Source organism: Condylura cristata, unplaced genomic scaffold, assembly GCF_000260355.1.
Source record: "Condylura cristata isolate star-nosed mole 26May11 unplaced genomic scaffold, ConCri1.0 scaffold00001, whole genome shotgun sequence".
NCBI lineage: Eukaryota > Metazoa > Chordata > Mammalia > Eulipotyphla > Talpidae > Condylura > Condylura cristata.
In genome coordinates this window covers 57,209,854-57,354,032 of record NW_004567102.1, presented here as the reverse complement: position 1 = coordinate 57,354,032, position 144,179 = coordinate 57,209,854, and the positions used below count along the sequence as shown (strand labels likewise).

At 36.3% G+C, this 144,179-nt stretch overlaps 1 protein-coding gene across 1 annotated transcript; it reads right to left on the bottom strand.

Annotated features, from left to right (window-relative positions):
* Positions 1–92,190: 92,190 nt before the first annotated feature.
* Positions 92,191–135,649, bottom strand: RFX6 (regulatory factor X, 6). The gene is made up of 19 exons (XM_004673802.1): positions 135,370–135,649; positions 134,894–135,050; positions 132,094–132,217; positions 130,407–130,468; positions 120,198–120,275; positions 118,815–118,842; positions 112,493–112,600; positions 108,623–108,700; positions 108,411–108,524; positions 106,937–106,986; positions 104,734–104,893; positions 103,736–103,880; positions 102,150–102,259; positions 100,428–100,545; positions 98,884–99,006; positions 98,034–98,240; positions 96,250–96,762; positions 95,201–95,410; positions 92,191–92,993 (listed from the first exon to the last, which is right to left on the bottom strand). The coding sequence occupies exons 1-19, from the start codon at positions 135,617–135,619 to the stop codon at positions 92,818–92,820; spliced, it is 2,811 nt and encodes a 936-aa protein (XP_004673859.1). The 5' UTR covers positions 135,620–135,649; the 3' UTR covers positions 92,191–92,817.
* Between the last annotated feature and the right edge of the window lie 8,530 nt (positions 135,650–144,179).

Here is a 144,179-nt window from a genome sequence, read left to right as displayed (position 1 = left end):
TCTCAAGTCTCTAAAAAAAAATCACTTCTTCTGCCAGAGTGGAGAAGAACAGATACTTGGATACTTGATTGGCAGGGAAGGTATTGAGTGAAAATACTGCTCATACAAATAGTGAGCCAAATCCTCCAGTGATCAGCTCCGTCACTCACTTGCAATTCCTTCCCCAGTGTTTGGTGCTCTAAGTTCTGAACCTTTGCATTCCATCTGCGGTTCACTCTTAGCACTTCAGTTAGGCTTTCTCAGCTGTGCTAAGATAATGCCCACTTGTTCACTCATTTTCTGTCTTCACATGTTGTCGGCATCCTTTAGCTATTCTTGTCTCTTTTCCCATTTGTGGATTAATTTTTAAAATCTCTTTTATTGTTACATGGTAGGATTTAAGGAGGTAATGAGAGAAAATATAGATGTAGCTAATATAGATACAGTTATATATATATATATACACACACACATACACACACAGTTACATACATACACACGTATGGTTACATAAAGAGACAGAAGACAGTTCTGTCATGGTGCTAAGCTAGGGCTACCTCATATTTTCTGAAGTATACATCAAAGACATGCTGGATCTCTTTAATTCCCATGACCTAGCAGACACAAATATTTGGATGAATATATGTTCTCTTAATATCACTAGGTCAAGGACAAGTAACTCCACATTTTCCTACTAGGTAGAATAGTCAACAGAATTAGTTTACTAAAATTAAAGGTGTCTATTGATTCTCTTGTCACTCTTCTCAACAAAGAGACAAGTAATAAATCATAGCTTTGACCATAATTGCATCTGAAAAGGACACAACACACACACCGATTTTTTCCCAAGATCTTAAGGGTTCTTGTAGGTTCTGGGTTTTGTATAGGAAAGTTGGCCTGTAAAAAATACAGTTAATCTAAATTTTCAAAGCAGCAGCTGTTTCTGGCTCCTGTGAAGTGGTGAGGAATAGGAGTGCAGTGAAAAATTCACCTAGCAGAAAAGCAAAGACCTTGAACTAGCATATGTATTCTTTCACCGAGCCAGCTGCTCAGGAAACATCAGATTGAGATATGCCCAAATACTTCAATTTGGTCTCTAATTCTAGGCTTAAATTTACCAAGCATTATTGAATGTCACTGCAGTTCTCAGAGACTAAAGAGACTTCAACCTTTCTCTGTAGCTTGTAAGCCTCTCTGCAAGGAAGCCATTATTCTGCAACTCAATTAACTGCTAAGGAGACAGAAAACTATGTGCCCAGGAGAGAAAACCTTCCTTTGTGGGCTAATCAAAATCCAATGGCTTCTGAAAAGGTCTTGAAAAGATCATTAATTAGGAAGGATGCCCAAATTTGGCATTCAAGGAAATGGTGTACAAGTCTAACAATAAAGGCATAAAGAATAAAGTCCACAGACCATCAGGATGTCTAGGCCCTGACTTACCAGCAAGGCTCAGAGCTCCATCTGGATCTCTAATTACTGGTTAACCATTTAGATTTGATGGTGGCTTTCTTAGGATCTATTTATATATTTACCACTCTGATTTTTTTTTTTCAATCCCTCAGAAGAACAATGCAATGGGAAAACAAACCAGCAATGGGAAAACAAGGAGACAGTTTATGTATTAAACTGTATCAGGGGAAAAAATGAGAGAAACAGGATGTGTGAGATACATGCTTTCTTTGTAACCATTTGGAGATGAGCTTTTGACATTAGCCCCTGGGCTATTGTGGAAAATTTGCAATTTTAACTTGCACAAATAATGCAAATGTTACTTACTTTTTCTGCTAAAAACATTCTCTTTATCTGTAGAGACACAGTCCTTAATTTTATGTGACAAGGTGGAAAATATTCAAAAGTTGATATAAAGACATTGACGCTGGTATGCTAACATAGCTGTAAGTTCTCAAGCAGATTCTCCTTAAATTTCTGTTTTGCCTGCATTGGCAAAGTAGCTACAAGCATCAATGTGGAAACAGTGAATCTGATCTATAAAATCCTCCATAAGAAATGCAAAGAAGTGAAAAAAACCTCTTGCATTTTTTTATTATAATAGCTTAATTTTACATCATTTTGTGCCTTTTTCCATCTCAGTTGTAATCACCGCTGCATTTTTAAAGTGATAAAATTCAGAGTAAGTTTTAATTATAATTTTAATTTTGGGGCCTTTTTTCCACTTCATAGGTCATTTCCTAAAGACAAAGGACTCCCAGATCATTTGCTTGACATATGAAGATAATGAATTGGATGGAAGCTTTTTTCCTGGGTGTAGTGATCACAGTATTGACCATTTTTTAAAGTGTTGATTGATATGTTCTACTGGTAATTAAAATTGTGAAGTTTATTTTAGATAGACTAAAGCATGATTAAATCTATAAATTTAACTATAGACTTTATTAAGTCTAATAAGGGAAAGCAGATCACATTTTACTTGATAATCTATTCCTTTCATAGGAAAATGATGCAAGGTGGTGGGTCTTTCTATTCCCATAGTCATTTAGAAATTAAGCTTCCTCTCATTTTATTTTTCTGCTGTCTCTTAGAGCATTCTTTGCATAGGTCAAAACTAAGTTGCTGACATATTGGGGTGCAATTGGCAAAGGTCCTCATTGTCCCAAGAAGTCAGCCTTAAGCAGCATGCTGTTTTCACTCATGTCAAGGAATTAGTCCTGGGACCAGGCTAAATGACAGAACAGGCCAGGAAAATAAAGCAGTCAAATAGCCTTTTTTTGTTAAATGCCAGATAGTCAATATTTTAGACATTAAGGACTAGAGTCTCTTATGCCATTTTAGTTTGAAAGATGCCAGGGAAGTAAAATAATATTTTAATAACACTTCATTTATAAAACAGGCAGTTAGCCTGCTAATCGTTTACCTAGACTGTTCATGCCTAACAGCCTATTGTTATGGAGTAAATGCAGAGAAACATTTTTGCAAAGCCATCAACTTTTGCCATAGCAGTAAAAACAATTTTTAAACAAGCAACCTATGTTTCTTAATACAACTAGAATTTTTGCCAGTTCTACATAAAGAACTGTAGCAGAAATGTTTGGTTTGTAACCCACCTTGCAGATTAGATAAAAGGAACAGAAACAAGTAACAATCAGGAGAGTTACCTCCTTAACAATACTCAAAATGATTCTTTTACTCACTCTGCAAACTGTACTGAGTTTGGAAATTAAGAATAGTTTTATTCTTATGAGTTTCCTCAAGTGTCCTTATGAAGAATAAGATCTCACTGAATTAAAAGAAAATTCAATTTTCTTTGTGTCATTTGTTGATTTTTCCTTTTTAGGTTAAATATCCAATAAATCATTGGCAATGCTATGTATCAAGGGATAGATTTCAAGTCTGTATTATACTATTAGGTTCTAGGAGTAGATACTGATAAATCAAAAATGACTGTGATACGATTGGGCATATAATCTTTGATAGTCTTCCCTTCCAGACGGGAGGTAAACATTCCCTGCCATTGAAATTGGAAAGGGCTTCTGACTGGAGAGCCCTAGAATGTGGAGAGAGCAGTGCAGGGCGGGTTCCCTGACGCAGGCTTTGAGAGATCAGTGGCTTCCATGTCCAGCTTCTTGTAATACTCTTCTCTGGATAGCGTGAGATCACCAGGAAAGGAGGCTAGTATAGATGCTTTACCTGGCAGCCTGGCCGAGGCTACCCCTCCAGCCATCCCACCTAGACCAGTCCTAAGGGAAGCTGCCTTAGGAGCTCCAGGTAACCAGGTAATGGTTGTGGTCAAATCCACATGGAGCAGAATGGACTAGATCAACAAGCCCTACTCAAATTCCAGATCCACCAAAGTTATGATATAATGAATTGGTCATTGCTTTACACTGCTAAGTATGTTATACAGCAATAGATAACTAGAAAAGGAGAATGGGGTGGTGGGGGGGGGGCGGAACTCTCTCCATAGGCTCAGTTGATACTGTGCAATCTTTTTAATTAATTGGATGTTAATGTTAACTTAGATTAACATTACCTTTGAAATGTATTTTCATAGTAATAAGATGACCTAAGATTTTCCATAAGGAAATAAAACTATCTCCCCAGGGATTAACTTGCCTTAGAATAAATACAAAGAATGTGAAAAGGACTCTATCGATTCATGTAACTTCAAGTGAAAAATCTATGAACAAGGTTGTTATATCAAAATGAAAAGAAAAAAATGTCTTAAAATGTGTTTGCAATGGACTGGGACGTGGGGGTTGGGGTGGGATATGTTTTGCCAAAGAGCCAAGTGCTTTGCAGTCAGACAGACCTGCGGTCATAATCCGAGGAGTGTTTGTGTGACCCCGGGCAAGTTACTGATCCTCCCTGAGGTTGGGTTTCCTGAACTATAAAATGGGGATAAAACTGCCTTCCTCATAAGGTTACTGTGAGGATTAAGAGCGGGAATGCATACAAAGCTCACAGAAAAACCCCTGCCATGTGGTAGGTGCTTAATGAATAGCTGTTCCCTTCTCTTTCTCTCTCTCAAAAAAAAAAAGGGGGAGCAAAAACTGAAAACTCTAGCGATCTGGGCATATAAGGTAGCTCTACACAGAAAAATTCTTCCACTTCTGACTGTGGAAATTACAGGACAGCTCCAATTTCTTGACATGTGACTATCCTAAAAATGGGCAAATAATAGAAGAGAGAGATTTGGGAGGCAAATGCATTCTCTTAATGTGGAAAAAGCAGGACTTAAAACAAGGGTGTGAACAATTTGAAAAAAAAAATTTCATTTCATTCTGAAGAGTGTTCTGTTTATCAAATTTATGTAACTTGGGTTTTCAACTTTAGAACTTTAGAAGTATTAGCCTGAATTTGACAAGTGGTAGAATATCTATAACTATATATTTGAACAGTGGCTCTTGAACATTCATTTCTCTGGAGTAAAAATCCACAGTAAACAATAAAGTGACTTTTCAAAGTGCCTCTGTATTCTTATCTAGGTTGTTGAAAATTACTCTTTAAATAATGTTCTCATGATTACTTGTCATTTAAAATTCCATTATATATGGTAGAAACTTGGAATTATAGCTATGAAAAGTCAATGTTTAACCTTGAATTTCCAGTTTTATTGGGGTATAGAAAAACAGCATCAAGAGGAGGTGTCCTTGTTCAACAATTTTTCAGCAGTTGGACTTAAGCCAGTAATTACATCTCTTCAGTTTTTACAGGCAATTATCATTTAATTTAATGTAATATTTTTAGCAAAGTATGATTCATTATGTAGATTACATAAGATATTACATATATAGATAATATATACAGCCCACATATACTACATATACATATAGTACTTTAAAATATATTATCTTTTATCAATTTTTATTCTAGCTTGTTTTAAAAAAAGATTTTAAGGGAACATAAATAGAAATTATGTAAAACTAAGATGAACAAAAAAGAAAAAGGCAAGTAAGGATAAAGGTATACTATGCTGCAGCCAGATTTGGAATTAATGCAACATTGTATGCAAAACAGAATTTGCTGCTAATTGACACAGCATTGTTGTTCAATTTATTAAGAGTCTGTGAGAAAAGACTCATTTCCATCAGTACCTAGATGCTAAGAGCAAGAAAAGACCAGGAAAGAATTTCTTCCTAGGGGCTACACAATAGAAAGATTGTATTATATAGCACATTCTCATTTAATAACACCCTTACAGATTTTCACAAAAATAATTTCACGAATCTGAAAAAAATACTACTATCTGTCCTGGTTTGGGGGTCAGAAGACATCAGCAACATATGAAAAATCTGAGTGATTTCCCCAGGCCCTGGGAGACCACAGGAGAAGACAGCCAGTGAGGGAGAAGCTAGCTCAGTTGGTTCAGTCCAAGACTGGCCATGGCTGCATATCTCTGTTAAGCTTCAATCACAAAGGAAAATGGAGACCTGAAAGGATGCTTTGCTAACAGAACTCTTTTTCAGAACCTTAGTTTAAATTCCTCATGTCCATGAAGCTCTACTCTGCCCCTCTCCTCTTTCCCTTCTCCTCCAAGTGGACTTCAGCCCCATGTTCCCATTGCTCCTGCCAGGCTTTGTTCTAAACACAAGTGTTTAGAGCTGACCCACGAATCTCACCTCCCCTCCTCAGTGATGACTAAAGGGTCTTGGAAAGCAAAGACTGTGTCTTTCTTACTCTATTTTCTTTTTCCCTCTGCATCCCACTGTAAAGGTGAAAAAGAAATCTTTCTGCACCCCTCTAGTTCTTCTTGGACTGGACAAGTTATCAAAACAGCATCAGACAGGTTAGCAAAGGAAAAATGAATCAATTTAATAACATACATATGGCGAATTTACATGATTTTTATGTTCTAAAGAATGGAGTGAACCAGGAATATTTATTCTGTGTTTTGGGACCTAGTGTGTCAAGGTGAGGGAGGAACTTTCCATGACAGAAGAGGGAATTACCCACCCTGAGAGAAAAGACAGCTTCTTAGAAAAGAGAGGCTATATTCACTACCAAATCTACAATTGAATGAGAGCCCCCCACCAAACTACTGTCTTCTAGCTCATAAAAAAGGGGAGCAGTAATTGCTTCTCCAATTCAGAAATGGGAAGTTTCTTCTCAGACACCAGGGATTGCATTACTCTTAGCTCAAAATGCTCTATAGGCCAGAGCAGGGCATCTTGAGAACAGTTTTGAGAATCCTGGGGTGATCCAACTTGGGCAGCGTCACCACTGTCTAGGCTCCACAATCTTATCTAACCCACAGAAGGCATGTTATAAAGATGTGTTTATCCTCTTCCTTTTAATATGCAATTCAACTTGATCAAAAGTGGAAAGGGAAAGGGGTAATTTATTCTGTTGTGGTGTGGGGCACACTGATTCTTTAAGGATTATAGTATTCTATCTTAAGACTAACTTGCGTGGGAGAGTGGGGATAAAGGAAATCCAGTGGCCCCTTATTTCATGTTCTCCATGTTTCAGTGAACATCATGAACTTTACATTTTTGTTCTTTTTTTTAACTTTATGACTGCTTAGCCCACTGTGCAATGCTGTTAATAAAAATCAAAAGCCCACAGAAGCTTTGCTAATCTGCTTCTCTTCTAACTGGCAGGTGAATAGAGGCTGTTTATATGCAGCAAAGCTTCAGAATCTGCGGATGTTTCCTTTCACTGGAGGGAAAATGTTGAGCTTTAGTCTTTTCTGTTGAAAGAAGATGAAAAGAAGCTTCAAAACGCTTATGGAAAGGAAACGAACGGGTGGACAGAATAGCTGAGAAGTCACAAAAGGAAGATGTCAGCGAGGAGCACCTCTGACTATTCGCTAAGCAGTTTCCAAGCAACTTTTAATGGAAGGTCAGACATAAACAAGATAAAGGGAGGAGGAAACAACATTATTTAACACAATAAAGTGACTGTGAATGCTGTCAGTTAAAGAGGAAAATAGGCTGGTCACTTACTGAGGTGTGTGCTGATTTTCTGTGAATGCAAATGAAAATCTTTCATAAAAGAGCCAATTATACTGAGGCAAACGTAATAATCTTGGTACTGTGTATATATCATGATTTAAAATGTTCTGTATAATACACACTGAAATTTTCCAATAAACATTGACACCTTCTCTCCCCACCCCCCTGCCTACCCTGAGGTATTCATTTATCACATAAATTACAGAAATGTTTCATGTACTCCTTCCCTGGATCAGACACTGTGTTAAGACAGAAGTGAGAAGTCTCTGGCTCTGAAGCGCTCAGAGTCCAACCCAGTTCAGTCAGTCAGAGACTAACAGGGAAGTGTGGGAAGTAACAGCCCTTGGAGAACAGGGTGGCCCTTTGGGGCATCAAGGAGGGCTTCTGGGAGAAAGTAGATCAGGTCAAGAAATCAGTTTTCTCTGCTCTGGCTTTTTTCCTTTAGTTGGGTCACTTTCGAGAGTTATTCTTTATTGCACTGAAAAAGTAGAAATTTACCTTTCTTTTTCTTTCAACTTTTTTATGAAGACGAAAATGTTATGTGGGGATTTGTGACTGTTTCATAACTGAGATTTACATCATCAATAAGCATGTCCCCACTACTAAGTGGGTTTTTGGAAATCATGTTATTTGACTCGAACTCTGGATTAAATGTTGTACTCTCCTCTCAAAGTTCTGTGCTCTAAATTGCATGGGTGAAAGGTTTTCCTAGTTATGCATCCACCTCACCAACTTCTCTGTTTTTGTCTCCTCTTCAAGTACTTTTTTCTCTTCCTTTCCCCAGACTGCACGCTTTCCCTCAGCAATGGAATCCTTTCTCATGTTCACACGTATGTCCTTAGGCTGACACATTTCAGAACTTAGCTCTATTTTCACACACACACACACACACACACACACACACACACACACACACCAACCTTATGTTAGCTATCCAGGGTATCTCCCCTTCGATATTTGATCATCCTTGGTAGTCAGTCTTTCAGAAGCAGGAGCAAGAGCCCAAGATGCATAAGATATGTACAGTCTCCCAAACAATGAGCAGACCTCAGCCAGCTTGAGGATTCAAGCTATCCACTGGGAGAAAGGGAGGTAGTAGCAGTGACTACAGTGAAGGATAAAGGCAGATATACAGACCGATCACATGCCTTGTTTTCCTATACTTAGTCATGACAAGTAGTCAGAAGTAGTTTAACCTTTTTTTGTTTTTTTAACAAAAGATTTATTTATTCATGTATACAGAACTGGAGTATAGGCCAGAGGTGCAGAGGCGGTGAGAGAATTCCCCAGAGACAGAGTGGGGAGCAGAACAGGCCGACTGACCAAGTACACTGCTGAGGGGAGCAGCGGGAGGGTCAGGAGCGGTCTGCCATGCCATGTAGGTCACTTCGGGGCTGGGAATCGAACTTATGATGAAGTGGCTTTAGCTTCTTAGTGCTGTGCTTTAACCGGCTGTGCCACCAGGGAGGGCCCATTAACCTCTTTTTTTAAATAAGTAATTTAATAACATCATTACTTTGCTACACCAAGGCAATAGAAGTGTGACTGCAGACTTAGGGTTCCTGAGCAGGAATGTGAAGGTGTATACACACACACACACACACACACACACACACAAATATATATATATGCATGCGATTATGTGATAATTTAATGTTAGTATTGTTTAGCAGGAGTTTCTTTTATTATTAAGGAAAGCACACATAGAAAAAGAAACCAAAACATATGCCTACTACTAGAAATAACACGTGTGTATTAAGTGTTTATTAAAATATGTAAAATGCCTATTAATTAATGAAAAATTTTACATCTCAAATTGTAAAGGCCAGTGGCTTTCAGGGTAACGTTCTCATTTTGAAGTAAAAAAACACACAGCTGGGAGAGCAGAGACTTTCTTGCTAATACTTCTGTTCTCTTCACCATTCATAAAATGCTTCACATTTTGAATGTGGAGACCAGTTTTCCCTCAGGCGCCACAAATGAAATGTACCAGTTAAAATACTGCATGGTGCTCAGTGGGTAGACACCCCTAGCCCCTTTTCTTCTTTTTCTCAACCTTTAACTTGCCGAAGGAGGAAAATTCATATTTTCTGACTTCATGGAAAAAAAGCTAGAACAGAAACAAATGTATGGAATTTGGCTCATTATGTATAGATTATGGGTAATTCAGGATTTAAAATTTCATGATGCCTGAAGTTTGGTTATTTGAGAGCTTTCACTTATACCAGGGCCTCTCTCCTTGAAATCATCATTTAGAAACTAGACATGGACAAAGACAAAGTATTATAAACTCCTGACCCCTAACATTTGTTCCAGTTCTGAATACTTGGTGATTCTATGATTCTACTGCTGTTTCAGAACTAGGAGTATTATGCAGTTTTGATGTATTTTTGTGGTATACGCATAGATCATTTGGAAGATATTACATTAATCCAAGAGCAGGCCACCCTCTGACTGGAGACACAACAAATCTGAATAGGTTATAAACACTGAAAGAGAAACTGCAAAGACTCATAATCTGTTCCATGCAATCATTTGAGAGCCCCATGGAGGAATGCTTAGAGAAACAAACTTTCATAAACAAAAACAGAAAGAAAGTCCTCCCTTTCCAAATATAATCTCATTAATTTCAAACTGATCAATGACCTAGTAAGTCATAGTATTTAGTGGTTTCCAACAGGGAAGGTGCCTATACCCTGGGGACATTTAAGACAAGCTATTGAGATACAAAGGGAATACATTATATTTTGGTTAACCTAAAATAAGAAATAAATGTGCTTTGCTAGTATTTAACATACAAAACACCACCTCATACAGAAAATACCCAGCAATGTCAGGAGCAAATCTGCGGATCTATGCAACAAGGATGGCCCTGAAAATAATTTTGCACTAACAAAACCTGCTCTCTAGGGCCAAAGGACCAGGGAAAGAGCTGCTTAGCAAGACAGAGAAAAATGAAACGATGAGTGTTCTCCTTCAGTCAAATACCCATACAAACCTTGGTGCCCTCTCTACCCACACTAGCTGGGTATTTCCTGTATGAGTGTACTACAACTTGTTTATCCATTTACTGGTGGATGCCAGTTGGGTTGTTTGCTGTCCTGGGTAATTATGAATAAGAGAATAAGACTGCTACAGTTACATACTGGTGCCAGTGTAGAGAGTATGCTTTTATTTCTTATGGGTAATAACCCAGGAGGGGATTTCTGAGTTGTGTGTTTGACTTCAAGAATATGCAAATTATTTTCCAAGTAGTTGTGCCATTTTGTAGTCCCGTCAGCATTTATGAATTACACTAGCTCTGCACCCACATTTGTATGATCTCACTTTTATCTGGTATTATCAGGTCCTATTTTTAGCCACATTTTTAGCTGTATAGTGGCAGCCAATTGTGTTTTCCTAACAACTATTGTTAGTGAGCCTCTTTTCATATGCTTATTTGTCATCCATAGAGCTTCTTTATTTAAAGTCCTAGGTGCAAATTTTTATCCCATATTTTGCAAGTATTTCCTCTCAGCCTACATTTCTTGTTTAAAAGTTTTCTGGTTTTGTCATATAAGATGCATCATATATATGGATAATATGATCTACAATAGAATACATTGTGTTCACCCTGCTAGAAACATTTTGTCTCTCCTATATCCAAACCTATTTTTTCCTTCCTCCTTCTTTCCTCCAAATAATTACAGGTGATTGCATAAATCTTTTTCACTCCCTGCCACTCCAGGCATTTTATTTCCCTCTATCATAAAGAGATTAGTTACTTCAAAAGTAGTAACAATATAAATGCAGGCTGTGGTATCATTGAACTTATTATACCCAATTGATTATTTCAGGTAAAATATATTATTAATATACCATGAACATATTTTAATCAATAATTAATTCTAGATAGCTGAATCCAGGGGAGAGTTCTGAAAGGAGAGTTGCAGATGATTTTTGTATAATTTTCATTTATTCTCAAACTAAATTCTTTGTTTCTTGAGACCTGGCCCTCCTTTTTATCTCAGGAAGTGAATAAATCACAATAAAGCAGTGATCATGATGGAAAACCTGGGAGTTGCCCTAGAATGTCCTTTTCTTATGAATAACTATTACATCTGGTTGGTCATGTTTCTCTATCTTTTCTTTGTCCTTCAGCCCTTCTGCTTCTGTTCTCAAACTTTGATGAAATCAGAATCACCTCAAAGGTTATTAAAATACAGATCCTTGGGTCTTCACAATCCCTTCCCCTCATTCTGGAGTAGGATCAATAATACATTTCTACCAAGTTCTCAGCTGTTGCTAGGATGGCTGGCCCAAGGGTCACATACCACTCAGAATATCTAATTACTTAGAAGTTTAAAAAAAATTACCAATATCAATCTATCCTGTAACTATGGAGAACAAACGCGGTGGTACAGATACTGTACCAGTAGAGTTGAGCCTCCAGGCATGAACAAGTAACCTCTTTACCTTGCACTGTGTTCAGCCTCAGTCTGAGGTCTGAGGCAGAAGGCCAGCTTCCTCGGCACAACCAGTGCAGTCACACAGGGTCCTTCACTTAGTATGACCCCATGCTTAATTAAATTTCTACTTGTCATCTTGAAATTCTTAATTTTAAAACAAAGAGTTCCTGCATTCTCCTTTTGCTTTGGGTCTCACAATTACATGCCACTCTCCAGGGGCATGAAGCCTAGACTCAGGCAAATGACAATAATCAGAGTTTTCATTTTAATCTAGACTTCCTCTGATAGTTAAGTCTTATCAAGCCTATCTGGGTTCAGAAAGCTACTGCTCTGTCAAGGCAATGATAGCACAAGTTCTATTGAGTGGCTCAGGCCATGACGGCAGAAATTATCTTGAGCTCCTGAGCAGATACTTGGAAATGCCACCTGCCAGGTTTTCTGAGGAATTCTTAACTTCACTGAAAACCTTGAATCCTTGTGTTACTTATACTTACCTGCTGAGCATTAGATAACATGCTGCCACTGCCCAGAAGAGGAATCATACACTTGCACACATGTAGAGTTGGGAGGAATCACACAGGCCAGTGATTTATCAGACCCAGTCAGTCCACAACTGGATTCTAAATGGTATTGGGAAGGTAAAGACTTCCACTAAATAGTAACCCCATCCTTATGAGTCTTCTTTCTACTCTTAAATCATCTGTAATTTTCTTTGAATTCATAAAGTCATTAAACTTGAGCATGGCATTGAAAGTAGTGATGTGGTTCATGCAAAAAAGAACTTTCAGGCCTTTATCACTGTGGTAGCTGTTGAGACTGTGAGCTGATATGAGGCTGCATACTCAGGGTTAGGTCCTCCTGTTTCCTTTGCATTTGCCCTTGCCGAGGTCTTATTTTATAAAGGACTCTGAAATCATGGAATATTATAGCTCATTGTATCGGGGGGGGGGGGAGGGCAGGAGAGATGTATATGTTTAAGTGAATATTAAAGCCTGATTGTGTGATTTCACATTTGAAAACTTCACATTCCTCCTATGACTTGAGGGAGTAAAAAGAGCCTATTATCATTTTCAGGCCAGATGTTTTACTTAACTGAGCCGGTCTGATCCCTGCACCTGTCTGGGACCAGCAGTTGCAGGATTAGTGTAAGAGGCTGAATTTAAAAATCTGGACAACTGTTAGTGGACAAGCGAATGGTGTGAAAATGAACAGGCTTTCAGCATAAAGGATTTACTGTTTATGACATAAGACAGCACATCACTGGCCAGAGAACACGAGCATGCTGTTACCTCTTGGCCGGTGCATGCTCATATACATTACCAAGTGACAATTCCAGGACTTGAGAGTGAGTGCAGAAATCAGAATTAGGGGGCTGGGGTTTGAGCTGGAGGAAACAGAGACATATTATACCATCCATCTGTGGGACAGCCGTGGAGCTACATGGAATTATATATTATTTCTGGTGGATTATGACAATTATAAAAGGAAGAAAACAGACCTCACCCTCTTAAAGACTTTTAACCATGCAATGTCAAGGAAGCAATGGCTTGCTATCCAAAAGTAATTCCTTCCTAAGAGACTATTTTACCCTCCCACACGTTCCCAAAGGTAACCACCATCGCCAGAACAAACTCTGGGCTTTGCACATAGTTTTGTTTTGTTAATCATAATATGGAAGGTAAATATACTAGTTTTTACAAAAACAAAATTAAAAAGCTATCATTTGCACTACATGTGACCAGAAAATTCTAGTTGATCTCAACAACTAAGCAGATTCTCCCCCTAACATGCACACACTTAACACACACACACACACAAGACACATATATACTTATAATTGAGATAATTTCTTCAGCCATCTGGAGAAAATATAAACTATAACACTGGATTTGATATGTTCTCTATTTTTCAGTTTTCTGTCTTTTCTATCTGACTTCACACAAACATTTCACTATGAATGAAATTGAAATGAATGAATGAATGAAATTGAAATGACTAATGACTTGTTCCAAAGAATAAAAAATTATAAATTTGGACTCACATGCTCATTATTTTTGTGCAAATTGCACTAGACTTGGAGTCCTGAACCTGGGGTTTGTGCCTGATCTCTTCTCACTCTTTGTGTGTGACCCAACAAAGCATGTAGCCTGCTGAGACTCAGACTTCAGTCCTGGGATTTTTGTGATTAAGGAAGCTAACGTATATGATAAGAACTTAGTATTTGTGTAACAGTTTACACATGGTAGTTCTTATTTTCAATTAAATGTGTGGAAGAACATCTGAAACTAACTTTTGTAAGATTTTTCTCAAGAACAGTGATGAAACAAAATTCACTTGTAGTAAAGATAACTAGTTTGTGCTTCAAATACATATAAACATATTTATCTTCCCTCAAATAGGTTTTAAAAAAGAGGTCTTTTTTAAAGTAAAAATTTTGAACTTTAGTGACACTGGTGTCTTTTCATTCATTCAACCAGTAATATGACTGGTGTCCTATTCTGTGGCAGACCCAAGAATAGAATAAAGAAAGGACACAGTTCATGTCCTTGTGGAACTTCAGACTCTGCTCAAGGAAGGCAGACACTGTCCATGTTGGCAGCTACCTAGGAGTATGGAATGGGAAAGTTTGTATGTGTGGATTAGTAATAAATTAGGTATAAAACTATGGACAAATCTACCCAAAGGACAAAAAAACATTAATTCAAAAGGGCACCTGTACTGCTATGTTTATTACAGTACTATATATAGTAGGAAAGATATGGAAACAATCCAAATGCCCAAAAATAGATGACTAGTTCAAGAAGATGTGATCAATTATACACAATGGAATACTATTCAGCGATCAAAAAGATAAAGTCATGTCATTCGCTGCAACATGATGGAACTAGAAAGAATTATGTTCAGTGAAATAAGCCAGAAGGGAAAAGAAAAATAACAAATTGTTTTACTTATAGGAGGAATATAGGGAAACCAAATAAAGGGTCAGGGAAAAAATCTATTAAAAAATTAACAGGCAAATATAAATTAGAGACATTCTGCAGGGGTGGGGACAGAAGAGAGACTAAATCAGGAGAGCACAAGGGACTGTGTGATAGTGTGATGATGAGTTAATTGGTGGTGAGAATTTTACATGGCAACACCTGAGAAGAGAAAGCAACCACTGTACAAAAAAGAACAATGATGTCAACTTTATATAAATAAGTAAATTATTTAAAATGTGTTTATTGTGGTAACAGCTTACAGCACTGAATTTTAGGGGTGTGGGTTCAGATTTATACAAATGAATGTTATCACAGCACACCCTCCACCAAAGTTCCAATAATCCTCTACCATAGTCTGTCAGATCCCTCCTCCTTTGCCCCACCTTCCCCTTCTGGAAGTCTCATTTCTGCAGTCAGATTTTAAAGGGTTTCTTATTATATGTTTATTTGCTTTTTCATCACAGACTTTAACTACAAAGGTCAGTTTAATCCCTCAGATAATATTCTGCATAGCTTCTCTACAAAAATTTATATTTCTACATTTCTAGAATATAATAACATGTATGTGACTAAGTACTTTTGAATGTAAATAATAGTACCATTGACAAAACTATTTCCTAACAAAATAGCTAAGAGGCCCTCCCTGGTGGCCCAGCGGGTTAAAGCACAGCACTAAGAAGCTTAAGCCACTTCCGCATGAGTTCAATTCCCACCTGCCCGTGAGGAGACCATATGGCGCGGCAGACCTCTCCTGACCCGCCCGCTTCTCCCCTCAGCAGTGTACTTCATCGATCTGCCTGTTCTGCTCCCCACTCTGTCTCTGGTGAAGTCTTTCGCCACCCCTGAGTCTCTGGCCTGTACCCCAGTTCTGTATGTACAAATAAATAAATTAAAAAAAAAAAAAAGCAAAACAAAACAAAATAGCTAGGAAATTGTGTTTTTGGAGTTAGGCATGATAAAATATATTAAACACAACGAAGCTGATAGATTTTCTAATATTTTACATTGCTAAATTTCTCTGCTTTAACAAATTTTTTTTCTTTGATTATACATGTAGATTATTTGGGAAACACATAAAACAATCAATCCCCATTTCAATACCCAAAGAAACAGTATGTTATATCATTGTGAACATTATGTTATATTTCTGTCCTTCTTTTCTTTTCTTTTCTTTTTTTTTTTTTTAGATTTTTATTTATTTGTGCATACAGAACTGGGGTACAGGCCAGAGGCTCAGGGGCGGTGAGAGGCTTCACCAGAGACAGAGTTGGTAGCAGAACAGGCAGATCGACGAAGTACACTGCTGAGGGGAGCAGCAGGCAGGTCAGGAGAGGTCTGCCACGCCGTGTGGTCACCTCCCGGGCAGGCGGGAATCGAACTCATGCAGAAGTGGCTTTAGATTCTCAGTGCTGTGCTTTAACCCGCTGCGCCACCAGGGAGGGCCTCAACTTAAAGTATTTCTTATTCACTTATTTGTTCATTGAATATTTACTAAGTCCTTATCCTGGGTTAGGCACTGTTTTAACTACCAGAAAAACAACAGAGAATAAAAAGATAGAGAGGGAAAACAGATGTTGGAAAAATTAAACTAATAAATAGATAGAATGTTGGGTATTAATCATAGATACAGTATGTTGGGTAAAATAAAATAAGAAAGTAAAGCAAGAAAATATATTTGATGAAGTTTGCAATTGCAGCTTGGGCCACATGGTAAGAAATGACTTTTCACTATCTGTGTCTGAAACTCTCTCTCTCAAACACACACACACACACACACACACATGTTTACTAATGAAATTCATGTATATATTAGCCTCCTAAGGAAATAACACAAATTGGGTGACTGAAGCAACAGAAATGTATTGTTTCACAGTTCTGTAGGTCAGAAATTTAAATTTAAAAATCTAGTATTTGCAAGCTTTTGTTCCTTCTGAGAGTTGTGAGGGAAACTCTGCCTTGTTTCTTCTTTGCTTCTGGTGGTTTGCTATCAATTTTTGCATTTTTAGTTTGTAGTAGTATCATCTTAATCTCTGCTTTTATCCCCACATGGTATCTCTCGCTAGCACATCTAGCCCCAAGTTCCCTTTTTTGGACACCAGTCATAGTGCATTCAGGACCTACTCTTTTTCAGCATGACCTCATCTTGATTATATCTACAATACTTCTTCTGAGTAAGGACATATTCCCATGTACATATTCCCATGTACTGGGATAGGACTTTGACATATGAATATGGGAGATACAACTTAGTCCATAACTCAATTTTATGTCACACTTTTACCTATTTTTTTATATCATGATCATTTACCAATGTCATGAATATTTCTTGAAAGACTTGGCACCAATGCTGGCATAAATTTTCACATTACAAAAATGTCATATTGACTCAATCATTCTAATGCTATTGCTTCATATGAGTTTTTTCCTCTCAGAATTTCCCATAATTTTCTATCCTATACTCTCCTTAGTGGGACAATGACTGGAGTGGGTATCTATGACTAGTGGATGCTGAAATTTTATTTTCTTCTTTTTGTTTGCCCATACTTTACATTTTACATAAACACATAATCAAATTGTAATAAGAAAAAAAATCACTAAATTTATTTTCAGAAGCAATTTTTACTATTATTTATATTTCCCTTTTGATATCCTTTTTATTTCATTTTCATTTGTCTTGAAAAGTAGATTTACCATACTTTATCCTCTTCTGGTCTAATTGCAGAGAATACTACTTTATTAAGTCATTATAATTATCAAGACTGCTTAGGAGATGATGACTATATCTTTGTAAAACCTTGGGAACTAGAGAACCTATAATTGAACTGTGTTGATGACCTTTAGCATTTTTTCTTTCGATGCTGTTCTCTGATTTTGTTTCTTGTTTGTTTACAAATGTGGGGTGAGGCTCTAAAGAAAACAAAACTCAAACTTCTTTTTAAAGTTTCCTTCATTTTTTAATAAGGGAATTCTGTTTCCTAAAAGAATGTAACCCCTTTCGGCTGAGTCTCTCCTTTGGAGTCTTACACTGGACCGTTGGTAGTAAGAGAAAATCTGAACAGACAAAACACAGCATTACCTGGTTAGCCTTATCACATAACTTCTCCTTGCTTTGCCTAAGACATCTTCAAGGAAAAGCCTTTGTTTTTGTTACCATGGCCTAATTCAAGCCAACAAGAAGACTGACTTAAAGAAGCAGCAAAGAAAGGATTAAGTTGCCAGGCTGGGTAACATATTCCTAAGATTCCTGTGCTTTTAGTACAAAACAAAATAATGGCCTCATGTCTTGAGATCATTCCATTTCTTAATAACTGGTTGTATGTTCTACATACACTGTTTATTTTAAAATTAGAACATAACCCTTACTTTTTAGTGACAAATACTCTAGGTCACACAGAGAAAGTTTTCTGAAAAATGTATTTCCATCTTAAGAATTATTTAGAAATGGTTAAGACTATAATGAAAATTCTGCCTTATTTCTAAATACAAAAGTCTTATTTTCATTGTTCTTAAGTTAAATTTATTAATAAAATTTGTATTCATAAAACCTTACTTAAGAACAATTTTTTGTCAGTTTTGTATGTTACTATTCACTATATGATTCTTTTAATTACTTAGTATAGGACTCAATAAACTCTTGTAAAATGCCAGGTAGTAAACTTTTAGGCTCTGCAGGCTATCCCACAGAGAAAATAGCCATAGGTAACACCCAGATAAATGGTAACATACATGTTCCAATAAAAATTCATTTACAAAAGTTGATGTCATTTATATTTTTACTTAGAGAGCATTTAGTAGTAGTCAAAGACTCTACCTCAGTCCTGTTGTTTTTTTTTTAAAGATTTCTTTATATATGCACACAGAACTGGGGTACAGGCCAGAGGTACAGGGGTGGTGAGAGGATTCACCAGAGACAGAGTAGGGAGCAGGACAGGCAGATCAATGAAGTACACTGCTGAGGGGGGCAGCAGACAGGTCAAGAGAGGTCTGCCACGCCATGTGGATCACCTCCCAGGTAGGAGACCGAACTTGCAATGAAGTGGCTGCGGCCAGCTTGCAGTACTCTGTCCTAACACTTTGTGCCACCAGGAAGGGCTCAGCCCCGGTTTTTCAAACTTTTCCTTTACAGTTCCTTATATGAATTGTGTTAACTATACCAAGTATTTTGTCCACTGAGCAAACTATTCATCTTCTGTGACAGTGCCCTTCCAAAAGGTCATTTCTTTCCTCTGTGTTTGTGTAAATTCTTCTTCCAGGAGTTTCCCAGTCATCCCCTACTGGTAACCCATGGGACCCATGCCACATAGCCTACATTTATCATCTAAACATCAGTTTTCTTTTTCTGGTTCTTGTAGGTTCACTGTGATCCACAGACAATGGCTCAAATTCTGCCCTGTGGCCAAATCCACTCACAAAATGCCATGTGAGAAAACTGGGAGAATATTGGAAACAAAGGATGACTCATCACAATGGCTTGTTCCTGATCTTGAAAAATTTCTTACTCCTGAGGGAGAAGGTGGTAGACAAGGGAGGAGGTTGTACAGCCAGGGAAAGTGAAATGTATCCAGGTTCAAGTACTGAAGTGTATTCTTAAGTATTCATGAAAACAAACAGAAACAAAACCAAAGAAACCCACAGAACATTTCAGGGGATCCCTAAGACAAAACCCAGAAGCAGTGGACAGAGGCAAGAATGGGAAGGGGGATGGGACTTACTCCTGGAAAGATCTCAAAGAACATGGAGAGGAGAAGTAAACCAACATCATGAGGGCTATTATAAAATGGTGGAACAGAGATTGTGGTTAGGCATATTTTATAAGACCTTTGCATAGGCTTCCTGGAGAAGAGAAGGGAAAAAGTTAGACAAAGGACACACTTCACCAGAGCACAGATTTTCAAGTCAGGAAAATGAATAGTCTCATTTCTTTTTTTTCCTCAAGGTATTTACTATTTCCTTATCAGTCAAAGTGAGACTAATAATACCTACTCATCAATGTGAACAGAGAAGTCAAAGAGAGAGTCTGCGTGCAGCTCCAGGTGTTCACACTTAGCTCACAATGCCCAGTAATGATCACTAGCAATGCCAAAGCTGTGTTCAATCTGTTGTACTTGACATAGACAAAAGTGATTAAGATAATTTGCCCTATCAATAATATGGTGGATCTGGAACCTTATGTTTTCAAAATATTTTTTCCACTACAGTTTGTCTATTGCTAACAGTCATAATTTTAAACTTTTTAAAAGTAGATTTTATTTCCACATCTAAAATATTTGGGATTCTTGGCACATTTTTTCGTGGCTCACAGCATCCTCTTGTCAAGTTGGAGACTCCTCGCTCTGCCATAGAGGAGGCCCAGCTCAGACCCTGTGTGAGCTGGGCGTGACCACTTTCATGCCCTACTCTCATTTCTTCACTATCGTGGTACTTTCCCTCACTCTTCAGTTTTAGTTTCTTTCTATTTCATTTAAAATAATTCCTCTCTTCCTCTCTTAAAACTTATGGCCTTACTTTGATGGATATGCCAAAAAAATAAATTAAAAAAATTGTGTTCTTGAATTTAGGAGGTGCTCACTTCTCTCTGGAGTGCATGAGTAAACAGAAATTGCAAGGGGATGTAGAGTGAGCTCGCCTTACTTTTCTAAGCCCCTCACTTGCCTCACCATCGTCCTGGCTTTGACTCCCTCCGCACTTGTTTACTGTCTCCTCGCTGCGGAGTCATCCTTAATATAGCCTCAGATTGAAGAACTCATTCCGTAAAGGAGGAGAGGAAATGTGTATTTGATGACAGGATCTACTGGTATCATAAGACTGAAAAAAGTATGAAATATTGATATCCCAGTTCACGTACTGGCTCAAAGATGATACCTTAGGAGGAAGAATCACAATCCTTCACATTGTGAAGTTCATCTGCTGTGACAATAAGCAGCACATGATCAATAGTCCTGTGGTCCTGTGACTTCAGTAAAATTCATGGGCCTGGAAACCAAGACATACAAATAGCAATGCTCTGGTTGCCACTGCTCCCAGGGATTACATTTAGGAATCTGTACTTCCTGTTCTCACAGTTCTGGACTCTGTGGATTTAACATCCTGGTTCACAAAATGGGGCTGCTTCCAATAACGGACTCAGCAAAAATCCTACTGAAACAGTGGCTGCTGCCCAGACATTTCAGGTTACTCATGCCAAGGCCTCACAGACAAGAATAGGAGTCACTATTCTGGCACTCATCCTTTACCCTGATTACAGGAGCAGGCAGGGCTGTTACTACATAGTGGTAGCAGATTATTTGGCATCCCAATGATTCACTTGGGCACATTCGGGATTTTTTAAAGCCTAATTTTGAAAATATATGGATACAAGTCTCAGCCTAAGTACAGTATAGAGGCCCAGAATCCTGGGGGAACTGTTCTCAGAAGTCATGGGAAGAAATAATCTCTGTATTGCAAGTGGTGCCCTGGGTGATGGACCTGGCCTGCAGCTACAGAGGGCGCTGCAACATGATGACCTTCAATATTCTCTGGAAACTGCTATTGGCCAAGGTCTCATCCCCTTCCCTGAGCCTGAATCCAGTGACTCACTGGTTCAGGAGAAAGAGATGAAAACCTAATTTCTCTGCCTCAACCTAGGACAACTCTGGTCAACTCTGATGGTCTCTAGATGGAGAACTCCGTTGTGACTACATCATATGCAGCTTTTCCCTCTGCCCAATGAGTCTTTTTTTTTTTTAAAGATTTATTTATTTATGCATACATAGCTAGGGTACAGACCTGAGGTGCAGGAGTGGTGAGATGATTCACCAGAGACAGAGTGGGGAGTAGAACAGGCAGATCGTCGATGTACACTGCTGAGGGGAACAGTGGGTGGGTCAGGAGAGGTCTACCAGTCATGTGGGTCACCTTCCGGGCAGGCGGGGATCGAACTCATGCAAAAGTGGCTTTAGCTTCTTAGTGCTTGGCTTTAACCCACTGTGCCACCAGGGAGGGCCACATGTCTTTTCTTATTCAAATAAAAGAACACTCTGACTAGAAGATCTTTATGGTTTAGGAATGGTTTCCTGCACTTAGACACATAGCATTTTTCCATGATTGTATCTAGTACCTTTATATTTTTCTTTCATGTGTTTTACTTGTTCACGTACTTGTTCATGTATTTTCTCACAGGGATTGATCCTAAGAACCCCTTCTAATAAGCTTCCTGACACTAATCTCCATTCTTTAGTCTACTCTCAAGTAATCAGAACTAGAACAAAGCTGCCTTTTCATGTTAAAATACATATTTAAATACATATGGTAACCACATTCGTTCATCAAAATATTCTTCCAGAAATTTATTGTCTAATCTAATCTATAACAGTTCTGTTTAGGCTCATACTGGTGAAGAAATTAGACAAGGTTTCTGCTTTCATGGAGCTTACATTCCAGAGGCAGGAGATAAATAACAAGTAAATTGATATGCAGTGAATGAAAGGACTATTAGATAGTGATTACTGCTATGTGGAAAATTTAAATGGTGTGATGTGACAGTGATTAATGACCCCTTTTAAAGGCCTCTCCAACGAGGTGCTATCAAAGTAGAGACCTGGATATCCAGAAACCACCATGTGGAGATGAAGAGCAAGAACATTTCAAGAAGAGAGAATGGCTCATGTAAACTTAAGATGAAATTGGGTTGGTATGTAATGAACACATGGACAGCAAGTGGCTAGACTTTCCTGGGAACAGTAAAGAGTGAAGCTTAAGATTCTTAGGGGTAAACTGGACAGAAGGAAGGCAATATAAGAAGTTTGAGGATATAGGATAAAGAATGGAATAATTTATTTGAGGAGAAAAAAACAAACTTAGTGCTCTAGTAAAGTGTGGTAGAATTGATAAGTAATGCTGACTGCTTATTTTCGATAAGTGCCCATATTTAAAGTAGATGAGTTTAATTTTTCAGCCATGTTCAGCCATTAATCCTGGCAAGAAATGGTCAGCTAGGATTACATGTGTTTAGCCTTTTGACAAGCTAGACTGATGGAAGGGGAGCATGGGAGGGAATTGAGAGTGTTTTCACCAGGTGAAAAATGGCATCGGATGATTAGCATTTACATTTCTCTTATGAATGAGATTGAGTCCTATTTCATATGTCACTGAGTCTTTTTATGCTTCGTTCTAGGTTCATTTTTCTAGTGGTTCATGTCTTTTCTTATTCAAATAAAAGTAGACTCTGACTATAACTAAAATTAACCCCTTGCCTGTGATACCTTTTGTAACTATAATCTGTAGTTTTTATGCAAGTTTTTGTTCTTGGATATTATCAATTGTTCCTCATGCAGCAACTACTTTTCCTGTAGTTCATTATGTCAATATTTTCTTTTGTGCAATATTTTCGTTTTGCGATTGTGAAGATCTTTGTCATTTAGAAATAGTTTCCTGCACTTCTATATACAGCATTTTTCCATGACTGTATCTAATATCTTTATATTTTCCTCTTATGCATTTTATAAAATGTGCATTAGGATAATGTACATTTGATTAATAATTCAATTTTATTTTTTCCAGATAGGTATTGCCATGATATAGTTTAATAAAGAATTCATTTCTCCTAACTAACCTACAAAGCCATTGTTCTCATATGTTACATCTCCATAAATATCTAGGTCTTTTCACTGACTTTCTATTCTTTTTAATTATTTATGTTCATCATGTCACTGTTTTCATTACTTTTGTTTTTTAATATGGGCTAATAGTTTGTAGTATTAAAATGGCTTTTTTTAAGAGCTCCCAACTATTTTTGCAACTTTAACTTTTCATTTGAGTCTTAATACCTCTTATAGGTTTAAAAACAGCCTTTAAAAATACTTTATTGGGGCCCTCCCTGGTGGCCAACAGGTTAGGACGCAGCACTGCCAGCTAGCCGCAGCACTTCAGGGCACTCTGGATCCCCGCCTCAGAGGTGACCCACATGGCGCCGCAGACCTCTCCTGATCTGCCCGCTGCTCCCCTCAGCAGTGTACTTCATCCATCTGCCTGTTCTGCTCCCCACTCTGTCTCTGGTGAAGCCTCTTAGTGCCCCTGAGCCTCTGGCTAGTACCCCAGTTCTGTATGAATAAATAAATAAATCTTTAAAAAATATATTTTATTATTTTATAGAAGTAACATTGGTTTACAACACTGTCTGTGATTCAAAGGTCTAGAATCACACCTCAGATGCATGATGCCACACCACCGCCACCTCAAGTCCCCCTCTGCCCCCACCGCCGCCCATGTGGTGCTTCCCTCTTGACTTTCCCCTTCCTCCTCTCTGTCTGGTAGTCTCAATTCCAAAAGTAACTTCTAGGGTTTATAATAATAATAATATTAGAGTGATAATATTATAATAATATGATTATATTTAACTGACCCTGTTTTGTTTCTCTATATTCCACATATAAGTGACACAATCTGGCATTTGGCTTTTTCCTGACTTTTCGCTGAATTATCTCCTCAGTATCTTGATAACATTATCATATCCATGTTGTCACAAAATCCCAAAAGTTCATTTTTTATGTAGCCAATTAGTATTCCATTGCATATATAGATGACACATTTTTTCTGATCTACTCCTCTGCCATGGGCCTCTTAGGTTGTTCCATAACTTGGTTATTAGTGCTGTGGCGTATATGAGTACATGTGTTATTTTGAACTATTTTACTTTTGCTTTCTTTAAGTAGATCTACCTAGGAAGGAAACTGCTAGATCATATAGCAGATCTATTTTAGAGTTTGAAAAGATTTTCTCCTGTTTTACAGAGGCTAGACCAGTTTACAGTTGTATCTCTGTGTTTAATAATATTTACAAGTTAATTTCTAGAAAATTGGTATTTTTATAATACTTTTGTTACAGGGTAGCCCAGAGTGGACTGGGCCGCCTGTCTGTGGGGGCTCACCCGCGCTCACAATTCAGTTACACTGCAGGTACATACAAAAGAGTCAATAATGGGTTTATTTACAAAAGTGGAAAGGAATAGGAAACAACCCAGGGAAAAGAGAGCGGGATACAAAGTAACTGGAATACCTTACCGGCTCGGCTGACTGAACACACCAAGTCACACGGTCTGGAGAGCCGTTTCCCGAGCGAGAGAGCGAGAGATGCAATCGCACCCTATTTCTCCCCCAAATGTCCCAAAATTCCTGCTAGCTCCGCCCTTGGGTCCTCGTAGTTCTTTCTCTGGTTTTGCTGAGAGTTGTAGTTTCCAATCACTGGAGTAGGGGGTAGGGTCCAGAAAGCTGGATTAGTGGGTGGAGTCCATAAGACTCTGCAGAGTTCCTTTAGGACATCCTTCCCCTTAACACTTTCTCTACCCATGCACATCTTCTGATGTGACATCTTCTCAAGACTTTTTTTGTGTTCACTTTTTTGTGAACATTTCAATGTTCCCTTCTTATATATCCTGTATGCTTCTTATTAATTTTAGTATTGTTATGTCAGTTATCTGTAGATGTGCAACAAACCACTGAAGTTTAGTGACTCATAACAATAATAACCAATAGTATTGCCCTCAGATTGGTCACTAAACATCAACTAGTTTTTTCTCGAGGTTTTTTGTAGTTTCTGCCAGATGGTAATTAGGATTGGAATCATCTTGAAAGTGCTTTTATTCATATATCTTGTGCCTGGTATAGGAAAACATCAATGTCCACCTTGTTAATCATATATTAATATATTAATATTTTGAATATACATTGCTTGATCTATCTGTCAGTTAGGCTAGAGATGAGGTTGGGTGACATATAGAAGCTTTTAAGATTGTGGATGTGCCAAGTACTATGAGATACGCCTATTATGTACTGAGTGATGTTAGGCAGCAAAATGTCTAAGAGGATGGGAATAATAACAAAAATAGTTGTAGCATTTATAGAAGAGAACATTCAAATATTCATGTAGTCAAGATACCTTAAGTATTTCCTTCTAGAACTATTTTGTTACTGGTTCTTCAGCTAGTAGGTTGGGTGTGGAGGTAGGGTGGAAGAAAGATCAAGCCACAATCCTTTATGAAGTTTACAAATTAATAAGTACATATATATTATGTCAGACTGCATAGGTTCATTTAGGAATGAGAACAGACAGAGAAAAGGGTAGGCTTAACTGTGGGTTTTCCAACGTTTGGAATTCTGAGAGATGAGAAATAATTAGAAGAGAAAACCAAGATGGGAAAACTGTGAAGATGATGGTGATGTAAGAGGAAATGGAGTCCCAGAATTCAAGTGAGGGAGTAACTAAAAAATACAGGCCAGATTACTGTCACATGATTCCAGTGACAAACTTAGCCACTGGATCTATTAAAGTAAGATGACTAGTGACACTGACAAGTGCCATTTTGTTGGAGTATTGATTACAGAGAAACTGGGTGAAAATGAGCTAAAGACAGTACATACAACTATCCACTTATTTATAAAAAGTTATGGATGGAAAAGTGGAGCAGTTATTGAAAGGAAAATGTGACATGAAGGTAAATGTTTCAAAAGATGGTGAATGTTTAGCATAGCTGTAGCTTATTAACAGGAATAAACTTGTCAAGTGAGAAAAAGTTTATATAATAGGTGGAGTACAGTTGCGAGGGTGGTTTTATGAATAGATCAGGAGAGACTTTGGAGAAGTGGAGGGATTTGTCTCAGAAAGGAGTCTGGACAATTCATTCATCAGGAGGGCTGGGAAGAATTGATGGACATGTATGAATTAGGTGGGCCCATGTTGTGGGATCTTAGGAATTTCTCATGTGACAACATTGCTTCTCTTATAAAATGGAACCAACTTCATCCGCTAAAGGTGAAGAAAGTGTAGACAGTGTGAAATAAGCATCCGGAGGAGGCCAAGAGAATGAACAAGGGAAATGAGAGTCTGAGGAGAAGCATAAGGACCCACTTGAGATAAGTGGTTGTGAATTGAAACAGACTTTTTTTTTTGCTGAAAGACTGTATGATAAAACAGGAGCCAGATATCTTTTCTATTATTAGTACTGTGGCCTAAACAAATTTGTGCCAAAGATGCATTAGTACAGGCAATTAAAATTATTTTAAGGAAAAGAAAACAAGACAAATGAGATGTTAAATATATATAATGTTTTTGTGTGTAGTTGGTATTGTGGCTGAAAAAGTTTTTCTCTTACCTTAAAGAAATGCCTTTGCTAATTGAGAAGATTAGTCTTTTAAAAGGAGAGTGTAAACAGTGTTACTGCCAGTCAGTACTAACACAATAAGTCATAGGTAGTTTATGCAAATTTGCTTAAGCTGTAGTCTGGGGAGAAAGAGTTATGGGTTCTGAGAAAACCCAGTTTGCTGTCAACTAGTCTTTTTGTGAAAACTGCATGTGACAATGATGAAATAACTCATACAGGAAGATAGAATAAGGATGGAAAGTACGGATTTGTGGGGCAACTTTTTTTCAATTTCTGGGTTCACCACTTAGACAAAGCAAAGCATATATCTACACCTAGGTTTCCCCATCTTTAAAAAGGTGATGGTAATCCACAAGTCATACACTAATTTATCTCATTAAGCTTGTATTTTAAGATAATGTTGGTTCCTTGGTAAACTCTGGGGACACCAGCTCTTCTTGTTCTTAATAATAATAAAAAAGATATCTACAACTCTCAGGGAGGCCCTTATAATACTCAAAACTGAAGGAGTAGATGCAAATTTGGCATGAACCGAGGGGGTGCTGAAGTTGCTGGATGACAGACCATGTGGTCTGAGCATGTGCTGTACATATAGCACAGCAGCTGGAAACAGCTGCTCTCACAAATCTGTGATTCCGATACCACGGTCAGTCAATTCACGAAAAGGTCAAATCTTCATGTAGTCATGTCTGGCTGGCCAAGTGTTGGTCTTGAGCTCATGCTTTGGTTGACAGAGAACAAAGTGCAGAAAAATCTATCTCTTTATGCTTTACCTTTAAACAAAACTCAAATCGTGAGAGATTTCTCCAAATGAGACTGTGATTTGAACATGAGGCAATTTAAAAATCTCACAAATGGGGCCCTCCCTGGTGGTGCAGCGGGTTAAAGCACAGCACTAAGAAGCTTAAGCCACTTCCGCATGAGTTCGATCCACCTGCCCCAGAAGTGATCCACATGGCGTGGCAGACCTCTCCTGACCCGCCCACTGCTTCCCTCAGCAGTGTACTTTGTTGATCTGCTTGTTCTGCTCCTCAGTCTGTCTCTGGTGAATCCTCTCACCCTCTGCATCTCTGGCCTGTACCCCAGTTCTGTATGAATAAATAAATCTTTAAAAAAAGAAATCTCACAAATGGCCAACACTGTGACCACATAAATTATCTTTTGTCTATATTTTACTTCCTTAAAGGAAATGTTTCCACCTACCCTAAGGCTACACACTCCTCTATCCCCAAAGCGAAGCAATCAAAGGCAAATGCTTTGTTGCACCCAGCTCCAGGTACAGGGTCTCACTTCTCTTGAGTTCTGTCCTTTCTTCCCCAGTGTCCTAAAACTCATGGCATGAGATACAAAGTCAGCAACCTGCAACCACTCCGAAACTGAGAGGGTGGAAAGAAAGAGGAATGAAAGGAAAAATGCATCAAGTTACATAAATAAAATCTCACCAGGCAGCATATTAATAGAAGGCATGGTCCTAATAATCACAAGACTCTAAACTACTCTTCATCTATTACCTTTCAGACTTTCTTTCAGTTTCCAGTTTAGTTAGCTGTGGGTCATCATGCCCAAAGCCACTGGACTCCTTGATGGTTCTGATCACACCCCAGTACCATTAATCTCTCTGCTACCATCAAAGGGAGCTAACCTATGCTTTGATAATCAGGGCCGATCATTGTGGTCTATGTTATAACCCCCATGGTTGCTGTTTGCCAAGTGGATTGAAGAGACAGAAAATGCTGGTTGGAAGCTTCAGTGTAGCTCTGTAGAACTTTTTAGGGGATCCCTTAGTACAAACATTGATTTCTTCAAATCATCAAAAGCTGTTGAGGTAACAAAAGATGAACCTTCCCAAAGATAAAGATGGGGTCACAAAAATGATGTTAGGTTGATCTTTAGGTTTTATGTTGGAAGTTGTTCTTACATCCGCCTTTGGTTTTTAGTTGATGTTTTCTGACTATGGGAGAAACAGAATCATATAATTTCCTGTAGTATATGCCAGATTTTCCAGAGGTCATACCAGAGAATAGCCTGTGTCTTATCACAATATCACAAGGTTTTACCTCTGAATAGGCAAAAGAACTGAGGCTTCAACAGGTCACTCTTTCATTTTCTGAAGGTAACTATTTCAAGATGGCATGAGATATATCAAAAACATCAATTCATTTCTATATTTCCTTCATAAGAAAATGAAAGCAATATTGGAGAGTGGGTTGAGGCAGGAGTGATCATTTAACAGGAATAGGCAGTTTGGTTTTTCTGCAGGTTCTTCATGTACCTGACCTCTTAGGTGCTGCTTCTAGTGGGTAGAAAAGTTATTTCTGGGTAAAACTTTTCCATGCATTTTGTACGAGTGACATCCATTTTGTTATGAATGCTTATCTGGTATGCAATCATGAGTGATTTGTTTTAGGTAAGAGGCACTGTTTAGAATAAGCTACCAGCCACAATGAAGACCATGTTGTCAGAAACCATTCAAGTCAATTTCATCCAGAGACTAATGAGTCTCCACCTCTGAGCTTTTCCATTTTTTGAACTGGGCGCTGTAGAACATCCATGGGTATAACTCAACTGAAAAGACCAAAGTCAAGCAGAAAATTGAAATATACATGGTAAGTTGGTCAGGCAAAGGAATTACAATGTTTATACTTAATGTAATAATTTGATGTCAAATTCAAATCAATAAAAAGAAGACACTCTGGATATTGTAAACAGGAATGAGACCTGTAGGTGGAAACCATGGTTTTGGGCTTCAGGTTGGGGCTAGAACTCACTTGTCTGCTTACCCACCATCTATAATTATGTTCATCTAACAGGGAGAAACACTGATTTAGCTTTCCAACTGCTCTGTACCTCTCCATTCTGACTTGTGTTGTGGGACATTACTCAGTTCCCTTGTTGACTTTCTTACAATTGAGGTTGAGTAAAATAGGGTGCCAGGATGAGATAGGAATCAAGGAGGAGAGATAGGAATCCCTGTGAGGTTGTGACAAATTGGCTGTATCATTTTTATCAAAGGCTGAAACTCCTAGACAGCGGTTTGAACTAGCTCTGTCTCTGGGTTCTGGTAATTTCTCCATCTCCTTAAAGTCAGGTTATGAATAATATAAATACCCAGTTCTTACTAATTCAGTATTGTTTGATCTCTCTTCACCCTCCTATGCCTTTGTTCACAATTCTTTTGTTAAACTCTCCTCAAAATACTTAATTTGAATGTGGCATAAATTTCCTGCCTGGCACCTGGAATGTTAATTCTCCAAACTCAAATACAGTAAGACAGCATGTGGGACAACTAATCTCATGACTTTCCATACCTGATGACCTCCAAGGCTCAGACTTGGAGCTTTGATTTTGCTCCTTTATTCATACAGATGAAAAAGACAAGTTTTATAGCTCAGATGTAGATCATTATAAGGTCTCAATTTATGCACTGGACTGAGTTTACTGTTGTCTTTAAGTTTCCCAGAATCAATCAAAACAGGACTGCCCACCTGTAGACCTTAAATGCTTCAGGTCCTCAATCCAGTCACGTGGCAGACAGAGGATAGTCAGCAAGTGTGGGCCCCCTTGGCAGGAGATAGAGTGGATGTCAATACAAGACAGCTGTGGAAGCTGTTAGACAATTGTTTTGATCTAAAATTTATACAGGGGTTTAAGTCTTTCTAAGACTATAATTTGAAAAAAAAAGACAAGGCAAAATTGTAAATAGACAAATGTGGAGACAGTCTTAGACTATAAACAAAATATTTTTTGGCAGGGAATATTGCATTTTCTGTGAAAACTGCTAGGAAACTGTCTTTTTGGCTAAGATTATTTCTTGTAGCTATAAGTAACACAAAACAAAGCAAAAGAGCAGCTATTTTTTTCTTTAAAAGGTAATAAATTGGTTAAACTAATAGCTATGGTGTTTCAATTCTATGTAAAATACTATGGAATGGGAACAAAAAGAAATATATATTACATAAAATATGCAAGTATCTAGTATATTAGGTAATCGATGCCAAGAGTAATTGGAGTAACTGAAGCAGTAACTTTTCCAGAGTTTTTATAAATGACATTCTACCTTTTTAACATGCCCATATGCATCTGGTCATAAGGCACTGATAATACTTTAAAATCACCACACAGCAAAAATAGGAAACTAATAATGATAAACATCAATCTTTAAACAATAAGAAAATGAGGAAATTTTCAATAAGGCTTTGCTGAATGCAATGTAACATTTGCCCAATGTGAGCTAAAGGTCAATGTTTTTTCTCTCTGGTAAATGTTGCTTTTGGGAGGAAAATAAAAAAGCACTGTTCACTGCACTTGCTTTGAACAATGCTTCCATTAGCAGAACTATAACAGTATTTAAGTGGTTTTCTTCCCCCTTGCATACTGCTACTAGGTTTAATAGCCTTAGATCTTTTAGAACATGAAAACAACTTTCAAAAGCAAAGACTGCCTTGAACTTTGTATTTTATCAAATGGATTTCTGAATCCCCGTGGCTACTAGTTCTTGAAGGACAGAGGATGAAGATGCTGCCTGAAAACTAGGTGTTGTTTGTTGGGTTTTTTTTTTTAAACCCAACATGTGTACAGTCCTCATGAGGAACTTCTGGGATTTAAGTGGCCAGTTCTGAAAGAGGCCATCACTGATTCTGGAATTTTCCCTCATGTCTTCACATCTATGTTCTACTCAAGCCCAAAACTAACCAGGATAGCCTGCTCGGAGGTTACTGGGCGGCTTCTGATGAGGTTTGGGGAGGGTTCTCACCAGCCCTGCTCACCCTGGGTGGCTCTCTCTCTACTGCTTCTTTCCCTGATAGTATTCCAGTATTCCCAGCGTTTTCCCAAATCAAGCTACAACAAACCAAACCAAAAAATTCTTCAACTCACTGTGGAGACTGCTATAGTATCTCTTCTTTGCTTCTCTGCTCTCACTTTTGACCTCCTAGAACTGCCTTCATTGTTCCTGTACTTAGAAAAGGTCAGTAATGACTTTCTTACTGCTAAATCGAATAAACCCTTTATAGTTCTAATTAGCAGAATTTGAAATACTGACTCTAACATCATTGACTTGTGCCTTTGCCTGAAAAAATGCATAATGATCCTTTGTGGTTTTTGTAATAAATCTTTTCTGACTGAATTCTGATTAAGAATCCTTTCTGTGTGTTCCCCCAGCACAATATAATCCCCCTTATGACAATGCCACTTTTCCATAGGGTTTACGTTCTGGGGAGATTGCTGAAATTTTTATTAGACCCAGTAATTAACATCTCCATCACATCTTATCTCAGAACTACAGAGAAAAGCAGGCAGAGAAGAGGAGCTTCTCTGTCTTCACCTTAACCTTTAAAATTATATTGGCAAGCTTTGTTCAGGTGAGAACAAATGGTTTTCTAACTCTCCTTCAATTGAATGTATCCTTCAAAATGTCATTTATTTTCTGAAAACCAAGAGCAGATGATGACAGGGCTCAATTGAATCCCCAAGGACAGAGAAGGACGGAAACCTATATTTTCCCAGGTCCTGCTCAAAAGGACTCACCAACTGTGGATGTTGCTCTTACTCTCCTGGGAAAAGAGAGTAAAGGGGTGGCATTAGAAGCCAGGAGTATTATAGTTGCATAGACACCACCATTTCACTTGGACTCCTAAAAGCTTGAGATGGGATGGACTTATGCTCTGACTCCTTCAATGGAGGCAGAAGACTGCATCCTGTTCAATGTCATCGCAGGAGTTGACACAATAAATGTTCATTGCATGCAAATCTTCAATAGTTTGGATACAGACCAGCCTTCATAGACTATCTGGGTCAAATGAGTTCTTGAGATTTCCTTTCAATGTCATAGTCTATAGAGTTAACTTCTGAATATTGCATTTTTGCTCTTTAGAGGATGTTATGATATAGAGATGGTAATTAGTATTGACCTACAAGGGTCTGTTATTCTAATCTAGTTTGTATGCATTGTCTGTTTGTTCTGTGCAGCTATTTTATAATATTTTGACTTAGGATATCAGGTAACTTCACAAAAGCCTATGTGTTTCCAATGTGTCTTGGAAACTCAGAAAATATGGTAAACTGGGTGTGCATCACCAAATTCCTTATACAGAACAGTTGAGAGCAGAGCACGGTTGTTCTTTTAAATGGGACATGTTCTGACTTTGTCTCTGCCTGTCCAAACTCCAGCTCCTCTGCCCCTTCCCTAGTGGCACGTCTCGCCTTCTCCAAGTTGCCTGTTTTTCCTATCTCAGTCTCCATCCATTGGATTTTGTTACTCCTGTACAGAGTTTCAGATAAACAACAAATTTAAACTTTCCTTGTCATATTAAAATAACTTTTTTATCTGAAAAATATAGTAAACATTTTACCTTTCCTTTTGAAAGCTGAATGGCCATAATCAACAGGATTTATTGCTGTAGAATTAATCTTTAGAATGCATTAAAATTTTATTTAACTTAAAACGTAAGATTTTCAAGTGAACTAATCTATTCATTACACAAAGCAAGGCTTATTTGATAATGGAGAAATTCTGTGGTTTCTAGAAATTAGCCCTCTTACATTCGTAACTTGTCCCTAGGTATGCTCTAAGGCTTTCCTTTGGCTGACAATTTTTCAAAAAGGTGGTATTGCTATTCTTTCTTATAAAATTAAAATAAGGGCAGTGATTCATGTTAGCTAGGGTAAATGGCATGTTTACAAAACACGTTGAGCTTTTGTTTTCAAAGGACTATACAAATTCTCTGAACGGAGTAAGGAGATAATTGTGATCTTATGATCATAGAAATTCATACAACATATGAGGACCCAAGATGAGTATTTTTAACAAAAGCATTCACAAGGATTCCATGTAATTCAGAACCAAGGTAAAAGGGTCTCATGTCAGAAATAGCACTATTAGAAGCCTGATCATTATAAAGGTTGTTTAATTAATTCTTTGCTGTAAGGAGAAATGCCACTGACACTTTGTTATTTTGATACTGAAACCCCAAATACAGGCTTTCAAAATGGGTATGTGAAACGACAAATAGGTCCCATCAGTTCTTTGTGAAGGAGCTTCTATTTTTTTTTATACAAAGGCATTGTTTGCTGGGGATGTCCTTGCAATTTCTTTTCTAATATATTTTTATACTTTGTCCCATAGTGTACTTTATACTATACTTTTCTGAATTATTAATTGTAGTTTTAGTAATTTAAAAACTAATATCCTCAGAATAGGATAGGAAGTATTCTATCAGTCACATGCAAACAATAAAACTAGACTATTATCTCACTTGTATACAAAAATGAACACAAAATGGATTAAGGACTTAGATGTAAGACCTGAAACTAAAAAAAACACAGAAGAAAATATAGGCATTGACTTTAGTGATGTCTTTAGGCACTCACTTCCAACAAGGAAAACAAAAGCAAAAACAAACAAGTTAGACTAAAACAAAGCTTTGCAAGACAAAAGAAACTATCATTAAAATGAAAATATTTGCACATCATACTTCCAATAATGGGTTAATACCCTAAGTCTATGAAGAACTTATGTAATTCAACAATATAAAAACAAAGTATTACAATCAAAAAATGGGCAGAAGAAATAAATAGGCATTTCTTCAAAGAAGACATAAAGACATATGAAAAAATACTAATCTTCCCTTATTACCAGGGAAATATAAATAAAAGTCACTATTATATGCCATCACACTGTTGTGAGAATACTCTGTATCAAAAATATCAGAAACAGTAAGTGCTGATAAGGGTGTGGAAAAAAGGAACCCTTATACAATATGGTACAGATACACAATGTAATACTCTTCAGCTATTAACAAAAAAAAAAAAAAGAATTCTTGCCATTTGCAACAACATTGGTGGAACTAGAAGGGATTATGCTAAGACAGAAGGAAAAACAATAAATAAAGGATGATTTCACTCATAGGTGAAACATTCATGTATGGAACACATAGTTCACTCATATGTGAAATATAAAGATGAATAACAAAGGAACAGGCCAAAACAAACCTTTGAAATCTGATTGCAGAACTGAGACTATCAAATGGAAGTGGGGGAGGGGGGTGGGAGCAAAGGCAGGTTGGGCCCAATAGATTATGGTGGAAGGTTATTAGGGTTTTGGTGGTAGGCATAGTGTGATAACACACAATTGTACAGGTGTGGACAGATACCCCTAAAATATATGCAATAATGTAAAACAATATTCTCTTAATAAACATGATTTTTAAAGATTGAAAAAAGATTTTAAAAGATGAAGATAAATTATTCACCAGTTTGATCATATCCATGAAATAGCTGAGATACATTATTGATTTTATGATATATGAACACATCTAAAGATATAAAGTATTTACTCTTGGCTTTTCAGGTTTTCTTCTCACTTTAAATACATAATTGCTTTTAAGTTGATCTCTAATTGTTGCATGACTGGTTGAAATAACTATGTAATATATTGCCTTAAGAAATATATAGGCATGTGCTAGTGAATGATAAAAAGAATAGATTAATAAACATTTTGATATATATTATCAATCATTCAGTTATGAAATATATATCATTGTATATTCTGTATTCAGTGTCTGAAAGCTAAACAGAAAGGTTATAAATGTGAAGAATAGCAGAAAAACATGGGCAAGAACCAAACTGAATGAATTCAACTGAATGACTTTTATAAAGTGATCCTTGCCATGTAAGTATTGTTCAACATAGCATAATATGAAAAGAATCTTTATGAAAACCTACTAAAATAATTAAAGGAAATATATCTCTTCAAGTGCTATATTCTATAAGTATGTGTTATATTGAAGTTAACTATATGTCTCGTAAGTTCACAGTCTACTATCATTGACAAAGTTAAATTAATAAGCACTAACATAATTTAGAGAATCTCGGAGATTGTTAGTCCAAAATTGTTAACTAAATTATAAACTGCACTAAATCACGGAGCTCTGAGTAAAGTTCCATTTCCCCTTTGCTGATCAGTGAACTGTGGATGACATAGCCTAGGGCACTTCGTTGACTCTACAATAGCAAAATATTCATCCTTCTAGATGCAAATAGTAATTCAATTCAATTTCATTAAGTTTGAGCATCTCCTATATGTGCAACAAGTGCCCTATTCTCTCTTGAGTCTTGGGTCCTCTCCAGATCTATTATTCCTAAAGATTCCTTTGAATCTTACCTCCTAAACACACTTGTTACTTCCCATTCCCTAAACATGCTCCATGTTCCCATCTCTCATTCACACAGATGCCTCTTCTGAGACTGAGACAACATCTAAGACATGTCGGCCTATTTGGCAAACATGTAATGCTTGTTTTTTGTTTTGTTTTGTTTTTTGAAATCAGTTACTGGTACTTCTCTGAGAAACACTGGCCTAAATTTTCACATTCTTTGAATGACCCTCATGCCCAGTACATAGTTCTATCAGCACAGTTGGAGACCTCTGTGTCTATTTGTAAAACAATCAAATCAGTATGAAAGAGGACTTTGGTCAACTGTAATTCATCTCAAATTTCAAGCAAAACAACAAGCCATCAGAGAGAGGTAAGACTTTTTTCCGTTTATACAAAAACCCATTAGTGAATTTCACTTTATATCTTATCATGTATCACTCATATTAAGATTAGTAATTTATAGTTGTATGCTATATATCACATCATTATGCTTTCAAAGGAGCTCAGAATATTAGATATTAGAAGATAAAAAAATCATTCTCAAGATAATGTTCACTTTAGTTCATATCGGTGGCAGTGACAAGTTTTGACTATTTTAGGCCTACACAAGAATATTTTAGTTGATGAAGTAGAGATTTGTGAAGAGCTTTTACTCCTCTTTGTCACCTGTAGTTGTTATTGTCCGACACAAACCTGTGAAAGCATCTGCACTTTAGCTTGTTTACTGTGTGATCTCAATGCCTACAAATGCAAACAGACAGATTAGGAAAATAGGCGTCCATCCCTTTTAGCAGGACATGTAAGTGCCACACAAATTGTATCTCAAATGCCTTAAGGTGTGGAAAGAACTGCATCTCCTTTTGTGTAATTGTGAGGACAATAATCAGCTTCAAGCTAAAGAGGGACTAGCAAGACTTCCTCTGCGATCAGACAGAGAGATAAGAGTGAAACACTACCTGCCAGATTTTGTCCATGGTCCTTAGACAAAATGACAATTTTAATGGACTATGGCAAGCTCATTTACCTAGCAGGTGAAGGAAAACCCTTAGCCTCTCCTTTCTGGAATCAGGGATTTTAAAGCAAGTATCAGAACACATATTTATTGTACTTATTGAATGAAAGGGAATTCATTAGCTGAGGGATGATGAGCCATCACTGAGACATGACAAAAAAAAAGGGGGGGGAATTTTTTTTCTATGCTGTGGAACAGAGAGGGAGGAAAAAACCAGGTCTAGAGTTATAATCGAAGCAGGTATATTGGAGAGCAAGTGTGGACCAAGTACACACAGATTGCAACTGTATCCTTCATCAGAGAATATTTATAGGCAACATTTAACACTCACATTTAGGGACAAACTGTCTTAAAGCTCAAGTCTGGGGCCTCCCTGGTGGCTCAAAGGGGGCCTTAACACTATCAAGCTATTCTCAGCCATTGCAGCATGAGTGTGATTCCTGGTCAGAAAGCTGAGCCAACATGGCACAGCAGACCTCTCCTGTCTCATCTGCTGCTCCCCGCAGCAGTGTATTTCAGTAGATCCATCTGTTCTTCTCCCACACTGTCTCTGGTGAATCCTCTCACCCCCGCACCTCTGGCCTACACCCTAGTTCTCATATGCACAAAAAAATAAATAAATAAAAAGAAATCTTTTTTTTTAAACCCTCAGAACATATACCTAAACAGGAGGTTCACGTGGGCATCATCCCAGCTTAGGCTGGTGATGTCTTGTTGAAGTGCTGTGTCACAGAGTAGTTTCACATTGATAGCTTACTTGGTCTCACACTCAAAACCCTACAGAGGAAATAGAATCCCTTTGCTCTTTCACTGTGCACATGAAAGGGACAGAAAAGAGGTGGGAGCATTAGGGTCTTTTAAAACAAGCTCCCAAGCACTTTGCTGTCTTTTGAAACCCTGTGAAGTTTCCTCCTGACACACATTTAAATCATGGAATTGTGAGCCGTGCATTAACTCAGCACTTGTCCTGCACTCACCGCTGCAGGTTTGAAATGTTCACCTTTGTGGCCCTTTATCACAGAGCTCCACTTCCCAACCTGGGCAACAGTGTGTTGAGTGTTGGTACTGGTAATGGAAGCCGGCAGGAGTGGTCATTGACAATAGACTGGTTGTCAGGTAGTGTTGACCTGACTCCTTGCTTTTCCATAGTTTTTCGTCACAGCAACTTACTTTGCCTCCCTGAGCTTCTGCCTTCTATGTCCATAAATAAGAGTGTTGGACTTGTTGACTATTAAGCTCATTTTTTTCGCCACGATTTCACAATTCTACTTGGCAAAATAGTATCATCAGATAACAACTATAATGTTTGTATTTGAAATCCTCCCTTTTTACTTTGGCAGTGTTTTATAACATTGTGGGAAAGATAACATTATGTGTTATTAGTTTGAGTCAAGCCACATGTGTTCATGTGCATTTAACATTTACTTGGGTATAATTGGCTTTCAAGTTTCCCCAAGAAATTAGCAGTGACTTAACAAAGCCTCATCTATCTCAAAATAGCTCTGATTTGATTCCCAGAATTATTTACACTGACTGGAGTAAATTGATCAAAACTGTAAATGATAGTTTTAAATAGAGATTTTACCTGCCTAAATCTATTTTTTGTCAACCTTACTACGAGAGTATGGCTGAGCTCTTCTCTGGAAACAAATCCTTCCTTTTTGCTTGTGATAAGTTCTCCAGTGCTCAGTGGACCTAGTAAGATTTGGCCTCTGGAGGGATCAGCATTTAAGCTAAATCCCTAGCCTACCCTCAGCAGACTTGTCTAAAAGAGTTTGTCAATAAATGATTCATCAGGGTTATGGTTATTTTCTTGTCTCAGCCAGTTCTCTGGAAGGATTCTTTTTTAAATTTTCTTCAAGATTTTTATTTTCATCAAAGTTATTGATATGATCAATTTAAACAATTAAATTATCCTTAAAGACTCATTAAACTACCCCATACAGCAGCTCCTGGTCCCACTTTCCCTACCACTGATTACTACTCTCAAGTTAGTTGCCATCAATTCCTAGTTTCTTCCCCTGCCTTTACCTCTATGTTGCTCTCTGAGTTTGTGTAGCTATAACTTAGTTATTCAGCTTTGGGCAGCTGTAAAGATTACTGGTGCTATCTGAACTACACATTCTCTTCCTCCTTGGTACATGAAAGGACTCCCAATTTCCTTGGGGATTACATTAGGACCAAGAAAGAGCGACTCATGCAGATGAGTCGATGACAGAAGATAAATCTACTTTGAAAAATATTTTTTACTCAGACACATTCCTCCTGCTGCCCCAGAAGTTACTGGCTGGTGCTGTTTAGATTTACTGCTGTCAGAGTCAGGCTTTCTTCATCATCATCCTAGGAATTTCCCTCACTTCTTTCTAGTTCTGGATGCCCTGATTCCAGAATCCCCTGTCATTCTTTTGAGTTATTCCCTCATTTTTCCTCTTGACATGTTCCTGTAGGTTCCTAAGAAAGAGTACCCCATTTTCCTGGATTTAAATTAAAATCCAAAGATTTAATTTTTTTTCCTTTGCTATCAGCTTAGTCATCTTTCATAAGGAAACAGATTAATATATTCTGTTTTTACTTGCCCAAGAAGAAGCAAATAATTTTTTATATTCAAAAGTCATTTTAAATATTTCTTTGCAATATTTAGCTCAACTTTGCATAAGTGTCACTTCTGGAATTAGGCATACTTCACTCACTGGGACATGGTCATGCTGATCTCCTCATAAGCTGCAGTTCAATTTGATTCAAAATTACTTAATGTAATTATTATTAAATAATTCAATTAATACTGTATTTTTTCTGTGCTTTCTAACTTTATGCCAAATTTATATTCAGTACTTTCTACCCTTTCTGCTCTCAAACACACTCTTTCTCTTCCCTACGAGTCACAAAATAGTGACTGCATGCCAACCCTAAATTCTTGTTGGTACCCTGGTCCCAATCACCTTTTCTCTATGTTCAGAAAATTAATTATATTCTTCCTTCTGTTATATTGTTGAATGCAGTTTTATATATATATATATATATATATATATATATATATATATATATATGCAATTAATCAGTTCTGAAAACTCACATATCTTTGTTTCCTCCTCTCTTCAGAAGTGCAAATTCCTCTCTACTCTACGCTATTGTTTTAGGTTCCATCTTTCTATTCTTATTGCAATCCCTCAGTTTTGTCCAACTCCTTGTCACAGCTTAGCCAGATTTCTGGTTCCTAACACAAACGGTAGGATTCAGTTGTAAAAACATAATGGGGGCTCTCCCTGGTGGTGCAGCAGATTAAAGCACAGCCCTAAGAAGCTAAAGCCACTTCAGCATGAGTTCTATCCTTGCCCCCGAGGTGACCCACATGGCGTGGCAGACCTCTCCTGACCTGCCCGCTGCTCCCCTCAGCAGTGTACTTGGTCAGTCTGCTGTTCTGCTCCCCGCTCCATCTCTGGTGAATCCTCTCACCACTCCAGCACCTCTGACCTGTATCCCAGTCCTGTATGCATAAATAAATAAATCTTTATAAAAATAAAAATAAAAAAACATAATGGACTGAAAGTGGCATTTTCTTGTAAGTGTTTATCTTTCTAATCAAGAAAGCAATCCAGTGGTAGACAGCAGCTGGATTTTTCAGCAGCTCCATGGTGCCATCAGGGACCCACCAGTCCTTGCTGCCTTTCTCTACGGTATTCTCCTTTGTCATGCTTGTGTCAGTAACGTCTCCCTAGGAGTCACAAAATGGTGACTGCATGCCAACCCTAAATTCTTGTTGGTACCCTTCCTCTATGTTCAGAAAATTAATTACATTCTTCCTTCTGTTATACTTAGTAGTGTACACATTGACTGTATACGATTATGAGTTGCTTAATGACAGATTCCTGCCTATATGCACCTCCACAGTGACTTGCTCATGGGAGGGGTTGAATAAGGTGCAAATTAAATCATTAAATTCAAAGTACATGAAAATAACTAACATCAGACATTCCACCAACTTCAAAGTGTCCTAATGGCCATATCTCTCACTAAAATGAGTGAGCCTCATTTCTCAGAGCAATTTTACTCTGTGAATGGTATATTGCTGTTTGATTGGAATGTAGTTTACAGACTTGGAATTCCAAGAAGTTCAAAGTAAACTGATACAACAATTGAAGTAATTTAAAAAAATAATAAAATTATAAACATGTTCATGTTCTGAGCAAAGACAAGTGCTGAAGGAGCACTGTGAGTGGCGTTGATTTCTTCTCATTCTTCTTACCTTTAGATAGCCCAAAAGTCAAAAATAAGTATCATTGTTCCCTGTTCCTTTACTTTTATTAAGTCACTTAATCAACTTACTTATTAAAAGGGCTCTAAGACACCAAGGAAAACAATTGATAACTATTAGTGGTATAGATTTACACCTGTATGTATCACCAGTATTTTGCTCAGTGACATGCAGATGAGCATATTTGCAGCTATTACAAGTGCAGCAATAGATATAACTTAAGTTTATTCCATACTTTCTTGAGCAGAGTGATGTAAGGGAAAGAAAATGAAGGAGTCATGAACACTTTTTCAGGATGGAAGCTCTGTGACAGTAGCAAGATCTTAGTTCCTTCCTGAACTGCCTCAGTCCATTATCTGTCTTCCTGCATGAAAAATGAAGACACTCATTCCCACAGGGATGGGCCTTTTGCCATTTCTAGGAGTTTTCAGAAGTAACTTGTGACTTCCCTGAGATGAAGAAGAAAATATGATTTGGCCCTCTAAAAACCTGTTCATGGGATTTCCAGGAGCTTTCCCTGGTTGCCCATTGCTGATTACATTTGTCAGAATTGCTAATTTGCGACTCCCATCAAGGTGTAAACACATCTACTCCGTGAAGGTGTAAACACATCTACTCTGTGAGACTATGCAATTTTTGGTATTTATTCTTAATTAGTAAATTATTTACTGAGTATTCTCTGACAGAATATTATTTAACAGTCAATGATCTTAATAATTATGCCTCTACTAGTAATTATGCCAACTGTAAAGTAAGGGTAATAATTGTGTCTAGCATATAAATATTGGAAACTAATACCAGAAACCTTTAGAACACCTCCCTGTAGGTGGCACGGGCTTAAAAAATATTGGCTGGCAGCAGATTTTATTTTATTTTTATAAAGATATGTTTATTTATGCATACAGTACTGGGGTAGAGGCCAGAGGTGCAGGGCAATGAGAGGATCCACTACCCAACAAAAGAGCAGGCGAGACAGGAGAGGTCTGCCACGCCATGTGAATCACCTCTGGGGCCCAGGATCAAACTTGCACCAGAGACCTAGGCCAGCTTCGTGGTGCTGTGCTTTAACCCGCTGCACCACCAGGGAGGGCTGCTGCAGCAGATTTTAAATTATAGCTAACATCTTTTTTAAAATGTTAAATTACCTACAAAATTCAAGTCAAATTTTGCTAGATTAATGGGGGACAATGGTTGAATTCTTTAACTGAGTCCCACCTGATGATTTAGAATGAGATTAACAACTTGAAAAATAAGTAAGTTCTGCCAAAACTTTCTCCTATTTCACACTTTGAAGGTCCTTTTGATCATACCTCTGGATAAAGCAAATAAACATTACTAATATATTTTAAAATCACTAGTGGCATTTTATTTTAAAAATCACTGTATAACATGTGAGTTTGTATATGAGCTATTAAGAATATGACCAAATTGGCTAACTCTGTTTAACCAATTAAGTTTATTTAGTTTTCAGAAGCACACTAAATAGTTCCTTAAAAATGTTAATACATTTGACAGCTTGTTAATCATTTCCAGTTAGTTAATGACAACACTATTATTTCTTGGAATTCCATAGTTTGGATTTTTTTTACAGTTTATAAATTACAGCTTATTAATTAATAATAGATTATTATATTGCAAGTATCCCAAGTTTTCATACTTCTAGTCTAATTTTGTTCCTGAGTTCTCTGTATTTTGAGGTTTTTGTAATTTATTAGAAACTCTTGGAAGAAAAAAATTGAAGTTAAATTAAAAACAGAAGTTATCAACTCTGGATAAGTGGAAATTTTGTAAATGAGTTTTGTCCACTTAACATAGCGAAAAAATATTTAGGTTTGAACATTTAAAAGTATGAGATTCTTTCTAAGCCATTCACATTCTTGTTGAATAGTCACTTTTTGAAACAGAAACATCAGGATTGTTTAGTTTTCTGTGAAGCAGCATGTTTGGTAAACAAATGGAGAGAATGGGAACATTTTTCAGCTTCCTGCAAAACCTCTGATGCATGACTGCACATCATCCTTCCAAAGAGAAAATGCAAACGAGAGCAGCAACTTGTAATCTGTCTGCATACACATTTGTTAGAAGCATGAAAATTGTGGAAGAGCTCTGTTACTACTATAAGTTACTAAATTCATTACATTTTGAATTTATTTTAAGGGGTAGATACTTCCTAGCTGTTTTAGAACTTGTTTGATGCACTAATACCAATGAATACATAATTGACATATATATATATATTTTTATCACCCAGGATCTGACAGAATTCTGAATTCTCATCTTTATCTCTGATAGAAAGTATGAAGTGGAAGTTCCTGGTGCTCCCAATAAAATGATAAATTAAACCAATAGTTACTTATGAGGAAGTCAAAAGACAGTACCTTGTCAATATTTGAATATGAAATAGTTGAATGACAGATGTTGGAGAATAATATGCCTTATCACCAATTCAGTCAAGAGTGAATTCAAATAATATAAGTGCTGTTTAATTGGGGACTCTTTACTATCTGACATGACAAACAGCTCTTGACATGGTGACTACATCTTCTAAAATAACCCTAATAATAATAATACTCTGCAATAATCCTAAAAGTGGCTCTTTTTTTTTAAGATTTATTTTTATTTATTTGTGCATACAGAACTGGAGTACAGGCCAGAGGCTCAGGGGCAGTGAGAGGCTTCACCAGAGACAGAGTGGGGAGCAGAACAGGCAGATCGACGAAGTACACTGCTGAGGGGAGAAGCGGGCGGTTAAGGAGAGGTCTGCCACGCCACGTGGTCACCTCCGGGGCAGGCTGAATCGAACTCATGCAGAAGTGGCATTAGATTCTCAGTGCTGTGCTTTAATCCGCTGTGCCACCAGGGAGGGCCAAAAGAGGCTTTTGTTCACAAAGCAATGAAAGTCATTTACTTTTTCCCGTATTGCTTTAGGGTGATGTCAACACTGTGACTCTATAAATAAATCTAGATTAATAATTTGCCATCCCATAGGATAGCTTGATGGTAAATCCAGATGAGCAAGAAGTGCAGATATCTTTGACACTTCTCAAAGTGGACCTTAGCCTACCATCAACAGCAGCAATATCAGGGAACATTTTCAAATCTCAAAATTTCAGGCTTACCCACAGCCTTGTTCATTTTAACAAGATTCTCAAGTGAAGTATATGAAAGTTTTAGTAGCACTGTCCTAACTATTTGAGTATTTACTTTTCTCTTTGTATTCAAAATTTTTAAAAAAGATTTATTTATGCATCCAAGAACTGGTGTGTAGACTGGAGGTGGGGGGTACTTACAGGATTCACCAGAGACAGAGTGAGGAGAAGAACAGGTGGATTGACTGAAATACACAGCTGAGAGGAGCAGTGGGCAGGACAGGAGAGGCCTGCTGAGCCATGTGGGTCACCTCCTTGGTCAGGGCTTGGACTTGTACTGCAGTGGCTGCTGATAGCTTCATAGTGCTGAGACTTAACCCCCATACCACCAGGGAGACCCTTGAGTATTTACTTAACTTGAACTAGAATTGGCCTGAGGCATACCAATTCATGAACAAATGTTAATGATTTAGGCCCATTCCCATTCAGCACATTCTTGGGGGATTAGGAATGACAGAATTGCCTCTTACTATTAACAAGAAGGTCTAGGGAAAAGGCTTATGGCTGGGTATTTTTGGGTAGATCTAGAACATGATAATATTTATCCTCCATGTGGACTTCCACTGCAGAGAAGTCACCTGATAATCAGGTGAAAGATTAATCGACTTATTCAAATTCACACAGTTCCTGCCTAAGGGAAGCGTAATTGTAGTTTGACTCCAGATTCAACAGGAAGCATGCTAATGCTCAAAATCTGCCTGTGAAAGATTTGGTAGACTGTTCCTGATGTAGATTTCTCAGTGAGGGATAAAGTGAAGGGGAGTTGCCTCAGAAAGGAGATGGGAAGACACTCCCACCAGTTATTTGGTACAAGTTGAACTTGGGAAGAAGAGCTGAGAGAGTGTGTTTAGATACATGAGCTGGAGTAAGTTTGGCCAAACCACAACCCACATGCTACTGCCTTTGTGCCAAATACAGTTTTGGGGCTTGAGATGAGTAATGCTTACTAGTCAGAGTCAGGTGAATGTCTGGCTGGGGAAGACATATCCATATAAGTCATTACTGAGAAGAAAGGAGTTGGAGTCCAGGATTAGCTTCCCATACTCTTTCTGCTACTGACCTTGGAGTTTGGCTGGTTAAGTGTAGCTATATTAACATTGGGTAGTTCAGGTCTAGGGTGGAGTGAAAATCAAAGATCCACCACTTACCAAACTAGAAGAATATACCAGATGTATTTAACTGAGCACAGAATTGTCACAGATTTTAAAATCATAGAAGCAATGAAAGAAATAAAAAAAGACTTATTTGACTGAATGGATGCTTCATATTTCTAAACCTTAGAAACAAACTTTGAAAGTATATGGAAAATTCATAAAATGTGTCGATAATAAAAAATAAAGCAGATGCTAATCATAGGTATATAAGCACAATAGGATTCTTCATAAGGAAAATAAATCAATCACTAAATGCTTCATTAAAAGAAAATATTTGCAGGACCAATGAACATATTTTAAAGGAATCTCATTCACAAGAAAAGAAATGTCCCTTCCTTTACCCTTGTGAGGCTTGAGAGTCCAAGAGGAATATGGCAAGCAAGAATCTGCCATTTTCTGCTGTACCATGATAGTAAAGTTCTGGAGGGCTGACCTGGGACACATGTCTTCTACTAATATCCTTGAAACTGTGTCAGGCAGACTTACCAGGTTGGAAAATAAATGAAATTGTAGTGTTCACAGTTTCTGACCATGGTTTGGAATAGGGGTTTTTCATGAAGCCCAGGAGCTTACAGGCTTGGGGAAGTCTGTATCTTTTTATGGTTGCACTGACAAACTAAAGTCAATGTCAGAGAGAAGAAAATCATAGAAAGCTAGTGAAAATTGAAATGTATTTGAAAGAAGTTTTTGGTATAGTCTGTGACTTTGTATATGACTTAATGGAAGGTTTGCAAGACAGGCGATATCAAACCAAAAATCATTAGTTAATTGCTAAAGCTATGCAATTCCCAAAAATCATTTGTCAATTGCTAAAGGTATGGCTCAAAAATCTGACTATTAAAAAATTTTTATTATTCATACTAACAAAATCAAACTAAAAAAGATACCTTCTTTTTGTTTAACATTTATACATAATGACACCAATATAAGACATGCTTAAGTCTTCACACTTCAGAGAAATGACCTTTCAGCCACACTTAGGAAAGCAAGCTAAAATCAGTGGGGCATTCCAGTTGCCAAGGACACTTGTAATCATTTCATTAATTGTCCTTGACAATCTTATCATGAAAGATGGGGACATTAATTAATGATGAAACATCTATTCCTGGAAAAATAGACCTTGAAGACACAATAGAGAGCTTATTCTTTGAACATTCTTTGTGAATGTAGTTTCTACAGTGTGGGTCGCTCATGTTGGAAACGTTGCCTGGAAGGCAAGTAAACATTTGGAGCACTCGATTGCATGAGAATTGGATTGAATAAAATCAATGCTCATAATGCTGAAAATATGTTCAAAACCAACGTCCCCTAAAGAAGCTTTTATGCTTAGATTAGTATCAGTGTTTAATTGACAGCCTCTTCACTTGGTTAATTACTTGGTCTATTGTGGCAGGGAGAGGGAGAAAAGGACAAAGGCATTTGTGTTATGAATAGTTGCCAATAAGGTAATCAAATAAGAAAAAGCTGAACACCCTGCTACAGAATATTATCTTCCATAAAATGTTCCTTGTCTACCATGTGATTTTAGTGAATGACTGTCCTTAGAAAAATGGAAGTTATAGAGACAGATTCTGTATTCAAAACACAAATTAGAACCTTGGTTTCTAAGCTATTATGAAAACAAACTTTGAGTTGAATTTTTGTCTTTTGTACCTTTTGCTGTAAATAAAAGGATACAGAAACTGAGGTAGAAAAATACATGTTGACTGTTTATTGTTTGTACCTTTGAGCGTTAGCATTAATTAAGCCTTTTTCACAAAAGAAAACAGAAATTGGTATACTATGAAAACACATGTACACATTTTCATGTCTTTAATTTATAACAATATGTTTTATAAGTTATTTCTATTCTAGATATTTCTCAGAGAAGTTATCTCACTCCCTTTTTATTCTGTAATAGTTCCATGAGGTTCAAAGACATTGTAAATATAAGTCATTTCAGCAAAGGAGTTAGTTTGCTTCCTTTTCTGGTACACTCGTACCAATTGACTCTTTAAACATTGTTGCCCCAAAGGCTGAGTTTATACCTCAGGCTCTCACTCTCTGCTCTTTTCTGTATACATGAACTTCTTTGTTGACTTCATTCAGTCTCATGCTTTGAAGTAGTCGTATATTGATGCCTGCCGTGATTGTTCATCCAGCCTGTTCCTCTCTGAACTTACTCTATTATCTACTGGACTTTTATTTTTTTAAAGATTTATTTATTTATGCATACAGAACTGGGGTACAGACTAGAGGTACAGGCAATAGTGAGAGGCTTCACCAGAGACAGAGTAGTGGGGAGCAGAATAGGCAGACTGGCGAAATACACACCCAGCAGGTGAGCCGGGAGAGGTCTGCTGTGCCATGTGGATCACCTTCCTGGCCAGGGATCGAACTCGTGCTTTTTGTCACCAGGGAGGCCCTCTACTGGACTTTTAAAAAGAGCATGTTCAACAACATAATTCTCTTGGTTTCTGTCTTTTCTGCTTCTCCCATTTATTGCTCTATTTTCTCTCAACCAGTCTACCTCTCCTTCAAATGCTGTAAATACCAGAAACACTATGGATTAAAACAAACAAACAAACAAACAAACAAACACAGGGCCCTCCCTGGTGGCACAACTGTCTAAAGCTCAGCATTGCAAATGAGCCATAGCCGCTTCAGTGCAAGTTCCATCCCCAGCCCCAAAGGTGATAACCTCTCCTGGCTGACCTGCTGTTCCCCTCAGCAATGTACTTAACTTAGCCTGCCTGTTCTGCTCCCCACTCTGTCTCTGGTGAATGCTCTCAGCACCCCTGCACCTCTGGCCTATACTCCAGTTCTGTATGCATAAATAAATAAATCCTTAAAAAAAATTTAAAAATCTTTCACTGCTGCTTTTATTACCTATTTATCATTTCTTACCCATATATTACTGTAGGCCTCTAAGTGAGACCCTCCCCTACTCTCTTATTATTTTAGTTGACTATCTTTAAAACCTAAGCACTTTCCACATTACATTTTACATTTACCCCAGTTTAATAATCATAAAAATGTAATTATACCCATTTTATATCTAATGCCTGAGGATCAGAGAGATGAAGGCTTTTGAAGTAGCCGAATCAGACATTAGGCCCAATTTCTCTGATTCCTAAGTTTATATTATGCCTACTAAGCCACGCATGTATTATATTCAGGATGTGAAGATTCTATTAATTTAATAAAAACATTACTCAGGTAACTTGTTTTCTGTCACCAAAGAGACTGACAAACTTTAATACTTCATTTTGAGCACTGGTTTTATTAGAAACAGACTGCACCTAGACTTTAATAAACCTCTTGCTCCTCATGGGTTGGAAGCCGAGCAAGTCACTGTCCTTGTGGAAGAGCAACAGGAACATCAGAGAAGGAGCCAAGGAAAAGCAGAAGGAAAGAGCATGACTTGGCTCCACCAGCCAAAACTTGATCTGTGCTACAGATACTCATTCAAATAAATTTATGGTTGTTTTTTTTTTTTTTTGACATCACCATTAGTGCCAAAAGTCAAAGCCAAATGGTTATGACATGCTGATTGACGTGTGGGACACTACAGAGCTCCCGTCAGGCAAGCCCTATCGTTTCATCCCAAAATGCATCATACTTGGATTAATTTTTGTTAGGTAAGACATACATGTTTACCTTTTCTATCTCCACTAAGAAAAGGAGTGAATCCCTAAGCCATCCTTTATAATTTAATTGAAATGTCAAAATGAATATCCTGTGTGCATACAACCCTCCATTATTAGTATGGTGAGGACCAATCCACTGACTGTGTGCTGATTTTAATTTTCAAATTGAACAAACAGCCTTGTGAAGCTGAGACTAGAAAGCCACTACTCAGCACTTACATGCAAAGAAACCATTATCACTATCAATTCTCAGATGAGAAAATTCAGATTTTCCGGTAGGTTAGCTGCAAGTATTCTTTCTAGGATTTATATCTGCAACCTAGTGACCCTTTCTCTTTAATTATTCAAATAAAGATCTAGAGCAACAATAAAGATACTGTCTTGCATTTTGACAGTGGCATTTTATTTGCATGAAATTATAATAATTCTGCATTTGAGATTGTAGAACTTAACACATAGCTCACGTCAAGTCATGATGCTACTTCCATGGAATCATGGCTGTGATTTTTATCCATAGAACAACTATAATTCAAATGAAATAATTGAAGACAATAGGTTTAATTTACTTACCTGTCTAACTACACTGACAACACTGTTTTTAATATCTGAAGTCACCTTGTTAATATCAAAAGAAGAATTTTATGTCCCTCTAAAAGTCAGCTTAACAATTTGAGCTACCAGTTCTTTTAATAAATAGAGATTTAACTGAATATTACAGAACCAGTCAATGCTCTAAGGTATACAGCAGTACCGTGATATACCTTCTTAAAACTGGTAAGTGCAAACAAAACTGTTCTTCCTAATTTGTTTATAACCCCTGTGGGATGCCTCATAATTTGACTCTAGGATATTTTTGGCTTTGAGATTTTTCTATGCCAAGATTGCAATGAGATTTCCTAGATCTTTATCACCAATGGGAGAAATGTGTGTCATGTCTATCCAAAAAATTCACACGCAGAATTACAATAACCTGCTGCTCTTTTCAGGTTAGAGGCATACGCTTGTGGAATTCAGTGCCTCTGTAGTAGCCAAGCACATAATTTGACAGATATGATTGTGTTCCTGCCAGAGGCACAGAACTCTATTTAAAAGCATGCAAAAATGAGAAGGTAGAAGAGGTGACAAGAATATCTAGGAAGAAGTCAAATGAATAAAAATATCGATAATATTTGGTGGATAGCAAAATCAATCACATATAAGTTCTATAATAATTTCAAGTTATAATTTAAGTTTCCTTGGGGATATCTGATGAATCTGACGTGTGTGTGTGTGTATGTGTATAAATATATATATGATATATAGTATATATATATATCATATATGTATATGATATTATATCATAAATATATATTATAAAGATAATAGAATTGATATAATATGGATAATAGAATTCTATTGTCCATGTTTTAAAAGGAAAAGTGTGAATTTTTTAAGAAGAGACTTAGAAGATGATTTTGTAAAAAGAAAAAATTGAATTTTTAAAATGATAGTGGGACCTGTAGAAAATTAGAAACTGTTCATAACATTAGTAAATATGCAGGAATGTATAAAAATAAAACTAAAATGAATAAAGAGGAAAAAAAGCTTGAAAACTTTTACAACTTCAGTGAGCTTTGAACAGCTTCCAGTGCCCTCAAACACTTGTAATTAGAATACTCAATATGGGTGTGGAGAAATCTGTAAACAAATACTACATGAATATTTCAAATGTAGTGGTAAGCAATAAACTTACAGATCCAAGAATCTCAATGTAACCAAAGCACAAGAAGAATGAAAACAAATATACCAAAGTACACTACAATCAACTTATTAATACCAATAAAAAAAACATGGGGTAGCAGGGAAGGACACATTGCATTCAGAAAGACAAAGACCAGTGACAACAAATTTCAAAAATAGTGCAAGCTCACAATGGCCTCCTGTGGAGATAACACTACCGAGTGGGGAGATCCTATACTTCTAAAATACAAGCACGTATAAACCAATGTTACCGAATTAAAAAAAAAAAAAAGCAAAAGCAAGCTAGAAGGTAGCGTAACAATTTTTTAAAAACTTATACACAGCCCTCCCTGGTGGCACAGCAGATTAAAGCGCAGCACTAAGAAGCTAAAGCTACTTCAGCATGAATTGGATCCCTGCCCTAGAGGTGACCCACATGGCGCGACAGAACTCTCCTGACCCGCCCGCTGCTCCCCTCAGCAGTGTACTTCGTCGATCTGCCTGTTCTGCTCCCCACTCTGTCTCTGGTGAAGCCTCTCACCACGCCTGCCCTCAGGCCTGTACCCCAGTTTTGTATGCACAAATAAATAAATCTTAAAAAAAAAAACTTATGACAATATAAAATTTATTCTTTTAAAATATGCAGTGCAATGATTTTTAATATTGTCACAATTTTGCATAATTATCCCACTATGAAAATTGTCTGTTCAACTACTTTGCACAATTTAAAATCAGGTTGTCATTTTATTTTCATGTTATAAGAGTTCTTTATACATTCTGGATATAAGTCTCTTCACAGGAAATTGATTTTCCCCAAAGATTTTCTCTCATTTTGTGGCTAGTAAACAAACATTGATAATATTATTTTTTGAAGCACAAAGGTTTTAGTGTAATTTAATTTCAATGGTAATTTAATTTCAATTAATTTTTGTTCTCTTGTCAGTTATGCTTTTGGTCTTTCTAAGAAGCAATTGCTTAATGCAAATTAATGAACATTTGTACCAATGAGTTTTTTTCTAAGAGTTTTATAATTTTAGCTATTATGGTTAATTTTGATACATTTTTAAAGTGTGGTAAAGTACACATAATATAAAATTTCCTATCTAATGATTCTTAAGTTCACAGTTTTTTTGGTGTTTAGTGTAATAACATTACTGATAATCATCACCCATCTCTTAGCTTCACAAATTCCTATATTTATTTATTCTCCAGGTTTGAAGTTTCCCACTATTTTTTTTATAAGTTCTTGTACCTGAATTCTTTATGCATTATCATTTTCAAAGCCATTGATTCTATTTTCCATTTGGTTTATACTACTTGTAGCACTTTCTCCAGAACTTTTTTCTCATCTATTAGCCTTTTAAATTTCCACTCTTTTCTTAATTTAAGCTTTCAGTTCATTCAGTATAACATGTCAATGGTATCAAAGTATCTTACAAAAAGGACACCAGATAGGCAGGCATTACCTTCACTCTAATCACAAGGCTTTCATCTGATGTCTTCCCTGGAGAGGTTTCCATTTAGAGGGGAACTACTTAGGCTAACACAGACATTGGGCAGCTAAGCTTACTTCTGGTGAGATACCAGCTATGTAAAGGAGGTATGACTGAAGCACACTCAGTGTGCATCCTCACTGCCCGGGAACAGTCCAGTCCTCAAATATGCCTATCTCTTCACTATTAGGTTGTAGAGAGATTTCGGCAATGTGTTTCCCATCAGCCTCCACAGTGTAAACTCCATCCTTCTCTGAACATCCCTTAAGTATGCCCTGAGATAACATACAGAGAGAAGGCAGGGAGTTTTTTCTTCTATTTCAACCAGAGGTTCTGAAATAACAATATATGTCAAAATTCTCATGTTCTACAATTAGCTGCCACTTGAAGCATGGTCATTATTTTTGCCATAAATGAAATTACTATTATTATTATTTTAAAGACTATTTATGAATACAGAGCTGGAGTACAGGACAGAGGTGCAGGGGTGGTGACAGGATTCACCAGAGACAGAGTGGGGAGCAGAATAAGTGGACTGAGGAAGTACACTGCTGAGGGGAGCAGCAGGCAAGTCAGGAGAGGTCTGCTGCCATACCACGTGGGTCACCTCTGGGGCAGGCGGGGATCAAACTCATGCTGAAGTGCCTTTAGCTTTTTAGTGCTGTATTTAACCCGCTGTGCCAACAAGGAGGGCCCAAATTAAATTATTGTTTTTTATAAAACCCAATAATCTTTCCTAAGTGAAGTTCACCACATCCACTTACTGAGACAAGTTCACCCTGAAGAGAAAGTCTCATATATCAAATCTTTTTTTTACAAAAAATTACAAGAGCAAGTATCTAGCACAGGAAAGATGGTGGGAGAGGCAATTCCCAACTGGAAATAGATAACTTGAAATTGTAGATCCATTTATGAAAGGATATAGCCAACTCAGGGAAAACTCAACACAAACCTCAGGTGTCAAATTGTTTTGTAATTACAAATGTGGAATTTTAAATGCATACATACACACTTCAATCCACACATAATAAAAATCTAGAGCAACATTTGTTGCTCAAGCTTCAAGAATTTGCTTTAACACTCACCTTGGAAGTCGCTGATACCTCTCTGTGGCAGAATCAGCTAGAAGCAAGTGTAACTAAAAGTGCTTATGAGGGGCGGGAGCAGCTCTCCTTCCTGCCTGTGACTACAGGTGTTTCTTCTTACAACACTTTTCCCTTTGGAAAGTAGTCACTGCAACTCTCTATCCATCTGTGTCAGCAGGTTCCTCTCCTTTCCTCTCTCCTTTTCCTAATAAATCTGCCTCTTTAAAATGTAAGGGAAAAAAAAAGCCCTCTCTGGTGGTGCAATCGGTTAAAGCACAGCACTATGAAGCTACCTGCAGCCACTGTAGCACTGACTTCAGTCGCCAGCCTGGGAGCTGACCCACATGCCACAGCAGACCTCTCCTGTCTCACAAGTTGCTTCCCTCAGCAGCATTATCTCAGTAGATCTGCCTGTTCTGCCCCACTCTGTGTCTCGTGAATCCTGCCACCTCTGCACTTCTGACATGTGCCCAGTTCTTGTATATATAAATAAATAAATCTTAAAAAAAAATAAACATAAAAAAGTGCTTAAAAGGCAAAGAAGAAAATAGTGTGGAGATTGGAAGGTGGACAGGGGAGCATTGCAAAGAATAAAGACATTTTCTTTATTCTTTTTGGATTTTATACTCAAAAGACAAGTTCTTGAGGAAATAAGAATGTTAAAATGCTATAGTTCTTCCCTATTGATAGCAAAAAGCACAACATTCTTTTTAAACATTCCTAATAGCGGATGTATGCGCCCAGGCACCCAGCACTAACCCCCCGCATCTCCTCTGTCTCACATACCTGCTTCTCCACAGTCCGCACGCTGCCTCTCTGGTGATTTTAATAGTATGCGGTTGACTTTGTTTATTTTTTTGTTGAGTTATAACTCAAGTTAACTTGTACATATTTAAAGTATACAATTTGTAAGTTTGTATTTGAAACCATCACAAAAGTCAAGACAATGCACATATCCATAATTACCAGCTATTCTTCATTGGCTACTTCTTTCTCCTTGATCCTCCTGTCTTCTCACCCCTACAGAACTGGTTTGCTTTCTGTTACAATAGATTGTTCTAAATCTTAAAGAATTTTTTAAAGATTTATTTATGCATACAGAACTGGGGTACAGGCCAGGTGTGGGGATGGTGAGAGGATTCACCAGAGACAGAGTGGGGAGCAGAACAGGCTGACTGATGAAGTACACTGCTGAGGGGAGCAGCAGGCAGGTCAGAAGAGCTCTGCTGCATCATGTGGTCACCTCCGGAGCAGGCGGGGATCTGACTCATGCTGAAGTGGCTTTAGCTTCTGAATGAAGGCACTATAACCCACTGTGCCACCAGGGAGGGCCCTAAATCTTAGAGAATTTTATAAAGTTCAAATAATATAATTGCTTTTCATTGGCTTCCTTCACTCAGTATAACTGAGATCTATTTATGTTGAAAGTATCAAAAGTTCATTCTTTTTATTCCATTGCATGGACATCCCATAATTTATTCACCCATCTACAGATAGTTGAGCAACTTCCAGTTTTGACTACTACTTTGTAATGTTTGTCAAGCAAAGCTGTTACCGATATTTGAGTTGTATAAATTTTATATGGCCTTAACTTTTCATTTCTTGGATAAAAATCCAGAACTGGGTCCTATGCTAGGTGATTCTGATTCTTCAACTTCTAAAGGAATTGACAAACTTCCAAATTGGTTGTATCGTCTTGCGTTCCTAGCAGCAGTGATTGAGGTTCCTAACTGTTCCACAACCCTAACAACACTTTCTGTGTCAGTGTTTTTAATATTACATGTTTTAGTAAGTGTGCAGGGGGTCTTGTTACACTTGAGTTGGTATGTTCTTTGAACCTACTGATCTCTCTTCATCCATAGCAGCTTATAGCGCCAGTAAGGCACAGGGCAGGTTCTCTATGGATCCGGATCCGGTGAAATGGGTAAAGGAAGAGTCTCGGAGCTCTCAGTAGATTTTTCAAGCATTTAATGATCCTTCTGCTCTTTTTGTAGTGAGGTAACCGGGTGCAGGGCAGGCTGGGGGCCCGTGGGGCCAGGAGGCTGGCAGACTCCCTAGCCAAGGCGAATCTCCACTCTTTTGGGGGGCTCTCTGGAGTCCTCTCGTGATCTCTCCGCAGGTCTCCACTTCTTGCTGGCTGCCATGCTCCATCCTCAGCCTCATTCTCCCTGATGCTGCCCCTATATGCCTGTCGCTGGGCTCAGGAGCCCTCCCCACGCCACTTACACGCGCCCACACCACACTCCTGGTGCTGCCGTCAGGCGCGTGTAAGACCACAGGCGTGGATCATAGAAGCTAATGATGGGAGGGCAGAAACAACTTGAGCACCTCCATTTACCCCACAGCAGGCAATTTAAGACTGCCTGATAACGGATAAATATGATCCTGCTTCCCTTGAACAAAGGATTGGAAATTGTCCATGAGATACGGCTGTATTAAATCATACATACACACAAATCAATCATCTTGCTGTCCATTTACTGAATTCTTGATAGATTAGAGGTTGTCTTGGATTTCTCTTGCTTCTCAGATATTGTTATGAAAAGTTAGAGTGAAGAGAAACTAGAAGCCACTTCTCTGCAGACTCCACTAGCTACAGCTTTAGCAGATGAAAGGAGAGCTCTTGAAAGCTGTCTGTATGTGTTGGATCTTCACAGTCTTTCTACAGTTTGCGGATCAAGGTTTGTCCTTGACATAATTGTCTAAATGTGGAAAGGACAAATGAGGTGAATCTAGGCTGCGCGAAGATTTCTTGAACTTTTATCACAAGAGACCAAGTGGTACCTTATTAGTGAAAGTAAAGCCTTGCTGTTTCAAACAGGTAGCATTGTCAAATCAACTTTCACTAACCTCTCCCGCCTTCCAGTCCCAAACTTCCCTCAACAAAAAATATTCTTGTAAAGCATTAAACTAGTAAATACGTTGTAATGTATTTACTTTATATGGTGACTTATAATTAATGCAGTTATAGACTGAGTGGTTTCTTATTTCTTGCAGATTTCAACTGATTTCATTTTTACTTAATCTAATTCTATTTTTTGGCACTGGCTAAATCAGGCACCTTCCAGAGCTTTGAATGTATTTTTTAAGCCCTCATAAAAATCTTCTGGACAGGGCCCTCCCTGGTGGCGCAGCGGGTTAAAGCACTGCACTGTGAAGCTAAAGCCACTTTCGCATGAGTTCGATTCCCGCCTGCCCCGGAGGTGACCACATGGTGTGGCAGACCTCTCCTGACCCACCCGCTGCTCCCCTCAGCAGTGTGCTTCGTCGATCTGCCTGTTCTGCTCCCCACTCTGTCTCTGGTGAAGCCTCTCACCGCCCCTGAGCCTCTAGCCTGTACCCCGGTTCTGTATGTACAAATAAATAAATCTTTAAAAAAAAAAATCTTCTGGACAATTTTATTAGGAGGAGGAGGAGTGATAATTTTTTTAATTTATATCATTATAGTGATTATCAAAATTAATACTAACCAAAATGTTAAAGAAAAATTACTTTTACCTTAAAATGTCTTCATTAGTATGTGATAAAATATACCTCATATTTATATATCTCATATTTATATCTACAGTGCTTTTCTGTATTATCTTCCAGAAATTTACTTTTACCTTCCATCTTGATAATCTCATTTTCAGAAGTATATCTCCCTACTGGCCACTAAAAATTGAAGATTTTCAGGTTCAAAGTTGTGCCTATTTCTATTAATACTCATTCCCATTATACTCCACAATTCAATTTTTTAAGCCTTCAATGTCTTGGTTCCCCCGTATTTAAAAGAGAGACAAATTCACCTGGTCTGACCCTCAATTTCTCTGCTACAGTTTACTCTCAAATACATCCATAAGCTATCTGACATAAGATATCTGATGAGGTAATTAGATAATTTTAGTATGCTATAAATTATAAATTTATTAATTGCAAATTAAATAATAATTAACATAGAAAATATTTTTATTTCAAACTATCAGACTCATCAGCTCTTTTAATCAATCAGGTTTTGTAAATCTTGAAATTTATGCATTTCTGAAAGAGGCTCTCTTTCAGAGAGCAATGTAAACTTCTGAAAATAAATTGGGCAAAAACTAAGCATAAGAAAAGCAATCACAACAAATTGCAAATTTAAAAAAACTGACAAACTTCATAAACACTACAAAAGTAAAAAAAAATTATATTCTATTATTGGTCTGATGACCCTATATAGTACCTTTTTTACTTTTTTGCCATCCCATTAATTTATTTTTTTGCTGGCCTACTTTCTAATTCCCTAATTGTACAACAAGCAATTTTTAAAAATTTCTTATAGACCAAATAGGAAGATAATTCAATCTTTCTTCTAACATGGATAAGAAAACTGCCTTTTATTATTGATTGTTAGGATACATTAAAATATGTGCATTCATTCACAGACATACTACCTTAATTTTGACAAAAGTTTATGTTTTATCAATATAATCATCCTGATTAATACCATTTTTGAGAATCCCTTTGAAAGAGAAAAAAATGTGGTTAGTTTGTAATACTTCACACTGCATTGTAGAGCACATTCTCCAGTGAACAGTTTCTTCTTTGACTAAGTATCAATAAAAACTGAAAACTCAACATACAATTATACATATCAAAGAAGAGGGAACATAAACTATTTTTTATCTCCAAACGATTCAAGTTTTCTCTCTCCTCTAAAACATGTCCATGTGGCATGGGCTCAAGAGGACACAGAGGCCATTGCTGACAGCAAGCTTTTGGTTTGATATTCCTTCCGACCAGTTCTTTGCAAAGAGATGACATGTCTGCACACTGCTAGGATTATTCCCAGGCTCTAGAATGATGAAATCGGGTGGTATTCACATACAACAGCAGTTTTTACTGTGTGATTCCAGAATAGAGCTTCCTCAGGTGGTATTTGGCTGGCCTCAGTCCTAACTCCCAAGTCCTCCCTGCTCTCTGATCCAGATAAAAGTAGTAGTGAAGTGGCCATTAGCCAAGAACAGGAGGAGACTCAAGGTGACTGCAAATGTGATGACCTGTGTAGTGGAGAGAGAAAGATGGACAGACTCCTGGAGACAGTCTGAACTCCACCCTGGGATGCTCCAGTATCTGGAAAGAAGCCATTTAAACAATGAGAGAGGAAATGGTGAGCCTGAGGAAGTATTGACTGAAAGCTGCAAAAGATTCAGCCCAACCATCTTGGAAAGGCAATCTCAGCCCTCAGGGATGTCATAGAACAAATCTGTCATCTGCACTGTGACCTCGCTAAACATAGTGGGGGGCCCAATGGACAGAGCCACAATAATTATACACAAATCAAATATTCTGAGTGTATAAACAGTCTTTGTGAGTTGATGGGACACGTGTGGCCCTGAGGATGAGGGGTAACAGGTGCACAGTCACCGTTTTCTCAGAGCTCATCACATGAAAGGAGAATGCGATGATGTGTGCAGCTGTATTTATCCTGTATTCATCACAGCAGCATTCTGTTTCATTGTCGGCCCCTGGAAAGTAAATCTAAAATAATTGGGAGGTGGTGGAATCTCACAAGGTATCCAAACCAAATTCAATCCGTAACTACTCAGCTCTGATGAGTTTCAAAATGCAGTTCTGGTCAGGAAATTTGTGAAGAGGTAGTTAAGACACAGACATTGTGTGAGTCTCTTAGAAACAGGCACCAGACCATCTGAGCAGGCATGATGCCTCTCTAACAGATGGCTGGGCGAGAAGGCAGCCAAAAGACCATGTATGAACAACAAATGTGCTCGCTACAGGCGGGAATCCAAGTGGTAGTGTCGAAATTGTTTTCCATGCTAAGCTTGCTGGCCTGTGGCACAGGGAGAGGAGTCAGTTGACTTGTGCACTAAAGCAAAATGACCAAGCAGCTCCCATGACTACAGGAAAGAGACCAGCTACCTGGGAATGGCTGCATGCTCCCAAGGAGGTGTTGCCGATGCTTGTTATCCTTGTAATGTATCCAAGTGTTCTACCTGCTGACTGGCAGCACCTCATTTATACCATGAAAGCCCCAGAGCCGGGCCCTGGTGGCGCAGCGCGTTAAAGCACTGCACTAAGAAGCTAAAGCCACTTCCTCATGAGTTGATTCCCACCTGCCCGGGAGGTGACCACATGGCGAGGCAGACCTCTCCTGACCCGCCCGCTGCTCCCCTCAGCAGTGTACTTTGTCAGTTGGCCTGTTCTGCTCCCTGCTCTGTCTCTGGTGAAACCGCTCAGCATCCCTGCACCTCTGGCCTGTACCCCAGTTCTGTATGCACAAATAAATAAATCTTTAAAAAAAAAAAAAAAGCACCAGAGCCATATATCCACAGACAGGCAATTTGGCATTGCTAGAGATGCAGTGTTTCCAGGAGGGGGTCCGGTGCAAAGATATGTTGCCAAGAAGAGAGATATTATTTATAAAAGGGCAGTTCTGGTCAGGAAAGGTACTTTTATATTATGTTATTTATTAGGTTTTTAAAAACCTTCCACCAAATAAATGTGGGTTGCAGTTGTTTATAACTTATTTATCTAGTACAAGTGTTGGAAGGATGTACAAAATACTTTTGAGTTTTGTCTGCCGATATTAGTTACCTGTGTAGTAAAAACCCTAAAAATTGTGGCCTCCTTGGTGGCCTAAGGGTTAAGTCTCAGCAGTATCAACACAATAGCAGGAGTTCCACAGTTTCATCCACAGTCACCTCTCCTGTGTGGCTCACTGCTCCCCTCAGTAGTGTATTTCAGTAAATACACCAGCTCTGCTCCCCACTCTGTCTCTAGTGAATCCTCTTACCCTCCCCTTCCATTCTCCCCACCTCTGACCTACACTCCAGTTCTTCCATGCATAAATACATTCTTTAAAAAAAAAAAAAAACTAAAACTTAGGTTATTTGAGGTTATATTGCTGAATAATTTTCATATTAATGAGAATGGAGATAAGGGCATTTTCAAAACATCCTGCATTTTTATATGCTTTTAAAAATTGAAAATCTTTGTATACAATAGGACTCAGTTATTGACTTAAGAACCCCCCTTACCACTCCCTCCCCCAAGTAGCAAACCTGTAGGCGGGCCAGGCAAGAGGGTCTGTGGGCAGGAGGTTCAGGCCCAAGAAGGCAGACACGGTGGGGCAGGGAGGTGGGGAGGCAACCGAGCCTCCCAGCCCCCCACCCCCTCCTGGAATCTTTACTCTTTCTCTGGGCTCTCTCTGGTGTTCGCTTGTGGTGTCTCTTCTATAATCACTCATCCCCTCTCGGCCACCCTCCATCTCTGAGAGATGCCCCCTTAAATCGCTGAGCTCCAGGGCACTTCCGCGTGCCTGCCCACACCCAGAGGCCAGGTGTTCACAATCCAGCATGGCTACCCCTGTGCCTACAGAGAGGCTAGCGGTGAAAAAGCCTGAGTAATTCACGTACTCTACACTCCATCTGCCGATTCCAACTAATAAAGCAAAGATTTATAGATTATTCTGAGATACTGATGCAGTTTTGTAAAATCCATTCCTAGGAATCCTTTCTATATCTTCTTGTTGTGTTTTGTACTTTGGGCCTTTAGAATTGAACGTCTATCCCACTGCCAACTTGTGCTACTGCAGAATTTTTAAAAAATATTTATCAAATCATAATATTTTCCTTAATTCTTTACAAAAAATTTAATATGAAGTTGTCTTGATGACATTTTTCACTTCTTTCTTCTAGTTTAAAATACCATTGGTTGGAAATAATGCAATTAAAAATGACATTATTGTTACATTGTAACCAGAATCCACACTAGTAGTGTGAATGTTAGTCAAAAATCACATCTTTGTGAAAGTAGGATATTTAATTTAAAATACTGAAAAAATTCTATCAGCTTAGTGCAATGAGACACCAATGACAGTAGTTAGAATTATTTGATTATTGGTGCTGTGCTGCCCCCTACTGGTAAAATTGGAGAACTTGCTTAATTTAAAGTAATGATACTTATTCCCTAGGACTGTTGATGCTGACTCATTTTCTCAATCATGGTTGCTATTAGAATCACCTGCGGACCATTTCAAACCATCCCCAGGGATTCTGCTCTTATGCAGCAGTAGTGTGGCAGATGGCTCAAATGTTCATCCTGTTAGGTGTTCGCAATCACAAAAAGTTGTTCCTCAGTCTCCCGAGAATTTAGCACGCCCAGAAACCACTAATCTCTGTCATTTTTCTGTACTCTCATTTTCCAGAAATATGGTTTCTGATCCCCGAATTTTCCTGATTAAGCATCGACCAGGTCACAACACATGCACAGCAGTAGGTAAAATGTCTATGCAAAAACATTTACATTTACAATTGTAGAACAGCTTCTCTGCTCCTCAGCGCCCTGCCAACTTCTGACCAAAACACAGCTTCATCAATACAACTCAGAAGTTTGTAAGCTGCTGCCAACCTGTTAGGAAGAAAAGGGAACAAAAAATGGAAGGATGGCACTGTAACTGTTTTTCTCTGAAAGTCATTTTAAATAACGTGGTGGATGCCGCTGAAGCCATCTAGTCCGCCAAGAATATTTCCATTTGCATGTAGAGGGCGGACACTATCCTTCCTGGGGTGTTGTGGGAAAGAAAACGAGCAGAGGGCGTCGCCTAAATGTCACCTCTCTACACATGGGTAATATTTATTCACTGTCTAGTAATATTTTTATATCAGTGCTATATAAAAGGTATTTCTACTTGTGCCTCTTTGCTTATGTTTCCCTTTCCTGTGGAAAATAAGTTATACTAGGGTTTTTTTTTCAATAAAAAAACTTTCGGGAAATGATGCTCCCACTTCGTGTCCCCCTCCCCAAGTACATGTCATTCTGTACTTAAGTATTGCCCACTTGTGCAGAAGACATTGAACCAGAGACTGATTTCACTGTGACTCTGGGGTCCTACCCTGTATGTCCAGCAGAGGGAGTCTTGAGCACGGATTTGCAGATGCCAAAGAGCATGAGGCCACTTTAGCCAGATTGTATTGAACACGCCATCCCTTGATGCATCTGTTTCCTACTTCACCTCTACTTACGGACCCTGAAGCTCCAGTTGATACGCAAGAATCCACGAGCAGATCCTATTTTGGCCCACAGTCACACAAAGATTCTTGTAGTAACATGGAGCCAGGGAACATGAATATAATTCCTCCTTTTAAGTGATTTTACTTCTTTAGAGCTGGACATTTCCTTTTGATTATCTCCCCTCATTTAATTCTTCCATTGCTTTTTCCTTTTATCTATTTCCATTTCTTCAAATCCTGTCAATGGCGAGGGAAGAGTAATTCTCCGTTTTTTACACCCCCCATTTCAGGTTAAGGACAAGTACCAGGAAAAAAGCCTCTATTCTGCTCTTTTCCACCAGGTGTCCCTCTATTCGCCCCATAGAGTGACTGATGGTGTAAACCTTTCCAGACAAGAGGGTCTTTGCACACATTTAGGCAGCCAGAGCGCTTTTTGCGCAGAGCTGAGGCGTAATTAGCTCTGGTGGACAGGCTGGGGCACGAGGCATCTTTTCCACTCACTGCCTTTGAAAATGAACCAAGCCGCCGAGAGAAAGGCTTATGGCCACCTCGGTAACAGCTGATCCACTTTGGCCTCGCTGGTAACACTCTAAGAATACAGCCCTGCTCTATTAAGTCCTCATTCTATAAAAAGCAAGGGACTCTTGACACCAGCTTAGTGCCTCAGGGAGGATGAATGGGGGTGAGCCCCTCCAGGAGCCAGCTGCCGCCTCCCCTGATTGTTCCTCCGCATAAAATGGGAGCAGGCATGGGACCATGGAGCCCCCTGAAATCACTTTGCTCTTATTCAGAGCTATGCAAATTTATCTCCTACCCTCTTTTGTAGAAAGAATCCTGAATTTTGCAGAAAAAAAAAAAAACCTATGTTAGTGCTCAGACTTTTGTGTGGCTTGGAGATTTTGCTGAGTTGTGGTTCTGGTTGAGAGTCAGATTCTGAAATGGTCCAACCTGACTTCTCAAAGCATGGTCGTGGACCATTTCCACCGGCATCACAGATAAGCATACTAGAAATGCAGAAATGTCTCCCTTGTTGGAATAGCTATTACCAAAAATATACTACTGGCAAGCTTTAGTGAAGAGCAATATGGAGAAAAGAGATGCAGTGCTGGTGGGAATGGAAAATGGTGCAGCCACTATAGAAAACAGCACTGAAATTATTTAAAATTTTTCACATAGAATTACTATGTGATCTGGCAGTTTTATTTCTCAGTATTTATCCAAAGAAAATGAACAAGCCAACTTGAAAAGATATATTACACCCGATTTTTGATTTTCCTTAGCACCTAATTTATAATAAACAAGACATGGAAGTAACATGTGTCCATACATGAATGGATAAAGAAAACATTTTATATATATATATACATATATATATATTTGGTTATATATACATATATATGGGTGTGTGTGTGTATGTGTATATATACATATATATATATACACACACACATGTGTGACTATTTTCCAGCCACAAAAGAGCAGGAAATGTCATTTGCAACCATATAGATGGACCTTCAGAACATTATGATAAATGTTCTGAAAAGACATTATGATAAATGTTCTAAAAGGCAAGCACCGTATGATCACAATTATATGTGGACTCTAAACAAAGAAAACAAATAGAAATAGACACAGAGAACTAATGGGTGTTACCATAGGTGTGGGTGGGGGGTGAGCAAAATGGGTAAATATGGTCAAAAGATATTATACAAATTTCCAGTTTTATAATAAGTAAGTCCTGGGTATGGAATGTACATTATCATGCTAAGTTATTAAGTCTTAAAAGTTCTCATTACAAGAAAAAAATTACAACAGTGTTGTGACATATTTACAGACTTATGCTTATCATGTTGCAATAGATAAAATATATAGTCATTATGTTGTACATGTGAAACTAGCTAATTAGATAATCTCTTTGAAATAAAAAAGTTGCTGCTAAAATTCTCTTTATAACCCCTTTTATGTAATTTGAATATAATTACTGTCCTGTGAAGAGCAGCAAATAACCAAAATAAGAGTTGCATTTCTGAAACCTAAATTACAAATCATTGTTCCTAAGTTCTCCCTCCCTAGTGTTAATTTAAATTAATTTTTATATATAATAATGATACACATGTAAAGTCACAAACTTAAATATAAACTTTATTAAACCAAATTAAATTTCAGATCATATATAAACAAGACTACAAGGCCAACATTACTCATATTAACATTTAATTGCATGTGACAGATGGTTCTGTGTTGATGATACCAAGTTTCTACTGGAAAGATGAAATGATGCCAATAGCAAGGGTGTGGATTCTTGAACTGGGTGCGCCCTCGCTGCGAGCGCAAATGTGAAGACCCAATTCTTACCGCTCTTGGTTTTTTGTTTGTTTACTTGTTTGTTTCATTTTTTTTTAAAGATTTATTTATTCATACAGAACTGGGGTACAAGCCAGTGGTGCAGGAGCAGTGAGAGGCTTCACCAGAGACAGAGTGGGGAGCAGAACAGGCAGATGGATGAAGTGCACTGCTGAGGAGAGTTGTGGGCGGGTCAGGAGAGGTCTGAGGCACGAGGTGGGTCACCTCTAGGGCGGGGGATGGAACTCGCACTGAAGCTCTGCAGACAGCTTGCAGTGCTGCGTCCTAACGCGTTGTAGCACAAGGGAGGGACCCTCTCTTGGTTTTTTCATCTGCCGTGATGCTATCATTCGTACTGCACACAGGACATCACCTGGTCTTCACTTGACATGAATAAAAACATGGAGACAAGCCACACACAATACAAATAACTGGAAGGTGTTAGCGATACCACCTGAAGAGTGAGCTCAAGCTTCCACATTGATTTGTCTTCGGAAAAAGTGTGAAGACGTGTCTTCTTTGTTGTCAAAAGGAAACTCTTTATTCTAAGTCATTTGATTCCTAACTTTCTTGGCATTGGCATGTCCTTTTAGCTGTAAGGGAGGACTACCGTGTTACTACTTCAAAGAAGTACCTTATTGCTTAAGGAATTTTAGGCCCATTGTAAATTGCTCCAAGCCATCTCTACAATCAAGCTCTCCTTCCTGAGGCAAAACAACTAGAATCCCCCACTCCCCATCCCCAGGAGTTGGTTCCAGATGTAACTTTGGAATCAAGCTGCTCTTCGTGCCAACCCTAAATTACTCTACTGGCATCTCTTTCCTTACACACAAAGTGGAGGTGGAGGCACTCACACTGCCTCCTCTGACAGCTGTAAGGTCCAAAAGGCGCAGAGCACCATTTCCAAGGGTACAGGTCCCCACTGGTTTGCCTTCGCTGGAGAAATGCCACCAAGGGGAAGTTTTAATCCAGAATTCTTTTACTTCAAATATGAGACTAGGTCAACGACTGGTGTGAGCATAAGCAAAAGGATATTTTCTTTCAGCTTCCCCTACAGGATCTCAAAGTGTTCAAAGGTTTATTTTCTTAAGATGGAGGCACATGGGCCCTCCCAGGTGGTGCAGCGGGTTAAAGCACAGCACTGGGAAGCCACTTCCACACGGGTTCGATCCCCACCTGCCCCGGAGATCCACATGGCATGGCAGACCTCTCCAGACCCGCCCGCTGCCCCCCTCAGCAGTGTACTTCCTCGATCTGCCTGTTCTGCTCCCCACTCTGTCTCTGGTGAATCCTCTCACCCTCCGCATCTCTGGCCTGTACCCCAGTTCTGTGTGAATAAATAATTAATTAAAAATGGAGGCACATGTTTCATTACACCTCTGCTGGTTCTAACTGCTGCTCTAAGACCAGTGGTCTAATGAGAAACAGGGAGAGCACAGCTTCCCTGCCCCGGAAGAACTCCACACTCACCACCACCTCCACATGGTGATCCCAACAGGGGAAACTTCCAAGGTTTCATTTCTCATCTGTTGGGATTTCTATTAAAATCTCTGGTCTTAAATCCAGGAAATCACAGACCAGTACTAAGAACAAGAACCCCAAATGTTGGAGGTGAATATCGGCAGCCCTGCTTTTGTCATCCAGTGATTTTTTTGAACCTGTGACTAAAGTTTTCTTCTTTATGTATGTCTAACCAACCCCTAACAACTCCCCCATCTCACTTCTCTTTCCTAATGTGTTCGCAACTTTTCCATTAGACTTAGATTAGGCATCTCCTCAATGGTAGAATAATGTCTTCTCAAAGACTCATACCCAAACCCCAAGAACCTATGAATGTTACTTGCCAATAGTTGTTTTATGGATATAATTTATATTGTAAACTGTGATTTAAATTTCACTTGAATATTGAAGAATCAGCAATATTTCTGTGAAGAGATGAAAGGAGAGGACTTTGTTTCAGATTTAAAGTATAAAAATATTCTGCAAAGTCTTAAAATACCTGAACTCAAGCAATGACATTGGGTTGGAAAGAAAGGAAAAAGTTTAGTTTTCTTCTGTTTTGAATTCTTTATTTATAAACTAGGTTGCGTTCATAACCTAAGGCTACAAATGGAATAAATATGATTTTTCTTAACTATAGAAAGAAAGAACATTTTCATCTTCACAAAAGGCAGCAGATAATGTTATCAATCTATTGATAGATGTTTTTAATGCCATGCTTCAAAATATACACTTTTATTTTTCATTTTATACCTATAATCTTTATAGGTATATAATGGATATAGGCATACAGGTATAGAAATATATAACTCAAATACCATCTACCTCACTTTATAGGGAGGGAAACTAAAGCACAACATCTCATAGAAAATAAAAGTGGGGCCCTTGCAGGTGGCACAACACAGTACTATGAAACTCTCTGCAGCCACGGCAGCACAAGTTCCATCCCTGGCCAGGGAGCTGACCCACACGGTATGGCAGACCTCTCCTGTCTCACCCACTGCTCCCCTCAGCAATGTGTTTTAGTTGCTCGGCGTGTTCTACTCCCCACTCTGTCTCTGGTGAATCCTCTTACCCCTTTACATCTGACCTGTACCCTAGTTCTTATATACATAAATACATAAATCTGAAAAAAGAAAATAAATATGAACACAGTATCTAGATTGAATTGTCATAGAATTTCAAAGACTAAACATCATCAATGCATATGCGGTTGATTTTCCAAAATAATGGAAAGCCTTACAACTGGAACACTTGTCCAACTACATTCAGGATAAGTCCAGGACACATCTTGGAGTCACATTATTGGAGCAGATGTTTTAAAGTAGAGTTGTACAATATCTAATGATAATACAAAGAACCTAGTTGAGGAACAGATAAATTAAAATAATTTCAAGAAAAATCATATCTATGGTATGTGGTATGCTAAATTATAGTTACATAGAATAATTTAGCATGAGTGAGGAAGATACAGAATGGTCTTTTGAAAAAATGTCAACTGCATTTTTGAGTTCATTCCATAAATAGAAACAAAGTCCTCAGATATACAAAGGGTAAGCTGGAACTCTTCATGGAGGAACTGAAAAATGAAATTCTGGTTTCCTAGGTCTTTGACACCTCTCTGCAAATATAGAAAATCTCTTTAGGACAGTTTCTTTGTGTGTGAATGAAATGTAACACAGGAAGCATCTAGATGCTTACTGCAGCATCAGGAAGTATGCCTTTGTAGTTGTAGACCATGTTTTATAGAAGAGTAGAAATGTGTGGGCTATAAATCAGAAAAGTCAATTGCTCTCTTGATAGAGAGATTTCTGTACATTATTTGGCCTCTGTCAACCTGATGGGGTTTCACAACCAGCTTGTTCATATATTTTTTTTTCCCAAAGAACAGTACTTTTCGACCAATCATTCAAGGAAAATAAAGACCTTCTTTTCTTAATCTTATTTTATGAAGCTTCTTGCCCACGAGGAATCTTGATGTTGTACTTGAAAATAAACTGTAAACGTGTTAGAGGAAGAAGTTGAAATTCTTTTATCTGAATAACAAGATTATATAAACTCTAGCTGTCTTCACCTCCATTTGCTGCTTTAAAGACTTCCTCTCACACAGACAGTAACACAGCCAGCTTGAGATGCTAAGTGATGTTTAACCTTTGGCATTTTCTTATTGGCATTTGATTTTTGCCATAAGTAGGTCTTTTTTTCTCTCAATAAGAACTGATTGACGCTTACATCTACCTAATGCAGTAGTAAAAGATTTAATAGAAGTGGAACATGGTTGCCACAGTATATTTTCAGGTACTAAAGTTCGAGCAAAATGGAATAAGGGCCAGGTGGCAGTATCTACAAACTGTGCTAATAGCTCCATCAACAGATGTTTAATGTACTTAGAGTTATTCTCCACATCCTACGGTTGCTAACACATTTCCTCCCATACCTCCTCTCAACACAAAAATTTTGAGAGGAAAGGAAACATTAATAACCCGAAAGTGTTTAATTTTAAAGGATATTTAAATCTTAATACTGGTCATAAGTTGACCTATTTGACCACTGGATGGCTTATTGCAGGCTCCAATAATTTTGTTGCCATCATTAGTAAAAGTTGTTAACCAAGCAAGGGCTTAACAATGCATAAGTCTTTTTATTTACTTTTGGATTGCACATTGCTTTGAATCTATTTTTCAGTGGTTTCAGAAATACAAAGATTTTACACAGTGAAGTTTAGCCTTGGATGCAGGCAAGATTGGTGGGTTGTCTCACTGTATGAGATGGGTTGTCTCCCAGTCAACCAGGGAGAGCCCCTCCTTTCTGTCTAGAGGTCTCAGTTCTACTATTGTCCATCAAGACAGATAACAAAGTGGGTTAGACAATTCTAGAAAGTCACAAGTCAATATCAGTGATTTTTTTTTTTACCACAATGGGAAAAAAAAATGAAGAAATGTCTCCCACCTGCTGCAACACCTTCTCTGATGAACAGATTGAGAGACGTGTTCCTATGGTATCTTAGGGCCTGAGGGAATGCGCTGCAGAACAGAAAGTGCTCTGTGAGATGGAATGTTTAAGAAGTGAGATAGTCCAGGGGTTTGGTGGCTGTGGTTAGTCAGAGCTTGCAAGAGATTCCCTGGGGAATGCAAGGGAGGGAGGGAATAAATGTAGGTCAGCCAGTGAGGAACCTCCTATCTAGTTGTGTGGACAGATCATTCCTATCCTATTTCTTGTTCTTCCCCCCCCCTTCTTTTTATCTGTTTTCACCATCATGTCAGATTGGCAAGCTTATAATTTTTTAATATTTTTATATGGAGAAACCCACAGAGAGAAAAGTGCCGCAGGTTTAGGACAGTTTGGAAGCCCTGCTTGTACATTCCCACCTGACAAAATTTAACCTGTGTTATAATCTAAGCATTCTCAAATTGGATATCAAATTTTGATTGATAATTGAAAATGAAAGGCATCATAAAGTAAAATTACAGGATATAGATCTATTCTATAATACTTGATTTGAGTTAGAGTTCAACATCATCCATACAAAGAATAACTTCTTTAAAATTACACAAGTGGAATTTCCATGCTGTGGTCAAACCACCTTTGGAAAGAAGTCAAACACTCATGATTCGGTCCCTATTTTTTCCCAATGGAGGCCTTATCCAGTTAGGAAAGTTTGGGAAAACCACTCAACCTGGGTCCTCATCAATTCAATGATTGCAATTGTCCTCTTTAAACTATAAAAATTTCTCTGACCCTAACCATGGATTTCTGTTCCTGTTTGCAAGATTTCTGTTCCTGCCTGCATTGACATTTCTGTTTGTAGCCAAAACCCAAGGACAGGTAAACATAGAAACAAAATTAGTAACGAGAATACTTGCTCTACAACAGTATAAAATTGTAGAAGGGCTCTAGAATAAGTGAGATTCTACTTACCTTAACAGTTAAAACTTAAATATCCTCAATGTGATTGGAGTTAATTAAGAAACAAACCTGGAAAGAAAATAAATATCTTAAAATTACAAGATGTGTATTTCCCATGTGTTACAAAGTTATCAATTGTTAGATTTGGGGGAAGTGCTCTGCCTTCTTGAGAGGAAAGGATTTACTTCTAGTATACACTTCTAGTAGACTTTGCTATAAAGAAAGGTACAAAGAGATTAAGTAGAGAGGAAAAGCTAGATATTTATAAAAAGTATTTGAGGTCACAATACAACAGAAAATGCAATTGATGATTATAAAAGCAATGATGTTAAATATAATTGAAAAGCAAGTGATTGAAATAGAAAAATTAAGAATGCTTTTAAAATTTAACTTATATAAAGACATATTCATAGGCTATACATTTTCTTTGTTTACTTATGCGTTGTGGCTGCAATATCCTCAAAATATACAAAACAACATATGAGTTACCTGATAATTTTCCTTACTTTCTGCTTTATTCCATTAGACATAATCCTCTAAAATTTTTCCACACTGTTATGATAGGTAAAATTTCATATTTTCTCAGTATCACTTTCCATAGCAACAAAAAAGTATAAAATACCTAAGGATAAACCTAGCAAAGGAGGTGTAAAAACCTATTTAATGACAACTATAGGACACCTATAAGAGATAGAAGTAAACGCAAGGAAATGGAAAAATATTCCATGTTCATGGGGTTGGAAGAATTAACATTGTTAAAATATTTGTTTTACCCAAAGTAATGTATAAATTATATGCAATATCCATCAAAATTTCAATGGATTTATTAAAGAAACATAGGAATATTATTGAAGCCTATGTGAGTCCACAAAAGACTCTGTATAGCTAAAGTAATCTTGACAAAAAAGAAGAGAAGTGAAAGTATCACTCTCATAGACTTCAAACTCTACTGCAAAGATATAGTAATGAAAAGAGCATGGTGTTTGGTTAAAAATAGACACAGAGAAGGTAGTGGAACTGAGACCTCAGAAATAAACTCACATTTATATATACAGCTAATCTATGAAAAAGGAGCCAGGAGTATACAAGGGGAACGGAAAATCTCTTCACCAAATGGTATTGAGATGATTGGACAGCCACATTAGAAAAATGAAATCAGTCCATTCCTTCATGTCAAACACAAAAATTAACTTAAAATGTATTAAAAACTTGGATGTCAGGCTGTAAACCTTAAAATATATAGAAAATGGAATAGGCAAAACACTCTACAACATTGGCTTCAAAGATGTTTTGGGGGGCTCAATTCCAATGGCAAGGAAAAGAAAAACAATAATAAACAAGTGATACTCCATCAAGCTAAAAAGAACTCCTGTACATAATAAAATACTGCTCAGCTATAAAAAATGTTGAGCTCATGCTATTTGCTACAACATGGCTGGGTTATATTAAATAAAGAGGATTATATTAGATAAAGAAAGTCAGAAGGAGAAAGATAAACACCAGTGATTTCAATGATAAGCAATATAAAGAGAAACAAAAGAGCTGACAAAAGCTAAATAAAAATAAATTATAGAAATATGACTATGGAACTGAAGCTACTAGAGGGGGAGGAAGACAGGCCGGGGTCAAGGAGAAATGGGCACAGTGATCTATGATGAAAGGGTGTGTGCGGTTCGGTGGTAGGTATGGTGTGGTGACATACATCTGAAGAGGTGTGAATTTATTCCTCTACATGTAGTAAAACCAAGGTTACCTTAATACTTTTTTTTTTTAATTTCACCTTCTTAATTAGCTAAGCAGTATTCCACTAAGTATATGTGACACAAATTTTTTATGTGATCATGTATTGATGGGCATGAAAGCTGTTTTCATATTTTAGTTACTTTGAATAGTGGAGCTGTGAACATAGTATTGTCTATACATTTTTTAATTCGTGTTTTGAATTACATCAATACATTTGTTAAATACCTAGAAGGATAATGTCGGAACCCTATGGTATTTTTAGTTTTAACTTTTTAAAGAATCTCCATACCATTTTCCAATGTTGAAACAATTTACATTTCCATCAACAATATATGAGAATTCCTTTTCTTTATACTATCACAGCCACACATTTACTGTTTCCAGTCTTTTTGATATATACAGGCCACTTTCATAGCTGTAAAGTGATGTCCCATTATATTTCATTGTGATTTTTATTTGAATTTCCTTAATAAATATGTTAAACATTTTTCCATGTCTGTTTGTCATCTGTATTTCTTTGGAGAGATAACCTATTTATATCCTCTACTATTTGTTGATTTGTAAAACTTGATTTTAATTGGGCTTATTTTGTTTCTTGGTGAAACCATTTCCCTACTGTTACATTCTATGGTGTTATATATTTTTAAAAAGTATCCATATAATATGCAGTTGAAAATAACAGATTTGATATTCACATAATAACACCTTCCAGAGAACTTAAATTCATTATCTTGAGTGGGGAAAAGCAGAAAAAAGAATGAGATGTATAGCACAGGACTATATCTATAAATCAAAATGTGTATGTGTGTGTAGAACAGTAGTTGTACAAATGTGTTCACAAAATGTCCATCTACAATAAAATGTAAATGAAATATTGCATAGTTACAAAGTGCAATATTATGTAACAGTAAGGAGGAACAATCATCAATTGTATACAAACGCATTGATATTATGTAACAGTAAGGAGGAACAATCATCAATTGTATACAAACGCATTGATGAATATTAAAAACACAATTTTGAGCAGGAGAAGCCAGACATACAAGGGAAAATGGTATTATTCTGTTTATGAAATCTCCAAACCAGAAAAAAAAATGATCAATTTAAAATTAGAATGATGGTTACCCTGCATTGATAGCCCCTAAAATAGGGTACAAAAGAGGCTTGTGGGCTGCTTGTTTCTTGAACATGAGGCTCTTGAATGTGAGGTGGTGTGAAAACTCATCAAGCTGCACCCTCAGCATAAGTGGAATTGTCACTATCTCTACGATATTGTAAGACAAAATTTGGGGGCTTCTACATTAAAAACATTAGAATTATTGTCTTTCAAAGGAGGAATGGAAGTTGGATGAATAGATTTCAAATGAATGTTTTTCAAGGATTTACCATTGAAGAATGCCAAAGAATTTTAAAAATTTTATTGTATGTTTTATATAGTAAGATGCTCATCTTTTGCTCAGGGCTATTTAGAACATGTTTCCCCAGAATGGAATTAGACAAGCAACTAAATGTAAGTCCTGCAAAGAATTAGGGTCATAAAACTTAATACTTCTCTAAAAGTATAATTAATGTGAGGTAATTATGACTCAGAAGGTCACTTACTTTGCCTTAATGTAATGTTTTTAAAATGCACCTTTTAAGCCATTTCAAATTTTAGAACATTATTTTATTTCCCTGAATCTTATTTTTACATTTTAATTCCAACACCAAACTTTCCAAATGGTGTTGATTGTAATCCCAGGTAAATCCTTCTGGAATGAGACTTTTTATTTTTAGAACAACCTATACAGATCAGAATTCACGAAAATGTGTCTAAAATTAATTCCCTGCATAGTGTTGTTAGAAGAGTTGTTTTAGGTTTTCCTGGTGACATTTATTAAGATCAGAAGGTGCAGAGATAAGACCATCAGAAATGTTTGTTTTACTTAACTATTTAGATCCTCCCACACCTGCTTAACGCAGTGACCCTAAATATCCTATAATTGCCTAGATGAAATGTTTAGTGGTTATGAAGCAAGACTAATCAACTGAAGGAAAATGCGATGGCTTTCTTTTACCTTAGTTTTCACAGGTGATTCTAATTCCACTTAATAGTGAAAATTAAAAGAATTTCACTGATCAAGTCATTTGTTAGAAGAGTATACAGCTAGATAAACAGAAAAGCTTTTGCCAGGTACTCTATTTTTCAGTATTGTAAATTTAGTTAGAATTAGAATTTAGTCCACAAATAGCTTTTGCATCTACCAATCCTTTCTGTTTAGGAAAATAAGATGAAAATGTTTACAATTAAAAATTATTCTCTTTGTAATTAAAAACAACCTTATAAATATCTAACAACCGAGTCATGGCTTAAGACTTTGAATTTTAAACTTAAACTGACAATTTAATGTTTGGAAACAAGATTTATTAATGTCTAGTTCCAGAATACTGTCCTTTTTAAATATTCTGCAAACTCATTCCAGTGATAAACTCTGTCTTTGTGTAGCCTTAAGTTGTCTGAGTTGCTCATTTTTGTTAAAGGAAGCCTAGCCCTTAATACGGGGCTCAATACTGAGTCATACTCCTCAGGCTTGCTAGTATGTGTGTACATACGCTGCATATTGAAATCTACACACATATATAACTCTTCGCCCTCTGAGGACATTCAGTGGCTAAGAACCCAGAATCATGTGCTCTGTAGTTTATTAAAGCCCCATGGAAAACCCACTGCAGTAGCTATGCAAAGTTCTGGTTAAACATTGTCCTTGCGTTTGCACTGCTCCGTCTGTTGTTTTTACACTGAAGACTCAGCCCAGGTTGGAGGCAGTATTGACTTTGTAATTAAACCATTTTACCTTCAGAATTTTGTAATCACTGCATTTAAAACCATCTGTTGTAGTGAGAGGGTAAACTCTTTTTCCTCTCAAGGTAAAGAAAAAAAAAACCTACAATGGCCTTATTTATTTATTTATTTTTAATTTTCAGAGTCCTGATTTTAGGGTTTTTATAAAGGAAATGTGTCATAGAATTAAAAATAAATGCAGATAAAATATTTTCTTACCTGTTGCTCTTTTCCAATGGTATATTGTTTTCTCTTGTACAGGCAGAGAGAGTCTAATAGTAGCTGAATGGAGGCATATGACAGAGTCTGGTATGTTACATAGTATTGAAAACTTACTAATTTACTATGATATTTTCAGAATGCTAAGAGTGTACATTTGCCATAGATAGGATGGTGTTCACTACAGTGAGAACAGAGGGCTCATGAATGTTCAAGAAAGGGGAAAATATTTTGCTAGTAAGTGATTTACCAAATGTGTGGCTTTGTAGTGATGCAGAATCTTGTAGATGGTGCCTTTCTATCCTTAGAAGGAAGAGGCAGATGAGGGGCCTGATTTGCACCTTTCAAAACCTTTTTAAGGGGCAAGAAATCAATCTCATCTCCATCCCTGCATGCCAGACATAAGTAATGGCTCAACCACCACAACCTGTACCTTTTGTATTTGGGAGATATAGCATAAGGAATTTGAAGATATAAATTTTGTGGTCCAACAGGGCTCAAGTCATGATCTCGTCACACTTGAGCTTACAGGCTTGGAAGTCACTTCACCTCCTAGAGTCCCCTCATCTATGAAATGGTGACTGTGATAAAAGTACCTGGTATAGTCCCCAGCATGTAAGATGCATGAAGGAAATTGCATATCATTCAGTTGATCTACCTATAAACAAATTCTTGAGGCAATTCACTGTTAAGGCTCTATATACTTAATCAATAAAATTATTGATAATTTGGTATGTCATACTTCTAAAGCAATCACATATTTCTCTTTGATTGACATCTACTATTGTATTCATTTGGGAAGGGACCAAGACAGAGAGTTGCCAATTATCATAAAATCCACTAATTGAAAACTTTTTCTTTTATATTCTATTACAAACAATTCAGAAACAGACACCAAAGGCCCAACTCAGAGACTCCTCTTAACAACAGCCATGGTAAGCCAACAGCTGATTATAATTTGGGGCAGGGGTATAATGGTGGTGAAGAGAAAGCAGGGTGGGACAATTTCAATTCTGGACAGAATTATGTGAACTCAGAATACAAGCTTTAGCCTTTATGGCACCTTGGGAAACCCAGCTAACTTCTCCAGCACAGAATTTACTCACTATAAATGGAAGTAACAGAAATACCTGCCTCACAGACCTGATATAAAGGCCGACTAAAGCTTTTTAGCTATGTGCTGCTCCACTTAGCACAGTGTCTAACACATAGCAGACGCTCAGATTTCCTTTTTATTAGAAGAGCCACAATAGTTAATATGTGATGATGCCTATTGAACATTTGAATTCAAGACCAGAGGGCTGCCACTGACATCTTGAAGATTTAGAAATAGTTAAGGGCGTCCTGTTTCTCTTCAAGTTCATCCTCTGTCAAATGAAGAATTGTTGTTTTCCTTTTATGGAATTAGTTTGACCACATTACTGGGAGCTGTAGTGAAACCATGTTTATGCCAAAGAGCCAAAAGGCAAACAATCTTTTCTTACTCTGAAGTAGAAAATGAAGAATAATTTACTTCTAGCAAGATGCAGGCTATATACTAGGTACACAAAAGTTACTGAAGGAATGTACATTTTGTTGAGTGTCATCAATGATGCAGTTGATCCCTGAAAGGATGGATGTGAGTGTTTATACAGTAGTTCTTAAAATTATGGGAAAAGACAAGCAGAAATTATATAAAATTTTGTCCTTTTTATGTTTGGGGAACTAAAATATGCATAATTTTATGTTTCACTTGTTATGATGAGCTTATAGTAATAGCAAAAAAATTGTGATACCTACAAAAATATAAATCAAAGTCCACTAGGATATTCTAATTGGTAGAAAAATTGTATAAAATCTACAGAAAAGTGTAAATGCTTATAGGCCGGAAAAGGCACTAACCCTGTCAAAAGGAAAATTTCAAAGAAATAGAAATTATTTTGGCCACTACATGGATTTCTATATGCTTGCACACTCTGAAAAATAAAAATCCTATTTTATACTCTGTAGCTGGTTCAGAAAGCAGTGCTTTTTAGCTAGGAATATCATAGGGAAATTTCTACCTTTTCTTAAAACTCAATTTGACTTATAATGCCCAAAGGGTAGGTAATTCATCTTGATTGAAAAATAAATGCTTTTCTATCCTTCCATGAATGCTCACAATACATCAATGATGCCTTCTTAAATTGCGGAGTATAAAAGGCAGGGAGAAGTAGAATGGAAAGCCTTAGATTCCCAGAGGGAAATCTGTATGGCCAGCACAGATCACAGGTAAAAAATCAATCTGATACTGTCTGGGAAGTTACCAATATTCCTTTGGATTTTTGTGTGAGTATATTAATAATAAGCTCTCATCAGCCTTTGTGCAGATCAGATACTTTTCTTGTTCTTATCAGCATAGATAAAATGAGGTAAACCAGACGTGAGAGAAATCACGGGAACCCAATCAGCTGTGCCTCAGCCACGATTGTTCTGTGGTCTCGCTCCTCTTGCCAGCCAACCAGTTACAAAGACCTCAGCTTTGATCTCAATCTGAGTCTATTTGACAACGTCAGTTGCAGACGATCTTCATGGAGACAGCAGATTACAGACAACGCCACGCTAAAGCAATGCTATCTTCTAGCCATGGATACACTGAGAGCTATCTCTTTATCCTGAGCTGTGCTTGTTCCAAGGAGTCCCAGAAATGAGGTGACTCAGGAATGGAATGGAAGGCATCTATTTATCCAAGTTACAAAAGCTCCTTGAGAATGGTGAACTTCAGCAGCAACAACTTACAATCGTATAGCACATAGGCGCATGTCAGAAGCCTGATGTTACATGCAAATCGCTGAATACTCTTCATTTTCACCAGGACGCTTCCACCTTCAACTGTTGAAAGTGAGCAAAATAATAATATAGAATCAGCTGAGTAAGAGGTCACTCGTGGGCATGTGGCCCAAATCTTAAAAACTTAATTTAAACTTTGTTATTCCCATGACTTGGAGATTCTGATTTCATTTGGACTGATAACTCCAGAAGGAAGCACGCCACCGTAACATCTTTAGTTCAAACTAATCTTTCTAAAGATACATATGACTTCAAGTTGCCATCAAATACAAAACCCTTCTCTCTGTACTTTGAAATTAACTATCAGGACTGAACACATGAATTAGTTGATGTCAAAAGGGTCATTCTGAGTTTTATCCCTGTTTAAGTAGATCATTACTGTTGTCAAGTCCTTCCTGGCTCGACAACCTAAAAACATCAAATAAAAGAAAATTGCTTTCCAGTCACATTTCTTTCATGCTAGACTTGAATCTCTTAGTCTTAATCTTTTCAAGTTAATGAATAAAACTGAAGTCCTTTCTCAGGTTCACTGCCTTTTAAAACCTGAAGGAAGTTACACTTATCTTTGAGACAATCTCAGTGACGTCACTCGAGGGTGCCTCAGTGCTTCTTACTCCCACTCATCATTCCATCATTCCTCTTGCCATTTGAATTTCAGAGTTTTTCACATTCTAAGTATACTTCCCTCCACTAGACACATTCCCCTAAACTTTTTCTTGTCCAATCCTGACAGCTATTATTATAATTCTGGTTCTAGTTGAAAAGGTACAAATGACCTGCTCTAGTTCATTTATTTCTGGACAACTGCTAATTTCCTGGACCATTTCAGAAATATCTTAAAAAATTATGCACATGTCTGTCATAAGCCAGTAGAATGCCTATCATTTATTTCCTTTGATTTCTACTTTGTATGAAATACAATAATGCATTTTTTAAAAAATACAACACAATTATTCTGGATTAGACCTGTCCATTAATCTGGTTCATCACATTCAAACAGGATCTATTTATGCTCTGTGAGATAAAAATCACTTGGGAGGAAAAAACTCATTGGGAGAAAAAAATACACTCTGTAGAGTGATTGCTCTCAGAAATACTTAATGTAACTCCAAACAGCTACCAAATGTAATAAGCCCAAGTGGAAAACAAGAAGATACCGCTCCGTGAAAAATCCAGCACTGCCAAAGCCTCAAAGAAAATCGAGAAAATCATGAATTCTCTCCTTTGTAACAATGGGCAGACCACAGAGGTGATTGTGTGAATGGCAGCATCCCTGTGCCCTCAAGGATTCAGTGGGAAGCCCCAAGGAACCACTACTCTCTGGCTCTCTCTCCCTAGCCATGTTTTTACCTCTTTCCCTTTTCTTTTTATCCAGCATCTAGATATTTTTCTACGTACATATTACATGACATTTCTAATTTTAAATGTTTGAATTTGTTGCAGGAATTGGTTATTTTCCATTACAACAAGAATAATTGATTGTGAATAATAAATTTGCATTCCATTTATACATTCTCTTTATAAATTGGATAAATTACTATAATATAGTGAATATTTGAAAGTTCAATCAGTCTTAAGTCATCATTAGAGTAAAAAATTATAACTGTGTCTAAGACAGATGTTAACCAGATTTCTTGTAGTGGTCATTTAAAAATACATACAAATATCAAATAATTACATAATTATTACAGCTGAAATTAATACAACATTATATATCAATTAGACCTCGGTAAAATTTTTAAACAAAAAATGAAGAATTCGAATGCATGGAATGTTTGTATTCAGATCATGTGCAAATCTGCATCAGAATAATTTATCTTGTCTTAAGTCTTCTTTTTGTTTCTTTCTCTTTCTCTTCTTTTTTTTTTTTTTTTCTTACTGTGGTAACCAGGGCATAAGGGCAGCTGGAACATTTGGCCTTTTATTTGATCAAAGGTAATGATCAACCAAGCCCTGAGAGAGGTAGGTCAGCTTTCCTAGTTCACCTGCTAAATAGAATCTTTTTACATGCTCTCCACTTGTGCGTCCATCTGTGCCGCCTTTAAGAAGGAATAATCCTGCAGAAATAAAGGGCTGAACACAACTAATCCCAATACTTAAAGTTGGTTTGAATATGCATATGTGGGGATTTCCACTTGGGAATGGAAATGTGGCCTTTCTTCATTTGTGAATGAAAAGAATCATTGCTTGGGTGCTTTTGTTGTGAGGGTGCTTATTTTAAACTTTGTTCTGTTTTCCTGCATGATTTTGACTTTATCTTTTTTCCTTTTTAGACTTTAAGTGGAGGACATGATTCTCAGGATTATATCAAGAACACCAAAACATACATATATGTTTGCAACTTATGTTTGTTAATCATAGTTCCCAGAACAAAGGATCTTCATTTGTGAAGGATGACTAAGGGGATTAATTCATTTCAGAAATCAGTAGGGATTTGCTATACTAATATGATGAACCATCTAGCATTTGAGGAAATTTTATACAGTATCTTGGAATTTCTATGAATCCTAGCTATTTTTTCAGATAGAAGTTATTCAACTGATGTTATTATATAAGAATAAAACCCAAAGGTTTATGAGCTATCCTGATGCAACAAGCACCATGCTTGCTTGTCTGTTTCTTTGTGCTATTTCTGGGGCTTTGTCTCAGATTCTGATTGTTATTAGTACTATTTTCATGGACAAGTGCCAGAAAATGAAAATAAGTATATCTGACTAGAGCTGGAAAACTTATATTACCACAACTTAAGGTAATAGCATTTGGTACTTAAGAATCTGATTGGTTGGTTTATTGATTGATTAATTCAGAAAATACTTCTAGAACTGCTGTTAGAAGGCAGTGATGGTTGTAGGGTGAGGACAGTGGATAATAAATTTTTATGCCAGTTAGGAAAGATGAGCAAAAGAAACAGATTGTCATTAATACTAAATGAGATTTCTAGAGATGAAGGAAGGATATAGAAAAAAGGAAACTAAGAACTAGTCACTTCAATGACAAGACTGTTTTGATGATACTCTTTTCACCTTATAGTCATTTAAAATGTGTATACATTCATGAAATTAAAAAGACAAAGCCTTTACTTTTTAATTTTTTAAGAATTACCACATATGGACATATCAGATACCTTCACCACATTTCAACCCTCACTCTGTCTTCCATTTTCCACATGAGGTTGACAGGGTGTCTGAGTCTGAGGGGTACACTGGAGCTTAGGAGTGGAGTGTCTACTATTCATTTCTCTAGACAACTAAAAAGCTGAAAGTTTGATACCTTACTTTATACTAACCTAAATGTGCATCTTGCTTGTCGAAACTTCCTGGTTTGTTTCAGGACACAGAGAATATCATACTCTGTGTTCTCTGTAGATGTGCATGCAATACATGTCTTAAACCTATGTTATTTCAATTCAAGGAACTGGAAATCTATGAGATGTGCCCAATAACTTGGAATTTGCAGTCATCTCCACCTTCTCATGAAGTCATGAGGTTAATTTATTGCTGATGGAGCAATTAAGAAAAAAACATAAAACCAAGAGAAATCTTTCTAGTTTACTCACTAACTGATCATCAAGTTCTTCTCACTTTTCTTCTGCAAAAACTTTGCAGAAGAGCTAGGGAGAACCCTCATGAATGGGTGGGTTATGTTACAGATCCTTCCAAAGAAAATATATAGATAATGAATTAACATGAAGATAGAGAAAAATAATGGGCAAAATAATGAGAAAAAGAATAGCAAGCAGTACATTGCACAGATGCAGTTGTGACTGAATAAGGATGCATCCTTATTCATCTTCATCTCTCCTTGCCACTCTTTACCTGTATATTCTTTACAGAAGCATTGCACTTCTTCTTATATTTATCAGTTACTGGCATTACCAACTCCATCAATCAGCCCTTTTCTTTTTCTAGTGTTTTACCATCACCTACGTCTCCCACACCCTGTCTTTTCTTGTTTTTTAACCTATTGAATTCATCACAGGGGTTAAGGTCTTAATCACTTTTCCCTCTGGAATATAGAAGTATCTTCCTTACTGATTATACAGATGGTAATGATCCCAGAAATTCCAGAAACCCCTTTCATGAGCTATCTGGGATTTTCTTCTAAGAAAATACAGACTTGCTTCAGAAAAAAATCAGGCCGACAGGAGATGACCTCCTTCTATAACTTAGGAAAGGCTTGCAATGTTGGACATTTCTGTTTTCATGGCCCTTGAGTGAAAATTTTATTTTTTTTCCTCTACAGGGATGTGTAGAGGATGTGTCTGAATCATTCCTTTTATCTAAGGGAATGCGTGATACATCTAGCTTGAAAGCAGAAGGCAGATGAGTTGCTAGGCTATTGAGAGGTGTGTTTGCATGGAGAAATAATTTCAAGGGAGGAAGTCGTGTGTTTATAACATCATCGATATTAACTGAACTTGAAAAAATGAGTTGTGACAGTGTCATTGATAGCGAATCAAATCAGGACATCCATAGTGTCTGAATTTCACATGGTCATTTAAAGGTATTTGACCTTACTTCAGTTTACCTGCTTGTGCTCTCCATTGTTCATCTCTTGCTTAGACTATTTTCATATTCTTCTGGATATAGGGATATGGTTGCTCATGTTTCAGGTCTTTTTTTTTTTTTTTTTTTTAGCATTTAGGCTAAGAAGGCCATTTTGTGATTGCCCACAAAGAATCACAACACAGTTTCTCCTAGCATTCAGCATGAATGCTAATATATTATATAGGGCAGTTGTGAGGATTCAAAGCACACATCCACATCCAGCATAATCTTTTTCACAATTTATTCCTGTTAATAGATATAGATTTAATTCATTGGTCTTGCCTGAAGTATATAATAATTAATATTTGGGAAAGAATTTTTATTTAAGAAAATTCAAATAGTTTGGCCATCTCCTTAGAATTTTATTTTGAATAATTTCATTGCAACATTCCTTTTTCTCTCCTCAGAGTAGGCAGGTAGAAATCACTAGGATTTCTAGCCTAGGCATACCAATTCCCAGACATGCTAGTAGCTATCCAGAATATTAAAGTGGATTTTTTTTTCTCCTGGACATCAAACATTGTAATAGCACTTGGGAAGTTTAGTCCATCATCAGGATGATTAGATGTGTCAAAATAAAAAAAAAAATCAAGTATGGATGTTTATGTGTTAAGGTTCAAAGAAAATGGTGCTGGATTAGAAAATATCCTAGATCATATTATTTCCAGTGAACCATTTTCTATTTTCTTAAATCTATAAATAACTCAAATATTCAACAGTAGGGAATTATTAAATTAAAATATAGCAATCCATATTGGAAATTATAAACCATTAATAAAATCTGTCAAAGGAAAGTAAATAACAGAGAAAACTATTCATTATATAAACTGGTAAGTACATAAAAGATGTCCTTAATAGTGTGTATTTGTATATATGTATATATATATGTCTTTTAGATGACAGTGATGGTTGATCCAGTGAGGCTCTAGTTCATAATATTGTATTATTTGATAATGTATTGAGCAATGAACCAGAAGGTGCTTATTCATTCTGAGATTAAATGTTTTTTCACCTTTACTATTGATTAAGTATGTATTTATTGTGGAAATACATCAATAGACTCAATAATTACCTCAGCCAGCTTAAAGTTTATAGACTAGCTCAGGAGACAGAAAAATAATATGATAAACGTCATGGTGATAAGTATGGCACCTAGAAGGGATAAGTAGGAAAAACACTAACTGGACTTCAGGATTTCAGGGTATGTAGAACCTAAATACAGGGACTTCTTAGGGAGTGCAATATGTATACTGGAAACTTGAATAAGAATTAGCCAACCACAGGAATGACAGAAAGAAGAGGAAAAAAATGTATTACATTTATTGAATTCCTGTATATTAACCTTTTTTTTAAATCTTAGCTTTAGCCTCAGTTAAACCTCTATCTGCCTGTATGTCATTGGGGTCTGTTAAGATCTATTTCCTTCATCTTTCTATATTATTTTATCACACATTAGAAAGATTGAGAACTGAGCCAAAAATTTCCATTAAACAAGATTTTCTTCAACATTGTTTGTGCCAGTGTTAATGCCCTGAAATATTTTATAGCCATTAAGGCTATTGATTTTTATAAGCATTTCATCTCTATAGACCATTTATCATTCATATTCCTATACTTCCTACTTTGACCACAAAATATAAAGGAAATCCTAGTATCTACATAGTGATTACTTCTGACATCTAAAAATCCTATGAACCTTTCAATTGCAGACAAAGTTCCAATGGGCACATTTTATTGATTAATATTAGGTCCAAACAGGAAAAGCAAAAACGCCTTAAACTCTTGAAGATGAATTTCAGCCTTGTCCTGAAATCGAAGAGGAGCCAGGGAAGACTTGTGAGCAGAAGTATCATTTGTGTTTAGGAAGATCCTTCTGAAGTACTGGAGAACAAATTGAGTTTGGGGTAGATAATACCATAATCCAGAAAATCGATGAATGTTGTAATGGAGAATTGTATCTGAGGGTAAGGAGGATGAGCTCAGATTTTAGAAAGATAATTTGAAGGAAGGACTGGAAGAAAGGGGATGAGGGAGTGTTTAGAATGATTTCAGCTTTCTGGTTTCCATGGCTCCATTCTGATGACAGGGCAGACAGTGAGACCACAGTCTAAAAGTGAAGCTTATGACTTCATGTCTGTACACTGAGCTTCAAGTGCTGACAGAACATCTTAAAAGGAGGCATTTAGTAACCAACCTAATAGTCTGACAGTATTTTTAGTTAGGGTAAAGCATTTCCTTCTAATATTATTAAAGAGAGCAGAACCTTGTTCTCTAACCTGCTTGCTAACCTTGTAGTTATGAAGGCACTAGAAATGTCTAACAGGTTAATGATATTGTACTATCTTTATTAGTTTACATATTCACTATCCAAGGCAGCAGACATAATTTTCTACCACTGACCACCAATGCCTCCATACATAATTTTCTTTATCTGAATGTTTAAATTATTATTTTAATTTTTATTTATTTAGGGTAAATTTGGACTTTGCATTTCTTACTTTGACAATTGATAGCTTTTAAAAGATTTGCCTATTTTAATTTTTTAAAATAAATGGCATACTTATTCATAATAGACCCCCGCATGCCTCCCGCTTAACATCTTTACTTAGATCAGGAAAATTCAGATCTTTTCTCTTTTTTATTCTTAGTATTTTTTTCTTCTCTTTATTACTTTTTTAGACAGAATAATTTATATTATAGTCATAAACAATTTGACAACATCTACTTTTCTGTAGTGGTGACTTGATCATTTAATATTGTAAAGAGATATAATTAAATATAAGAATATAAATCTGCCGGCCCTCCCTGGTGGCACAGAGGGTCAAAGCACAGCACTAAGAAGCTAAAGCCACTTCTACATGAGTTCGATTCCCGCCGGCCCTGGAGGTGACCACATGGCATGGCAGACCTCTCCTGACCTGCCCGCTGCTTCCCTCAGCAGTGTACTTCGTCCATATGCCTATTCTGCTCCCCACTCTGTCTCTGATGAAGCCTCTTGCCGCCCCTGAGCCTCTGGCCTGTACCCCAGTTCTGTATGCACAAATAAATAAATCTTTAAAGAAAAAAAAAAGAATATAAATCTGCCACTATGAAAATTTTCTTTTTAACTTTTTATAATACCAATAAAATTTAATATACATTTAAATATCTACATTTTCAAAATACCAGTTTAATTAACTTTAAGGACAAATATGATAATGAAACTATTTTCTTCCTAATGGAAATTTTCACCAAAAAAAACTTCATTTTTATGGCTGATTATTATAGGTCTGTTAAAACCAAGACAATCAGTGGAAAAACATATGGTTCTCCTTTCTGAATTATTGATTGAGGAAGAATTTGGATCTTTGTACGAAACCAATAAGAGATATACAAAAACAAATTATTCTTACATATTGCTTCTAATCATGTCTTTAGATCTAACAATCAGATCATATTGTTTTATATCACTGGTGTAACCATATTGAAGTAGTTAATAATTTACTACCTTTTGTAATTTTTTTCCTTTACTTTTACATAGTAAATTCTTCTTTAATTAGTACCAGCCTAGGTTTTCTTGCTAGACAACTCTAGCAGTAGTGCAGTCTGTGAGAACATAAAGATACAAGGTTTCCATTGATTTCAATACTATAGATCCCACAGGGCTTGAATAATAATAAGGATGATGATGATGATGATGATGATAGCAGTGGCTTATTGAACTTGTGCAAGGTGTCAGAAACCACCAGGTTAAATATTTTGTAGGTTTTAGTGCAATTGAGCCTCACACAAAAAATAATTTTGTGGCAGAAACTATTATCAGCCCATTTGCAGATGAGCAAAGTGAGTCTCAGAAATATTTCAGATACCAACAGGATTCATAGCTAATGCGATTTCAAACACAGATTTGTCTGAGTCTGTAGTAAGTATTTTAAATTACTACACCTTCCCCCTCTTTTTTGTATTTACATTTTATGTTAACACTGTCCTGGTATTTAATAGAAACATAAACAGTCACTTCAGTGCTACTATCTAAAGGTAAATCTTGGTCTCCAGGGGTAATGGCTTTCCTAAGCTCTCAGGACCAGCCAGCCTCATCCTGATACTTCTTAGTCCCTATTGCACCATCTCTGAATCTTTGAGAATATCATATTCTCAATGCAAGGAATACCAAAATAATTATACAGGAGTCGTGCTAAGGCAAGCTGCTTGGCAATGAAAAAGACAAGCTACACTTACGGGTTTTTAGGGTTCACTAAAGAGTCCTTAGTTACTTTCCCCTTACCTTCCTTGGGTATCATTTGACACACTCAAGGGCAATCTTTCATGGAAGAATCAGTTATCCTTAGAGGGCTTTGTCTACTAGATTTGATGTCCCAAGTGCCTCTAATCACTCAGGCAACTAAATATTGATCTTCCCATAAAAACATCTCAGGTGGGCCCTCTCTGGTGGCACAACAGGTTAAAACACAGCACTAAGAAGCTATAGCAGCCACTGCAGCATGAATTCGATCTCTAGCCAGGAGGAAGGTGACCCACATGGTGTGGTGGCCTCTCCTGACTCGCCCACTGCTCCCCTCAGCAGTGTGCTTAAGTAAATCTGTTGTTCTGCTCCCCACTCTGTCTCCTGCTGAGTCCTCTCACCACCACCCCCTCACCTCTGGCCTGTACTCTAGTTCTGTATGCATAAGTAAATAAATCTTTAAAAATAAATAAGTAAAAAACACATCAGGCAACTGCTTCAGGCACATTTTCTAAATGAAGTTTCTCCAAGGAGTTGAAAGTGAAATGAATGCTAGAAATTGTAGAGGAATTCAGACAACAATAAATAAAAAACAGCATGTGTGGGGACAGGAGGTGACTCATAGGGCAAATATATTGCCCCCCAAATTCAATGGCAAGAATTCTTAGTACATTTTAATATAAATGTGGAAACAGTTTTACTTTCCATGAAGATAATGTAGAAAGCATTAATAAGCTAAAGTACACAAAACTGCATGCGAAAGCTTGATTAACAAACTGCCCACAGAGCTCTTATTTGCCTCAGTGTGTTTAAAGATGCTTGAAGGTTGTAAATCTCTGACCCTCATTTTCATTATTGATTAGTAAGAAAACCACCCTTGTTTTAAACTAATAAAAACAAAGGTTTCTCTTTACTTTAGAGCAGGTATCATATTGAGTAGTTAATTTTTCACTTTTGTAAATGTGTTCCTCACCATTTCTTACTTACTTTACATTTATTTTAAGAAAAGAGGTAAAGTCACCACATAATGCTGAGAAATCTTGGTTTTGACCTTTCACCTTTAGTTTCCCTCTACTTTATGGTTAAAATTAATTCCATCAGCAATATAGGAAGACACCTCTCAAAAGCATGAACATATTTTTCCTTCTCCTTATTCTTTAGTGCCTCTTTCAAGGGAGAAAGTCTGGGATTGAATTGGGGGAGGGTCTGTGGACAATACGATTAAAATGTGTTTTATTGACTGAAATGATTGTTTAAAAGAGATCCAAACTAACATCCTCATGAAGAAAATCTGAGATTAACTACCCTAATTATGTCTTGTCATAGAAACATGGAAACATGAAAAGGACTTAAAGGCTATTTTTAATTTTGGGTTATAGGAAAATAGGTGTGTGTGTGTGTGTGTGTGTACATATATACATATGTCACTATATATCACTATATATGTGTGTGTCACTATATATGTGTGTGTGTGTGTGTGTTTATACACATAGGGCCAATGCTTCCTATGCTGAGTGGACAGTGTTTTCAGTAAAATTTTCTGATATGACAAGAGTGTCAAATTAATAAATGGTTGATTTTATCCTCATATAACATCTGTATGGATAAGAATGAAATTGTGAACTTAAATAGAAATTTTTTAGTGGCAATTCTAGAAAATAGTTTGTTTTTATGATAAATATTTTTTACCATAATATTAAGTAGTCAAGATGAAAAAAATTTTAATATTAGAAAACTAATTGAAAAACTTTTAACCAATCACAACAGGGGTAAGGTCTTATCCTGTTATCAAATATATCAAAATTCATGAATAAATTATTCATTAGAGTCCATTTGCAACTACCAATCTTTTTCCAGCCCTCGCTAATGCCTATAATCAAGGAGTAACTGAAATTTATTTTCTTTTCATTTAATCAGTGTGCTTTTGAAACAGACAGGTTGTGTTCTCTGCCATTTACAAACTCCAGGATTTAATTTAGAATTCAATAATTGAATGAGATAGTACAATAACCTTTTATATAAATTCATCATTTCTTATCTTTCCCAAAGCACAAAATGTCCTGAATGTCATAATCACTACTGTTTACTTTCTGGAAGGTTTTTGTTTAAATTTCTATAATTCACCTAGGATTGTAAATCCACCTTCAAAATGCAGTAGAACAGTGTACTACTCCAGGCCTCTTAAGAGCTCTAGTTGCTATTTTGAGACTTTCATGACAACTTCATGCCTTATGCTATAGGAACCTGAGTAACTATAATATCCCAAGGAGCTTGGGCATATCACTGTCATTTTTCTCCTGCTTTTTTGAAAAGTTGTGACTTTTAAGTTTGGATTTCCGAATTCATTTATCTCCTTGGAGGCTTCCCTTCTTCCTCTCCTCCTTTCATCCCTCCCTGTCTCCTTCTTTTCTTCTTTGCCTCGCCTCTGCCCTCCCTTTCCCTACCCTTTGTTTTCAGAATTCATAGTATTCTTTGTCCTATTTTGTGGACTATATGATTTTGTGGACTGTATGATTATAAAGTCAACAGATGAAAAACATAATCAATGAAACGATAATTTTTTCACCAAGTTTTCTAAAGAAGAGGAAATGCTGCTGCTGTGGACTGATGGTATAGTCAAAGTAGCTGTCTCCTGACAGCTACTTTGGATAAATGAGCACTGTATCCAGTAAGAACTCTAGAGCAGATTCGAATTGGCAGAGGAGAATCGGGCCTGGTTCTCCACTGGCCAGGGCCATATAGCCACAACCCTGGTGTTCTATAACAGCTTTACAAACTGTTTTCTCTTTGAGCATTCCTCCCTCCAACACCACAACCCAACCAGTTTTTGCTTTGTGGTTCTTTCTCACATTTTAGCTTCTCATTAACTGTCCTTCCTTTCTCTGCCTCAGCTTCCTCCTCTGCTTGCCTGTTTCTGTAGAAAATATAGGAGTTTCATGGTCACAGTTCTTGAAATGATCTGACTAGGTTGGTTGGATAATATTTAATAGAGTGCTACTATTTGGGGACAATCACCTTACAGCCTATATGTCTATCTCCATTTCCCAAAAAAATGCTATTGGTTTTGAAGTGAGAGAATTATTCTTTATGAAAATCTGTCCTATACATTGTGGGATATTCACATCCTGGTCAAAATGTCAATGTACCTATTCCTTTGGGGCAAGATGAAAATGAAAACTATCCTTTACCCAACTTCCAGAAAATTCTTGACATGTGTAACCACTAGAGCCTCATGAATCCTTTCTTCTCAAATCAGACAGTTTATATCCCTAACCTCCAATATCCCAGGTTACTGGAGGTTAACTGGAGTAATCTTTGTGAAAATTCTTTCTAACCCAATAGTATTCTCAGGAATATATAACTGAAGAAAGTTACATATTACTATTATTATTATATATTCTTTTTGTCATGTCACTATATGGAGAGAAGAAGATAAACCAGATCCAATCTGATCTGAGATTCTGTTTAGATGGTAAAACTCAATCAATAGCATCCTAAGAATTGAATTACAAACCTAGCATTTTTTATTTTTAATTTTTCATTTGAAGTATGTATTAGCTTAAACAGGTCACTTCTTTATAAATGATACTTCACAAATTCTAAGATTACTTGACATATACCTTATATACTTAAAAAAAAAAAAAAGACCAAATACTAAATAACTAGGCAAGGTCTTTAACTATGTCGAAATAATGTAAAGAAAAGCAGAACTTGCCTTGGACAATCAAGTCTGACGTTCAAGAAGAAACACTTCAATGACGAGTGTACCAGAAAGGTGTTAAATGTCGCAAGCTCCTAAGTAAAAGGCAAAATGTGGTTACACTTTATTCATACAGGAATGACATTGTTTTTCTAGGATCATTTGGAAATGCGGGAGATGTTTATTTTCATGAAGAGAGTCAAATAGGAGATAGTGTTTTGATATTTCGCCTTTGAGGAACAAGCATACAAAATCTTGTGTAATCTGCAGACTGGTACTGCAAAAATCAAAGAACTGCTTGTATTGAGAAATATTGTGATGCATCTAATAAATTCCTACCCCATTGTTTGGGGCAGTGGGGCAAAGAGCTTCTTGAAATCAAAATATCACCTTGTTATCACCAGATACAAAAAAACCCCAAGGACACTGCTCCCCATTTCAGATGAGTTTTCTCCATCTACAAAGGAGGAAAACAATCAACTATTTACACTGCAATGCTTTACATCCAGTCAGAACCACTACAGACACTTCCTCTTTTGTATTCCTTATATCTCATCAGTCACCAATCTTTCATGTATTTATGAAATGCTGTTCAAGTTCCTTTGAAATGATACTCATGTTCTTTCTTCCTCTCCTACTTACATTAACAGGCAGCTTCTGTGTTTATTTCCTAGACTTCTGCATGAAACAGTCTCCCAGTTAGGTTATTTCCTCTCCTCCATAATACAACTCTGCTCTTTGCTTGTGCAAATGTCCTCTAAGAATTACTTTCTGTCCATTGCCTCTTACTCAAAATTCTTCAATGAGCTTTTACTATTACATCAGCTGTCATCATTACGTCAACATTTATTAAAGTTATGGATAGTGTCTTCATTTTTACATGGTCATTTTCATCTTTTCATGTTTGATTTTTCAGTGTGCCTGACAAATAAGAGATGCTGAATATGCTGACTAGATATTTAATTACTAGACAATGGGAGTTTTGCTCTTAACTTTCAAGATTTATGTCTAAACATTCTTAAAACTGTTTTGTTAACTACATCAGTCCCCTGTCATTCCTCTGCATAATTTTACAAATATTATTATAGAAAAAAGTAAAGTATGGAGTTACAGATGTAAAAGTTTTCACCTCAATTATCTTAAAGATTAAATTCTACTGAAAATACCACTGAGAAATTGTAGCAACAATCCCAAGTAAATCCAAAGTTAATGTTTATTGTTTGCTGAAAATATTCCACAATCTGTCATTACCAAATTACATCATGATGTATAATGACTATTTGAGGCTTGTAGGTCTACTTATAATATATCCAGGGCTTATGGTATAACCTAGTCCTTAATACAAATAATGAGGAATGTTATACGAATAAGCCTGTGAGTTCATGGAAGTTTCTATGATAGGTGATGAGTCTTACAACAGATCTTTCAGCCAAGACATACAAAAAAGAAACAGCTAAATAGATGGTATATCAAATTGTATTAATTTATATGAAACTAATCATTCACTTTTGAGTGTCATTTCATCCACATGGTCCCTGTTCACTCATTCACTCTTAGTTTATAAACAAAATACTACATTAGAGACTGTTTCCAAATCTGTAGAAATGCAAACTGTCTATAAGATAAAATTTCTTTATGTGTAAAGCTCTGATATACAAATGTTCTAAAATTATGTTTTGACCAAATAGCTTTATTCTTTAGTTTGATATTCAAAGGATCCTTTGCCTGCAAATCATCAGTATACTTCAGAAGTAGCATCAACCCTGAAAGAGTAACCCAGTCTTTAAAAATATTTCCATACTTTTTTCTTTTTATTTATTCTTATCTTTGTTAAATAAAGAGGAAAGCATGTAAAATCTCATCAGTTACATAGAATTGGAATACTGCTATGTAACAGAAATCATGACACTAGTGCACAGGAATTAAAAGCCAAGAAACTCTGTTCCAAGATGAATTGAATTAAGTCTTGACCTTGTAAACATTTCCATAGGAGGTAGAACATACACATTTGACGTTGTGTCAAATAAGGGATAGTAAACAATGATTCTGCGATCCTAATAAATTAAAGTCATTTTCAAGGCATTAAATAAACTTTTCTATTTTTAGAAACCAAAGATGAAATGGAACACAGATTTTTAATAAATTAGCACATGAACTATTAAATCATAATTGAAATGTTCACATCTTTAAAACTCCAGTGGTTTCATATTTGAAACTATGATTACTAGAGAGATCATATTAAAAGCTATCTGTGTGCAAGGCAAACTTAGCAAATGTCTCCATTCGCTATGGAGTTGTCCATAGTTTTATACCAGTGACTTGAAATGTAATGTCCTGCCACTGCAGAGTCCATTTTCTTCACTCTGATGTCAGTCTAAGCAAATAATATTTGAACAGTAGAGATTGTTAAAGTTTCATTAAGTGCCTCCAGCCGCCGTTCCCATGAACACAGTGTTGATGGGTGGTAAGGAGGACACCATTTCTCTACCATTTGCGCCACAGGAGTCCAGGGTTTCTTGAGCTGGGTACTGAGTGGAAGCTCCATACATACACTGGGATGAGGAAGAAGGAATTGGGGTTTGTAGGTTGGATGCTGTGAGGGAGAATAAAACCAGTAATTAAAAAAGGATTGACCATTACATTGCTAATGCCAGCTCACTTGAGGCCACTATGTTTAGTTCTGCATGTAGCATTAGGAGTTCTACTCAATTTGAGAGTGTATGATTTATCGGAGCAATCCCTTTCTTCCATTTCCCTTGCTAGTCTCCTGGGAATTGTTACTTCTTCTGCACATTTCATAACTTTAAATTAAGGAAACTCAAACTGAAGTCAAACTAACTTGGACAACAATCACCAAAACATATGCCCAATGCACTGCCTCTTGCTATTTGCATCGCTACAACTGTAGTTCAAACACCCACTTCTTTTACAGGAACAATGCAGCAGTCTCCTATGTAGTCCATTGTTCTCATATTTGACCCACTTTTTCACCCTCAGACAGCAGCCATGATACTCTTGCTAGAGTGTATTCTTCGCGAAAGTGGCAGTGACTTCCTTTAATGTTTAGAATAGCCTTAGCTCCTTTCCCTGGTGCCTACGACCATATGTGAGAACATCAAGAGAACACTTGATCTCTGCTTTCTGATTTATTGTACTACCATCCTTTCTGCAGTCACTGTGTTCAAAACTACCTTCCCTAAAGTGGATCCTCTATGACTGTCATCTTAGCCTAGTTAATCACCTTCATAGTATATGAAATTCTTTTTGAAGTGTTTGTCTGTAATCAGAGCCTTCTCGTGCCCTTCTAGGATACAACCTTCCTATAGACAGGAACTCTGAGCTGATCATTACCAAGTTCTCGCTCCTAGAATGAAATATGACATTTAGAACATTCTCAAAGTATTTAACTGACTCACTGAACCTGCACTTCCTACATTTATGGTTGCTTCCTTCTCACTGATGTTCTTATTTTTCTATCATCTTTTTGTCACTAGAAGCTTTATAACTAGGGAAACATAGCATGGCTCCGAACCTCCTTTGCACTACTTACCCGCTTCTTCTAGTCCCTCTTGTTATCCTGCAGCCCTCTTTGCCGTTTCCTTGACAGCCAATTCTGACAATAAAGCCAAGAATCTACTCTACACCCAAGCTATGTTTCACCAAAGCTTCCACTATCTCCACGAGTAAATAGCACTAATAGTAACACTAGCAACATAGTACATTTTAGTATCTCAGTGAGGAAACTTCCTGAAGTGGAATTTTCTGCTTCATTAGAGTAACCTAGAAGCAATGACCATCTGCAGATAGCATGAGATGAGCTGCTAGACTCTGCTCAGGGAGCATCTGTGGCCATCACAGGAAGGGAAGAAGTGCTTCCTATTGAATGATTAAAAAAGCACACTGAGTGAGGAGGATGGCACTTACCTCATTTTGCCTTATGCTATGGTTGGATGTCAATGCCTTTACATACGCTAGTCTGAAATCCCTCCACTGAAAGGTTTCAGCCATCTCGCAGAAACATTAGCCCTCTGCCTTGATACTTCTTGACTCTATACTTGGCCTGGGAGATCTTATTAGCAATTTTAGACACTAACTCTATACATCTGTTGTGGCCCCTTCCACCTCATTGACCTATGGAGCCACTAACCCGGGGCTGGCACTTTCCTGGCACATATTGCAGATCTTCTTACAGATAGCAAACTGGTGGGAGGAAAATGCTTGGGGACTTCACAGAAAACACACTGTTTTGCTTGTTACATAAACTGTATGTTATAGAACAACAAAAATTACAATACTTCTACAGGCCTGCTAATCACATTTTAGATGAACTTGAGAAAATGATAGCAACCTCAGTCAGAGAACTCAATTTTTTAAACATGGCATGGCTGGAGGGTGCTGATGGAGTATTGCCCGTGGGCCCCACAGTGACAAGTAGTAAGAGAAGACATCACTCTTACTTTCGCAAAACTGCCAGTCTTTCAGACTGGGTTTGACAGGTGACACTAACTTTTTCACTCATAATACATGCCAACTCTTCTTTTTAGAAAGAACAGATCTAGTAGTAGAATGCATATATGTATATGCACATAGATTGTATATACGTACATCTGCATACACATAAAATACATAGTAAGAGCATGACTAACAGTACAAAGAAATAATTTTAAGTCCAAAGTGATAAATCAACTGTGGGAGTATGAGTGTCCAGCTCATGGCAACACTTCCCCCTCCAAAACTATACCATGTACCTGAAACTAAAGACTTTTAAAGATGTTCTCAAGAACTACTGAAATAATTTACCTACTACTGGAGGACGACATGCAGCTGGAGATGACATGTCTGCATAAAATGAACTAGCCTTTCTACTACTGTCATCTAAAATGTTAAGAGGATCGTGAATGTCACTGTAGGGAGGCAGCGAGCGAACACTGCTGATGACAGAAACGTGCTGATTCACCATCGATCCAAGTCTGTGAGACTCTGGGTAGTTTATATTGTTTCCATAGTATTCTGTAACAGAAAATGTTGAGAATGTTCCGTTAAGGTATTGTAAGATCATACCAAGAAAAAAATGACTAGGTAGTACCACAGAGCTCTAAAAATATTATATCGTAGTTATTACATTCACATTGATATTTACTAAGAGACATGCTTGTGTTCATGTGTGAATATTGTTTACTATGCTGCTTCTTTTTTACAGTACATAGGACTTATCCTATCATTAATTTTGAGACATAGAATACCTCTATTTCCTTTATCTAAAGTGACAAGATGTGCTATATAAAGGAAATACAAGATTTCCTTTACCTAAAGTAAAAAGATCACTTAGCCTCTCCCATTACTTGTAATATACCAATTATATTTACAGATTCATGTTTCTGTAAATGAATCATTGGTCTATACTTAGAAGCAAAGCATAAGAGAGCTAAATACAGAGCTTATTTTTCTGGTTAAAGGTGTCAACAGATCTTTCTACTCTCTCAACTTCAAGTGTTTCATCAGCATGGTTTTTGTCGTAATATTTAAAGTCTGCTGCTAGTTTTCCAGACAAAACATTAATTCCTAAACATATTTTCAAGAGTCAAAACATTTTTCTCTGGAGTATTAAGACCAAACATATGGTTTGACAGTATTATTTCCTCATGTGTGACATTCAGGAAGGCAGATTTAATAAAACCACAATTAAGGATATGTTCATAAGTGGAACAAATTAGTTCCAAATGTGTAAGTTTCATGATCTCTAGAGCTTGACATGGGATGTCATGCTACTCAGCAGAGGTGGCACTGTATGTTTGATTTTGCCTTATTGCTACCTCAAAAGCCAGGAAATTTTTTTTAAATGTCAATACCATTAGGCGAATTAGAAGGCAATATTGCTCCTTGGCAGTTGGTAGTCCCTGTGTTGCTCAGGAAATTGTAGCTTCCTGTATTTAAAAACTGCATACTCTGTGAATCTTGACCATGTGGGGATGGTCCATAGCTAGAAGGTGGCCGAGAGTTGTATGGAGACCCAGCGCAGCTGCCACTGAAGAAGTCTCTAGAAAGTTGCTGTTCACTCCAGGCCACACATCGACCATGCTCTGGGCGATGAGGATAGAGTCCTGATGGTGGCTGGGGCTGCATTCTAAACATAGTCTGATAGTTCGAGTTGGTCCCATAAAGATCGTGGTTGGCCTGGGGAAGAGGAGGATAAATGGACTCTGAATATGTGGAGCAGTGTGTTGGAGTGGATAGCAAGGGGCCCACACTTGGGGGTCTCCCTGCCATTGGTCCTTGGTTAATGACGCTTCCTCGGCTTGCCATGGCTGGGGAAATTGGTGGTGTCATCAGGTGACCAGTGTTGTGGGAGAGCTCCATTTGACCTAGAAAAAAAATCACCAGAGCTTTCACCAATGGCATATTAAAACAGATGGGCCCATACCTTTATTATTGGCAGAATTTATTAATATATGCTTTTTTCCAACTTACTCCTTCCTGCCTTCCCCAAATAACAGAGCATGGAAATACCAAAAGTCTAGGTTTAAAAAATACCATCACTATAGATGTGTGCTTCATAAAAGTCGAGACTTTTGAAGTTAGTGACTATTGAAGAAAATCTAGGATGTACGTTCTATACATATCATTGTTCTGCAGAAATGAAGCCCATGTCAGTGTTGGGAAGAACAAGGGTGTCTGCTGCTTACATTTCTCCACAAACAGAACTTAAGCTGGTTGGTAAGTAACTTGATTTTCAGGGTAAAAGAAAAAGGGAATCATGTCCAAATGGCTATCTTTTCAAAGCATCACACAAACATCAGAGATAAGAAACTAAAATTGTGAATGCCACGAATTTCCTCAGCATCTGATTTTTCCATTAGGGAAATTAAACCCTTAAATTTCTGTATGTCCAGTAAGTGTTGTACATAAAAGACTTCAAAAGAGACAGGATTGAAATTAGCAGTATTATCTAGTAGGTAATTCAGGCTACAAGATATCAGTTTAACACAAAAAGGATCCCAGACCAAAGATGAAATTAGAATAACTATCCTAAAGAAGCCTAAACAATTTTTTAATTCACTTTTGTACTGAAGGAACATTGCATTTTAACATCATATAAGTTTCAGGTATGCAACATTATACATCAACACCTTTTATAAATATATATGTGTGTGTGTGTATATATAGTATATATATGTATATATATGTATATATATGTATATATGTGTGTGTGTATATATATATATGTACACATACACATGCACACATTACATTAGACTGCTAAAAGTCCAATTCTTAATGGAATGTGTCTCCTCAAAAACTAAAATTAAAAAACAGCATACTTTACCTTCAAATCACATCAAGGATTTCAAGTATCCCTAATCCAATTTTATCTTCCACTAAATGAAGACAACTAGCTATTCATACTTCTCATATAACTTACACAGTGTGTCAGTGTGATATCTATGTTTATAATAGAACTGATAAAAATATGAGAGACAACATGCTGAAAACCTCCAGGTAAGGGTTATTATAAGTCAGTTAGGAGAAGCCTTTTTACTCTCGGGATGTCTGGAAATTACCAGGACAGACATAGGCTCGGGCTCTTGAGAGGTGTGTTGAAGCCTAAGGAGTCTTCTTGGAGTCCCACTTGTACCTGAGAGAGCCATGTCATCGGTGCTGGCAGTGGAGAATGGGTGAAGCGCAGAGGGCAAGCCTCCAGGCTGACTGGCTGGCAGAGGAAGGTAGGCTGCTTCCATGTGGCTTTCATTCTTCACAGAGTCATTGGAAACCGAGCTTCCTTTATTACGGTTGGCGAGAAAGCATGAACTCGGAGAAGCAGTGAAGGCAGCTTTACTTGCATCTGGAAATATTTTTTTTTAATTAGGAAAGCTAATCATTTCCCAAATTCCAGTATATGAATACAAGTAAAAGACACTGAAAATGTTTTATAGTTGTGTGATCAATCAGGAAACTCTAGAGACTTCTTTCCATGGGAAATAATGCTGGCAGTGGGCTGGATAGAATTGGCTGTACGTTTATGGATTTAGGAGTATACCCTGAGGCCACTACATAACCTAGTGGCAATTTGAAGAATTTCAAATTGCAAACCTAAACTCCTATAGAAATTATTAAACTACTATACTTAAACTCTTATAGAAATTATTTCTACACCACTTATAAGGTTGTACTATATATTGTCATGAATTATTTTCTGTACTATAGTCACCCTCCATCTTAATCTAAATTCTCAGAAATGAAGAACATCAAATCTGTGTCCTTTAAGAAAAGTACACTGACTGTATAAATGGAGGAAAGAAAAACACTATTCCAATAGTGTTAGCCTATGATATTAGTAGCAGCATGTATAGGGGGAAAGCCCTGAGACCATTATAAATCTAATTAATATGTGCTGTTACAAATTCTTAAACGTGGGTTTAAACAAAGAAATATGCAAAACAAGATATAGCCACACATACATACACATGTATAATATATTTAATTACCTGAATTCTTCATATACTTGTCCAATAAATTCTGTAATTCCTGCTCTTTGTCATTATTAAACTGGGTCTCCATGGCCAGGAGAATGTACTCATCAAGAAGCATTCGGATCAAATGGAAAGAGCCTTGTGTGTGGACAGGGAAGGGGAAGAGGACATTGTGAGATGAAATAAAGGAGAGAAAGAGAAGGAACAAGAGAGTCAAGTTATCTTCGTGACCATCTCTCAGCACTCTACAAGGAGCAACTGAAATAAACAAATACTTGTTGGACTTTAAATGACCTGCTAAGACCAACATGCTTAACTTGGGTCTCTAATCTTTCTGTGGACTGCCTGCCCACCTCACTGTGTGCACTGTCCTGCTAGCTCTCTGGCCACTAATTACATCAAAGGAAAATACGGATGAAAGTGAGGCATGCTTTATGCGTTAAGAGGGCACACACTGCAGAGTGATAAGCTTTAACTGGAGAGAGAATGAGCTCTACTATGCTCTATTTCTGTTTACTTTCTACTAAATAATTAGTCAATGGCCAGCATGGTTTGAAAAAAAAAATCAAATAAGAAGATGTCTTTCTAGCCTGAAATAGTCTTTGATATAGAAAAGAAAAAGAATGATGTCCTGAAAACTTTAAACTTCTTTTACTATTCAAAAGATTTCCTAACGCAAGTCTTTTTTATAATAACTGTGGGCTTCAATGCTCATTGTATATCTTAAAATGCCTTAAATATGCACAAGATAGTTTTAAAAATAGACTTAATGCATTTTGTTCATCCCTCAATATAAGTTGACAAGTTTTGTCTGATTGCAATGCAAATTAAACAAAAAACAGTGTACTATAGTTAATTGCAACCTGTTTTATAATGTGAAGATTTCTCATTATGCAACTACTAAATGCATAGCTGCTATCCACTAATTTATAACTAAAAAAATTATAACTAAAAAATAAGAAACTCAAAATTTTTAGGGAAAGATGAATTCTACTTTTGCAAATGACAGCTTTCACCAATTTGTTTCACAGGCAAGCTAGATGGTCCAGAAACATAAAATTTCTGGAGTGGAAATAATGTGGATTCCTACAAAAAATACGTAAAAATTTGCCATATTGCAATGTATAGTTCTTTTGGAAAATAATGTATTGATTTTTGTTTATTTGCTTAGTTAATGAAGAAAATTTATCCAAGCATTGATAAATGTAATGACAATAGCTGCTATTTATTAAGTGTTTTCCAGGTGCTGGGCAATAGGTTTTTATTAACATCCATCACCTCACTTAAGTGCCTACACAGTCCTATGAAAATAATATTCTGTCCTTTGTACAATGAGTGGGAAATTGGGTAAAACCCACCAAGAGAAATGGTGTTAAGATTGAACGTTGCATGGGCTCTCAAGGCAAAACCCAGGCTCACAACTGGCATTCTCTACTATTTTGGTGTTCAGATGTGATTTGAGAGGTGGTAATGCCACATGTTTAAACACTGATAGGAGATAAGACTGGGATACAAATGATGCAATTTCATTTAAAAGTTTTATAAGGCACAGAAGATACCAAAACTGGATGCATTGTTCAAGGTGAGATTATGCATTACTCGAGCACCAAAGAAACTCCACTTGAGCAAAAAGTCTTGAGCCCTCTTCTTTAATGATCTTCCATTTTGTTTGCTGGTCTGAAAATAGAGGATAACATGAAGCCATAAAATTGCTCCTCTCTTTACTAAATACGGCCTATGTTAGATCACAAAGGAATTAAACCCTCTGACAAACGGACAGATGGCAAGGCATGCTATTTATCTCGTCAAATAAAGTGACCTGTCCAGGGATTTCAATTTTAGTCTGCTTTGTTGCCATTTTTAAAGTTAGTAGATCTACTATATATATTTTACTTAATAGAATTAGACAAAATGAGGTGATTTACAAAATATTTTAACTTATAATTTTCCTTTGATAGAGCTTTAAAAAGAACAGAAGGTAAAGTGTGAAGAAAGGGTTATATATTTCTGTGAATGATTAACTCAAACTTCTCAAGTCCTGAATGATAATTTGTTTTCCTTCCAGGAGAAAAAAAAGTCCCTAGACTATAACTAGTTTCCTTGATATGGAATGGCTAACACCAAGAGGTGATGGATATATTTGCCCTTACTGCCTTGCTTCATGATGGATGACTTGAAGGTTAACTGAAGAAGGTGAAGCAACCACACAGAAAACATAAAATTCTGAGCTCCTGGAAGTCAAACATGTAAATGCTAAAAACCATGTTTTCTGTCAATGCTTATGCTATGAAAACTTGCTTCTTAGAAAAGGGTCTCATCTTTCCAGGTTCTAAGTCTTTCGCTACTGATATTACGTAGCTGTAAATTTATTGACAACAGGAAAGGCATGAACTGAATTCATGCCCAGTGCTCTCAGGTATAACAAACCTTTAGCTATTTGGGCTGCTTTATTTGAAGGGTTCCAAAGCCTTTCTTTCTGACTTCTTTGCAGTTATAATATTCATTTATTTTTTTACTCATGGTATACCATTACTTTACACACATTTGCTTTTCCACAATATAGGCCTTTTCCCCTCCGCTGTGGCCACCAAAGCACACTTAGTCATCTGCCATTGGTCACTGTATGCTCCCTTTCCCTTTAAAGACTTCTCAAAGCATTTTGATATAGCTGCCACCTCTTCCCTGCCAGCCAAGAAACTGCAGTTCTGCCTTTTCACAAAAATTTTATTTTCTGAATCTGTCACTTAAAAGTACCTTAATAGGGGTCCTCCCTAGTGGCTCAATGGGTTAGGACATAGCACTGCAAGCTGGCCACAGCTGCTAGAGATGATCATGGCGCAGCAGACCTCTCCTGACCCACCCACTGCTCCCCTCAGCAGTGTACTTCACTGATCTGCCTGTTCTGCTCCCCACTCTCTCTCTGGTGAATCCTCTCACCTCTCCTCACCTCTGGCTTGTACCCAGTACTGTATGCATAAATAATAAATGAATCTTAAAAAAAAAAGTACATTAATAGGGCCCTCCCCTGTGACACAAAAGGTTAGGATGCAACACTGCAAGCTGACCACAGCCCCTTCAGTGTGAGTTCGATCCCTGGCCCCGGAGGTGACCCACATGGCAAGACAGACCTCTCCTGTCTCCCCAGCTGCTCAGAAGTGTATTTCATTGATCTGCCTATTCTGTTCCCCCCTCTGTTTCTGGTGAAGCCTCTCACTGCCCCTGCACCCCTGCCCTTATCCCTGTCCATATGAATAAATAAATAAATCTTAAAAAATAAGTACCTTAATAACTCTTTGCTCTACCACTGTATCCAACCACTCAATAAAAGCCTCCACGGTGGCATTCTTCTTAAGGAGATCTTTCAGTTCTTGGAACACAGTGATTGAGTCATCTATCACAGAAGAAATAAAAGAAAAAATAATTGTACTCTACTGTGAACCCAAGAGAAAACCTTAAAAGTAGGCATCATTAACAGTTTTATAATACAAAAGTCAAAGACTGGTAGATTAACTCAAACCTTTTAAAGAAATTAATTTTATATTCTGAAGTCAGTAACAAAAGATAAATGCTCAGTATACTATGCTTCAAACTTTCAATCATGAATGTATTATCTTGGTTTATTATGTACATACTAGAGAAGAGTAAAGTTGTCAACATAGTTGGCTAATGGGATCTCCCTGTTGGCACAGGGGTTGAAGTCTCAGTTCTAGCAACTATTGCCAGCCACTGTGGCATGAGTTTGATCCCTGACCAGAGAGCTGACCCACATGACACAGCAGAACTGTCCTGTCTCCCTGCTGCTCCCTTCAGCAGTGTATTTCAGTAGATTTGCCTGTTCTGCTCCCCACTCTGTCTCTGGGGAATCCTCTCTCAACCCCTGCACCTCTAGCCTACACCCCAGTTCTTGTATGTATAAATAAAATAAACGTTTAAAAAGTATATAGTTGATTATTTATTTTCAATCTAATGTTTTCTTCTATGTGACAGAGTAGTTGAGAGTTAACGAATAAACTAAATTTGTTTATTTCCTGCTTTCTCAAACATCCTTTATCTTTAGCAACAATTAAATTCTGCACTGCAGAATTGAACCACTTACATGAATAATCCTTTATCATGTAAAATTTAAAGGGGAAGATTAGAACTATCATTTTATTAGTGTTTGAGGTTTACTGAGTCTCAAAGGGTAATATAATTTTATATGATGAAATAGAAAGCAGGATTGAGATTGGACTGTCCCCAGAGAGCAGTCCATTTTTGTGCTGTGGCCTGTAACAAGCTACATTAGTTTATTTCTGGAGAAAAATAGAAGGGGAAAATAGTTGATTGCTGTCTTAGAAATTGAACATGCTTGTCTAATCATGTATATAGGCTTGGCAGACTCTGTGAGAAGGTCCACATCTGAGCAGGGTTTCTCTGCTCAGTGTTGTGTGGTGATATCAGTAATATGTATCATATACCAAGAATCTACAGTACATGGAAATATGCACGCATGTGCTATGCAGGTGGGAAAATTTCACATAACTAAAAACTGCTATTTCCATATTTTCTGTAGGCATTGAGTTTCTAGGTGACTTTTATTGTCCTCTTAATACTTTCTAAATTTATTCAGTTTTCCATAATCAATACTGTTTTAAATAGAGGACACATCTATTAAGAGTGTTCCTGGAAACCAGGGTTTCTCAAACAAGCATGATTTTGTAGTCTAAGAGAACATTTGGAAACGTCTACAACATTTCAGTTGTCACAGCTGGGGAGAGGCTGCAATTGGCACCCAGTGGGCACAGGCCAGGGTTCCTGCCAAGCATCTTAGCTCAGTGCTAAGTGTGCCAAGGCTGGAAACCCTGCTCTGAATAGACAGAAGACTTACGTTCAGTGTAGAGATCAGATTCAGTATCTGTGCTGCCCGAGATGGTGAGAAGGGCCTGAGATCCAATACTATTTAAGTCAACTTTCTCAATATCAGACACCATAGAATTTACCACATGCTGGTCAAAGAGAGCTGGTCTAGCAATCTGCTTAGAAAAAGCAAAAAGACACCAAACTTTAACATACTAGTCTGTCTAAAGGAATGTTTTAGTTTCTAGAGAAATAGTTTCTAGAGGAAAAGTATCATAAATAACTTTTTTAAAAACTTAAAGTAATAGCTAAGACTTATGTTAACCTCTGAAACTATTTTTGGATTTAGAAAATAATGTTTTCATGGCTATGAAGTAAATACTTTATAATGTACATTTCTTATCTCGAACAATTTCAAGAGTCTTTTAAAATTTAGGGGGCTAGAAAGCTCCAGAAAGCAATCACTTGAGGGAAGGGGCAATATATTTTACAATATGTAAACATATATTCCTAATTTAAGAGTTACTTTCTTTCCCCCTTCCTATTTAAGAGATACATGTGTTGGGTCTGTGGGCTTCACATCAAGTGTTGCATAGGTTCATTTCCCATTAACTGAATTTTTTAAATTGGATTCATGTGGAAAATGAGAATTTTACATTTTACATTGCATTGAAAGGTTTTATTCTTGTTTGTTATCTTGAAATAATTTTAAAGTTATTAAAAATGCCAACATAATATAACACATTTCCATATACTCTCTATCCATCTTCTCCTAATATGTCACTTAACATAACTTCTATGTGTTACCAAAGTCAGGAAATAAACTTTGGTACTATCTATTTACCAAATAGAGGTATAATTTAAAATTCATCAGTTTTTCAACCGATATCCTTTCTCTGGTCCTGCATTCACGTTAGGATCTCACATTGCAGTTAGTGGTTGCCGACCTAGTCTCCAGTTTCTGAAAGTTCCTCAGTCTTTGTTATCAGAAGATTCATTTTTTATTTGGTCACTAAAATACCAACGTACCTGAGCAAGATGCAAGAAAGATGTTTGTCGTTTCAGAGAAGATACAAATCTTCGTACAATGGGTATTTTCTTGTCAATTAGTGCTTCTGGTAAGTTTTCTAATGATGAAACAACCCACTGTTCCCAATTTTTAGCAAAATTTCTTATGTCTGCTAATAAACTACAAAAAAAAAAAAGCCCTAGGTGTAAAATGTTGAGTTGTTCACAATGCAATGTAGTTTAATGGAGGTTTACTATACCATAGTTCAAAGAACTTCACTTTTAAAGTCAGACAAGACCCAAGTCTACCACTTACCATCTTACTCCAAATACTCAATGTCATCAAACTCCAGTTTCCTTATCTATTACATAGGAATAAGCCTAATGTCCATGTCACAGGATTATTGTAAGATCTATATGAAATAATTTATGGAAAGTGCTCAAAGTTTGGCATACAGAGTGTCAAATAAGTAGTACTTTATTATTAAAGTTATCTCATGATTCAATCATTTTTCTAAATATTTCTGGGAAAATGTATGTAAATAATTTTGCAGATCTTGGTTCCATGAGAAACATCACTTTGGGACCATAAAGCCATATCAGGTATTTAATATTAGTTTCTAGAAACATATCCTTATAACTCGAATATAACTGTGGGATAAATGATCAAAAATGTACTTTGGATCATTTAAAAAAATTAACTTTTTTCTACTCCTGCTTTCTTCACATATGAATTTGGAATTATAATATTTCCTTTGTAATCATCTGATAAGTTGTGCATAAAAATTGCCATTGTTCAATGACAAGGAATTAACTACATAAAAGTATAGCACTGTTCATAAGTTGGACATTTAAGCAGCCATTTAAAGAGATAATGATATGGCCCTCCCTGGTGGCGCAGTGGGTTAAAGCACAGCACTGAGAAGCTAAAGCCACTTCCGCATGAGTTCGATCCCTGCCTGCCCCGGAGGTGACCACATGGCGTGGCAGACCTCTCCTGACCCGCTCGCTGCTCCCCTCAGCAGTGTACTTCGTTGATCTGCCTGTTCTGCTCCCCATTCTGTCTCTGGTGAATCCTCTCGCCACCCCTGAGCCTCTGGCCTGTACCCTAGTTCTGTATGCACAAATAAATAAATCTTAAAAAAAAAAAAAAAGAGATAATGATAGACTTGTTGATAGAAAGATTTTTATAATGGAAAGCATAGTAAGCATACTTTAGGTTCAATTTTTTAAAAGTGTATATTTAAATATATTTTTAGAAAAAAGTGTGTGAGATGATAACTCAGCTTTTAAGACTATAGTGAAATTATAAGTGATTTTTTAAATGTAGTTATGTACTTTTTCACAGTCAATAATACATGTGAATGAATTGCGAGACAAGTATATAAATAGTCCCTTTCCGGCTTGAGTAGAAATTAAGCGAAATAATTTATGTAAAGTCTCAAAATCCACATTGTGTTTATCAAGGGCAGTTATTGTTCTTGAAAGTCACATGACTGATACTAAGTAAGCAGGGCCATTCTGCTGTGACATGGAAGTGTTAAGCATACCTAATTCAGAACACAGATTACATGTGTACAGACCGAAAGTTGATTGTTTAAACCAGCTATTACATAAATAATCTAGAGAAAAATGTAAATCCTTGTTAATATTTGTTTTATCAACCAGCATGTATTTCCTGAGTACTATGTCTAGTCTATATTTACTTGTATCTCCAAATACCAAAATAAATTTGATGATTTCATTGCTTTCAAAGAAACATTTTTAAGTCAAAACTATCATCATTAAGGTTTCATTTCAATTTGATATGTTTATGTCTTCTTTGAGAGAAAGCAATTAATTTTGCAGTTAATACCAAAGTTAATAATACCAATAAAAATAATTTCTGTATTATTTTTATTATTTTCATCAATTTGTCCCATTTATCTTCCTCTACCCAGTTCCACTGAGGAACTTTTTTTCCGTATCCTGAAGGTCAGCCACACTTAAATATTTATTTTTCATTAGGTCATTTCTCTAGTTAAGGTATTTTTGGACTGTTACATCAATGTGTTCACAGAGAATCAAATATAAGGGTTGAAACATATCTCTTGCAGCTGTTACAAAGAACAGAAGCAGGAAAATATTTTGGGTAAATGAATGAATTTCAACTTAATGTCTTTATTGTAATGTATAAGATTGAACTCCACCGTAGGAAACTACATGTTTTATGGACTTGACCTACCTTTCAGGCATTTCTTGCATTGTTGCAGGAATGAGGACATCTGTAAGAACCTTAATACAGCAGAGAAATTAACATAAATCTTTATATAACATTCTATACAAAGACATATTATTTTGCAATTTTATTCCCAGCTTTCCAGAAAACAGCATGTTAATTAATTTCTGGAAATTACAGTTTTACCTCTAAAATGAATATATGCATGAGACAGGGGTGTTTGTGTGTGTATGCGTGTGTGTGTGTGTGTGTGTGTGTATGGGTGGTATGAGTGGGGGAGGAGAAATTTTAGAAATGTTGTAATACTGGGTTAAGGATGTACTGGGTACAGAATTATCAGAACAGAAGGAAATGTGTAGCTTCAGAAGGGTTTAGTCTGAGCCCTAAATGTGGGTGACAAAAACAGTCATCTACTTTCCCTTTTAGGTACTTTCTCAAGCCATTATTATCACAATCAGTTATTGCCAACTAAATATTTTCTCTCTCAATAATTATATCTTATTCAACCCAGAAAATGAGATAGTCCTCCTGCTCCTTTGCCCTTCTTCAAATTGAACTTGAACTAAAGGAAGATAATAAACTGTGCTTACTTCTCAGTTCTTATACTTCTTTGAGGGAGAACAGAGGTTGAAAATCAGGCTCCTCTATTCTGGCTCAAGCCTACCTATCAGTTTTTGGTCTGTGACGCTGCCTTCTGAACTGAGTCTATTTGGTTTTTGCTTCACTTCTGCAACAAACATGCATTTTAAAAAGAAGGAATTTATTTCTTTAATGTTTAACAGGACTCCAGTTGGGTTTTCTTGCTGACTCAGGTTATTTTTTAAAAGGGAAGTTTTTGCTTTTCCTAATGACAATTTAAAAGGTAAATGTATAGACACTTTCTTCAAAGTATCCAGACTGCAATGAAGTTTCTTCCTCAGCTTAGACCTTATTGCTGTCCTATGGAACAAACTCTCTGGGGTTCTCCTCCTCCCCCAATAATTGCTTGGCAAGGAGGTCGACTAGCTCTACTTTGGTCAGGGTGTCTCTTTACCCTTTAAGTCAAATGGGGACTCTTACCTGGTTCAAAAACAGAGTAAGACATTAACACATTAAAATTTCTAAGATTTTTCAATTAACTCAAGCAGAATTCATTAATTCTGCTTTTCTCCCAAACACTGATATTATTTTTAAAAAGCCACCGTGTTATTTAAACTGAAAATACCTTAAATAGTTCATTAAAACTAAATTTTCATGTGTTTGTGTGTCACAGTGCATTCACTCACAGGTTAAACAGAAACTGATATTCTTTGTAAATTTATATTAAAATACATAGACCATTAAATATACACTATTAAACTGCTTGTTTTCACATTAGAAAAAAATAATGGTGTATCTTCAGTCATAAATATGTTTATTGAAAATAATCTTGCACAAGTTTAGCTAGAATGCTCTTCAAAGAAACTTAGGATTCATGTTTAAGGTATCCTAAAGTGCTTACCTTATAAAGAATTGAGTCACAGACACAGAAAATATCAATGATCACAGGGTTTTCAAGCAGGGGAAGAAGATGATCAGGCATTCCTTGCCAAAAGTGTAATAAAAAATGCTGGATCTAGTCACAGAACAGAGTGTGCACATTAACATTTTTCCTTTACATAAACTCACAGAACAGAAGCATTTGGTGGGCAAAGCAGCCTTTGCCATCCTTACCTCTTCAAAGTTCCCATTAATTGCATTGTCCAGGATGCACTGGCAGTGAGTTTTGTACATCATAATGAGGGTATCAACCTATTTCAAGGAAGAAAAAGTTTAACCAAAGCATCCTTTCAACACTGCCTTCATCAGTTCATTCACCCAAAACATGTTTTCTAAGCTCTTGTTATGTGCCAGAATTTGGGCTCAATGCTGAGGAATCAAACATAAAGGCACAAATACTATTTAAAGGCATTTAAGGGAGCAAGGCAAGCAAATGGGCAATTATAGAACAATAGGAAAATAGTCATGAAAGAAGGTCTTTGTGCAGCGAACTATGGGACATCAAACTGGATGGAATAATAAATCGGTAAAATAGTTCAGCTCACAGACAGTGAAGCATTATTAAGTGGCACTTGGGCAGAGTGATGTAGTTGTTTCTAGTCTTGTCTTTGAGGCTAGCTAGCTCCACTCTGCCACTTAGCAGGCACATATTTACACAAGCTGTTTTGTCTCTGAGGTCCTGGGGGGTTTTTTGTTTTGTTTTGTTTTTAATTTTGTAACATTTTATTCTTTTTTTAAATAATAGTTTATATTATTACTATTATATACTATAATAGTTTTTATTTGTACATCATTTTGTGCCTTTTTCCATCTCAGTTGTAATCCCCATCACCAAATCACCCGTGTGCCATCACCACAGTCCAGTGCACTTCCCTCCCCCCACCGTTTTTGATCCCATTCTCCACTCCACCCCCCATAAAATGTCTCTGGTATATGGTTGTTCATAATTATCATTATGATTTTCTTGCCTAGGTCCAGGCTTTTTAATCTTCATGCATGGTGATAATAACATATGCTCCTATGGTGTTAAGATTAAGTAAAATTATATGGTACACAGAACAGTGCCTGGCATACAATAAAACCTTACTAAATATTACCAAAAATTAACTATGTTATGAACATATACTCACCAAAAAATTGAAAATTGGATATATATTATGCAAGTCTCCATTTTCTCCATGTCACAAATATTTAGATGGCATAGTTTAAAAGTTTTAAGCATATTCTAAAATTTGCACTGGGTTATAATTAGATATCTGGAAATTCAGCAACATTTAAGTCTAAAACCCTTATTTTAACAGCTAGTAACTTTTCTACCTGTTAATGATTGTGTGCCCTATGAGAATGGGAAGATAGCTTAGAGGTCAAAGGTTTGAGTTTTGCTTTGGACTATCTGATTTGAATGTCAGGTCTAATATTACATTTATTAGCTAGGTGATGTTGGTCAAGGTACTTAACATTTGTGTTTTAATTTCCTCATCTGCACAATGGAAGTGATAATAGCAGTGAATATGTAATAAGGTAGTTATAAAAACTAAATGAATTATCTCTTGTCAAGTGATTGTCATAATCTACAATACATGTTAAGAAATTGACAGATGTTAACTATTTTCAACCCAATAGTATCTAAGGTGATGTTGATGATAGGAGTGCTTCTATCCTAATCCGTGGTTCTTTAACCTTTTTCCTACAGCCAAGTAGCAACACACATTTTTGTAACCTAGCTCAGAGCTGGATAATAATAACATGCAAATTATCAATTTACCTCCAAGGAGGTGTGCTGGCTACAGGACACCTCTAGCAGGATATGTCACCGAGAATGCCATTTAGATGTGCTCTACACATTAAGCAATATCCTGTTTTTTGATGGTTCAACAAGAAATGTTTTTAAAATAAAAATGACAGCACACAGACAAGAATTCATAACTATTGCCAAAATTAACCCTTTGAGACCTTTGAAACCTGTAAACCTTTCCTTTAAAACCTAGAAAGTACATTTTTAAGAGTATTTTTAAGAATATTTAAAACCTATAAAGTTCATTTTTAAGAGTATTTCTACTTCTTTATATCAGAAGTTGTTCTTTTACACAAGCATAAAATACTTTAATCCTATGTTTGGTACTTCACTCATTTATTTAATATGATCATAATCTCAGGATAGTAATCTTTAATTATAGTATACTTTACACTCTATAAACATAATTTTACCAAATTTTCTGAGAATAGATATCACATTATAGAGGACAAGACCTGAAGCAACGCTTAGCACAGTGTGGGGTGAGAATGGCCATAAGTGACAGTCTGAGGAGGCAGAAAGCAGACTGTCGGTTTCAGCCAAACACTCTGAGAGGAGTGAAGTAAATTCCTACTGGGTAATCTCCAACCTTCCTACCTCAAGAAAGTAAGAACTTAAAATGCTTAGCTTCAGCTCCATCCCTTCTTATGGGAACTGACAAATTACCTGAAGAACTTATTACTGGCTGAAAGAAGAACAATAGGGCCCTGCTGTCTTCAAAGGACAAAGAGGAGCAATGGTAACTGGTGCTCAGGATGGGGACCTCTGGGGAGGAACTTTGAAACCAGGAGCTATTTATATATCTGATGCCTGAGTGAGAAATAATTTACAGACTAGTTTTTCAAATTCATAGCTAATTTTCAAATTCATAGCCTTTGGAGACTAGCAGAGAAACGAAAGAAACTATAGAAAATGTGCCATTCTATTTTTTTATTGTTGCTCTCCCCACTCTCCATTTTCTCTCAACAGGTATATTTACCAAGTAAGCTACTGACTGGTATATCTGCAGGTAAGCAATCCTCTCTATAAAGGTCAAAGAAATGTGTTCCTAAGAAATATGTCCCACTGTTTCCCCCATACTCCCAAACTGCAACAAATTAACATTTACCAGAGTTTTCTCAAATCTTAAGTCATAATAACACACATTCTATAGAGAGTTAAAAAAATATATGATAACCTTGAGAAATGTGATGGGAGAGAATAGTTAGAAGTGGACATTCTTCAGGGGCTCACTTGGAATTTATACTGAGAATTATCTTCGATTCTTTGTCTATTATTAAATGGAAGAGTATGTCTATCATCAGAATGAACAGTACATGTTCAAAGTTACTGTGCGTTGTCTATTTATTTATCAATAGGTTTTAATTATGTACTATTTTTATTATTTGTTTCTACAAATAACAAAAGAAAGCCAATTATTAAAGCAATACAGCTGTACATTAGTTAATAATATTACTCTATCTTCACATCTCAAAAATATAAATTGACTTACTGTATTATGAAAGGGGTCTTCCTCAAATGTTAATGAAAAAATGAACTTTAGTTGAAAGAAGAATGTAGACATTTGTAGGTCTTGATTTAATAAAGGATCCTGCCATTAGTCATCTAGTATGTGACCAGCAAGTGACTCCAGAAATTTAGAAATAGAGGAAAATTTAGCCTTAGACTTTACTATATGAATAGGAAAAGTCATATTGAGGATTATTTATGAACTGAATCCTGTACAACTTTCAAAATAGACTACAAATGTAAGAGAGCACAGAATTGAAATAATTTTTGTGATCATATAGTATATTCCTTGCATTTATCTAGGCATCTTCCCCCCCAGGACTAGAAATAGATTCTGTCCTTGGGAAGTACATGATGACTACAGTATTTAGTGAATTTAAAGGGAGTAAATATGAAAATAAATCTTATAAATAAAGAAAATATACTTGATAGATACATTACAGTAATTTCTTTTTTGTCACTTAGTTTGACATAAAAATCATCTTTAAGTCTTTGAAAATTATTATTATTATTATTATTTTACCACTTTGTGCTTATACACTATCACTGAAATAGTAAATAATTAATTGGGAAGTGTTTAATCAATATTAGTAAACATTTGTCTCTCCTATAAATCAGTCAATTATGTTTGATTATGTAGATTTCTGATGGCTTCCTACAAGCATCATGATATTCCCAGCAAATTGAGATATGGAACCAACATATCAGAAAGTCAATAGAGAAGTATCTTTACTTGATACCTTGTCTTTAGCAATGCATCCTTGGTACACAAGGTGTTGAGCACTGGGGAATTCTGGAAGAAGTGTTCCAGTTTTTGAGCTAAGTGAATATTTACGAGTGAAGCCACCCTATAATTTAGAAAAAAAAAAAATCAGTTGTAGACTCCAAAATACAATTTTAGTAAAATAAAAACTTATCTTTATAAAGTGCCACTCTTCTTTATTCTACAAACCATGACAAATTAGGAGATTTGGGTAAACAAAATCATGTAGCTAAATAAACCAGACATGTCAGTAAAATTATTGTTTCCAACCATAAATAGTTACATAGGATATTTTACTGTTACTTCAGAGTTTAGTCTTGAACATTTATGAGTTTTTACAACTTTCAGAGATTTAATTTTCACTCACATTTATTAATGGAGTAAGTTTGAACAGATCCTTAGAGTTATTGAAGTTATTTTAACTGTAACAGGATTAGGAGCTGCACAATTTAAACTCATTTATGGATTAAGTAAGATGATAAGCTAATTCTTTTACTCAGATTATCAATGGTAGAATTGCCAAATTAGTACTTTGTACTTCCCCACCTCAATCTATCACTATTCTAAATTGAGATATTTATTGTTCTTCTGAATCCCTTAGGGAGAAGCATCTTTAGCAGTTTTCAGAAAATTCAGTTTTGTCTTTTTCCTAACCCTTTGTGTCAGGAAATTTTTAGTTATTTGAGAACCTTCACACAGCTTTCCATGAGGATGGAGCAGTATCAACTCCCACCAGACCAGCAGTGTCTGGAAACATTTGTTGTTTCCAGTTTCTATTTTTTTTTTTTAATAATATGGGCCATTTTCACCAGTATAAAGTAGTGTCTTAATGTGGCTTTAATATATATTTCCCTGATAATAAGTAATGTTGAACATTTTTTTATATACCTAACTGAATGAATCAGGAAGATATGGTAATTATACATAGTGGACTACTCCTCAACGATGAAAAAAGGTAAACGCATGCCATTTGCAGCAATATGGATGAACCTGGAAAGGATTATGCTAAGCAAAATAAGTCAGAGGGAGAAATATAGATATCCAGAAGTTTCATTTACTTGTAGAACATAAAGAAACTGAACAAAGGGTCAGGAAAAAAACAAAACTTGCTGGCCCTCCCTGGTGGTGCAATGGGTTAGGACACAGCACTGCAGCCTGCCACAGCTGCTTCAGTGCGAGTTGGATCCCTGGCCCCGGAGGTGACCCACATGGTGCAGCAGACCTCTCCTGTCTCACCTGCTGTTCCCTGCAGCAGGTACTTCCTGGATCTGCCTGTCCTGCTCCCCACTCTGTTTCTGGTGAATCCTATCATAGTTCCTACACCTCTGGCCTGTACCCCAGTTCTGTACACATAAATAAATAAAACCAAAAAAAAAAAAACAAACTTGCAAGATGACTATAAATCTGAGGCATGAGGAGAGGGGGAGAAAGGGTCAAAATAAGGGAGGGAAGAATGTAAGGAATTGTGATGATGGTTCATGGGTGCTACATGGTAGGAGGGGGGATATCAAATACTACAAAAATGAATAATGGCATAAGAAAATAAAAAAAGTTTAATTATAAAAGTAATAGATTAAATTCTTAAGTTGATAACTAGTAGTTTTATGTAGTAGAAGTTAGCAATATGTGCTAGCAACATGCATAACAGGAAGCTAGATTATCCAAGGAAAAAGGCTTTTTTTGATTTTTGGTTAATTTTTAATTGTAGAATTTTTTTATTTAGGCAACATTGATTTACAACAATATCTTTGGCTGATGGGTATAGGTTCACATCTTTTACAATGTAAGTTAGCACACTTGCACTGAGCTGGCAGAAGTTAGATAAATCAAGTAATTATATACTATGTAACACATGTGAGGCATGTAAAGAAAAGAGACTGGAATAAATTAAATATGATCATTTTAATTCCACTAATGTGTTTGCTACTTTAATTGTATTAACAAGGGGTCAGAGAAGTTTGGCTGAGAGGTTTGGTTATTGTCATTTTTCCCCCCTCCCCTGATGACTTCAGTACTCTACTTCTGGGTGAACTATTAAGAATCTTATTTCAAAAAGAAAACAAGAAGAAGCCTACAGAAAAGAACTAATATGATTAGAAGGCAAGAGGGTCTGATTTATGAGAAAAGATTAAAGGAGTTAAAGGCACAGTTTGGCTAAGTGATGACTAAAAGAGAACATGATAACAGTCTACAAATATTTGAAAAGCATATACCAAGAAGGGAGGATTTGTTATTTATCTTGGTACAAAGTTGTTAAACTGGCCGTGAATGGTTGGTGTTAAGAAGAAGGGAACTCAGCCTGTCAGGAAAACTTCCTGGTTGAAATGCATGAAATCAAGGGATTTATGTCCTAGAAATAATGGTAATATCATTTGTTAGTTGAAACAAAATTTGGCTCACCCTAAGATTCTTTGATCAGGACTGAGATTGAAATCAGGTTTTATTTGATTGATTGTTTTAATCCCAGAGATTAAAGGATTCTGAGATATACTCTAAAACAGTTCTGAAATCTCAACTACATTTATGAGTAAACCTATAAGCAATCAAAATTTGTATCACTGAAAAGTTCTCTTATCATCCTCCTATCTTTGTTTTGCTTTTGTTAATGTTGTTTTATATTATACTTCAAACTTTAAAAAGGTATAGCTAAAAATACAATCATATGCTTACTATCAAAGATAGTTAACATTTGAGATACTAAAACAGCCTCTATAACACTTACTAATCTTATACCTCCCTTCCTTACAAGAAATCATTAATGTTCTGAATTTGGTTTATATAATTCTTATTCAAAATTTGAAAACTTTACTTATTTACAGATATTCTTCAACAATATGTACTATTAATTTTAATTCCTTTCTGACTTTTCTTATTTACATTTCTCTTAACTATTACTTCCTGTATATTCTTCTAGATCAAACTATTAGCTATTTTAATAATTTTGTAAAATAGATTACTTACTCAGTTTTTTTATTAGAGCATTAAATGGCTAACAGAAAAGAGTGGCACATTTACAATATTCAATACTTTTGAACAACTATGTGGAATGTCTTTTCAGTTAAAATAAATTATTTAATTTAATTTAATGATAAAATAAAATTATTTTATACCAGTAATTTTTTCCAATTTTTTCTTATTTTGATTATCCCTATTTTGCTTCTGCTGGTTTCTGCAATTTAAATTTTGGAATGTCCCATCTTTCTTCTTCCAGAAATAGTTCCCAGCTCTCTCAATAGGGAGGTATGAGAAACTAAGTCCTACAGAAAGGATTTGAAGGACCATCTTCATTCTCCCAGATGGGCACTTAACTAATTTCCTTCTAGAAGCATAAAAGAACTAATTCTTTACATGCAATGTGTGTCTTAGGTCAATAAGGCTACATTCTCGTTGGGAATTCTGACTGAGGAAAACTGAAACTTTAAGTTCTTCAAACTCTATCCCCCTTCATTCAGAGCAGAAGTCCTAAATGACTACTGACAATACCTCAGAGAGTAGAATGAAACCACCAAACTATCTCAATTTCCTGACACAAAGGTTTTTGCATTTACAATCAAAGAATTGCTCCTTCTCTGTTGGTCAATTTCTTCATTGTGACACTCTTTCTTACACACCTCTTCAGTGAGTTTTTCCTCTCAATTTTTCCCTCTCTTTCTTATCTACTGAATCTGTTTTAATAACTTTAGGTTGTCTAATCATCCTTCAAAACTAAACTTCCACTCTTCCTCTATCACCCAACACATGACTAAATATTCAATGTTCCTTCCCCTTTACTTCCAAAACCTATCAACCTTCTCAGTTCCCTACTGAAAATGCCCCCCCTGGAGTCATTATCTCCACTTCAATAATCCTATAGATATTTTTCTTTCCTTATCTTGATGACCTTTTAGCACCCTTTCGTAGGTGTAACCACACCATTCTTGGAAAACAGTCTTTTCTCCTAGCCACTCTACCACTAAATTCTCTTTCTCTTACTTTTCTGAATTCTCTTTGGTTATCGTACTGCCCCTTTACTTTTTACATACTCTATAACTCTTCTCATAAACTCTTCTGTTCTCATTCATTTTTATCCTTAGACATGTTAAGCCAATCTTGCATGAGGCTTCAATCACTGTCAAACTAAGCATCTAACTTTGCCTTCTTTTCCAGTCACTTATCTTCAACTGCTTATTTCAAAGTTTACGTTGGATGTTTCACAAGCACATATGACAAGTATCAAATACAATTCATTACCATGCCACTTTTCACCTACTTTTCCTTCAGTGCTTCCAAGCTAAAATCAATCACTACTCTCTATCCCTAGGGCTATAATCCAAATCTAGATATTTTCTTATCCTGACAAACCATGTATCTGTAACCTGATATTCCCATTGCTTGTCTTCCAATGCCAGCGGTTGATATCTGACAGTGCCAAAGACATTTTGGTTATCACAACATGGGGAAGGGAAGCTACTGGAATTTGTGAGTACAAGACAAGGACATGCTGGTACTGCTGAACATCCTACAATGCACAGGATCATCCCCCATAACACTGAATTATCTGACACAACTTCAATAGTGCCATGGATGAGAAACCCTGATATCTACATGTTCCTTCTCTCTACGCCACTCTTCCTCTCTCCAAATTCCTCTTCATTTTCAGTTCTATCATTAAACATCACTTTCTGTGAAAAATTTCTTTAACCATTTAGAGTAAGTTAATTGGCTTTGTGCTCTGTTAACTACTTGCCCACCATGTTTTCCTGCTATAGTCTACAGGATTAAGTTTATCCACCAGCTCGTTTGTTCCCTAGAACCTGTAATATCATATGTCTAGTGCTTAATGTCTTGGTCATGAGTTTAAAAATAGAATTTTATTTTCTATTAAAATAAAAACAAATAGTTCTTTAAGCCTCAGTTCCTGAGCTATAAGTTAGCAATGTTAATACCTATTTTCCCTGCCTTAAAGTTACTAATGTTCAAATGACCTAAAGCACATGTAGGTTCCACTAATAGTCTCACATCAGAAACAAACTAAGGAGGTAACAGAAGTACCTTAATAGGTACTAATGATGAAGCAGTAGACTTGAGTAACATTTTCTTTTTGTCTACACAGCAAGGTTTGCATTACACAAGCTGTGTCAGCCCACTGCTCCCTAATACCACCAGCCTCATCAAAGTGGTAGAAAGAGAAATTATTTAAATTCAGTATTGATGTTACCTTCTGTCAACTGAAGTATATTTCTAAGTCAATATTTTTGCACTTTCACTGTTGTTTATCTAATAAAGAGCTATTATTTCATTGATAAAAAAGCAATCTGCAGGATTTTATTATGTAATTAACCATTAACTGTATTAAAAGCACTAGTGGAAAGGAATGGTCATTTCATGGGTTGGGGGCTTTATATTATTTCTGGAGATAATAAGCTTGCATCATTTCACCAAACTAATGGAGTTACAATTAACCTCATTTCACTAAACTAATGGAGTTACAATCTGGAGTGGTCCAGATTTACAACACAACACATTGTCATGTGCCCTTAGCTCTACGGCCCCTCTTTTAATGATTAGTTAACTTGAGGATAATGAAGGCCTTATCATGTGCCTAATTAGCCATGCTGTCCCTAATGGTAGTCTAACTCATTTAGATAAAGTCAGTTTGCTGATCTGTTCCTTGGTTGGGGGTCAAGAGGATGGGGAGAGTCTAGTGAGAAAGAGAGAGAAAAAAAGAGAGAGAGAGTGTGTGGATGTTAGATGTGTATACATGCTTCTTTCCTAGATTCCCACTTCACCTTCACCCCCCACTGCAGAAGATATCAGCAAATTATATCTACACACAACACACTCATACACACACACATACACACACAGTGTTAAGACAAACCAGAGCATAATTTTTGGGCCTCCTGATAACTATTAAAGATTTTGTCCAAATAAGTACATTCCAAGTATATTTTTTGTTTATATTTAAGTGGAAGTATATATTCTAAGTATATTTTTTGTTTATATTTAGGTGGAAATTTCTTGATTCAGTAATGGCCTTTTTCTATCCTATCTTAGGTATCTTAGATATCTTAGGTAACTGATATTAGGTAATGATAATTGAAAAACTACCTCTCTTCTGTTAATTTGGAAGTTGTTCAGTAGGTCCATATAAAGATTCATTAGTTACTTCAAATCTACCTTAGCTTGCTCTGTGAAGTTCTCATTCAAGAAACTCAACAATATTTATATCTATATTTGCCAACAAGGAAGATTAACATTTATTTTTCAGCTTGCAGCATATGTTACAGCAAAAGTAATATCAAAAAGAAAATCCTTACCTCATTCTTCAGCTTGCTCCCAGAAAACCTGAAAAAGCAGTAAAATTTTCATTAGTTAAAAAAGAAAAATATATACGTGTGTGTGTGCATATACAGTTATACAGTTATAGCAATCATGGAAATGACTGGAAAAAGTAACAACTTAACATCATGATTAGTGAAGTAAACCTGGAGAAATTTGTTTAATTTTTCAAAGGAATTCAGGTAACTTTCTCAACTCACAAAATACATCTATTAAAGGAAAGAAAAACAAAGAACATATAGGAAAGCAGATAAGATTTGAGGCAAGAAATAAAAAACAGTTGATATGAAATATTTGTATGTTCTGTTCTGTATTCTCACTTTATAATAGTTACTAATAAGCTGCTATTAGTTTCTTTATAATATCTGGATTCATTTATTATGACTCAAATGATTCTTTTTCCATAAGAAACTTTAAAAAAAAAATAAGTTATAGGCTCTCCCTGGTGGTGCAATGGGTTAAAGCACCACATTGTGAAGCTCTCCGTAGCTACTGCAGCATGAGTTCCATCCCCAGCCAGGCAGCTGACCCACATGACACAGCAGACCTCTCCTGACCCACCCATCGCTCCCCTCAGCAGTGTTTTTCAGTACATCTGCCTGTTTTGTTCTGTCTCTGGTGAATCCTCTCACCCACCACACCTCTGGCCTGTACCCCAGTTCTGTAAGCATAAATAAATAAATCTTTAAAAAATGATTTATGTTTTTGAATACTAAGAACAGTTCTTGGTAAACTGTATTATAAAGCAGTGTCTGGTGCAGATTATTTATTTAGTGCGCCAGTATTTTTGTTTATCATTGCTTTCAGTGGATGCTACCTCATTTGTCAATAACCTCCGCCTTATAGCTAATGGCAAATTAGGACAACTTGTTCTTTATTTTCTTTTGTTTTCTTTTTCATAGAGAAACAGGTCAGTAGATTCATCTTATTAAGGTAAACTTGTATTCAATCTATATGTGATTAGAGATGCTTATAATAAATTTTCTGTTTTTGTAAGATAATTATTAAGCACATATATCTTTCAAACAGGTTATCCATTAGAAAAAATTTACATTTTTTGCCTTCATTGATTTCACCCAGCCTTACTCATAACTAATTTAAATGCTACTCTGCTTCCCTGATTTCTACTCATTTTATTGGGACACCTAGCTAAACATTAATTTCTCATTAATGATGCAAAATTACAGAAATTGCCCAGTATCAGACCCTATCTTTGTAAATGTCCATACAAGGATGAAATTAAGGTCTTATGCTTAAAAGAAAACATTTCAAGGAAAACTTAGTAAGTAATTTTATTCTATAGATGCTATGAAAATTGACAGAAATGCAGTTATCTTTTCTTAAAAATAGTGAAACTCTACCTTGTCAGGCCCTTTCCAGAATAAACGGAGTGGTAATAGGCACTGCTCTCTTTGATGCCAATCCCATAATAATGATACCTAAAGCAAGGACAGGAACGAGCTCTGCATTAATGAAGTCATTTAAAGGGAAAGACACTAAATTATAATTGAAACAAACTTCAGGTAAGAACTACAATTTCTTGGTCACCTTATTTTCCTGATTTCTTTTCAAGTAGCAGGCATTTAAAAGTAGGCAATTAAATTTGTAAATGTAGACATTGGTTCTAAGTGTATCAAACATACCTATTTGTAAATTGCTTGTTTAATCTGTAGTTAATTAAACAAGAATGTTATAGATTTTATCTACTGGGTGGTGAAAAGTCTATGACATTTTGTGTGAGAAGGACACTGATGTCATGCACAGGAATATATATGGAACCTCTGACCTTTTAAAAGTTTGGTGGAGGATTTCAGGGGCACTGGTGATGGACAATGTGTACAAGAACCCTTTTGTAGAGGTTTGAACCTATAATCCCCAAGCAAACACAAAGAAGTAAACATAATAAACACAAGTTGGGGAAAAATGCAATGATTGAAGATTACTTGAAACTGACTTCCTCCAAAGTACCTAAAGCAACTTGTAAGAAAATAACTTTTTGAATTAAACTGGATCCCCCATAATAATAAATTTGTGTCAGTCTAGTAAAGTTATTAGTTTTAGTTAATAACTTTAATTAGTTTAATTAAACTTATTTTCTTATGAGGATGAGTTTTACTCCTTATCATTCATTTTCTTCTCAAATTGCTGTGCAAAAAGGGAAAAACTGCTATGAACAGATGAAAATAGCACCTATGAGGTGGAAGTGTTACAAACAGTTGATTACAACGTGTGTAAGGATTCTGAGTCACAGACCATTCCAGCATCCCTCAGAGTCTCAAAATGTAACTTATCTCCCAAACTGTAGACTCTGATATTATGCACCCAAGTAGAAATGCCATGAGTGTACAAAAACTAGTAAAATAATGGGTATTTTCATGAAGACGGCCAAAAGTCTACTAACTTCTGCTTTTGCTTTCCCTGTCTCTGTTGTAGCATTGTTATCAACTTGGTTATCATTCATAATGAGGGAAGGAATAAAACAAAAGAAAGGGGGTTTTCACTGGGCCCTTACAGTGGGAGGGCCAGTGTAACTACATCTAAAGTTTCATGACTTAATACTTTCATTAAAGTAAGGCAATGATGGAACTAAGTTTCAACATCCCTCTTCTAACTTCAGCAATAAAGAAGGGAATTCACCAAACAATTCCATCCAGAAATGTTTTTAAAGCCCAGAAGGAAGTACAGATAAAGGCTTATGGAGATTTAAATATAAAAATATAAATCAAGCTAAAAGAAAAACCCTGTTACTAATCTTGATAAGTTACCTGGTAGGTATGTTTGAGTTTAGAATTTTTAGATTTTGGATTTCTGTGAAGGAACAGGCAACAGAAGAGTGACACCACCACCTCCATTTTCATCCAGGCCCAATTCTTTGTTCACAGTGAGGAGCCTCTTGTGAAAGAACAACCTCCACAGCCAAGATCCACCCCCAACACAGATCTCCCTATGGGTGCTCTTTAGTCTATGCATATGGTGGGGTAGCCAACTGAGAATACCACACAGGTTCAGGAGATGGCCTGGTCATTTTGAAGAGGGATTTTTCAGATGTATTTTATCATAGTGGACTGAGACCTGGACTAAGATCTAGAAGGAAGACACATCACTCAAGCAATAGACTCCTTCTCTCTAGCAGAGAGGCTAATTGGGGGGAGGGCCAGAACAGAGTCCTCTAAAGTGTGAGGCCCAGGATGGGCTCTCTCTTTCTTAGGTGCTAAGGGCAGTGGTATAGCAGAAAAGAGCCTCTAAAGATTCTTAGCCCCTTGAGATTGGGAGGAAAGGCCTTTTAAATATTTCATATATATTTGAATATTAATTCATATATATATATATATATATATATGTTTCCAAAAGAGTAATGGGGAATGATCAAGGTAAATGAAGCTACTTTGTGATTCTGGAAGACAGGGGAATAGTTTCAAGTACTCAGTTTTGGTAGAAGGACAATCGTAGTCTCCAGACCTGACAGAGAGGCTCACACCGGTGCCATTTCTATAATTCAGAAAAGAGATGGATGGAAAAAAGAACCTCTAAGGTGTGTTCGACCAAAGGAAGAAATATGAAAGTATGGAAACCAAAATATTGTACAGATTTTTTTTCTAATTAGAAAAAAGAAAGAAGTAAACTTCTTAAAGTTATAAAGACTTTGCTGAAAACAGTTATATTAATAGAAATAGATGTATTAAAAGAAATAGAAGGGAAATACCTATAAATAATGGAAAAATGAGAAGATGTAGATTATATTAAGCCAAGTATATTAAAATCATTAGTAAACCTAACTAGTAAAATAACTTATAAAACTAAGACCCTGAAATAACTATTAATATTTCCTTTGTTAGATGTTAGAACTAAGAAACCAAGAGAATTTCTTCATAGTAAAAGAAATAAAGCAATGAATGTTTGGGAATCAGGAATTAATTACAATGGTACTATATTAAAATTAAATGTTCTTTTGCAAAGATTACTGTTTGTTCTATAAACATTATAGTTTAACCATTATTTTAGCTACTTGTTGAATCAATATATCTTAAACATTGACTTAAAGTTTATAATATTCTGTAACTTCCATATTATTTCTCAGCTATGATCCCTTTATTAATTATAAATATTAAACCACAGGAAAGTGGCTTGTCATGCAGATTGAGAACAATTATATGCCCTTCCCAGGTGGGAGGCAAAAATCTGAGTCAAAGATATGATCTGAGATCACAAATACTAGAATGCCTGCTGTATCCTACCCACTGTGCTAGGTATCAGCGCAATCATGGGAAAACTCTAACCTGGACAGTCAGGTGAGCTACACATGTACTTTTGAGTTGCACCCTCGCCCATGGCTTTCTGAGTCAGTCTGCTTACTGATCAAGGAACAGCAGTCAGCTTCACCAGCCTGGGAGTTCATTTACTTCCATGTTGCAAAGCCACCAGATGGTCACAGTTTTAAAACAACATTCTTTAAGACTGATAAATGCTGACCCATGTGGATTTACAATTTTTTGGAAACATTCTCTTCAATTATTTGGGCAAAATATCTTTTTAAATAGAAGTATTAAATACCTCCAGCTACATTCACAGTCAAGTTTTTTCATTTATTACCCTCCCAAAAGCTCACTTAAAGTCATGTGTGTATTTTATTTTATTCACAGGTCAAATGCAAGTGGCACTGTCAACCAGACACTCAGGTGTATCTCAAGGAAAGTGACTTGTCAGTTATATTCCAGTTTATAAATGAGAAACAGCATGTCTTCTTATAAGTAATACCTAGACTTTAGAAATGTAGATGTAATTAAGTGTATCTTATCAATATAACCTTATAACTGTGCCAAGTAGTAGGGAATCAGCCATGTCTTCAGTCCCTAGTGAGTAAAAGCATGCAAAATGAGAACTGTAATACCAAAGGAACATATGCTAAAATTAAAGCCAGGAGTTGGTAATAACAGAACTAATTACCACTTATTGAGCACCTATTATAGAGAAGGCTGAGTTTTCTGTTTTCTTTTCTATCACCACATTATCCCTTAGAATTTACTAGATGAGTCAATATATACTGCTAGGAACTTGGAAATGGTTAAAAAACAAACTCTTATTAAGATATACAATGGTGTTTTCAATAACCATCACTTGACACAGTGCATTCCCAGGTCGCCAATGAAATACTGGGGCTGAACAAAAGTGTGTGTCCAAACAATTTATATAAGGGATATGAAATCAATGCATTTGGGCAGAAAACAAATGTTGTTAAAAAATAAAAATCTCAGTGTCCTACCTCTGTATGGACTTTGCCATGGCTCTTACAGCACAATTCATATCCAGTTTCTTCTGGAGTCAATAAAATAATCTTTCCCTTTTACTCTTCTCATTAGCCTAACTAGGTACATGTATCATCTGAGTGATGACTTAGTGTCTTTGAGAGAGAAGAGATTATATATGAGCAGCTCTCTGTCTCACAGCTAAAGACAAAGGTCATAAAACTGCAGAGAGTAATTTCATGCAAAGGATACATAGATTTTTTTCATTTCACTTGCAACAACTTACAGCATTGTTTTGTTGTTAATACATCTCCCTAAAATAAATCTTGCTATGAAATATTTGCCAGATATACTTCAACATATAAGAACACATGCTAGTACATGTTAGATGAAAGAGGTTTTCGGCCATAGCACAGATAACTTGTTTTATTTTATATACCTTATGCCTATACTGAAGTTTACTCTGAAGAAAAAATTTCCAAGCATGTCAGTTATTTTCTTTTTAAATACAAAAAAAAAAAACTTCACTGGGTATGATTCTTTAAGAAAATGTTTACATAATGCAAGTACTCTTTGTGATAATTTAACAAAACTGTTCATTCAGTAACATAACTGTCTTAGCCCCATGTCAAGAAACAAGATATTTACAGTTTAGGAGTAAAGAAGAATTATTATTTTTTATATACACGTTAAAGTGAACACATTATAAAATATAAGATTTTAATAGGACAGTAAAATTATTGCTGTTTTCACTACTAAAATATTTACATTGTGTCTAACACTTTCCTTCATTTCTGACCAATTTATACCTGCACCTTATTTCTTCTTTTCCATTTCAGACATTACATAGAATTCCTGAAACATATGTTCCTCCTGAGCTAGCAGCCCTGATGTCAGTTTACACTACACAAATGATAACTGATAAGGAAATGATGGGATTAAGCTGTTCAGGGACTTGCAATAACTTACTATGATAAGAGCAGCTGCCATATCAGTTTTATTAACCCACTAAATCACTACTAATAAATAAGATAATAGCTTTTGTCCTTCGTGTCTGAAAACCAAGATTCAACGGATCAAAGTCTACAAGAAATTAAAATGTAACTTCAAATCAAACAGTCTACCAAGTGCATGAAATCTATTCAGTGGGTTCCACTGTGTCTTTCCTCACTCTGCTGAGCTATTGAGAGCAGGTGGGATATGGGCTCTTATTCACACAGTAATCAAGAACAGAGTCAGCTCTGAGACACTCAGTAAAGTGCCTTCTCAGTAAATAAGTCTATTAACAATGAACATTTTTGGAATCATGTACTCTGTCTTACTCTTCTTTGTTTCTCAAAAATTCTTTAGCACCATGCTTTGTATGTCAATATAAATATGAATGGATTGATATAACACAGTCATGATATAAAATATACAAAACATTCTATCAATATTTTGTACCTATAAAATTTTGTTTCATCTATGTTTATTAGAATACAAATTTTAAAATATTGCACACAGAAAAGAATCAGGTATATATTTTCAGTATTGATATTAAATCAAAGAGAAAAATAAACACAGAAGGTAAAATAAAGTTTTCATTTCCATGTTGAGACTATTCAGAGTCTGTCATTGGGTTTTTGATATTCTTGACAGAAAGGTGATGGTCAGAGTTACAGAAGGGGTGAAGGTATGGAAAGCAAATGCTACCTGCAAATTAACTAGCTTTGGCCCCAAAACACATTTAGGTTAGATAAAGCAGTTGGCAGCATTCTGACCCCAAGTATTCTCGAGAGACATTTTTCTGTCAACAGCAATGGAATATCGGACTTGGCATTGGAAACAAATTTTCCAATTATACATTTTTTCTCATTTTGACAGTGGATGGTATCTAGCCTTGTAATCATTCTGTCCATCTGGATTTTTTTATTGTTTCCAAATGTATCTGTTTGTTCAAGTGTTTTATCTCTTCCTTTTGACTGAATAAATATTTGGCTCCTTTTATTTAAACTTTTTCCATTTTCACTTTTTGATGAGGGAAAGAAGGGGAACCTGCACAAAGGTGAGTTGTCCAAACTGACCATTTCACTAGCCAGTTATCAGAACTTCAAGATGCAGAACTTTAAAATAGACACAGAATTCACTCAATTTAAGACTGTACTAAAATGTCTTTGTCACAAAAATCAGTGTTGCCCAAATCTTTGGATTTCATATATGGGCAGCAAAATTTCATGAACCCCAAAGGAATCTACAGTTTTATAAATAGTGGTTTTACCTTGTGCCCAAACTACAAAAGAATCTACTGAGTTAATCATAATTTAATATAAATTTGCCCAAATGAACATACTCTAGCTATATATGAAAATTTGGCAAAAATCAAGAACTTATTTTTTTAGTGATTATCATCAGAGCCATTAAATAATATTTTTTAAATTTACAATCCACAGAAGTTAAATTAATAGCACTTTCATTAGAGCTTTGAAATATTCATTACACATTTAGTGAGTGTGTTCAGGATACTACTCTAAACACCATGACAATAAAATAAGTTTTGCAAAATTACTAGTAAATAGGGAGAAATTATAAATTCCTGTTTATCCAAAACATGTTTAATTCTTCATTTATCTCTGTATTTTATCAATTGTTCATATTTCTAAAAAAATTTTTTTTGACAAGATGTAAGTTTTTAAAATAGTTAACAGTCAAAAATTATGATTATAACAATAATATACTAACAGAAATGTTTAAGGTAAAAATTAATAGAAGAAAAAAATGTGTATCTTACAAATCTGTTTTCATGTAATTTATATAAAACATAATTCTCTCTAAATAAAGACAAAGTATAACTTTAAATGGCTCAAGAGTAAGATGAGAAAATTTTAGCTATTGAGGCGCTCAAAGGTAAATTTTTTAAAAGTTACATTAGAAAAAAAGAATAAGATTGTACCTCAAAAAATCTAAAATGCAACTAGATAATTGTTTGTTGATAATCACTGATACTGGAAAGCAGTATGTACTATTTGCCAAAGCATAACCTTTTGAGCCAGATGAAAGTGAATAAACACTGTTATTTTATAGAATCTGTGTGGCTTTGGGCAAGTTAATAACCTTTGAACTATATTTTCTTCAACCATAAACACCAATTTATAAAACTCAATATTGTTTTGTCATTGTTATGACCACAGCGTGGGGCCTTCCTGGTGGCACAAGTTGTTAAACACAGCACTATGAAGCTATTCACAGCCACTGCAGCACCGAGTTAGATCCTGCCGGGGAGCTGACCCACATGATGCAACAGAGAGTGACTGTCTCACCTGCTGCTCCCCTCAGCAGTGTATTTCTGTACATCTGCCTGTTTTGCTCCCCACTCTGTCTCTGATGAATCCTCTTCCCCAAGCTCTATACCTGTGGCCTGTGCCCCAGTTCTTATATGCACAAATAAATAAATCTTTAAAAAAAGACTAAAACATGTATGTGTGTATGTACTGCTCAATAAAGAACTTTTAATTGCAGTGCTGATTTGTAGAGGTACTGAATGATTAATTTCAATTATTAAGAACAGTGAGATTGAGCATATTCATTTGCTATTCATTACTATACATTATCTCATTTAATACAAAAAATTATGTGATAGCTATCATAATAAGCTCACTTTACACTGATGAAAAGCTAGACAATTCTTCTGTTGTCAGCTCCTAATCACCAGGTAGTACCAGCACTTGACATACTTTTGAAATTATATCCAAAGGGTTTTGTTTTTATATATTTTTCAAAATAACAATCTAAAACTATTTCTTGGAAATAAACAGAGACAGGAAAACTACCTAAGAACAATTATATCAACACATTGTCATTATAAAATACACAAATTCTACATCTTCCAATATCTTTCAATAGATTTAGCTTAATATGGAGAATTTTCGTTTTCCCCATAATATCAAAATACCACAAATATAATATGTATGTTATAAAAAGGAAATGGCCTATCAGGAGGATATGGAAAAAATTCTAGTTGTTAATACACTTCTCTTGGGCACATCTATTCTTAGATGTCAAATTCCCCCAAGTGACCACATATCGTTACATAACCCTAAACACTGGAGCCTCACTGTGTCACAATGGGCAGGGTTAATGATTCAACCCTAATCCTAAAGGCTCCTTCCAGGATTAATTGACTTTCCCTGCAGCCTGCCTGCCTGCCCACTTATAGATTCTGTGAAGAGGATTTCTCTACATTACCTTGCCTGTTTTTCTACTATCTATTTACTTCAAACATTATCTAATCTTTCTTTCAACTATACAATTCACTAGGAGACAAATTCAGCAGAATGTTAAACTGAGTTAACTTTGAAAAAAGACTGCCTTGATAAGGGGAGGAACAACTTTGCCTTTTTTAATCTACATTTTATTTCTCCTCAAATCACAGTACTGCTAACATTACTAGGAGTCACTTAAATCAATACTAATTGACAGTCTACTATGTTGCTTGCGATAGAAAGGATGTGAAAATGAATGAGAGCAAATTTTTATCCTCAAAGTATATCTGTTGAGGGGAAAAGAAAAGTTAATTTTGCATGAGGGGAAAAGAAAAGTTAATTTTGCATGAGGGGAAAAGAAAAGTTAATTTTACATGAGGGTACCCACAAACTGCTATGAGGGTATAAGGAAGAGCCTCGAGCAAATCAAGAAACCAAAGACAGAGTCATAAGATGTTTATAAGACATTCTTTTAAATGGATAAATTCAACATACATGTAAAGGAAAGAACATTTTCCATAGAGGAAGACAGCATAGCAAAAGAATGATGGCTGAAGATGATATAACGGGTACTAGGTGAGAACGGGTGAGCTCATGGGCTACATGTTGAAGAGTGAGAAGTTGATGATAGGATAAGAAAACGGGTTGGTTTTACCTCTTAATGGGTCCTGAAAGTTGTAGCAAGAAAAGTTGGTCTCTACCAGTAGAATTCATAAGCTGGTGAAAATTGCTGAGTATGAGGAGATATGACTGCATTTGAAGGTATTATTCATCAATAGTAATATAAACTTTAGAGGGTCAACTGGTAAAATTGTATTGAAACTCAGAGTGAAGGCCAAGGAATAAAAGTGAGAATGGAGGGAGATGGACTCAAGAAATTAAAAAAATAAGAGCTGATTTTTGTTAAGTGCCTAAAACTGAACTAGCTAATAGGGTATCAAAAGCCACTATGACTTGTCTGTGTTGAGATGTGCCACCAGTGTAAAATACACATTGGATTTCAAAGATGTCAGTAAGGGATATAAAATATCTCATAATTTGTAATTTGATTACATGGTAAAATAACTTTTGGATATATAGGATTAAATTAAAAATACTGAATAAATATTTTTCTTTTTTACTCTTAATGTGGCTACTAAAAATGAATTAAATATGCATTGTGTTATGTTTCATTGTTACATTCCCTACATGTAAGGAAAGAGACTGGACAAATAAGAAAGCAATGTCAGAAGAGGGTAAAGGGTGTACGTGGGGCTATGATATAGAAGGCAAAGTTGTCTATATTTATTTTAAGAGGATATTATCATTAGTTTCAAATGCTAGATAGGTGCCAAGACAAGTAAATGACAGTAAAAATGAGTTTTTGCTCAGGTAAAGAAAGGACGAGGATGAAGACATTATCACTGGTAAGGCAAGTAAGCAGGTAGCTACTCTTTCAAGAGAGAGCAAAGAGAAGCAAAGTAACAGAGCAATCTGGAAAGGAATGCAGGTTTGAGGTGATTTCTGCATAAACGATATATGGAAAGCAGAAAAAAACAGAGGAAATAACAGATGACCTATACCTGGGTTTCTCCAGCCATTGTCATAAGCGAAAAGTAAAAACTGAAGTTACAAGAGTCAGTGTCAACTTATTGGATGTTTATATTAGGAAGTAACCAAAGAAGTTATTTATGTATTTTATTTGTCTTGATGGGAAAAGAAGGGGATATTAACAAATTGTTATCTGGTGAAGAAAAGAAGTCAGAGGGAGAACCTGACCCTCACTTCACCCCCAGGCTTTGATTTTGCTCTTTGGGGATATTTTAGATTCTTTTCTGTCATATTTCCTCTCCTGACACTGGGACTTTAGTAGTGACTTTAGGATAATGAAAATGATTCATTCAAAATTATTGCATCAGAAAAATAGTATTTTATGATTTTTCTGTGTAAACTTTGTTTTTAAAACATAATTCCAAAATCCAAAGTTTGCTTCATCAAAAAGAGAACACCTGGTTCTATCCACTAATAAATACTGATTTGAACCCATGTCAATCCTCAGGTACAAGGTATCACATGTACAGATCTAATAGGTGTTCTCAGTGTGTCTTACTTTGAATGACCTCTCGTTCCAAGCCGCCTTGTTGTTAAGAGAGGAAACTTCTGGCGAATTGTCTAAAAAAAAGAAAAGAAAAGAAAGAAAGAAAGAAGAATTTCTTTAGTTTTAAAAAAGAGTGTGGGTTTATTGCAAGTCACTTGTAATTAGTTAATTCTAGGATGTAAAATGTTGATCACTGAGTAAATACTTAGTCCGGAAAAAAAATATCTTCTACATATTCTAAGCAATAAAATACATCATCAGGAGAGAAGGAACGAACATTTTTGATGAGGTGGTTGTTCTACACTTTTCTCAATTTCCAAAGAAGATCATACTAACAACTTTTTTGCTTGATGTTACTACCAAAGCAATAACCCAGAGATTTACCCAAGATTAAATATCTGTAACACTCTAATCTGGGATACATGTATCTCCATTTGCATTACTGGATCTCAACAACAGTTATTTAAAAAAAAAAAAGTGTTTTATTTCCTATGCCCCTTTCTCTGATTAGCTAAAATTAGCATATGATTAAAGGATAAAAAAATGTCTTCTACATAAAACAGGAATTTTAACTGGTACCATAAGATATCCATTCACAATCCCAAAGGACTCCACGGGAAAAGTTTTTGTGTTGATTTCTCAGGAATTGTTTTGATAGTTTCATTTTCTTAAAAATCAATCAGATTCTCAAAGTGTTTCATGACTCCCTAACAGTTAAGGATTTCCGTCATAAGGTAGATTCTGAGAACAGTAATGATAGAAGGACCTTAGAAGTTATCTTATCCAACCTCCTTATTTTATAGAATGAATGAACTGAGATTTGAGGTTAATTGCCCTTCAGAAAGTCTCACAACAAATTAGTCATAATATAGGCAAGAACCTAAAGCATGAATCACCATGCACCATATCACACTGTCACCTATAAACAAATAGGTTTTCAAGATAAGTTAATTATTTTAAAAATCTGTAAAGTTGGACCACGTATTCATGATTTTCTGGATGATGAGTCCCTCTACAGGTTAGAATTTAGATTTCAGTTTATCAGTTATGAGATGCAGTATTTGAGACCTAAGTTTCCCACAGTTTTTCTGAGTTATCCTGGGTTTTTAGAATTGCGCATGACAAGAATCTAAAAAAAAAAGACTTCTCCAAGAGATTGATACTAGTTCTTTATTCTCACAATGACAGCAAAATATTTAAGTCTAACAACTTCAGTTCTGTAGGTTTCTATTCTAATCATATATATTGGATAACAAGGAATGTTTTTAAATCAGAGAAATTTAACCAAACCCCACAAAAATTCCTTAGGTTTGGGGATGTACACATTCTCAGCATGAAATGGAGAATCCAGAGAACTATTTATGCAATGGAATAAAAACCTATTAAAAACTCCTATACTTGGGCTAGCTCAATAATAAGCATAATCACTAACAGCATCATCAAGATACTTGTAACCACCATTTAGTTTTTCTTTATAACACAGGACAAAACATACTCTTCAATTTATTCCTCTTTGAAGGAAATACAAGGCTCAAATGGAGCTTCCTATTCGGTCACATTATATCTCCTGATGGGCAGAATTCTAACAGTCAAAATCAAGGCAAAACAAATTTTTAAATATTCTGTAAGAATACATGGTCAGATTAAATTGTTTATACCTATTGTTAGTTATAAGTAGTGTAACCTGTATGAGATTTACCTTTCCAAAGGTGGCTGCGCAAGCTGGCTCCAATTTTTCTTTCCTGCAGAAATCTAAGTAGTGTGCATAAAGGATGCACCTTGGTAAGCAAACCCCTTCACATACAATGTAATTCTCTTCAAGCCTACGTTATAAAAAAAAAAAAGTAAAATATTTTATTTCTCCTTTCCTTTTTCTTTATACGAATTTAATACTCATTTTCAAAGCTGATTATATACGAGTTCAATTCCTTTATTCTGCACATTATTAAAAATTGGAACATGTGGGTTAATGTTAGAAGAGAAGGAACCCCAGTGAATATCTGTGGGTACAGTTAAAGTATCATAGCTAATATAAAAATCACTCTTGCCTGGTCCACCCCCCAAATATGAGGGCTGACTTCTATGGAAATATTCACTGTTTATCATGGTCTGTTCTGTGATATAAATATGAATAGTGAAATTAAAGATTATGGTTTTTTAAAGAAACATTCTCAACACTAAAAGGTTGCCAAGTTTTAAATTGGAAAATGCTTATAATCTTTCATTTTCCTTCACAAACTATGATAGTTCTGAGCTCTTGATAGTTATGACAATCTGGTAATGCATTTATTTTCAAAATACGTATGCAAAGCACACTTCATTTTGAGTCTTAAATGACACACTGAAAGGATACCCTACAACACTTTGCTGTGGTCATTACTATAATTACCACAAATGTTTATATACTCCAAATTAAATGTAGTTCTCTCTAGTTCACTCTATCTATGCCGTAAGTCCAACCGTATCTTATAAATGTCATTAAATAATATTTGACAATATTTCGAGATAATTCTATTTAGTTTGGAAGCTGTACTACAATTAAATGAAACATATATATGCAATAATATATATTTTAGTATTACAGCTATCTGAACAGCAATCTAGAAATCAAAACATATAGATGTTATTTCCATTTTCCTAACAATTAAGTTTGGCTGAAATTTACTTATACTCACTTTACATAAGTAAAATTATATTACTATAATATAGTTATAATAATTATACAGTTAAATATGGAGTGGGCATTCAAATTGGGTGAAAACCTTCATGATCTTCGATTCAGTATATCCCCAAAAAAGTGCATGAAATAAAAGCTAAAGGGAGGTGCTTCCTAAGTAGGTAAAAGGTAAAGCACACTTTTTCCTCTGAAGAAAAAAAAAGACCAAAATCTACTAATTATTGCATAACTAAAAGCAAACACCTAGTTGACAATGAAAACTGGAGTTATTCAGCCATATTTTTTACTTTGATTTTCAGTTCTCATTTCTAACATGCTCCCAAATCACCATAACCTTTAGGAAAATTTATCAGACATAAAATCAGATTTTAAAAAATGTAAGTCATTTTAAAAAAGAGAATATGGAAAACTCAAATAAAAATGATAACTCTTCATAGTTTCAAAATATTAAAATCACTTATAAGAAACATTTAGTTTTTTAAAGATTATACTGCAATGACATGCATAGAATGCTCAATTGTCATTTGGCTATTTTAATGCTCTTGTAGGCATTATTTTTGTCTTGAATATACTGGTAATCCTAGATATAAGTACTGATTACGACATTTTTAAAATTTTAATGGTGATGCTTGCATATTAATAAAACAAAACTCCAATTTATTTCCATCTCACTAAATTTTAACTGAAGAAAATGGAAGGCATCATTCAAAGGAACTCCATAATATGTTTGAAATCAAAGCTCTTTTGTCTCAAGTACCATAATGAAAATAGTTGTTTTCTAAATATTTCATATACTTGGCTAAATTATTTCCTGTTCTAGTATACTCTTATTCAGTAAGCATGACACCAACTTTAATTAGCTCAACAACAACTTAAGACTCAAATCTGGTTTCTTTTCCAAATATTTGAAAGAGTTCAAGTACATAAAAACAAAAATTTAGTATATGCAAGTTATAATTCAGTGATTAAACATCAAATTTACTAGTCTTTTTGAACTATTTTTATTGTGTTTTTCTAAGGTTCAGATCATATTTTACATTTATATTGCACAGATTACTTACTAATCTATAAATGAAAACCTTTTCATTTCTTTATAATTCAGAATTTGCAAGGAATTTTATACTCTGATTTCTTTACACTATTTAGGAAGTTTAATGTTTTGTCTTTTACTTTAGCTTTCATTTCTTTTCAGAGAAATATTACATATTGCCTATATATAGAAAAGTTGCAGATAATCTCTTGTTTTTAAAAGATTTTCAAATTTGTGATTTTTCACTATAATAAATCACATATGGCAGGTGCTATAAAAATAGTTGAACATTTATTTAAGTTAATAGTGATATCTTAACTGGTTTCTCTACGTTTTCTAGGTCAAATACAGTTCATCTTTTGACTAATATATTATTTTTAATAAGCCCACTTATGGGTAAAGGCAAAACATTAAGATTCTTCCTCATTTTAAGGTGTTTTTAGGAATAAACACAAAAACTACCAAATAACAAATATTTAAAAAAAGAATTGATTGCACATTAAGCAACTTCATTAAAAACATTTTGCTTACATTTGAAAAATATATAATTTTAATCAATAATGAAAAAGCATTGTGTTTTTTACTGTATTGCAGACAATTTTCCATCAGTTCCAAAACATACTTCTATCACAGACACTCAGAGGGAAGACAAACTGGATCTAACAGATCTTTTAAACTTCGCCACAAAAGTTTGACGGAGAAACAAATTGGAAAAAATGCAGTTTTGAAGACACTAACTTTTTTAACTCAACAGGTGTTTAAGAAAAGCCAAGCCGAGTGGGCGAGTCTTACCACTGCAACGTGAGCTGAGTCTGTTTCTTTTTATCCTTCATGATCTGTGTGATGGTTTTCTTCTGAGAAAGGTGCGAATCAGCTGTTTTGGTTTTACTGTCTTGATTGTCTGCATCTTCTTCTTCAGAGGAAAAGCTGCCATTGCTTAAATGCATTTCTGAATGCAAGATGAAAAGAGGATAAAGAAAATCAGGAAATAAAACCAATAAAGTAACCTCTAAATGTACCCCTTGGGTATAAATGGGGTACACATATATAAAGGGGGATGACGGAAGGAGGAGAGGCTTGGGGGGAAGAGGTATAAAAAAAAATCCCGTAAAAAATTAGTAGGTGACAAACATTTTTGGGGGGTACCACCAAGATCTGAACAGAGCATTCCACATCTGTGTTTGAAGTGTACTTATTATTTTTACTAGATGCCCTTCTTATAGCTTTTACCCAACAAATTACATCCTCAGAGCGGGGAGAGCACTCACCGGATTTAACTCCCACCCGCAGCTCGGGATTATCACCTTTCTCCCGGTTGCCCAGCGCGCCCCCAGGTTGAGTTTCAGGCACCAGGTACGCCCTCTCCTCGGGGTAGACCAGCAATCCCTTGCCCAGGAGCTGCACACAACACTCCTCCTGGACTTCGGGGGAAACTTGGGACGAAGGTTGAACCTGCAGGAAAGCGTCTTCTAGCTCCGGAACCTTGGACATCCTGCTGGCCGACGGAGACCAGGGCATCCGCCTCTCCGCGGGCTCCCAGCTGAGCCCCGAGCCCGGGGCGGGGCAAGGAGGGGCGGAGCGGGGAGGGGGCACCTAGGGCGGAGGCTGCAGGTTCCCTAACCCTGCGGCGTCGCGGAGACTGCTGCCCGCGCACAGGTACGGCTCACCGGTGCTGAGGAAGTAGGGGGTGGGAGGAAGGGCTGCTGAGGCTGGACCCTTTTTCCTCCACTACTGCTGGGCTGATGCTGAACTCAGAGACCACTTTCTCACCTGTCTTCCCCGTCTCGTCCTAAGCGATGGAGCGCCGTTCCCCACACCTCTTTCCCCCCTCTCAGCTAGCGACGGACCCGAAAGACGCATTTCAGACCCCAAACTCCAGGAAGCTCGGCGCAGGCTCTACTCTGATTTCCTTCGGAAGAGCAGCTGCAGCTGTCTCTCCACCCCTACATTCTGGAGACGCGAATGATGCTTTCTGCGAACAGCTTTGATTCTGCCTACCCAAGCCAGGGAAAGGAGGTCCCCAGAGCACCCACTGCTCACTATTTGCACCCCTGGGCCAATTTATTATTCCCGAAGTAGTCCTATGGATTGGTGGGGGCTGTACTTTTAGTGACCTGTGGACAGACGCCATTGTATCACACATTTGTCCAGACTCCCTGGCTCCTGGGTACACAAGTGCCCACCGCTGGCCCTGAACTAGAAAAAAGAAATATGCATTTGTTACGATTTAGTGTTTGGTGTTTGCGAAGATTTAATGATTTAAACGCGTGCCGCAGGCCTGACGATTCCTTTTTCTTATACCTAGGGGTAGAGCGATGTACATTTATTGAAATGAAGAAAATTAAATTACAATATACAACATAGCGAGAGAGTTCTCTGAGTTGAAAATCATAGCCTGTACTCTTTTCAAAAGAAGTTAGCAGAGACTTGGAGTCAGCCTTGCCTGGCTGCAGACTAACCACAAAATTTCTCCTTGGTTCCATGTGCTTTTGATAAATAAACCATGGGATTACTGCTATGTCTAACGCTTTCCAGAAAAGGAAGGAAGGAAGGAGAGGAGAAAGGGAGGGGAGGGAGAGACTTGGATATTGTTGTCCTGATTTGGAACATTAAGAGAAATTACCACTTGACTTGAATTTAAAATTAGACTACATTGCATGGAAACCATAGAACAACAAAATGGCACCCTAGGTGGTAGGAGGGTGACTGGAGGGTGAATTATGGGGAACTATAATACAGTCTAAGAGCATTAACTTGCCTAAACAGCCAGGATTAATGGTGTGTTTGAACATTATCTACTTTTTAGCACCATTCATGGAAAAGTCATCACCTCTGAAAGTTCCCCTTTACCTGATAACTCCAGAAGCTGAGTCCAATTAGGGTCACCCATCTATCCAATCAACCAAAAATATTGCATCACATCCCACAACTTTGCCTGTCAATCTTCTCTATCCAGTTTCAAAAGCTCCAGAGCTTTCTCAGTCTTTAGGATTGTGCTCTTTAATTCTAAAATTTAATGTTCGCCTTTGCAGAGACATCCTCAGACCCATTCTGTAAAAGGAGCCCTAGTGATTAACTACAAATACACTCACGTATACACACACAAAACTCAACCTATTTAATCGCACATTCAGAAGAAAAGCATTCAGGAAAATTACTCAGGTTTCTTTCTGAATTTTTAAAAATACTAAACACTTACTCTCCAGGTTGTGTGTGCATGTGTGTGTGTGTGTGTGTGTAAGTCATACAAACACTAAGTAAATATCTGGCAGTTATCCAGCTTAAATAATCAATGAGAGTAGAAGCCAAGATCATTTAAGTTTCTTTTTTGCCTTGATTTTAGATAAACTATTTTCTTAACAAAATATGTAAGTTCATTGTGGCTAATGAGAAGCAAAATCAAATGGACCTGTAACAAGTAGAGAAATTAAATAATCAAAGACTTCCAATATAAAAAAGCCCAGGATAAAAGGCTCCAACAGGTGAATATTTGAAGCATTAATATTTGAAGAATTAACATCAATACTTCTCAAATGAATAAAACAGCACTCAAAAAGAGTAGGAGTGGCAGAAATTGTCATTATGCTAAATTGTCCTTTGTGGTTATTATAATTAATTTGAGCATATATACCCAAAGTTTTACAAAGTAGTAATAAACAAGTCATAAGAATCCAGGCAGGGAAACAAGTAAATAACAAGAAGGAACTTTCAAAATCAGTGATTAACATTTTTTATATTCATTTTAAGTAATGACTATAGTAATTGGATACACAATTAGACAATTTCATGAATAATAACTACCTCTTTGATCACTGTTGTTCCAAAGATAAACCCTGTCCTATGGTTGAACAGAATCTTAATCTCTCATTGAGAGAATGCTGTTGAAACTAATTCCAGGTTTTAGATATTCATTTAAATTTTCTTAGGGGTATGATGATATACCCTTTTTGCCTTGTAACTATTCAAAACAGAAACACTAATGAGTCACCATCTATGTTAATTTGTGTTATATTTACTTGATATATTGTTAAGTAAACTAAATAAAAGTTAAACAGTAAAGTTTTATCTTTGGCTAAGTTAACTCAAAGTTGTTAGTAAATAGAAGGTATTTAAATATTATAGTTCTGGGGAATATATATGCACATAAAAATGTTAAAAGCTTGAAAAACATGTTTTTTATAAAGTTACTGTCACAAAGAGTGCATATATTTTAGTATTCACTTCCTTAATTAAAATAAAATCACTCTGTTTATTGAAAATTAGTTTGTTCGACCTTAATGCCAAACGTCTCCAGTAAACTTTATCTTTCACATATAAATATCCACTTACCTTTCTCTCCATTTCCAATAAGATAGTCTAACGATTTTTTTGAGATTAACATAAAATTAATTGTATGTTCACAACAGTGAAAACAATAGATTAGGTTAATCCATGTACAAGAGTAAATAATGGGCTGCTTTACCTGTTATCTGAAAACTGTTTCTCATATAGTATGCTAATAATTACACATAGTAAGCAACAAAAATATTACTTACAAATCAAATTAAATATTAAATATATATGTCAAACCATCAATAGTATTTTGTAGCTACCTACTAAATAGTTGTTATAAAAATGAATGGAAAGTGACAGCATGCCCTCCATCCTCTCATTCAATCACCCAGAAATTATTTGTCCTAAACTAGGAATTAAAAATAAATAAGACATGCTTGCTGTCCCTTTAATACTCTTAGGAAGAAGCAGACCTGTCTTGGACTCCAGCATGATAAGAACTGTAATGGTGGCATGCACGAAGTGCTCCAGGGGCACTGAGGTGAGAGTAACCAACTCAGGCAAGGGCAACGTTGTCCAAGCAAGGCAGAGCACAGCTCCACGGATAATATCACTTTTGAGCCAGTCTTGAAAGATGGGTACAATCACAGGTGGAATGCAGATTCAATGTACAGAGGTGCACATCTGGTTGGAGAAGCACCTAATCTGAAGATAAGGGGTACATTTTTGGAGTACTATGAGACTTGATGATCATGTGTTGAGGTCAGATCCTAAGAGGTTTACTTCAAGCTAAGAAATGGGTATTTTATTATAACTTATGATAACAAATCATTGAGGGGGTAGGAAGAAAAGTATAAAGAATGAGTGGCTTGCAGGGGAGGGAAATTAGGAAGATCACATGATAAGACATAGGTTTCAGCTAAGGGCTGGAAAGTATATAGAAAAGAGTGACTCAAGAAACTGGGTATCATATATGGTAATTGTGATAGATTTTTGCAATATTGTTCCCTCTTGGTTCCTGTGTCCTCTCTCTATGCCTTTGGTGAGTTCCTTCCTATGTTGACTGTGAACTTGAGGGTGCAAAGTAGGGTCTTGACAAGCATTTATGCATTGCGGCATCTCTTCTCTCTTGCTGATGGTGGAAACCTTAAGACCACTACAATGTAGCCAAGACCACAAGGCAAGCTTGCTGGAAACAGACAAACCTTTATACTTTATACCAGCTGACAGTCAGAATTAACCAAATAGCTACAACCAACTGCCAGATATGTGAGTAATGCAAATAAGGCACTCTAAAACAACTGGTCTCAAGTGCCTTGCCAAGTAAGTACAGATTCATGAATGAGTCTTGGTATAGCCCAGTCCAACCAAATAGATTGTTGACTCATAGAAGTGTGCACAAATAAATGACTGTGGTTTTCATTCATTGAAATTTGGTGTGGTTTGTTATAGCAAAAATGAACTCATACACTAATGAGTTGGTAATAGCCTTACATATCACAAAAAGTTGGCTGAACCTATAGAAGCATCAGAGTAGCAGTAGTTTGTGGGAAAAGCAGTTTGGAGAGTGAGTGTGGAACAGTATTTTTTTATTTTTGATGGGGGCATTTGTTTATCTCAGATGGGGAGGAATAGAAGTTAACAATGAAGGATATTGTGAATAATAGTAAATCTACTTAGGAGGAGTCATTTAAAGATCAAATGCAATAAATATTAAAATACCAAATAAAAAATGGTACTTGATAAATTTATTTGTGGATAGGTAGATTATATGTATTTTCTTTTCTATTTGACTTTATTTTTTTTTAAAGATTTATTTATTTGTACATACAGAGCTGGGGTACAGGCCAGAGACTCAGGGGCAGTGAGAGGCTTCGCCAGAGCAAAACAGACAGATCTACGAAGCACACTGCTGAGGGGAGCAGCGGGCGGGTCAGGAGAGGTCTGCCGCACCATGTGGTCACCTCTGGGGCAGGCGGGAATCGAACTCATGCAGAAGCAGCTTCAGCTTCTCAGTGCTGTGCTTTAACCTGCTGCACCACCAGGGAGGGCCTCTATTTGACTTTTTGAAGAATTTCTATCAGTGGGTATTGACAAAATATGCCCATACATTCCACTTGGTACTCCGGGATACTCTAAAACAGCTACTTAAACTTCCTGGTTACCACCTCTGTAAGTTTCCAGGGAATCGTTCTTCTCCCCTAATCCCAAGAGAATTCTGTAGTTGCTTTATAAAATAAAATATCAATACTGAGACACAGTCTATGGGTATTAAAAATAAGGTATTCCAAGTGTGAATACTTACTCCACAAAATAAATTAGGCAAAACAAACTTTTTTCATTTTTCAACTCTTTACAGTATCATATTTTTAAAATATTTTCTTAGTGGCTACTGGGTTAAAACTGACCCTTTAATATAAGCTGTTTTATTAAAGATTTAATTTCCAAAATTAATGTGTAGTCTACAAAGTGAAAATAAATTGCTTCATGTTCCACCAGTGTTCATTTGGGGGAAATGGGCAAAGGCAGAGAGGTTTTTAGTTTAATATTCCATCATAACTGGACAAATAATTGAAATGAAAATAATTTTATTATAAGTATGGATTCTTAGTCATCTTTCATCTGCTGTCATGGACAATACAAAATAAATTAGATCATCTAAATGTAAGAAATTATACATTCTTTATCATAAATTTCTCCTGAATTTTCTATAATCAATAGCCAGATCAAACCTGTCTTTCTTCTTAGTGTACTTCTGTACATCATACTCAGTTGTGAATTATTCTCTAAATATTCCCTTTACTTAGAATCCCTATTCCATATACACTGAATATGTAGCTTTTATTTTTCTCAAACTTCCCATGTTTTGTATCCTATAAAATCACATGTGAATATGTTGATTATAATCATATATGTGACATATGTATATAAGATATAATAATTTGGCTACTAATATTAATAATTTGAATGAAATATATTGTTTTTTAAGTATCATTAAACTCAGTAACCTCTGAGAACTCATGTAATCTCAAGCTAAAACCCTTAGTTTTAATTAAATCACCAGTTTTGTAATTTGTCAAAATTACAAGTTATTTTGTAATTTGTAAGTGGAATGAATAACTATACCTACCAGCTCCAGGCTATATTCTAAGAGTGTGTATGCAGTGATTTTATTCCTCATCCCTCATTCTATTGGAGAGATTTTGAAACCAATATATTATCTTTACTGAACAATTTATCAACTGGAGAAGCTGAGTAAAAGCTACTCTTTCCATATCCTATTGATTTGGGGTGTGAGTAGAGGGTAAATAATAGAATAATGTAGTAAGAAAGTAAAGAATTGATCAAGAGAAGAGGTACCTCTCGAAGTTGGACCAACTGCATCAGAATTACTCCAAAGCCATGTAAAATTATGTTGTTTTCCCTCCTCAAAATTAGAGGATTAATGAATGAAATGGATTTTAATAATATAGTATCATATTTTATATATTTGACACATCAAGACAAGAAACCTTGGCTTTTAGAAGATGGCCAGATGATGAAGTGACCAAGCCTAACTCATAGCCCAAGGATACATTCAGCAAGATTATAATTTAGTATTGGCCAATTCAGAAAGGCACTGTGGAGGAGAGAGTTAAAAGAAGGAGGAGAGAATTTGGAGGACCGGTTGAGGGATGACATTGTCATCATCTTTTGATAGTTTCAGCAGTTTTTTCCCAGTTTTTCATAAATGACACATGTGGATAATTGGGAAAATAGATGAGTTTGGCCTATACCCCAACTCTTGTAAGCATAAACAAATAAAATCTTTAAAATAAATAAAGAAAATAATGTATCAACTTAAAAAAAGTTGCATGCAATACTAAAAGTAAATTAAAGTAACATTTTACACTGTCATGCAAGCAAATAATTACATATGATTAATATTTTGGGTTGATCTATTTGTCATTTCTGTTTACTGATGTCTCCATAAAGGTACTCCTGGACAAGTAGTGCAATGTAAAATCAGATGTAAAAGTGAAGTGCATATTAAATCTATTCACAAACTTACAGTAAATGTAAACTGAGTTTCAATTTTATGAACTGAATAAAAAACTACTTCATCCTCACAGTATAGCTATTATAGCTACTAAAGTATAAATTAAATCACATCAAAAATGTGGTCAATCTAAGTATGAGTTAATTTTGAAGGGAGGCATAAAAGTCAATTGATCCCTCTAGCAATACTAGGTAAATTATCAAAGTCATTCTAAGATTTGCTGGCAGACTATATAAGAAAAATTAAACTAATGGGAAATTCTCCAGCAACTAGTTTCCATTAAACATATGGATTGCTGACCGTCTTCAGTTTTCACTTAGTGTTAGAAATAAGAGGATAGAGGAAGATCATTAAAAAAGGAAATTGCAATCATTGAGACAGGAAGTGATTAAGACAAGAAGAATAATTCAGTAGAACCAGGGTCATAGTAAGGATAATTTCTGGTCTGACCCTGTTTTAGTATATTGATAATTGCACTCCTATAGATAGAAAAAGTAATGTCACAGTGCTAACAATAGGCACATATCGGACTGCCAATTATCTTATCATCCAGTTTGATGTGCTTGCATCCAAATTATTTAAACTAGAAAAAAAGGTAATTAAGAAAATTTGCAGAAATCTGAATACATGTCAGATAAATTCTGAATTTAATACAAAAGGTAAGCTAGTAAAGTGATCTATTTTCAAATGCATGAACTTCCATTGTTTCAAGATTCACTGCACAAGAGGATGAAACGGTATCATGTTTCCACTGTTTCATTCAGTGCGCAGTGGGAATGAAGTGTTTTTTGTGTATGTTGTTTTGTGGGAAATCTTGTAGGACTTGATCCTCTTCCCCTGAGCCCCCACCACAGTAATGCAATTTAACTCTTACAGTGAGACAGGCTTGCTGAGACAGCAGACTGCCTAGCCTCTCCCTGCAAAAGGAGCTCTACACACCAGATCATGGTAGCCAAAGAGACCTGAAACTCACAGTTACTGTGTGTAGTTTGAGGCCAGCAGGAAAATAAGAAATGACACTGAAAATATGGCTACTGGCAGAAAAGGAAATGGAAAAAACCCTCAAACCTAAGTATTTGATATATATCTAGATGTAATGTTAAGACCAGAGAAAATAACCAAGATAAACTGAAAGGAGTAGGATTTGGCATAACTGGAAAGAATACATGATAGAATATGAGACTACTGAATCCTATGACTACAAGAGATACTGAGGGACTCATGATCAAAGGAAAATTACAAAGCATTTGTCAATATTTCTAACTATAAATATTCAATACATTTCTCATAATTGGTATTCAATATTCATTATTTATTCACTACAATCCAAATGAACTTATAAAGTATATAATAACACTTATTACCCAACACCTATTATGTGCTTGGTACTATGTTATCCATTTTATCCTTATTGCTTCTATGAAATAGGTGCAAACATAATGTTTTTACAGGATAAGCTCAAACTCAAAAATTTAAGTATGATGTTAGGACGTGAGGGACCAAGATTAAACCCAGTCCTTGATTTAAAGGTTCATCGTCTTAAGAAATATGAAGATGTATTCTTATGAGTACAATGTCAAATTTATTACGCCTCCCTAATATAGGTCTATTTCATACTTGCTTGGGCCAGTGATTCTAAGCCCTATTGACTCACATGTCCACAGCTCCTTTGACAAAAATATTTTGTGATATTCTCTTTACTATGCCTAAAAGAAATTCATAGATAACCCTACACATATATTCAATCAATGGAATGTGCTGACTAAT

What these genes read in the sequence shown, in the direction of transcription:
- RFX6 (XM_004673802.1), bottom strand. Translation starts at nt 135,619, where the DNA reads ATGCCCTGGTCTCCGTCGGCCAGCAGGATGTCCAAGGTTCCGGAGCTA. An exon ending in ACTCAGCTCACGTTGCAGTG is followed by an intron (nt 132,218 to 134,893) that starts GTAAGACTCGCC and finishes TTTATAACGTAG; the next exon opens with GCTTGAAGAGAATTACATTG. An exon ending in GTGACTCAATTCTTTATAAG is followed by an intron (nt 106,987 to 108,410) that starts GTAAGCACTTTA and finishes TGCTGTATTAAG; the next exon opens with GTTCTTACAGATGTCCTCAT.